Genomic DNA, 141,130 nt, shown 5'->3' on the forward strand with positions numbered 1-141,130 from the left:
TTTAGGAGCATAACTTCTCTTCTGAGCGTGAGTTTTCTGATCTTAAAATTTTGAGTATGGTCTGTTCACTGTCTTGTGATAAAGTCAAACGTGAAAGTGACATGTCATGATGTTTGGAAGAAAATCCTTTCAGTAAACACTCAGTTCTTGCCTCCGCACTTCAGTGAGTCTGGGTGTCAGGTAGAGTTGATGGTCTCATTTTTCACTGAATGTGCTCTTGAATCACCCCAGGAAATCCCTGTGCTCTGCAGACCAGCTTCATGGGGCAGAGCCGGTCTTCTCTCCTCTCCTGCAGGTCTGTGTACGGGGCGGTGTGAGCCCAGTGAAACCCCATGAACTTGAGATGATGCAAGTGCAAGTTTAGCCCTTTGTCCCGCAGCCAGTCCTGCAGGCTGGGTATCCAGCTGCCTTGAGCTGTGAAAGTAAGGTGGTCTAACGTGGACATGGTCAGGAGCGCGGGGCCTGGTACCCTGACAGCTGCCTGGGAAGCAGACAAAGTACGTTCCGCTGGAAAACCTTTTCCCTCGTTGAGTGTCAGGTCACCTTGCATCGGTGTCCTCTGCAATTATGTAAAACAAGTGAATAGAGCAAACGTGTTTTAAACCCAAATAGAGCTCAGATGAACTTAAGGGTTTAATAGGAGTTAGCTGGTCAGGTGTCGAGCAGGGCTGCTGGAGAAGCCGTCAGGCTGTGAATGCTCCCTAACTCTCCCATGGGACCTGGGGCGGGGCTTGTCAGACTCTGGGGCGCTCAGGGCCCCGGGGCCTTGTGAAAATGGAAACCCTGATTCAGGATGTTGGATTCGGCCTGCGAGTCTGCGTTTCTTACAGGCGCCCAGGTGAGGCCGACGTTGCTGCTCACGGACCACACAGAGAGAACAAGGGTCCGGTGACGACTTTGTCCTCGGGGGTCCCGGGCCACACGGAGAGCAAGGCTGTGATGGGGAGCTCTTCTCCTGAGAGGGCCCGAGGGGGTGTCGGCAGCCCACGCTGGTCCTCATTAAATCGGCCTTGCCCCACCCCCCTCCCCCGCCTGCCCCTCTGCCCTCCTTCCCTTCTCTCCTCCTGTGACCACGTCCCACCCGGGCTCGTGGCTCAGCCGGGATGTCCCCTCCCTGAAGGACCTCCCCGGGACCGTGCCTGCACTCGAAGCCCTGGCACAGGGGCCTGGGCCAGGCACCCGGTTGTGGTCCAGCTCTGACCCCGCAGACACGCGGACTCTGTGCTTTTATATCTGAGATGGGACGACCTCTGACCTGTCGCTCAGAATAGCTGCAGCCATTTCAAAGAAAAGCCAGTAGTTAGAGCTGTAAAGACAGATGTTACGCAGGACTGCTGCCGTATGGGGGGAGCCCTCCACAGAGACCTGAACCCAGCTCCGAACACAGCCTGGACACGTAGGGGGCACAGCCAGGAAGCGGGGCGAGGGTCGGTGGATGGAAAATTATATGAGGAAACATCAGGGGTGAGGGGTTCTGGCTAAACCCACCTGAGAGGACCCTTGCCAAAGGCAGGCAGGGTGGCCAGACATCACCTGGGGGGGACCCCAGGCAGATATGGAGGGTGTCCAGGTACGCAGGGCGGGGGCAGGGGGTGGGTGACACTGATGGCACAGAGTCCTTACTCAAACGGATTTTACAGGAAAGTGCACAGATGGGCCCAGGAGAAGGTTCTGGAGCCTGACTGAAGTTTGGTGGAGCCAAGAATCTTTGTCACCACCCAAGGCAGCCAAGCTCCTGCACAGGAAGCCCTAGAAGGCTTTCTGCAAATACAGGAGGTAGTAAATAATTGTGAAGTCGGCAAAAGCGGGCGTCACCTCCCTCAGAGGCCGAGGGCGGACGGCAGGCCCCGTGTGACCTCAGCTCACTTCAGGGAGAAGGGCGCCCGCTGGCCCCCCGCAGCCCTGCCCTCCTGCCCGTAAGGACGGGACCTTCTCAGAGAAGGGGCTGCACTTCCCCTGTCGCCTCAGGTGCCTGGAAGCCAGCCTGGCTCCACGGGAACCAGGGCCCAGCGGGAGCCCCAGAACCAGGCCAGCAGGGCGGCGACGTCCCGCCCACCCCTCCTGTCTTCTCTCCCCAGGACGGCCAGGAACCCAGGCCGGCGGGAAGCACCTGCGGGTCACAGGGAGCCCGGAACTCTCCACGGGCCTCGGCGCAGAGACGCACGCTCAGGCCCTCGGACCAGACCGCGGAAGGGCCGGCGGGCCGCGCGCCAGCCGCGTCGCCTGCTCGGGCTCAGCACCAAGGAGAGCTGGCGTCCGCGGGTGCTTTGAACTGGAATCAGGAACCTCTGATGTCAGGAAAAGTGAGGCGCTCGCGGACTTGGAAAAGCAAAGACTTTTCTCAGACCTGCTGGCAGGGATGCGGCATTCCGGGCAGAAGCGAGCTGTAAATGGATTTTCTCCTCTAGACAGAAAGGCGCTTCCATGTCACAATCGCGGCGTGTCTTCCCCACCCCTGTTGCCCCGGGTCCCATGAGTCCAGTCACTGCTGTTAAAGGCACCTCCCCTGTATCGCCCTGCGACTGAAATGCACCCAGTCTTGTGGGGTCACCAGCAGCCCCCGGGGGCCACCCGGTCCCCCGAGCCTCCTCTGCTCACCAGGTCGGGACGGGGCTGGGTCGCTGCTGGGTGAGTCGGTGGTCCTCACCGAGCCTGGGCTCCTAGAAGGTGAAGGAGGCAGAGCAGACGGTTTCAGGGTCCGTTTACCCCTGACACTCAGCACTGTGTGGACAGACTCCGTTCTGACCCTTTTTGTACTTTCTTTTACCGAGTGCGCCCGCCTGACTGCGGGCGTCCAGGCCGCACGGCTGTGTGGTGCGGCTCGCAGGGCCGTTCGCCGCGGCCCCAAACTGCCCACGAGCCCGGGCTCCTTGGGTTCGCCCTGCTTGTTTCTCTGCATTTGTGAAATCACGGACACAACCTGCAAGTGTCATGGCCTTCAACAGACTGGCTCCTGTCTCGGCACTTGTGTCTACTCTGTGGTGCTTTAGGGGGAAAGAGAGAGAGAGAGATCTTTCTGCCTTTTCTGATAAGGGCCTCGTTCCATCGTGGGCCCCACCCTCGCCGCCTCCCCACCGCACCACACGGGGCGCGGCTCTCTGCATGTGCGCCTGGTCCGCAGCGGTGCTGTTCAAAGAAAAAGACGCTCTTTAGTGATGAAATGTTTCTGTTCTGCTGCTATCAGTTCCCTTGTCTGGAATAATTACAAATATTCATATAAGTCACTTCCAGAAATCACACTGAAAGCAGAAGCAAATTCCATTCCAAGTACACACGCACACACCCACGCACACGCCCCGCTGTAAAACTTCCAGAAGTAATTACGTACCAAAATAAGAGTCATCATGCTTCTTTTAAGCTCATCATCGTATGATACTACCATTTGTACTGCCCCCGCCCCCACCCCCGCCCCCAGAATAAAACAGGAGAGCGGGCAATTGCGGAGACTTTTACTGGTTGGAAAGTCAGTGTAAACTCTTCAGCACGGTCGCCAAGTCCTTCAGGGAGACCCACAGATACAGCCACGCCCACTTCTGTTCTCCGTCTGACTTCACCCTCTGCTTGCCCAAACCTGAGGTCACCATTCGTCCTGCAAACAAATTCTTTCTCATTCCCGCCCCTTCCCTCCCTTGGCCAGTGGCCCCACTGTGAAGACTCACTTGGGACACACAGGGCTCCTCTCCCTTCCCAGCCCCTCCTGTATCTCTTAGCCACCAAATGCCAAAGCCTCCCCTCCTCCCAATCCTAGCGTCTGCCCCCTCCCCACCTTCAGTTAGGCCTCCTGCAAAAGCCAGTCTCGTGGGGCCACCAGACCACCCAGGGGGTCACCTGTCCTCCAAGCCTCCTCTGCTCACCAGGGTCGCGATGGGGCTGGGCAGGGCTGGACATGGCTGCGTTCACTGCTGGGTGAGTCGGTGGTCCTCACTGAGCCTGGGCTCCTAGAAGGTGAAGGGGTGGTCAGTGCTCCCCCCCCTTCCTCCCCCTCTCCAGCTGCAAGGAGGACTTTCCTGAAAGATGAGTCTGTGCTGGACCCACCCCACCCCAAACCCAAGGTGGCTCCCATGCCCTTGGGTCCCAACTTCTTCTCCTGACATGAAAACTCCTGGTGACCTGGTTTAGCCACCCCCTCTGCCCCCTGGCTCTTCGTGGCCCTGACTTTCACCCATTCATCAACCACTCAGGATCTCCACAGGTTTGTTGAATGAATGGATGAATGAGAGAATCCTGAATGCCTCAGCCTCCCTCCATGTCCAGCCCTTCCCCACTGCCACGCCGTGAAGTTCCATGTCCTCCCACGTCCCCAGGCTGTGATGCTGCCCCTCCTCCCTGCAGGACTGAGTGTAACCAAGAAACTGGCATCTATGCCTGCCTGGATTTCAGAACCATGTAGACCAGGGGCTGCTTCTGTGTCCCTCCCACACGCTTCTCAAAGGGGAGTGTCTACGAGGACTGTCCCACCCGCTATGGACTCAGCTTGAAGACCCCCAAGTCTTCTCAGCCAAGGCCCCCAATGTAGTGGAGTGGAGACAGGTCATCCCAGCTGTACGTGCCTAAAAGCCTCATCCACATGAACGGTGGGGGATAATAAAACGGTTGTTATTTTAAGCCTCTCCATTCTGGGGTGACTTGTTACACAGCGAGCGGTAGCTGATGCAGCTATTAACGTCACGAGCACTGCCAAGCACCAGGCTGTGCTCTCAGTGCCCTGTCCATGTTACCTCCTTGAATAGTCACAGTTTTCTATGTGGGAGGAGCTCCCACCAACCCACCTGAACAGCTGAGGGAACTGAGGCACAGAGACTGTGGGTGAGGTGCCCAAGGCCAGAGTTTGTGGGAACAGAGTAACTGTCCTAAGCAAGTTTCCAAACGCATCTGAAGAGCTTCAAACTCTTGAAACCAAACTGGCCTTGCCTCACCCTCATGTCAGAGAGTCACCCGGGTGCCCTGCGTGTCCTTTTCTCTCCTGTTTAGCTGAGGGCCGAGGTCACCCTCACAGGAAGGCAGGGGTGGCAGGCACCCCCACAGCTGCTGGAGGAGCCCCTGCCTTTCCTGAGAGGCAGGTGTCCCATTCCTCGGCCACCAGGCCCCACGGAGCATCCTTCCCACCGACTAACAGCACTGCTTTCTGAGCACCTATTCTGTGCTTTCATCCCGGCTCCGAGCGAGCGCTTTAAAAGCACCCGCACCTGACGCACTTGATGCAGGTCTCTGCCTGGAAGCCCCCGCCTTGTCTGGCCAGCTTTTCAGAGCCTCCCCTGGCCCCCATCACCGCCAGCCCCTGCAGACCGCCTCCTTCCTGGCCCCGATGAGCTGGAATCCTGTGTTGACCATTCACTCGCTTGTACGTCCTCACCGGGGTCTGGACTCCCTGGAGCAGGATGTGGCCACCTGCCCCGGTTTTACCAGCTCTTAGGACAGTGCTGAGCACGTGGCAGGTGCTCACTGGGTCCGCTGGACTAGCTCATTAGTCCCCACACTCAGAGCCACAGACGATGGCCTCGGCAGTGGGGGTTCCCGCCTGCAGGACAGTCCCTCACTGGGGAGCCCGTGTTGCCATCTGTGGAATCTCAGCATCGGGGACCACCAGCGGTGCAGTGAGGGCTATGGGTATGTGGTGGCTCTACCTGAGGGGGCTGCTTTCCCCTTCCAGACCCCTCCTGGGAAGCTGGAGCCTGTGGACGGGCTCGGCCACGTGAGAACCACTTTCCTTCAAGTGCATCTTGGACGCCGTCCCCAGGCTCCTGGGTGAGAGTCTGACAGGACCGAGCAGAGACGGGGACAGCACGACAGGGACCTGTCTGCGGGCACCCGGCCCAGCAGGCGGCATCCACACAGGACGGGTTAACGGGAACTAGCAAAGGATGGGACGGGGAGGAAGCAGAGCATCCTCGGGCCCGGGAGCACCCACACCGGGGATAAGGAAGTTGCTCCTTTGACAGGGACCCTCAGGCCCAGAGCGTCTTGACTGGGCAGGCGTGGGCCCACGGGCCTTGTGACTGAGCCCCCTACGTCTCACGAGTGGGCCCTCGGAGATTTGAACACCAGATGCTGCACTGGCCTCCTCGTCAGACCTCGAGCTACTTCCCTCTCCACGGTCAGCCCCGCCCCGGCATCTCAGCCGGGCCCTCTCGGGCATCCGATGGGAGGGACGTGGGCCCAAGTGGGACGCGCTGTCCCAGTGGTGAGAGGGCTACCCTCTGTCCGGCAGCCGGGAGGGGCGCCTGGCCTGGGTCTGTGTCACAGAGACGGTCCTGCACTGGCCGCGTTCCAGGGAGCTGGAGTGACAGCTCCCCTGTCCGAGGCTTCCCCAGGCACCGTCACTCCACAGGTGTTTGCAGCGGGCGCGCCTCCTCACACTTCCTGTTGGTGGAAGGGGCTCTGGCTGTTTTCAGAGCTTTCAGGACACTGGGTCCAAGTTAACCGTCCTCAGCGAGAACTGTAACAGCCCAAGCCTTCGCCGTAGAAAGAGCATTTGGCAAACCGGCACTAGAATTCCCAAAACAAACTTATTAGTTACTGCGGCTGGTCGCCATGACAACCAAACAGCGGAGAAACAAACCACGAGCCCACAGATTTATCCTCGTGGCAGGTTAGCGAGCGCCGCTCCGCAGGGGTGTTATTTTCCACTTCCAGTTATAATAAAAAAAAACCTAATTTGAAATCCAGCGTGAGAGGACAATCCACCACAACCCTCCCCGCAGGCCCCCGCGTATGTGGCACGGGGATGGGACCCACAGCGCTGCCGCGGGCACAGGGCTGCGGAGGGGGCCCACGTGCAGCAGCACCGCCCCCGCCCCCGCCCCCAGCAAGGCGGGCTCGGGTGTGCGAGGGGCACGGGTGCGGCCCCTGCAGCCACCGCCTCCTTGACCCGAGTGACGTGCGTCGCAGCTGTGAATCAGGCCCTGGTCAGGGACACCGGCCTTGGCCCCAGTCGGGGACCCCGGCCTCCTTTTGGGCCCATCCTCAGAAGTGTGTTAGGACCTCCCCAAGGCCGCTGCGGGACACGCCGGTGGGACGTGGCCCCACTCACAGCTCACGGGACGGCCACTCTGAGTCCGGGAGGCAGCCAGACCACCCCGAACCCTCCCAGGCTCTTTTGGTTGTTCCGATTTTTTTTGGAAGAGAAACCCCACCCAAAGCAGGTCTGACTGGCCCTCCTGGAGCAGCCGCCTTCCCCACGACCCCTCCCCCGCCCTCCCCCGTCCTCCTGCAGCCCAGGAAGTCGCTCCTTGCCCAGTCCTTTCCTTGGCTCACTTCTCCTCTTCCTCCAACGCTCAGCTTCCAGTCCAGGCCTGGGTCTGACCGCACCTCTGCTAGGTCTCTGTCCTTGTGTTGAAATGACCATTTTCTGTGTTCTAGATCATCTACACCCTGAAACTAGGAGCCTGGGGCTTTAGATCCGTCTCCAGCCTGGAGCAAACGGGGCTCAGACCCGGTGGGCTTGGGTCCATGATCAAACTACGAGGAGCGGGTACAAGAAGGAGGTGCCCCCAGGTAACCAGGGGGAGCTGGTAAAGGTGGTGACAGCGTGGACATGCGGCTGCACCAGGGTGGGGTCGCAGCATCCCAGCAAGTGTCCGACAGGCAGCTCGGGACCCTTCCGGGGAGTGACCAGGAGAGTGGAGGCCTGACCGTGTCACCTTAGAGAAGCCTCAGGGAGGGACCAAGATGCTGACCTGTGCAGAGTTTGGTGTCCCAAACGAGGATGGGGAGGGAGGGCTGTGGCCGAGGGCAGGGGGAGCCAGGACAGGTGACACCTGCTGACCGGGTGGCAGCCGGGACAGGTGAGACACCTGCTGACAGGGGCGCATCTGCGCTGCAGCACCGCTTCAGTCCCAGGCCCTGACGGAGAAGGAACAGAGAGGCCCGACGGCGCGTGGTGTTCAGAAGGGAGAAGACACATGTGTCAGTGTTTTCTCCAGCCCGAATCTAACAGCCGGCCTGCGACACGTGAATGATGACAACGGGACGAAACGGAGGGACCATGCTGGCCTCTGCGGGACGTGCCTCGCAGGCATCAGCTCACTCGAGCTGCCAGCTGCCAGGGTGTGGACTGTTGTTACCCGCAACATGAAGACAGGCAAGGTAGTGATGCTCGGTCACAGGGCTGAGTGTTCACCCGACACCGGCGCTTGACGAGGGCCGGGCAGGCCTGGAGCTCTGGGGCCAGCGCGCAGTCAGGGCCCGGGGTCATCGGAGGCAGCTGGAAAGGATGGACCAACCTCTCTCGCCTGCCTGCCCCGCCCCCTGCACCTGTCTGATGTGGCCGCACCGTCTCCAGGGGAGGGAGGATGCGGCCACCTGCCTGCGGACCTTCTCCCAAAGCGGCAGCAGCCGCAGAAGGGCTGGCCCGAGGCAAGGCCAGCTGAATTCGAGCCACAACACCCCTCCCTCCTCGCTCTCCTTGGAGCTGGGTGGCCGGCCACCTGAGGGCGCTGTTGGACCAGGAAGCGGTGGTCCTGACTGCAGGACTCGGCCGGGCTGGGCGGGGCGGGCCTGGTGGGCACACGCCATCGTCAGCCCAGCAGGAAGCAGCCCCAGGCGGGAGCAGGTGGGGCCCCACCTGAGGTGAAAAGGTGGGATCCGAGGCTGAGGCTGGGAACGCTGGGGCTGGCTGGAGGGTGGCGGGTTTAGAGCAGAGAGGCAGGAAGTCCTCATCCAGATGGCATGGGCACAAGAGGAGGCCTCCTTAGCAGTGGTGAGGCCAGGGGAGAGGAGAGGTCAGAGGGCGGGGGGGGGAGGGCGGGGCCCAGGGGTCAGAGCCTGGAGATAGCGGGTCAGAGGGGGCCCCAGGAGGCCGGCCCCGTGCAAGGGCGGGGACGACACGCACGGAGGAGTGCCGATCACCGGGGCTGCTCCTCGCCGAGCCAGAGCGAGGCCCAGGACACAGGGAGGGGCTGACCTTTACCCAGAAGGAGATGAAGTGCAGCCACAGGTGCGGCTCCCGGGGCCTCCCGCCACCCCGCCTGACCGCTGTCTGCTCAGAGAGGGAGGAGCCGGGCCTCTGCAGACAGTGGGGCAGGTGAGGCGTGAGGTGCTGGGGCGGAGAGGGGAGCCTCCCTGCGAAGAACAGGGGAGGCGGCCGGTGGTTCCGTGCTTCCCGGGGCGACCGCTGGGCTTGGAGCCCCTGCTGCCTGGGCCCCGGGGGACAGCGTCTGCCTCTTCTCCAGCTGTGGTCAGCGGCCTGAGGGCCCGAGCAGGCAAGGGGAGCCTGGGCTCTGCGGGCGGAGAGGAACTTTCAGTACCGGTGGCCTAGGCAGGGCCGGTTCCCGGCAGAGAAGGGGGGTTGGCTCACTCCTGTCCTCCACGTGTGAAGTGCCGTCATAACGACCCCGGGAAACCAGCAGACCGGGGCCTCAGTGGACGGGGCGCTGTGGGCGTTCACCGGATGAAAACAGCAAAGCCCTGAGGGCAGGAGAGCTGCCGAGAGGTGGATGGACAAGACCGCGACGTGTTTCACTTGATTTCCAAGCGTTTTCCCCACCACCTCTCTCGCAGGAGCGGCACCCAGCTTCTCTCGGGGAATGGCTCCCCCACACCGGCCCCACTTGGCTCTGGAAGCACTAAGAGATTGCTGTGACTTTGCCGCATTTATCTGGAGACATCTGACCCTGTGGCAAACCGTTTGCTCTGCCAAAGGTTTCTCACAGTTCATCAAGTAATTATAGACTTATGGAAGGACAGGGTTAGCCATAAAGGAGACCAGTCATTGACAAGAACAATTAGCCAAGGGTAATTACGTGCCATTTTTTTAGGACTACCTAAGAAATATAAACTACTGGATTTTCTCCCAACTCAAAATTAACATCACTGTATACATAACACAAGATAAAGCCAACAAAAACCGAAGCTGCAGACAACAGAAGTTGCTATAAATAAAAATTTGAACATTGAAAACTATGAAATTGAACCAGGGAAAATGAGAGTTGGTAGAAACAATGAACAGAAAATGAAACTGACAGTATGTAAAAATACACGTTAAATTCGGAGGGATTTAGACTGACAGAAGAATTTTAAAAATTCTTAACAAAATTTAGATCTGTGCAAATTACCCGAGAATTTTGGCTTTGTGGATGTAACGGCCACAAAAGAGTGCTCATTAGCAGCAGACACAGTTGTTGAAATTAGACATCGTGAAAAAACAAAAACGAAAACCCAAAAACCCCACAAGAATGGATGAATCAAATCGTCACTGAGCAGGAAGAGGCGAACAATCTGGTTAACTGCGCTGCGTAGAAGCTGATCCAAGAACGGCACTGGCTTAGTGGAATTAGCTTCAGAAAGTGCTTCCTGGACAAACTTCAGCAGCTGTTGGTACAATTGTCGTTAATATGGTGGTTCATGAACTTGGAGTGAAAAACTTTCTCAGGGCGAAAATGCCTACAAAATGGTGAAGCCAGACAGCCTACGCGGAGGAACCCTCGGCGGTGGGCCAGCCGTTCCCTCAGCAGAGGCGTGGGTCACCCACGCCGGCCCCCTGGGGCCCGTGACCAGCCCCCCGGGGCCCGTGGACCACACCAGCCCAGCGTGTACGTGTGAGTCAAGCACGGCCCGTCTGGACCCTTCCACGAGAGTTAATATTTGGACTCTGCCAGAATGTCTCTGTCTTTCTTCTGGATCGCAAGCCGTAAGAACCCAGCCCTGGGGCTCCAGCGGCCACCTTGGCAACCAGGTGGAGACACCTGTGTGACCAACAGAGTGTGCCCCCATCGCGACGGAGAGAAGGGAAGGAGACAGGAGGGGGGACCTGGAAAGAACTAGCCCCCTGCTTGAGCCCCAGCTCCAGCCGTGCCCGCTCCATCAGCTGCTGGATTTGCCAGGAAGGCGAGACGACAACTCAAGTTGGGTTTCTGTGACTCGTGACCCCAAGAGCCTGAATACTGCAGAAGCTGACCTCAGGGTCAGGTCACAGAGCAGGTGTCAGAGAGCGAGGACACGAGGGAACCGGAAGGCCATGGGACAGACGGTGGGCGCGGGTTCCAGCTCCAGGGTGGTGCCCGATGCTGCCGGTGGCCACGAGCACGTCTGCTTGAAGAGCAGTGGCGGTCAACAGCCCTGACAGGGCGCGGGGGTCGGGGCCGGCGGGTGGGTGTGTGCCCCCGGCCTTGGATCGTCCGGCACAGTGTCTGCGCTTGGGAAGGTGGTGTGTGAGCCAGCTTCCACAGCTCCCAGGGGACAGGGCAGGGGGCGACCAGAAGGTCCGTAGGCGACAACGAGGAAGAGTAAGCGGGCGGCACACTTGGGTGTCCTGAGCCTCAGAGCCGAGGAAGAGCGCTTCACGGGCCCGCTGCTCAGAACTCTGCACCGCTCAGACTCCTCACTCACTGTGAGCCGCCTGTGGTCCCGCCAACCCCACACTTGGGCCTCCCAATCCCCAGGACCTTCGAGTGTGACTGTATCTGGAAACAGGGTCATTGTAGGTGTTACTGGTTCAGGTGAGGTCACACTGGCGTGAGGCAGACCTCGAGTCCAGCATGCCTGGTGTTCTTATAAAAGGGGGAGCCTGGATGCAGACGGGCATGCTGGGAGGGCCCCGGAGGGAGGTGGGGGCGAAGCTTCGTCCATCAGGGACACAGAGCTCGTCAGCAAACCCCCGCGGCAGGGGAGACGCCGGGAGCGGAGGAACCAGCTCCACTGCGTCCTGACCTTGGACTTGCAGCCTCCAGACGGTGAAAGGATACGCTCTGTGGTATCAGCACCCAGCTGGCGACACTCCCTGTGGCCACCCTGGGACACCAATGCACCGAGGAGTCGACAATTCTGCCCCAAGGAATCCTCCCTTGAGACTTAGTGTGATGTCCAGACAGACGTGTGTGGGGCGTTCATGTGAACCCCCAACTTGGAAACACACTGCTGCCCGTAAACAGATGCGTGGACGGCCAAGGGCACCTTGGGTGAGCCTGTCGCCCACCCTGGTCTGGGTTCCCAGGGTGGCGGGGGCAGAGGTGGTCTGGGACTGGGAGACTGGGTCCCCTCGGGAAGGGACGAGGGAATGGCGTGGGGCGGGGTGGGGAGGGAGGTGGGGACGAGGGTGCCCTGGCCTCACTGGGCAGGACACAGGGGAGGGGTGAGCTCTGTGTCCACTCACCACACCCCCTCTCTCATGTGCCAGCTCGGGAGGCCACTATCACTGTCCCACCCCGAGACGGTCCTCAAAACCCCATGACCATTCTCCATCTTGCACACCCTCACTCACAGGGTAGACCCGCACCTCTGCCCGGCCTCTGACCTGGAAAGGCCCAGCCCGCGTCAGGCCTCTGCCTGGTTCCTCCCCGCGCTGCCCCTTCACCCCGCAGCCTGTGGACCCCGGGCTCAGGCCCACCCCCGGAGCAGCTCCTCCCTGGAGTCCTGGCTCCCACGGGCTCTGCGGCTTTGGACAAGCCACTCAGGGCTTTGAGACGGCCTCTTCATTTCTGAGTGGAGTAGGACTCACTGAGGACACTTCCATAAGGTGTCACCAAGCCCATGTTGCCCCAGAGTTGCCCCCTCCCGCCGGACAGCCCCTCTACATGCGCTGCCTCCCGCCAACGTCGGTCCTGGGAGCAGAGGCCGGACCGGGGCCTGGCGGGGCGGCCAGGGAGCCGCCGATGGCCCGGCTGCAGGCGTGCGCTGGGGCAGGCCTGCGAAAGCGGAACCTGTTCTGTTGCCTCCTCTGCACACACAGATACAAAGCCCCAGCCAGGCGCACACCCCCAGCTCCCAAGGGGCCCCCAGCCTGGACCCTCCGGGAGGCCTTTGTGCTTGCCCTCCACCGCCCGGGGGGCCAGACCAGGAGGGAAGTGAGCCCCAAGGACACCCTACTTTCTTTCTGAGCCTGAGCATGCTGCATTTCTGGCAGGACGGCCCAGATAATTCATCACTCAGGACAATGCTCATTTTCATTTAGTGGGAAATCAAAGATGTCCCCAGGTCACTGGCCAGAACGCTGGACAAATGTCCTGAGAGGTGAAGGGAAGGGAGGGGCCGCGTTACTAACTTTTCTGCAATTGGTGGACGACTGCTGCTTTCTCCTTCTCATAAACTCTTCCTTTTCAGGCCAGAGAAAACCGAATAATGAGAAATATGTCCTTTCAGGAAAAAGTGGTGCATCACAGAGCGTGGGCCGAGCCGCTTTCCCGAGAGCCTGGAACCTGAGCGGAGACCCTGTCCTCTCCCCCGGGCCCCTGCCACCTCACTGGAGCCAGGGCTACACGGTCTGCTGCTCTGGCCTTTAGCTGGTTTTGAAAAATGATTTTAATCTTTCTACTGGCACCGTGCAGCTTGTCCCAGTCTAAGGGGACACGAGCCGCGGCCGCAGCGCTGCACACGGAGGGTGCTGTCTGGGGCCATCTCCCAGCCCTGCCAGTCCCACTCGCGGGCCAGTCTGGAGAGACAGCCTGGGGGCTGCTGGTTCATGAGAGTCAGCAGGGCCGCGAGGACACCCAGCACCGAGGGAGGCTGGGGGTGTGTGCCTTGGGGTGCTCTCCGTGGATGGGTGACACCTGGCTTTCTGCCACCCACTGGCTGTGGGACCGTGTTCGCTAGCGGAGACGAAGTTGTGGTAACAGACAGGCCCAAGCCCGCCGGAGAGAAGTCACATCGCGGGGGTGGCTCCAGGGGTGGGCAGGGGTCAGTGCTCTGTGGCAGGTGGTCACTCAGGGATCCAGTCAAGGAGGAAGGGGCTGCCATCTGGAACACGTGGCTTCCAAGAGCACATTGGGGTCTCTGTCCAGGAAGGAAGGACAAGGAGGAGGAGCATGGTGGGGTCTTCCTGGGACAGGTCTGGAGGAAACCCAAAGGGTTCCCCCACATGCCACTGGCCAGAACTCAAGCCCCAGCATCCCCTCCCAGAACAGGATGCTGGGAAGCGTGGTCCCTGACGGCACAGGATGCTGGGAAGTGAAGTCCAGCTGTGCGTTGGGGCTGCAGGGCTGCCATCAGGGCCTTGCCAGCAGAGTCCCCTGGATGGGACAGGGAAGGAGGTGAGACCAGATGCGAGAACTGAGGACACTCATCCTGGAGCAGGAAACTCAAGTGCATGTGCATCTTCAAGTATTTGAGAGTCTGCAGCAGCTTGACTGCACATGAGATCCCACAGGGAAGTGGAGAAACGGGCAGGTAGGTGCGCAGAGAGCTGTTCTCAGGAAAGCCCCCCCCCCCCCCCCCGTGGAACAGCTGCTCCGGGAAGCAGGGCCTAGCTGCGCCGACGGAAGCCCCAGGCCGCGGACCGCCCAGGGCTCTCCCCATCTCGTGGCTTTTAAAATCCCGTTTCTACACGTCCGTCTTTCCTTTTCTGTTTCGTCCTTTTCTGCGGTCTGTGAACCACTGCTCCTCCACCTCTGAACAAAGGAGACTGAGGCCTGGGGCCCGGCTTGCAGACCGCTGCCTTTATCCGCTGTGTCTTCGCTCAGGCAAGCCCTCAGCTTCTGTCTAGTTCCTAGTTTCTTCACCAGAGCAAAAACAAATTAATTGGGGAGGAGGAGGTTATTGAAGGCCACCCCCCTACCTTTAGAACAGACACGAACTGTTACAAGGTGTGTGCAAGCCCCGTGGGGGTAAAGACAGGAGGGCCGCACGTCTTATTATTGCCGGGGACTTCCCGTGATGTTCACGGGAGTGACTGGGTCAGGCCAGCGACGGGTCTGCGGGAGCAGGTTCACCTGCGACCACCAGCTGAGCAGACTCACGGAGAGCAGGCCACCGAGTGAGACCGGAGAGGGGCGGTCTTACTGTGGAGCCTCTCAAGACAGAAGGAGCCAGGAACCGTCAGCAGAGCCTCCTGCTCCGACGAGAAGGGTCAGTCCGTTTCCTGGGAGGCACCGCAGTTTGGTTCTAAGTGGGGCCGTACTCAGATCACAGCTTCCAGCCTGGACGAGATGCCCGCTGAACTCAGCCCAGGACCCACACATGGCAGAGGCGGGCCTGGTGACAAAAGGAACCCCGGGGGCAAGAGCCCAGCCCCAGGGGCAGAGCTCCCTGGCAGCTCCCTCCCTCCCTGGGCCAACCCTCATCTTAATCTGAGAAACCAAGTGTCTGCAGTGCCGTCCCCAGCATGGGCGGCAGACTCAAGGGTCAGGTGTCGCAGTGGGCGCCAGGCTCGGCCCCGTGCCTGCCCCAGGCCCGGGACGAGGCTGAGATTACGAGAAGCATTAAGCCCGTCGCTAATTCGGGGTCACCTTTAGCCCGAGCTGCACAGGCTGTGCCTAATTCTCACCGCAGAAGAGCCAACAGGCCAACTCCAGGACATTTGACTCCTTGAGTACGTGTATCTTTAATACCAGCTCTAAGATCCCCTAATCCTGTAGAAAAACAGACAGGCCCCCTCCGAAGCCCCCTCGCCAGTTCTGGAGGCTGCTTGCCAGCAGATGGGTCAGAGAAACAGGCAGCCCCCCGCACGTGCCCCTGGCAGCAAGGCATCACCGCCCTGGGCGGCAGAGCGAGCCCACCTGGCAGGGCCCGGCTCCCCGCGCCGCCCAGCACGCGGCCAGCTCGGCGGAGCTTCGCACCTGTCGGGCAGCCAGCCGGCGGCGCTGCCCAGGCCCCAGGATGAGTCCCTGCGTGAGAGAGCAGCTGGGGCCAGCCGCTCGGCACCCCCACGCTGGCCCCTGCATCGACCAGCAACGTTCGCTCGAGCAGAAGTTCTGGCCTGGTTTGTCTTTAGGTTGTCTCCCAGCGCAGAACACACATTCCTGGGCGTGTGTGTGTAAATCCAGAGGTTCCAACGGGCAACCAGGACTGTTTCTCCGAAGCTGGGCCTCCTTAAACCGCAGTTTTCCGTAGCCCCTTCTCCAGGCCATTTCCTGTTTCCTGCTGATCCCATGAAAATTTAATCTTATTCCCGAAGGCTGTGAGCGCCTAGCATGGCAGACAGCTGGCCTAAAGCTGGAGAGGCCGTCAGAATATCGAGGCCCACAGGAAACAGGCGATTAAGTGTCTCAGATCACCTGCTCTTGCTGTAAAGGCCCCCCCTCCCTGCTGCACGTCCTCCCCAACACATAGGTCACCACCACCAAAACAGGCCACCTGCCACCAAAACTGGCCACGACCCTCAGGGCTGGGAGGGTGGAGGGGAGGTTCCCACCAGTTCCACCCGGTTCCACCCCAGCCAGCCTGGTCCCCTGGCCTGACGCCTGCCCTTAGGGAGCAGCCGTGGGGACTCGCATACTGGGGGCTGAGTGATCTTGTTAATTGCAGGCCTGGCACCTCTGGGGGAGACTGCAGGCTCCCAGTGACAGTGGTGCGGCCACCCCGTGCAGGGTCACGGCTGCCCGTCGGTCCTGCTGATGCCCTTTTGTGGAACCTCGGTAATGCTGAGCACGATGCTCTCTCATGTGGATTCATGAGGGATGCAGAACTATCCCCACGTTACAACTGAACAAAATTAATGCAGCAGCAGCTGAGGAAAGTCAGAGCCAGGTCATTAATTCATTCAGCAAACAGCTCTCGAGCACGGACTACGTCTTGTCCTGGGCAGGGGTACGAGCAAGTCTCTAGGGGCTGAATCTTCCCCTGAGCGGCCCGGAAACTCAGGGCTCTGTCTGCTGGGAGGCGAGTGACCTGGACGCTGCCCTGGGTTTCCCGAGTGCCCACTCTGTCTCTTCAGGGACCCAGGCGCCTCTGGACTGGCCCCAGACCTGGCGGCCAGAGTTCCTGCTTCTGCGAAGCCTGAGTGTGGACCTGAGGTTCTTTGGTTGGTTCTAGTTTCCATGTTCACGACCGTGTGGTTTAAAGGGAAAAAGGGAGAAAGAAGCTGACTTGCTCGGTTCTGCACCCAGGTGCCTCCTCAGTGCGACCGAGATGCCCGTTCAGTCCAGGGACCGCGTGGGGGCCAGGGGTCTCACTGTGAGGGCCACGGCTCAGCACAGATCCCACAGCCTCCAAACGTGGGGTCCCTGAGAAGGGGACAAGGGGGCGAGGAACAGGGCGCCCAGCCAGGAGGTTCACGGCCTTGGTGAGTGAGCTACCGGCCTCAGGGAGGGTGGGCAGGGCTGACACCAGGGTGCAGAATCACCGCCAGGGGGCGTCTCTTGCAGGGGACACCACCTCCGGTGGACATCACCTCTGGGGCCCTCCGGGGTCAGGCCACCTGACACAGACCATGTATTTGGGAAAAAGGCCCTTTGCCACCAAACATTAGTGACTTTATGCTCCTGTGTCTTTCTTAACGTGCACCTTGACTTGTGATAGAACTGGTGCTGTGCTTGACCCTGCGCTCCTGGGTTCCTGTCCGCTCCGGCTCTGACAGTTCCCCGCTGTCCTGTGCTGTGAGCGGGCGAGCGGCGGGTGAGCGGCCTCTCCCCTGTGATGCTTCGGCCACGTTTCCGCCCTCACCTCCAGATGTGCCCTGCGTCCCGGCGCAGGCACCACGCACAGCCTGTCCCTGTTGCCTTTCCTGCACTCTGCACCCCGTTTCCTGTCGTTTTCTCTGCCTTACAAGCGCCTCTCTCCTGACCTCAGCTGACGAGCCGGGGAAGCAGGCCCGGGTCTCAGCACCAGCAGCAGGCGTGGGAGGGCGTCTGCGCCTGCTTTGCGCACTGGCTCCTAATGGTGGAGACACCCGGACGCAGCTGGAGGAAACAAATGCCGGATGCTCTTGTCTTGCTTGACGGGGAGACGAGGAAGGAGGCAGGGAGAGAACCTGGTCCTTCCACCTCCTCAACGAGATCGTTAGACCTGGGCCCAGGACACCTGCGTGGGGCTGTGCACCCCAGACCGACAAGAAAGGGGAGTCAGGGCCATCTGCTGGAAGGAGGGGAACTTTGGTGCCTGTCCCTGCGCCCACGTCCACACAACCCACTGGAACCCACTTGAAGAGCCGTGAGCCATGGTCAGAGCAAGTGCACACACTGTGAGCATGAGATGAGAATTGCTCACGGACACAGAAATTACTCAAAGGGAGAAGGGACGAACTGCTGGACACCTTCGTGCAGACGGCTCTGCCTCCCCAGGTGTCCCAACCCCACGCGTCGTTCCTCCCTGCTGACAGAGTCCCCGTGGGGTCAGGAGGTGGGGGGAGAGGCCACACTCTGGGGGGCGCATGCTCCTCTCCTGCTTCTTAGCTGATTTTGAAGCCCTGAGCCCTGTTTCCCAGGCGCTTGTTCTCCCAGCCTCCGTTGCAGCAAGGGGGGCTGCGTGACACACCTGTGCCAGATGAGGCATGAGCGGCTCTGCAGGGAGGCTCCTGGGAAAGCCTCCCCTCCCTCAGGAGAAGCCTGGACACGAGAGGAGAGGCGCCTGGGGCTGCTCTCCCCCTTTGTTCTGCCTGGGAGTGTAGGTGTGATTCCTGGACCAGCGCAGTCACCGCGCAGCTAGCGGTGCAGGCATGAGACTGAGTCGCTTTCACAGCAGGCAGATCAGAAGAAGCTGGACCCCTGCCAGCGTCACTGCGCTGCCAGACTCGTCCTGAGACTCCCCGACCCTGGAATTCTCGTCAACATCATGGTAAGTATCCTGATGGCTCGAGTCTTGCTGGACGTTCTGCCACTTGCAGCTGTAAATATCCTCACTGACGTGTCATTTATGAGACAAATTCCTACATGTCAAGTGCTGCTACTGGTAGAGGAAGGTGTCAGGGAGGCTCACTGGAGATCCAGAATTCCTGCCCCACGAGGACCCTTTCCCCCAGGGGTCAGGGGAGGTCAAGCAGGGAACCTGGATTTCCTCCCACCTGGAAGTAATGAGGCCCTGCCCCCACTTCTCCTGCAGGGAATCAGCTGAGACAGAAGCTTTAAATAAGACACAGAGTTTCATAATATAACACACAGAGTGTCCAGATCAATTGAAAATCGTCTGTCACACAAAGGCCCAGGGAACCTCAAGCTGAACGACACAAGAAAGTCAAAATGCGCCCACGAGGAGAAGACAGGGAGACCGGAATCATCTGGTGAAGATTTTAAAGCAGCCGCCATGGAAGCACTTCAGTGAGCAGCGGAAATCAACGAGATACTAGAGATCCTGGAATAAAGGAGAAACTAGAAGGTTTCAGCCAACGAAACAGAAAGGCCCAACAATACAACAGAAGATTTAAAGAACAAAACAGGAATTTTATAGCTTAAAAAATACAGTAACTAAATATTAAAGATTAAAAAAAAATCAGTGGAGGGGACCAACCCAAAGAATGGAGAAGACAGAAGAAAAGTAAGTGGCCTGGGAGGCAGAACACAGGGTTTACTCAGTCTGAGTAACAGACAATAGAACTGAAGAACAACAGGGCCTGGGGGAGCTGCGGGGCGCTTGCAGAAGCTCCAGGAACCGGAGCCTCAGAAAGAGAAGAGGAAGAGGAAGGTACCTGAAGGAATAATGGCAAAAAAACTTCCCAAATTTAGCAAAAGATAAACCCATGGATTCCAGAGGCTGAACAAACCCCCCCAGCAGAATGAACCGCAAACAGTCCAAGCAGAGTCCAACCTGACAGAGAAAAGGATTTTGAAAGCTGCCGGACGGAAATGAAGCATCATTTATGGGGGGCGGGGGTAACAATTTAAACGACGGTGAATTTCTCATCAGAAGCACTGGAGGCCAGAAGGAAAAACCGTGGCAAAATATTTTTCCCGTGCTGGGGAAAAACAAAGCTGTCAATCCAGAGTCCTGCGTCCAGCAGGGATGACGGGAGGCAAGACATTCTCAAAGGGAGAGAAACTCAGACTTTACCGCCGGCAGACCTTCCCTGAAGGAATGGCTCCACGAAGCCCTGCAGACAGGAGAGACAAGGAAAAGGGAGGAGACCCGGGCACCTGGACAGAGGGAGGAGGGAGCAGGTGAGCAAAACTGGGTACGTGCGGCCTTCCCTCTCGTTTTTTTCTCTTCCTTTGGGGTGCCGCCAGTTTACCGTGTCGCGTCAGTTTCTGGGACACAGCCCCGTGCTTCAGCCACGCGTGAGCGTCCGTGTGTTCGTTTTCATATTCTTTTCATTATGTGTTACTAGAAGATACAGTACAAACTTGCTGATTATCTGTTCCCTCTCGTTCTTGAGTTTTGTAAAGTGTGGCTGGGAATTCGAGCAAAAGCTGTAACTGTCTGACAAGATTCTAAGTGAATACAAAGGAAACGTTTCAGACTGTGATGCTGTAAATGGGCGATAAAGGCACGCAGAGGGGACCGACTCACACTGGCCAACTAACGACACCAGTAGACTGTGATGATTTACGTAAACACGACACCTAAAACCACCACTAAAACAGCTATGCAAAGATGTCCCGCTAAAACACTAGCTAAATGAAAATGGATCTCCCCAAAATGTCCAGTCGGCGCAGTGCCGTGTTCTCCATCCCGAGAGATCACTCACTCACTCGCTCACGAGCCTGTCCTCTGTCTCGCGTGCCGACTGTGTTCCAGGCGCTGCCGGAGGCCCCGGACACAGCAGTGGACAGCAGGCAGCCCCCGAGGACCCTGCATACCAGCCGGGGGCGGGGCTGGGGGGAGACTGCCCATCAGCCAAGTAGGTGGCGGGTGCCGCTGTCTGGCTGCTACTTAAATGCAGCAGCACAGAATGAAGAAGAAGAGACGACGAGTGCACAGGGGCAGGACGCCAGCAGCCACGTGGCGGGTTTGGGGCATCTTCTGTCCAGACATGTGGCTGGCGCGTGAGGGACGCGAGGCGGTGAGGAGGGGCCGAGGTGCTCCAGGGAAGGCCGGAAGGCAGGTGGCGGGGGTCCTGGGCGCTGAGGCCCCTGCTGCGGTGGGAGAGGGCCCACCTTGTAAAGGTGACGGAGGGGCTGGACGTGGCCAGGCCGGGCCTGAGACAGCAGCCCCGGGGGGTGGGGAGGGCCAGCAGCAGCCAGGAGCCGCCGGCCGAAGCGGCCAGGCTGCAGGGCGCCGTGTGCTCCGCGCACTCCGCTGCCCTGGGCGCTGGCTCTGTGCCACAGCGGGCCTGGCTGCCCTGGGCTCTGTGGCCAACCGGTGCTCGTTATGCCAAGAGCCCAGGGTTAGAGGAGCCACACGTGGCCCATCTGGTGGGATCTTAGGTAATAATAACAAACATGCTTCCACGACCCTGGAGTCACAAAACTGCCGTTTTCTTTCTTGTTTGAAGTAAAATTAAACACTATTTGAGATTCCCTGTGCCTGCTCCTGTGGGTCCAGGAGCACAGCAGGGCCTTTGCTGCCTGGACACACACACACACACACACCACACCACCCACAGCGTCTCCACGGGCAAACGTCAGTCAGGCTGCCCTGAGACCTGACAGCAGTCCCAGGGGGCACACGGAGCCCGGAGCCCGGAGCCCACAGCCCGCAGCTTGGACGCGTCCGGCGGCCGCGGTTGCCTCTGCTGGAGACGCTCGTTGAAGAAGGAAGAGCTGTTCCAGAAGCCGAGTGAGCGGTGACACTAGGAAGGGCCACAGCAGGACAGAGGCCCCGATCCTGCTGACCCCCTTCCACTCGGTGACGGCAGGGGACATCGCTTCACAGCATCAAACAGCACGGACGTGCCACGTCCAGGTGGGGTCACCGGATGTGTCTCTGCCCTGAAAGCCACCACTCACTCCGCTGGTCAGAAGCCGCAGCAAAGCTCCAACAAACAGACTCTGTTATGTTGCCAGCGGGGAGAGGTCCTGCCACGGCTGCTGCACGTTCTACACCAGGTTCTGAAAGTATCTGACCCAAAGCAAATGCCAAATGCATGTCTGCTCACTAGACAGCGTCCGTGTCGGGGTGGGTGGAGGTGAGGCGGCGAGCGGAGGGCCGGGAGGCCGCGTCGCGGAGGAGGAGGGGCCGGCTGGGGTGCAGAGGCGGGACCTGGGCCTGCGGTCGGTGCTTCTCAAAGTGACTCCAGCGAGCACCCTCCGGTCCACAAGAGGTTCTGGCTGAATCAGTTTGCCAGCCTGTCTCTCCGACCCCACCGCGGCTTCCCAGCTCTCCGCAGCCCCCAGGAGGCCCGGGGGTCCCCAGGGCAGGGGGGGCCGGGTCTCCCAGAGTCAGAAAGAAGAGGCAGAACAGGCTGTCCACGCAAATCCTGACCTCGAGATAGCTTCACAGGCTGACGGAAAGTCTCTGAAACGCTGTTACGATGCCCGCTGACCCGCAGTCTCACACTAAAGATGGCGCTGCTCACTCACAGAGCAGACTTCATGAGGAGCAGGGCTTTCTCAAGGGCCTTCCGCAAGCTCACTGCCCCTGCCTCCCCCGTGCCCCCCGCTCTCCCCTGCGTCCGCCTGGGGGCCGGGCGCTGGTTTGGTTCAGCTCCGGGCGGAGCGCTCTCGGTGTGACTCCGGGTTGGCTGTGGTCAGCAGGCCCGGGGACCTGGGGCCCCACAGTGGCCTGAGGCCCGGTGATGCCCCTGCGGTTCTGCGTCACGCCGGGCCTGGAGAGGGGGTGCCGCAGGGGGCGGGGAGGGGATCAGGACGCCGGGATGGGCTGGGGACGGCGGCGGGGACGGTGGCGCTGACGGTTCTTACTGGCTCAGTCACCACTGAGATCAGACATGCTTCAGGCAGAGGCGGATGGGCTGCCGAGGGTCACCCTGAGGCGGGAGAGAACATATTTGTAAAAGCCCAGCCCCACCGACCACAGCCGCGGGCAGGCGGCGCCCCCCGTGGGGGCCGGACCAGAGCCCGGCTGCAGAAAGTGCGAAACCAACCGGCCAGGAGCACGAGAGAGACTCTTTCCCGGGTGCAGACAGTTTCCAAACAGAAACAAAAGGAGGCAAATTGCAGCATTTGGAAGAACCAGCCCCGGTGGTGGACATGCCCCCAAAGATCCCATCTGCCGGCCCATCGGGGCCCATCCGAGTCAAGTCGCCGCCCCCTCCGCCCATGTCCTGAGGGCCCCCAGACACGCAGGCGTCAGGCAGCTCTGAGGGGGGCTTCGGGGGACCCCCACCTTCTGGGGAGCCTACGCTGCTCTCCCAGACGCTGGAGGACGCAGGGGAGCAGAGGAGGAACTCGCTCTGCTTCAGTGAGGACACGGGGAACCTGCAGGGACGGCGGTGAGCGCCGGGTGGACACACGGGAAGACGAGAGATGGGGAGACTGTGGGGACGGGCACTCAGGGTTGGACAGAACAGATCCACCAGAAACAGACCAGCTGGAAGGCGAGTCGGGGTTCTGGGACCAGGCGGGCGAGGCAGCACTAAGACCCCGCGTGTGTGGACAGTAGATGAAGTAATCGATGCCCTTGACGACCACGCGTGGTCCCCGCCCTGGGGAAGCGTCCCACAGTCAGAAAAGCACAGCAGAGCGGGGAGGCCAGGCTCTTTTGATCCAGCCCGCCCATCGGAACCACATGCTACCAGCGCATCTTCCATCCTTGCCCGTCCCTTGTCCCAGGGCTGAGGCTCCCGGGGCCCCTGGGGAGCCCCCAGATGAAGACGCTGTCCCCTCTCCCAGGTTCCAGACCAGGAGGAAGGGACAGCCTAGGAGTCCCTCCCACCGAGGGCCCCACCCCCAGGCACACTGTCCACCGAGCACAGAGAAGCCCGTCTGCACCGAGCGCTGTCCACACAGCCTGACGGTAGAAGTGGGTCTCCTCCGAGGCATTCCGCCTGCCAGCAAGCCTGCCTCTGAGGGTGCAGAACCACAGCGAGACGGTTCTCTCTGCTACAATGACCTTGAATTTTCTCCGTCAGATTCATGGCTGTGGGGTGATTATCGACGGCCAGGGGGGAGCCCTCTTACACCACACATTGTGGGTGACGTCCTGCAGCTGCGGCATTTAAATGGCTCTTACGACAGGCGCTTACATTTCAGCCTGTTTACAATAGTGTAATTGCAGCATATTTGTCATTGCTAATAAGTTCCTGGAAACAGCCGAAATTTTGTCTCCTAAAATAAATAGTTTTTGTTTCTTTTGGTCTCATTGCTGTTGTGTAAGTGACCTCACACCGTCTCAGCTGGGGAGCCTCAGAGCTGCGACCATTTGGACCGCGGGTCGTGAGTGCACATTACACAAACGAGAATCTCTATGAACAGCCACGTCCCGCCGGGTTTCCACGCGGCGCAGGCCGAGCGCTCCTGTCGTGGGGGTCACGGGGCACCTCCTACGGGAGGGCCCTTGGTCTCTCACATACAGCGACCTTGAACTTCCTCTCGTTGGGTTTCGCTGCTGTGGCCAAGTGGTCACGCGTCGCTCACACCGAGGCTGGACCGTAACTCTGAGGACGGCGATCTGTCCACGGGGCTCACGTGGACACGGCCTTCCTGAGTGGACCGTCCCTCCCCGCGGTCCTGCACGGGGACAGACGGGGTTGGGGGGCGGCCAGCCCTCCAGGCCCCAGAACAGGAACTTCCGGGGGAACCGAGAGATGGATTTACTCTGGTGGCAAGACCAACAGGCTCGACTAACTTTGGACTTAAAAGCACCTGGGGGCCCCTGACAAGACGCCCGCTACGTAAACCCCCACGGGCGGGCGCGTTTTCGGGGCTTGGGAGACCTGCCTGCGGGGCCGCTGCGCAGGCGGGACTTCTCCTTGAGAGGCAGCCCGGCCTCCCAGCTGGTTTCCCGGCGGGACCCTCCCCCCGCCCCCACTCCGACCCCGACGAGCGGCACTCAGACCCGGGTCCCCGAGCCCACGCGGGGGTTCCTGCAGTGAGACGGGGCCCCGGGCCGGTCCAGGGGGGCCTGATCTCTGCTGTGACCCCGGGCACCGAGGGCTCGCTAGTCTCCCCTGGGCTCTGCAGGGAGACAGCCCTAACCTGCCGAGAAAGGGCCCAGGTGCCCGGAGCAGGGGCCGCAGGTCACACCCGCCCCTGCAGCCAGGCCTGCCCCAGGCAAGGTGGGAAGGTGACAGAGAAGTTCCAGGACCCCTGGCTCCCTCCCCTGCTCGCAAGTCTGGTCCTGGGTTTTGAAAGGACCTCAGACATGCAACCCCTCACCTGCTCCCTGGCCACACCTGGTGACAGTAGGATCTGACGGCTGGGGGCAGGTCAGAGCTCTGCAGGGGCAGGGCCAGCCGGAGACACAGGCCCACTGAGGCCCCACTGAGGCCCCCTGCACGACTTGACCTTGGCCACTGGCAGCCCTGCGCGCTCAGCCCCTCTCACCACTGCCGTCGGGCCAGATAGGGCTGCCCTGGGGCTTGACCCGGTCGTGGGCGCCCAGCTGTCCACCCAGCGCCCAGTGAGGCTCTCTGGGTGCACCTGGGTTTGATCTGCTGGTTGCTTCAAAGTGTTCGGGGCACAGGCTCCTTCCTGGAGGGCTGAGTGTCACTCGCTCAGAAGCAGGGTCCTGGCGTGCGCGGACCGGTGTCGGGGTTGGGGGCAGGTCTGGGGCTCTGGTCATCCCTTGAAGAGGAGAATCTGCACGTCAGTGGGTGCACAGTTGTGGGGGCTGGGCCTCTGTGGTGCTGACTGCTTAACAGCTCAGGGGCTGAGAGAAAGAGGGGTGGAGGGGCATTTTGGGCTCTGTGTGAGTGAGAAGGGAGACGTGGTGTCACTGTCACGTGCAGTTCTAATCGGAGCTGCAGGAGAGTCTTTCTGGAACTTGGAAAACATTTCAGAGCTCAGCTCTAGGAATAAATGTGAGAGGAAATGTAAGCAGTAATGGAGACAGAATCCACTGGGGGGCGTCTCCGCTGTCACAGATAAAACTCAGGCTGCGCTCCCTCCATATCAGCCTGCCCTGAGCCTCCATAAGGAACTCACTCAGTCACCTGGAAGCCACCTGGGCTCTCCCCCGGACACCTGGGCTCTCCCCTGTATACCTGGGCTCTCCCCCGGACACCTGGGCTCTCCCCTGTATACCTGGGCTCTCCCCCGGACACCTGGGCTCTCCCCTGTATACCTGGGCTCTCCCCCGGACACCTCGGCTCTCCCCCAGATACCTGGGCTCTCCCCCGGACACCTGGGCTCTCCCCTGTATACCTGGGCTCTCCCCCAGACACCTGGGCTCTCCCTCGGACACCTGGGCTCTCCCCTGTATACCTGGGCTCTCCCCCAGACACCTGGGCTCTCCCCCAGACACCTGGGCTCTCCCTCGGACACCTGGGATCTCACATGCAGCGTGGGCACAGTCCTGCCTCACTCCTGGCCTCTGCTGATGTGCAGGGCTTTGTGGCGACCACAGGAATCTCAACTTAACCTTACAACCCTTTTAGGGGTAAACTTCAATTTCCAGGCATAGTGATCAGGTTTCAAAACACTAAATCTGGCATAGTTCTCTCTTTTCCAGAATACATATCAGTATTTCTGCTCTGGTTGAGACGGAATGAGGGGAACTAGGGTCCTGTCTAACTAAAACCTGGACAAAGCACAGGAAGGGACTTTTTTTGAGACTCTGGAGTTGAGGAAATGATATTACGCTTGAGAAACAGAAACAAAACCCAGCTGAGCCCCACCAATGCCGCCGCTTACCACCAGAGAGTGTAGATTGTGGAGGGGTCCCAGGTGGAGCTCATGGGACCCCCCAGCTTGAAGTCTGGGGAGGTTAGGGACTGGAGCTCATGGGACAGCTACAGGAGAGGACGGCTGCACGGAGACAAAGCACCAGATCCTATGGAAGGCATTCTCCCTCGCGTATTTGGTAGAGTCCTGACCAGGGCGTGCATCTGACGGAAACAATGTTCACACAGATGCAAAAACACCCAGCGACCGAGTTAAGTTCACCATGTCTGGATCCAACCAAAAATCACCAGGCACGCCACGAAGGAGGGGAATGTGACCCGTCACAACAAGGAAAGTCCACGGAAACTGACGGGGCAGTGACGCTATGGCGGCGTTAGTCGACCAGACACTGAGGAAGACGTTGCTCCTGTACGCCATGTGCTCAAGGAGCCAGAGTGAGGCGTACTTGTCCAATAGAGCATCGGAGGCGTCAGAAGCACCCAAACCAGAGTTACAGAGACAAAAACTGCACAGCAGGCTGGACGGGGCTGGCGGAAGGTTTGACATTGAAGATGAAAAGACCACTGAACTTGAAGACAGTGACAGAAGCCACCCGAAGGAAACACAGATTTAAAAAGAACAAAAATACGCAAAGAGAGACACACACGCTGCACGACTCCGTCGACGCAAACCTCTGGGGTAGCGTGTGGTGGCGGGGGTGGCGGGGACGGGCGGGGCAGGGAGGGGCCTCAAAGGAGCATGAGGACACTTCCGGAGGGTGGTGGGTACTTCAGGGTCCAGGCTGTGATGAAGGGCTCATGGTTGCAAATACACGTCAAACTTACCAAACGATACAGTTTAAAATCTGCAGTTTCCTGCATGTCAACTATAGCTCAGTAAAGCTGTTACGTGTACAGGCGGAGGGAGGGAGGGAGGGAGGAGCACAAGCCGTCTGAGGGCCGCTAGGCAAGGCACTCCCGCAGTCGTGTCTGACCGACCTGGTGGCAGTGCTGCTTGTTTTCTTCTTTTGGCACCAGGATTTGCTGGTTTTCTTTAATTTTTTTTAGAAAAATATTTTATTTACTTATTGAAATGTAGTCAGTTTACAGTGTGTTACCTTCTGGTGTGCAGCACACTGATGCATTTACACAGCATGCATGTATTCCTTTTCATTATAAATCATTACAAGGTATTGAATGTGGTTCCCTGTGCTGTACAGCAGGACCCTGTTCATCTTTTTTATCTTATTTTATTTTATTTTACTTATGTTTTTATTTTTTATAGGGGGAAACAATTAGGTTTTGGGGGTTTTTGTTTGTTTTAATTTAATAGAGATACCAGGAACTGAGCCCAGGACCTCATGCGTGCTCCGCACGCACTTCACCACTGAGCTCCCCTTTTGTCTGTTTTATATGCGTTAGTTTGTGTCTATAAATCTTGAACTCCCAATTTACCCTTCCTATCCCCTTTCCCCCTTGGTAACCATTAGTTTGTTTTCTATGTCTGTGATTTTGTTTCTGTTTTGTAAAAAGTTTGCCTATGTAATTTTTATTAGGTTCTACATGTAAGTGACATATGGTATTTTTCTTTCTCTTTCTGGCTTCCTTCACTTAGGATGACCATCTCCAGGTCCATCCATGTTGCTGCAAATGGCATGATTTCAGTCTTTCTTACGGCTGAGAAGTATCCCATCGTATAAACACACCACAGCTGCTTCATCCAGTCATCTGTCGATGGGCATTTAGGTGCTTCCATGTCTTGGCTGTTGTAAGCAGTGCTTGGATTTGCTGATCTTCATGCCCTCGAAGCGCACTGCTGTTTGAGCAGTCAGTTGTCTGCCACCGTGGCACCAGTGACCACAGGCGAGCTGCCTAGTCAGCACTCCTTTTGAGGCGGGAAGCCCATAAAAAGACCGGCAGGACCCCCAGGCAGGGCCGCTGCTCTCCTCCCAGCACCGCCCGGTTCCCTGGCCCAGAGGCTCTATCTCACTTTTTGCCTCTAAAGCGGCTAACTTACACCTAGAATTCTATTGGTTCCCTGAGCTCACTTCTGATTGGTTATTACTCTCCCTTCTGATTGGTCCACTTCCCTAACTTCTGATTGGTCCATTTGTAGTTCTTCATTTGCAAGGAGCTCACTCCTGATTGGTCTATTTCTACAAAGCTTGTTCCTGGTCGGTCAACTTCTGTTGTACTTTATTTGCATATGATGTTGCAAAGTGTAAAACCCGCAGCCTATAAAAGGCCCATATAACCGTACAGACAGGGTTCAGAGCTTGAAGTGTTAACTTGTTCGGGCTTGTTGGCGTAATGAACGTGAGTTCTCCAACTCTCCGTGTGCTGCTTTGTTTCTCACCCACATCCAGGTTGCTGTCACAACTGAGCTGTAACGCCAAGCTGTAACACATTTTTCCGCAACACTTTATCAGCCCTGGGCCCAGGGGGCGGGGTGCAGCACTGTGAGGCCGGGTCCTCTGCTTGGAGTCAACACAGACCAACCGACGTGCGGCAGGGCACTCCCGCCCTCTGGAGATTCTGCAGAACCCTCTGCCTAGCTCATGTGGGACACTGGCTGAAGTCACTTCCTCAAGTCTGTGGCCAAGGTCCCCATGTCCCTGCTAGCTTCTGCTGAGGCTCGTCTTGGATTTTATGGGCTCCTGTAGCTGCCCTGTGGACGCAGGACACGAAAACACGTCTCCTGTCTCTGGCCTCTGTATCCAGACTAAAAATTCCCGGGTAAGCAGGCCAGGCCACCCCAACAATCCCCCTTTGTATCCCACTGACGGTGACCGGAGTTACATCTGCAAAGTCCGCTTCATCCCCCAGGTGGTCACAGACGCTGCCCACGCGCCGACCCACAGGGGACAGTCTTCAAGGAAGGTACCCACAGGGTGGAAATCTCAGGGCCACCTTAGAATACTGTTTACTGTAGTTTTGTAAGAGTAAGTTTTCTGTAAGATAAAAGAAAGGTAACTGAGCTGCGTTCTCGTTCAGAACCCTCGGGCAGCTCGTGGGGGGAGGGCCAGCACAGGAACAGCTAGCCAGTGGAGAGACCCCTCCTGTTGGGTCCTTCCCTCCCTCTCTGGGGGGGGCGTGGTCGTTCCCCGCGAGCGCGGGAACCCCTGGGAGTCTCCGAGGGTGCACGTGCGCCAGACCGTCTGCTGCCCCTGCCCCTGCCCGGGGGGCCCCAGGGTTGAGTCCCCCTCCTGGTCAGACCCCCAACTCCCGCCTGGCCGCAAGCCCCTGGCACAGGGTCTTGGAGGAACAATAGAGCTTTACAAGCCTTGCCCTGGACCCAAAACCCAAATCCTACCAAAGCTGGCCCCCTTCAGCGCCTTAGGGTTGGGACTGCCAGGGACTTCACCACGTGCCCTTCTGTGAGAAGGGCAACAGCCCCGCCGGGCACCCTCGGAGGTGGTCCCCACCCCACCAGCAAGGGGTCCTCCGAGTGCCCTCCCCCAGGCCCCCGGGAGGCACAGCATCAGAGCCGGTGGCGAGGTGCCCAGGAAGGGCGGTGACTGGTCGAGGCCACCGTGTCCCCCCGCCACCCTTCCTGCTGCCCACGCGGCTCCGGCGCCCAGCACCGCGTGGAGGAGCGCATCCGGCCGCCCGGCCGGCACGCGGTCTTGGCGTGGACCCCGAGCTCACGACCAGGGTTCAGAAAAGCCGAGCCTCTCGTGTGCAGAGCGCTCGGCAGCGTGCAAAGGGGCTGCAGGGGACGCGAGCCCTGAGAGCGACGCCAGAAGGGCCTGAGCCCCAGAACCCGGCTCAGAGGCCCTGGAGTAAACGACAGCACAGACGCATTTCCAAAACGCAGAGCTTCCCGAGCTGGGCAGGAGAGGAGCCGGCCAGCGCGAAGCGCGGTGGGCCTCCTCTGGTCACCGGGACCGGTGGTGCCCGCTGCGCCCACAGCCGAGGGGGCGTCCGGCCCGGGGGTGGCGCCCGGAAAGCCCCGCCCACTTCGGCGGGCTCTGTCTCGCAGCGCGGGGGGGGGGGGGGTGCGGGGCTGCCCTGTGGGGCCCCCTGGGGGTGGGTTCTGTGGCTGGCGCACTCGCTCTGGCCGCGTGTTCAGTGCGCATCTCTCCCCGCAGTCTCCCTCCCCCAGACCCAGCCGTGCCAACACCCACGGGGATGAGATTGTATCTCTGTTTTGGTCGATTGAACATTTTCTTTTCTTGTTCAACATTTTTCAGATTTCTGGGGATTGTTTTCCACCTCTGGGCCCTGGCCAACGGAAACACACGCCGTCTGCCTGTGGCTGAGGGTGCAGTGCGGAAGCGGGGGGCTAAAACTTTTGTTAAATTTAGCTTCTCTTGGGCAGATTTATCCCCATTAATCATAACCCAGTGGAGTCTGATCTCCCTAAATCCAGCCCTGCTGTGTAAGTGCTTCCCTCCCAATGAACGTCCTGGAGCAAATGCCAGCACGACTCCCCGAAGAGTCCCGAGGGCAGCAAACGGCAGAGACGGAGGGGAGACAGGCACTGGGCACCTCTGAAGCCTCGGACCCGGAGGCGGGAACATGCAGAGCTGCGTTCCCGACGTCCCACTGGCTGCCCGGCCCTGGAGGGCCCTGACTCCAGCTGGGAGGGGACGTTCCCTTCGTCACCCCGTCACTGGTCCCCCTGAGGCCCCAAGAATGCCGGGCCGCCTCTCGGCACAGGGCAGCTGAGGTGTTCCCTCCAGTACACAGCTGGCTGATCTGGGTGGTGGGCTTGTGCGTGTGAAGTGCTTCAGAATTGGAAAGGAAGTACGTCTACAAGTGTTTGGATCCACACACAGCGGGCACCCTCCTCCACTTGAGCGTGTTCTAAGTCTGCCTTGACCAGAGGAAGGCTGATACGCAGCTCCCAGCCCTCCAGCTGTTCCGGGAGGCACAGCTCATGTGACCAGGGAGTCGGGGGCGAGACGAGCACCCCCGCCCAACATGCCCCCAGCTCGGGGCGCCTGGACAGGGTGCCTGCCCGGGGCTTGGCCCCCACCCTCCTCCGAGCTGTGCCCAGAACCCAGGGGTCCCCGGCCACGGGAGGTGGTGGCCACACTGGGGACGAGGCAGGAGGCTCGTGGTCCCCGTCGGTGGACGTACAAGTTGGAGAACCCGCCTCTGGTGTGCACATTAGGACCGAGGGGTGGGCTCGCCTGCTGAAGATTCTACAAGGTAATTTCTCCCATGCTTATCCACCCACCGCCCAGCCAGGCTGTGAACACCCAACCATGCTAAGCAGAAGCATTTAACAGCCACAGAGCAGACGGCCCCCTCCTTCCCGCTGAGCTCAGCACCCAGGAGAGTGGCCGGCCGTGAGTGGAGGGGGTGGAGGAGAAGGAGCCTCACTTCACCATCAAATGGGGAGAAAACTGCTTCAGAATCGCTGCATCTGGACTCAGGTGCCTGGGGTGATGGTGCCTGAAATGCAGGTGCAGCAGCCGTGGGCAGTGCCCTGTGTCCAGTCCTGCTTGCCTCTGAAGCCCCAGCCCCTGCAGATGGCATTGCCATGTCAATAGCTCCAGCCGCCAGGTGGAGGCCAGGAGGGGCACCTGTGACCCTGGGAGTTGTCCTCCACTGCCTCCTGCTGCCCCTACCTGCACCCTTCCCAAGAAGGGGAGGAGACGCCAAAGGCTAGGGGCCAAGTCACTGCCACGTGGAGCCTCCGGGCAGAGACAGGCGCCTGGGCGGCTCGACTCCACCCACAGGGGCTCTGCCGTGGACAAACGTCAGTGCTGTGCACCGTGTTGCCCTAGGGAGAGCCCGGCTCGGCCGGGCAGCACCGGGTTGGTGATGAGCTGGTGGCCCAGGAGTCAGGTGACGCTGGCCCTGATCCGGGCCCCACTGCCCACTGGCTGCAGAATCTCTTGTGCTCCTGAAAGCGAGGCGACAACGCCTTGTCCATGCAGCAGGGTGGAAACCAAACAGAATGTGGGCAAGGGGGCCCAGGCTTACAGGCGGCGCCCCACGCGGTGAGCAGAGACTCTCCTGTGAATGCGGAGACTTGTGGAGTGTGGACTGGGAGCCGGGCAGGACCACCGGGGGGCAAGGCTGGGGCTCAAGGCATGTGCCTCCCTCTAAGCCCCGGTGATGGCACCTGGGACGGGGCGATGCCGCCCCTGCCTGCGCACACGAGTGGGAGAGAAATGCCGGGGAAGACGCCCCAGGCGAACAGCAGCCGCGCAGCCGGAGAAGCCACGTTAGCAACAAACTAAACGGGCTTTGGAACAGAAGTATGGCTCAGGACGAACAGGGCCCTTCGTAACAATAAAGGGGCCATCCCCCAGGAAGAGGCAGCACTCACACACACCTAACAACAGACACTAAACTTCCAGTGGAAACCGACAGAGACGGAGCGTGAAATGGACACTTCAGAGTGGAGAGCGGGGCACCCAGCGCCCCCGCTTTCAAGAGCTGATGCGACAGCCAGGCGGACAGGGACACAGAAGACTTAGACCGCACGAGAGCAGAGCCCTGCAGGACACCTCCCCCGACGGCAGAGGGCAGACCTGCGTCGCGGGGGCACGTGGGACGCTCTCTGAGACAGCGTCTGCTCAGACAGTAAAAATAAAGAAGCCTCAGTGTATGTGACAGGACAGAAAGCCCATATTCTGTGACTGGTGCAATGGGAGTCAACGCCAGAAGGAAAACTGGGAATCCTGCAAATACGTGGAAATTAAATGGGTCGAAGGAGAAGTGAAGAGGGACGTTTCAAAATCCTTTGAGAAAAACAAAAATGAAGACACAACATACTGGAACGTATGGGGGCCCCTAAAGCAGCTCCTGGACGGCAGTGTGTTGCTGTCTGTGATAATGTCAAAAGGAAGGAATAGCTCCAGTCTTTCTAATCCTCCACCTTAAGACACTGGAAAAAGGAAATCTACTAAACTAAAGGCAGCAGACGAAGGAAACAATGTAAATTAGTCCGGAAATTAAGGAAACAGAGACTAGGAAGGTAATAGAAGATCATCAACGAAACCAAAACTGGGTTCCTTAGAAAGGTTCGCAGAAGCAGCCTGCCTTCAGCCGAACGGACCAAGACAAGGGAGCATGGCTCCAGCCGCGAGCCTCGGGGATGAAAAAGAAGGGCCACCACTACTGAGCTTATACAAATAAAAAAGATTGTGAAGGAGTGCGTCCCGGTGAGGACGAGGGAAGGTGGCAGCTTTGTGCCCTGCTGGTGGGGATGCTCACGGCGCAGCCGCTTTAGAATCGGCCTGGCACTTCCGCAGTCACCCAGTTACCATGTGACCCACAACGCCGCTCCTGGGAAGCAACCAGGGAGAAAGAAGACAGCCGTCCGCGCAGAAGCCTGTGCCATACGCCCACCCCAGCACTCCCCGAGGTGCGCAGAGGGTGGGAGGGCGGGGGGATGACGGCTCAGGGTTTGGGGCTTCCCTCTGCGGTGACGAAATGCTCTAACGTTGACTGTGGCCACGGCTGTCTCGACCCGCACACGCACTGAGAACCGCTGAACTGCACGCTTGAAAAATAGAATGTGCATGGAGTGACAGCCTGATGAGCGCAACGGACACGAACAGGACAGCAGTCACGCCTGGAAACTAAGAGAAGTTTATCAGGACCCCTGCAAAGCCCTGGGGGAGCGGCGCGTATCGGTGGGACGCCAGACTGGCCAGGGAGCAAGAACAAGCTGGACTCCGGCTCTGAGATTCGGGCCGAGAGCAGAGCGCGGCTGTTCCTGCCCTGCCCCAAGGTCCGGCTGGTCCTGGCTTCCTGGGGCCCCGTTTATAGTGACGACCCTGGAGCCGTCCCATGGCGTCTGTGGGACCCCACTGCTGTCTGGTCCAGCCTCACACTGGCCTGGTCCTCCTGGCCCCGAGCCTCTCATGAGAAAACCCCAAACACGGGGTCGAAAGTCCATCCCTCAAGCACTCGTCGTGTGAGCTCTCCCCGGGGGAATCCGGCCCCACGGCGCCGCCCCTCCGCTTCCCTTCCCCGAGCAGGAGTGGGAGAGCACGTATTTGGGTGCCCACCCTTCTGAGTGGGGTCTCAGTCAGCACCTCAAGGACCTGCTTAGATGAATCACGCCGCAGTGCCTGCGGGCGGGGCCTGCCTGGAGCTTACTCCAGTCCAAACCATCTTCCTGCTTTGCCAGCCATGGTCGCGGGGGACACGGGCTGGGGCTGGGGCCAGGCCTCCCGCAGGGGTGCCCACAGTGGACACCAGGGGACAAGCTCTCATCTTCCCCGGGCCAGGACCACTCAAACAGGAGCAGGGTCTGCACCTTGGGGAACTGGGGGACCACAGCCGGAGGTCAGGGGTGGGGTCCAGGGGAGGGAGCTGTTCTTGTATCCCGGCCACCGTGGGCTCTGTTCGGTATGATGGGGAGGCCAGGCCAACAAGGATGGAATCAGGGCTGCGCTGGGCCTGGCCGGGGACTCCCCTCCGCTCGCCAGCCCTGAGCAGAGCTCGGGGAGCCTGCAGACACCCGCCCGCTCAGGACGCGAAGGGAGGCCTGTGACCAGGCTGGAGCCGACTCAGGACCCGGGGCAAAGCAAGCAGCCTCCACCTGGGGTCCCCATACAGTCAGTGCTCCGGGAGTTTGTTCATGAACGAACCGCCTGCAGTTACGGCTGAAACAGGACCTAGAACCCACAATGCTGCCAAACGTGCCTGAGGACCCGGCAGGTCCGCGGGAGGGGGAAGGGCTGACGCCGCAGACAGAGCGCTGCGTGGCGCTGAGCCGTGCCAGAGGGGTGCTGGGCCGGCGAGGACGGCGGGGGGCCGGAGAGGGAGCTGAGGTGTCACCTGACGGCTGGGAGGAAAGACCGTGGGCGAATAGCGCCACCTCCTTGTGGAGGAGCAGGTGGCGATGTGTTCACTACAGATATTATCCAGTGTCCGAGACCATTACATTTATTTATTTTTAAATTTATTTTTTATTTTTTTTATTTTGGTGGGGGGTAATTAGGTTTCTATTTATTTATTGTAACAGAGGCACTGAGGGATTGGACCCAGGACCTTGCGCTGCTAAGCCTGCGCTCTCCCACCGAGCTCCACCCTCCCCCCACACCACTGCATTTAAATAAAGCAGAGCCGACAAGGCGAGGTGACACTCGGGGACTTGTCCCTGGCACTCACAGGCGGCTTCTGCCGGGGCACTCACAGCGCCTGGCTGCACCCCAGCCCCAGCCCAGCCTCTGCTGACTCAGGGTCTCCAGGACGGATGTTTTTGATCCGGAACACATCAGAGTGGACAGACTTTGTTAAGTTTCCATTTCCTGTTTGACGAAGGCAGTAGCACCTGTATGTTCGACGGTTGCTTATAAAATAAATATGCTTCACGTCTTCAGCGACGTCCCCGTCCCACATGGCACGTGGCCGAGGAGACGCCCCTTCAGTCTCAGGTGCACAGTCTCTGACCCAACAGGGCTCTTAGCCTGGAATTATCACAGACGTCGGTGCTGGAAACACGGGGTTAGAGCGCCCCTCTGTACTGTCTCCACGTGAAACACACCTTCAGTTATTATTCCGCTTTCCCAATCGTCTTTTCTGTTCCTGGGAAAAAAACAGTTTGGCCAGGACGAAACCAAATGCATCACGTTGTGTATTAAACCGCTCACTGTCCAAGGTGACTGTTCCACGTCGTGGCACGGACGTGTCAGATCCAAGCCGACCTGCAGAGCAGGCGTTGCCCGGACAGCATTTCGCAGGGGCTCCAGCACCGAGGGCCATGGCCTTCAGAACAAGGACGGCCGACGCAGGCGGCAGCAGGGCCCGGGCCCAGGGAGCCTGTAGACTGTCAGGTAGGCGGAAGGTGCAGGAGAGAGGAGGCAGGTGGGCCCTAGGAATTCTGCTTTAAGTCGTTCTGGCTCAGACACACACCGGCACGGCTCGGCTCTCCTCCCACTTCGTGATCACCAGGGTTTCTCTCGCGGACGCCTGGCAGGCCCGCGTGCTGTCACAGGACAGAACTCCGTCTCTTCTCCCGTGGCCTGAGTCATCCCTGCTTGATTCTGCTAGTGACCACCCTCTGTGCCAGTCCCTGTAGTCAACATTTTTGAGTGTTGGATTTGTGGAAAAGTTAATAACCAGAAGGGAAGGAAGCCCTTCTGTTTTTGTTTTAATAACATACGAACGTCGCCTGAAGCAATTTCAAGACTTTATGTTCCACGGTGTTTATCAGATGAGACTTCCGTTTGCACATAACAGAACGACCTGGGATGGTCCGAGCAGAAGGGCTGTTCCCCACGGTTCAGTCACGTACTGACCCAGACACTGCTGTGATGGCACGTGGCAGCTGAGAGCGCCGACCATCAGCACCTTGGAGTCAAGGTCGCCCTCGACAGTGCAGGTGGGCCTCACCCAATCAGTGGAGGGCCTTAAGAGAAAAACCCGGTTTCCTGGAGGAAGAGGAATTCTGCCTTGCAGCTGCAGTGTCAAGTCCTGCCTAAATTTCCAGACAGCTGCGTCCCCTGGACTTCAGTCTTGATGGCCCCACAATCCTTAAAGCTTAAGATACGCTCTCTGTCTTGCTGGTTGGGTCTCTCTGGGGAGCTCATGGGAAGGTTCGAGAAGGAACAGGAATACACAATAAACAGACCCTGGGAGCTAGAAGGTGACAGGGCCAGAGAAAGAGGGGAGGGAGGGGAGCAGGGGGGCCTGAGGCTCGGGGGGCAGCTGCCCTGTAATTGTAGCCTCATCACAGGCGCCAGTGCGTGGGGAGGTGCCAGGTGCACAGGCTGGGAGACAGGGGGGAAGGGCTGGATGGCGGGGTGCCCACCTGCTTCCCCAGCATCAGACTTGGCAGCAGGAGGCGGGGGCTATCTGCCCTGTACCTTCCCAGGCCCCTCATTAGGGCGACTCCACAGCACAGAGATCCAGAAGGAAACCTGGAGACTTAAATCCAACCTTCCTACAGTCTAGACGGAGAGGGTTGGGGTCTCCCCAGGACCCAGGGGGCCCTCCGTGGGCTGCAGCTCAGGCAGGGCAGAGCAGGTGTGTGGCGGGGATGCGAGGCGGGGGCGGGCGTGCACATCGGGGAGTCAGACCCGGGTCCGGGGGTCGGGGGCGGGCTTCACCTCCCAGGCTGCTGCCACCCACAGGACGGCCCCTCTGCGGTCGGGGCCAGGGGAGAGGGTCCACCCACTGGGGCGGCAGAGGGCCACAAAGGAGATGCCACAGATGCAGCAAAACAGAGACTAGGTGCCCTCACCTGCCACAGACAGGCGATCAAGCCTCCCCTTTCCAAAGGGATTAGGCAGTCTGGGCGGATGGCTCCAGAGCGGGTTCAAGTGAGCGCCCACTTGTGGGTGGCCCCCTCCAGGAACCTCAAACACAGTAATTGCGTGCTCTTTACAGCCGGCTAAATAGGCACCCTCCGCTCTCTGTGGAAGTACCAGAGCGCTAACTCGCGGGTGCGAACGCTGTGTTGCACACAGCACTTACTGCGAGCTTTTTAACAACCTCTCAGCCGTGCCCTGGGCCCTTCTGGTCCTCTCTCCATAGGGAAGAGCGTATTCAGAGGAAAGCGTCACCTCTGAACCAACGCCGCGGCGGGAGTCTAGACGCCGCGAGCCCTGCCAGGTCCACCCTCCCGGGCCTGCCTGGACCCTCCTCTCGTCAGGGGGCCAGACTCAGAAGGGCTGGTGCCTGGGGCTTGGGTCTCCCCACACGCTGCAGGGAAGCCACGCTCTGCTGTCCACCAGAAGGGCCGTGTGGCCGGTTCCCAGCTTGCCCGTGGCCCAGCTGGGCACACGCGCTCCCCCCCCCCCCCCCGTCCAGGCTGTGATGTGTGACCGCACTTCACAACCACGTGACTCTCTCTCTCTGAGCCCCTCCTTTCCCACCTGCAATACGGTGGTCCTGCCTAACAGGTCAGTCAGGAGGATCCAAAGACGCAGGATCTGGGAATGGATGTAGCTTGGAGACTGGCAGGAGGCCCTCCAATCGCAGAACTCGGAGTGGGTGAGTGCAGGCTGCCGTCTGCAGACCACATGCTTTCCTGGGATGCTGCGCGCACACTCCAGAGCTGGGGGCTGGGAGACCTGGGACCCCGCCCTCCAAGGGGGCAGCTGCCTGCACGCAGGGTCCCCTCTGGGCTGCAGGCTGACTGCCCTGCACTGGGGCTCGCTGCCCTTGGCTTCCTGTTTCACCTTGGCCCCTCTCCTCCCACGTGTCCTGCCCTGGACGAAGGCACGAACCTGAGCACGTGGATGAGCCGGGCGCCCCCTCCCTCCCCTCCCGTGTCGGCCCCTCAGCCCCTAAAGGGGGTCCTGCTGGCTCCAGCCTTGCTTGCTCCATCCAGCAGTGGATTTTAAGCTCTTGGTGTTGGCAAGGATTGTCCTAGACTGTTCTGGAACTCCTCTCCCAGAAAAAGCCTCCTCAGACGGGCAACGTAACTGGGCTTCCCTTCTGTACACACCCAGTGTGTTACACTGTGCAGACCCACAACGTAGACATGCAGACACCCCCGGAGGGGGCCGCCCCACCTCCAAGAGTCCTCTTTTGCCAAGGTCAGCGGTGTGGCCCAAGGGACAAGGGGGTGGGAGGAACAGGACGATAGCAAGGTCCCAGCAGGTCATGCTCTGCCCGATACCCCCACAGCCTCCCCCTCAAGGCCCTGCTGTCCCTGCAGCTCCCCGACCTCGTCCCCGACTGTGACAGCCTGCGGTTTCTGTGCACGAAACACACATTGGCCCCCAGGGCCCCCACGCCTGCTGTCCTGGCCTGGAACATCCTTCTCCCAGACACACCGGCCTCTGCAGCCCCGCCCGACAGGACCCCGCCCAACACCCCCCCCCCTGCCCAGGGCTCGCCACTGACTACGCCCTGCACGGTGTGTTTCCTGGCTCTGTCGTGACGAAGGACCAGACTGGCTTCCAACAACCGTCCGGAGGACAGAGTCCCAGATCAAAGTGCTGGCAGGGCCAGTGACTCCGGCGGCCGTGAAGGAGGACCTGCCCCGTCCGTCTTCCAGCTGCAGGGGTGGGGAGGGGCGGGTTGCTGTGCATTTTCGACCAGCGATGTTTCCCGCAGCCCCAGGGGAAGTCGAGGCGGACCTGTCATTCGCGGCAGAATAAGGGAAGGGAGCTGCTCGTCCCCTCGAGCCCTCAGGCCCCTGGCCCAGCCGGCCGGCGGGACCCCCGAGCCCCGGTCTGGGCTGGGTGAACCACCCGCCGCTCTGCCGTGTGTTTGCTGACAACGCCTGCAGTTTCTCCTTCTGTCTCCCTCAGTGAACTCGCTGGCCTTTAACGTGTCTCCACAAAATCAGGGATGACGCCTGCATGCCTGCCCCACTCCAGGGGCAATCCTGACCCCAAGGAGACCCCGCTACCTTCAGAAACACCCGGTAATAACCGAACCCGGAAGCAGTCTGTGCTGCTGCCGCCACCCGCTCGCCCCGGCTCCGCCGGGCTGGCTCGGCCGTGCGGCTGTGCGGTTATTCAAGTGCTGGCTGTGGGCCCAGCCCTCTCTTCTGTCCAAGAGCAGCTCGAGGATGGGGGTGGGGAGGGAACAGAGACGGGCAGGCAGGATGGTTGTCACTGTGAGTAAGCAGAATTCTCGTACACACACCAGCTTCCACGAGAACACTCCAGAACCCGGGGCCCGCCACGCCCCTGCTGGGCTTCCTCGTGGCTGGGCTGGACGTGGCGGCGTGGAGACGCCCAGCAGCAGGGGACGGGCATCTTGCCTGGTGACGCCTTCTCAAAAGCGATGACCCAGCAGCCCTTCCCTCAGGTCTCACGGGCCAGCCTGGCCCCCTCCGGGGCGACGAGCAGAGAGCAAGGTCCCTCAGGCCTGGCTCAGACTCCAAGGTGAAGGCGTGGACGCAAGGAGGAGGTGCTGTCAAGAGACAGTTGCTGCTCAGCTGTGATTTATGGAAGATCTGTAATATGCCAGCTCGAACCCATTAACTGTTTTTACTCAGTTTCCAACAGCTTTATAGAGGCATAACTTACAGACCATAAAATTCACCCATTTCAAGTGCACAACTTAACAATTTTTCATCAGTTGACAGAGTTGTGCAACCATTACTGCAATCGCGTGTTCAGACATTCACGACCTGGGAAGGACCCCTCCTGCCCACTGGCCGTCACGCCCCGTCCCCATCCGCCCAGCCCCTGGCGACCACGGACCTACTTCTTGTCCCTCTGACTTCAAAATTCTGAACATTTCAGCTCAGTGGAATCACTCAACAAGCGGCCTTTTTCTGAGTGGCTTTATCCACTCAGCACCATGTTCCCCAGGTTCTCCGCGCTGTGGTGCATATCAGGGCTCCATTTCTGTTTATGGCCGAGTAATATTCCACGGTGCGGAGCGACCCCGTGCTGATGGACACTGGGGCTCTCCCTGCCGTCACTGGTCCAGACTTGGCTGCCGGGTGCGGAAGCGAAGTTTGGTGGCAGCGCCGTGCGTAGGGCTGCTGGGAACACTCCCATGCGAGGAACTGAGGGCCCGGCCACCTCGGTCCTCAGTGTCCCCTCCCCTCCCCTCCATCCACACAACACAAACCCCGAAGGAAGAAAGAGGACGCGCCCAGCTCCCCTCTCCAGAAAACCATCGCTGGCTTCAGTGAACGGGGTGCGGCCACGTGCGTGCGAGTAGAGACGCCCGTAGTTTTACAGCGTGGAACCTGACTGTGGGTGCTACTTGATACTTACCTTTATTTAAAGCTGGTTTTAGCACAACAGAAGTAAAACCAGTGCATCTTCTAAACTCGAAATATTTCTGTTCCACAACAGAAATATTTGTTGCGCCTTTGGTTTTAAAAATCCCACGAAATGAAAAACAGCAAAACTGGTTCTGCATACTGAAAGGTCACATCATGCACACACACACGTGTACACACATCCTGTACATGCACGCCCCTCCCCCCACACCCCCCGCAGGCACGTTTCCCATTCCACTTGCTGGGACACGACTTCAGGAAGCCCACTCACCCTTGTGCTGGACCGTCTTGTCTGCTCTGAATACGACTTAGGTTGACAAAGTTCTTCATAAAGCCCTCACTGTTTGTCACTCCATTTACTGGGTTCTCCACAGCTTCTCCGCAAGGCCCTGGATGTGTCTCAGAGGAGCCGGGCTGTGGGCAGGGGACCAGGCCTTTTCTAAGCCGAGAGGCCCCGAGAGAAAGGCCGCAGGCAGGTCTGGGTCAGGGGAGCCACCAGGCCGGGCGGTGGGGAGGCAGGTGCCTGGGAGAGCACAAAGCGGGGGCCGCGGCAGAGGACGAAGGCCCCGCCTGGATGGGTGTCATGGACAGTGAGGGTGGGTCGGAGGCCAGCGGCTCTCGGGCAGGTCCCCTCAGGAGCCCTGTGGGGTGACAGATGCTCTGACCCGGGCGGCACCAGGTGATTTTTCTGGCTTTTATTCGACTCCCATGATGAGCTGAGGCCGTCACTTCCCCCTGGAGGCCTCCCTCCCCAATGAGCAGCCCCCGCCCCCAGGCCAGCGGGTGGAGACCCTCCCTCGGGTCACAGGGTGACAGCTCAAAGCCACCCCCGAGGTGTGAGCAGCAGTGGCGGCTGGCCTGGGTGTGAGGTGGGGCCCCAGAGAGGGCAGGACCTGCCTTGGCGGCCATGGATCCCAGTGAGGAGGTGTGGGCCTGGCTCACGGCGGCCAGGGATGGCTGCGGACAGCGCTGGGGACAGCAGGGTCCAGGCCAGCGATGGGCCTCAGTGCCGAACACTTTCTCCAAAGACAGAGCCCTCCTCCCTGGGCCCCCTGGGAGGGGACGTGTGAGGTCAAGACCACCAGGGGCGCGGCCAGGCTGGCCCCGCGGTCTTTACAGGCCCTTCAGTTGGTCTGTTGTGAGGCTTGCAGTGGGGAGAGTAATGGCCTCCAGAGACATCCAGGCCCTGATCCCCAGAACCTGCGGCGTGACCTTACATGCACAGGGGACTCTGCAGACGTGACCACGGATCTTGAGAGGGGCCCACCCTGGGTGATCCGGGGGACCTGTGTCCTCCCGGAGTCCTGATGAGAGGGAGGCTGGGGGGTCAAAGACGTGAGGACAGAATGGAGGCACTGACGGAGGGCGGGGCCACGGGCCAGGCAGTGTGGGCCACGCCTGAAGCTGCAGGAAGCCGGAAACAGGTCCCCGCAGGGCCTCCGGGTGGAAGCAGCCCTGCGGACACTGGGCTCAAGGCTTCCTGGGAGAGGACACAGCCGGCTTGTTCGAGCCACCAAGTCTCGGGCAGTTGTGACGACACCACAGAGTCAGCAGTGCTCCCGCTGCGCCCCCAGCTCCCTGCACAAGCGCCTGGCTGCCCCGGGGACCTCCCTCCACAAGGCACGTGGCTGAGCCCCCCTGCAGCTCCAGACGCCCACTCGGCGGGGGATGCTCCGGCCGTGCATACCACCCTGCCTGGCCACCCCTGGTGGAAACTGGTGTCCACCTGGCCACGGCACGGCCAGCGCAGGGTCCCTGAGGCACCACGCACTTACACAGCCTGGTCCAGAACACGCTCCGGCATCTCTCACTGTCTCGCCAGGGCTCCCGGGCGTGGTCCTGCTGATCTCCCACCGGGAGAGGCCAGTCTCCTCGGTGTCCCGGTGTGCACCTGCAGTGGCTTCCACGGGGGGCGCATCTCAGCCCCCACAGGGCTCGCCGCCAACCAGCTTTCAGAGCAGGGGGTTTCCGGGCGAAGCTGCTTCTAAGGGGAGGCGGGGAGGGTACCGCTCAGTGCAGAGCGTGCTGAGCACGCACGAGGTCTTGGGCTCAGTCCCCAGTACCGCCATTTAAAAATAAATAAATAATCTGATTATCTCCCTGCCCACCCTTCACACACCCCCCCCAAAAGAGAGCGGAAGGCTAACCTGCTCCCCAGGAGGGCGCAGTGACTCTGACCCTTTCCCTTTGAGGCGAGCACGGCGACTGGGCGTGTCCCCATTCAGTGAGCAAACCACCTCGCTGGTCGGAGGAGAGACAAGGGCTGTTTTATGTTAAAACACAAAGGCCTGGGGTCTTTTAAGTCGCTTCTGACTATGGAGAAAGTATCATTAGGGTGGTTTTGTACGCACAGACGTAAAACTGTTACCAGCTGAGAAAAGCCGGCTGGCAAAGACCTGTCCCGGCCCTGCGCGCCCAGCGGCACCCACAGGCCGCGGTGCACTGACCCCGCCGCGGGCCACTCGCTAGGGCCAGCAGCCCGCGGGCCGGACGCTGTCGCCGCCGTGGACAGCAGCGCTTCCTCAGACAGATGGCTCATTCTGCCGCCTTTTCTGCAGCGGGGACTTCTAGCCAGCTGGAATTCTCTCTGCATCTAAATCACATTCTCTCAGCAAGGCTTCTCCCCCCTTCACAGAACGGATTCATTTTCATTTCGGCTTTGGCTGATGCGGAACAAGTCTTTCTGCTTTTGATTTCAACAGGAGTGAGTTTATTGCATTTATCTACCAAGAAACACGCCTCATGTTAAGTATACAAACCCCACAGACAGTACCCACGCGGAAACCTGCCCTGGGAGCAACCTCGGTGTTTGGGGGGCAGGGGGGCAAAACCCTTCTGCAGAGCGTGCAGGGGCCAGAGGAGGGTGCGCAGGCCCTCGGGGCGTCGGTGTGCAGGGACTGAGAACCGGAGTAGGCGTCCGGGTCTCGGGACGGCAGGGAGTGCGCACAGCAGGACCAGAACCGTGCTGTCCGACGGCCAACACCAGGACCCACTCGGGGCTCCGGCCCCTCCCCCGGCTCCGGCCCGCAGGGTCCACTCTGAGCAGCCGCACTGAGTCCACCTGCGTCCAGACCCACTGCCCTCTTCCAGAGGTGCTCCCAGAGCGCAGGGCCCGGGACAGCGGGGCAGAGGCCCACACGGCGGGCTGGGAGACCCACGCCTCCCTGGAGACGCCCACCAGGCCGCGGGGCCCGGTGGAGTCTGGACTGAGAGAGAGGGGAAGCTGGGAGCGGGCCCAGGGGCTTGACCCTGAGAAGCTGGGTTCTTAGGAGGGGCCGTCAGCACCTCCAACCCACGGGCGCAGTGCTGCGTGAATCCCGGCTTGGCCACCACCGCCGGCCACCTCTGTGGACACGCTCCCGTCCGGGGCGACCCTGATTCGCACCTGCGGGGCTGAGGGCAGGAGCAGCAGCACTGAGGTGGGTTTCAGGGGCCAACACTGCAGCAGGCCCTGGGGCCGCGTCCCCGGGGGAGGGCACTTAGCCAACGTGGCGGGGTGCTGGGGGCCAGCTGCCCAGGGATGGGGACAGGAGCGTAGGCAAGGAGCAGGGAAAGGGACCAGACTTCAGGTCAGGGGTGTGGCATTCTCTGCGGAAAAGCATGCCGGCTGAGGCAGGCACACTGACCCAACAGGGGAACCAGAAGTGGCTGCTGATGCCCTGCCCACCCGGCCCCGCGTGACCCCTGGGCTGTGCTCAGAGGCAGGGACGGGCCACCCCCAGCATCACCGGCGAGATGCATGGGACTCAAGCAACACAGAGGTGTCTTCACCGCACACGGGGGCGACTCCTCTAAACCTGCGAGAAGCCAGCATCACAAACAGGAAGAGGGCCGGGGCGCACCTGCCTCGCCCTGGCAGCGGCAGGGGGACTGGGCACCTAAGTGATGCTGCCCCAAGACTGAGGCGGGGCCCGGCCCCACTTGGTGTGTGTCTAGGGCTCAGGTTGTCCACTCCACAGCAGCGCTAGGAGAAGTGCGCTCACCTGCGGCCAGTGTCTCTGCCTCCGCGGGAGTCGGTGCTCAGCAGGGTAACCTCTGGCCCCCGAAGTGGCTGATGGAGGAAAACGTCGCGCGGTGTGGCCTCCGCTGAGCCACTGTGCTTCCCAAACAGGGTAAGGATCAGCGACGAGGAACCGGGAAAGGGCTCACCCTCGTGGGCTTTCGGTCAGAGAGTGACTTTACAGTGCGGCTCAGAAGAGAACCCACGACTTCCTAGGACCCCGGCTCTCTGCTCCCGCCTGTCCCACTGCTCTCCCAACCCCCACCCGTGCTACCCCCCCCACCTGCTCCCCACACCTGCTCCCCCCACCCCTGCTCCCCCCACCTGCTCCCCCCACCTGCTCCCCCCACCCCTGCTCACCCCACCCCTGCTCGCCCCACCCCTGCTACCCCCACCTGCTCCCCCACCCCTGCTCCCCCCCACCTGCTCACCCCACCTGCTCCCCCCACCCCTGCTACCCCCCACCTGCTCCCCCCACCTGCTCCTCCCACCTGCTCCCCCCACCCCTGCTCCCCCCACCTGCTCCCCCCACCTGCTCCTCTCACCTGCTCCCCCCACCCCTGCTCCCCCCACCCCTGCTACCCCCCCACCTGCTAACTCAGCCCCTGCTACCCCAGCCCCTGCTACCCCCCCGACCTGCTACCCCCCGACCTGCTACCCACCCACCTGCTACTCCCACCTCTGCTCCCCTCACCCCTGCTACCCCCCACCTGCTACCCCCACCTGCTCCCCCACCCCTGCTACCCCCCACCTGCTCCCCCACCCCTGCTACCCCCCCCACCTGCTCCCCCACCCCTGCTCCCCCCACCCCTTCTACCCCCCCCCGACCTGCTACCCACCCACCTGCTACCCCCACCAGATATCCTCAGCTCCCAGACGTCCACTCTGGGTGCCCTGGGGACCAGGCCTGGACCTCCTCAGTCAACACTCGCCCCATGCGTGGGTTCACCGAGCCTCACAGCGTTCAGCACTTCTCCCCACAAGTGACCCCACACCTGGATCCACTGCCCGAGCGTCCCCCCGAGCTGTGCTATTTGACTCTTCCCTGCCCCCCCCCATGTCTGGGGCTGCAAGCGGTGCCCGGGACACTGGAGGCCTCAAAATTAAAAGCCGGGATTTTAATACAGTCGCTGGCATAGCCTCATTGTTCAGAAAGTTCATTCCATGAAGCTGCAGGGCACTAACCCGAGCACCTGCCAAGACACGAGGGGCAGTGGGGTCTGAGCGGGGAGCTTCAGGACCGGAACTGGGAAGCGGCAGCGGTGAGACGCTGCTCTGACTATGCTTTCTAACGAGGAATTTCAACACCGGCAAGTCAGCGGTATAGACGTGGAGCTTGCTGGCGTGTCTGGAGACAATCCCAGCCCGCGTGTCACTGCTCCTGGGAGGAGAACCTGTGATGCGAGCTGAGCGGGGCCGGGGACCGGGGCCGTGGGCCGTGGGCTTGGGGATGCCGCACTCGTCCTGACTGGGCTCTGCGCCGCCCAGGGCCCCGCCACCCGGCTCTGTCCGGACGAGACTGAGAAGTGCACTTTCCTCTGTAAAATTCGCCGCCGCCTCCGCGTCTCCTGGCTCCCGGTTCTCCCGCAGCAGAGCCTCCGGCCCCAGCTCTCCCTTCTCTCCAGATGTGAGGCCCACACTCACGGGGCCGCACGCTCCCATTCATCCAGCCCTGAGCAGCCAGCGGCTCTGCCTACACGGGCTTTTCTCCCCAAAGCCCGCCACCGACAGTAATTGCAGCTTTCTCTCCGCCCCCGCTCCGCCAAACCCCCAGATCCTGCAGCTCTGCGCCCAGCGTGAGCAGGGCCTGCACCTCCCTGCAGTGAGGCAGCTGCCTGCCTGCGCCTTTGTTTTGACATGTGTGCTGGGAAGAACGACCCAGCCAGCAATGGGCGACCACTAAGTAAATGGGGCACAGGAGGGTCCTCAGCCAAACTGGCGGCCGATGTGCTTTTGGGGAAGAATATGGGGCCCTGACAAACAGATGGGCTTTGGCAAAGCAGGGCGAGAGCGCCTCTCACTCTTGTCTCAGGACCGGACCCCTGAGATGGGAGAGCCACGTGGCCAGTCCCCGGCACACCTGCTGTCTCGGGGCAGGGGGGGGCCTCCGCCTGCTGCGCGGCCGCGCACCTGCTCAGCACGGGGGCCGCCGGCTGCAGCGGGCGACTCTGCCCAGTGGACAGTCAGCAGCGGGGACAGTGACCCGCTGGCTGAGGCGGCGTCGGGAACTGTCCGTCGTTCCCTCTGAGCAACCGCAGTTCTCACGCTTCTGGTCACACACCACGCAACAGAAAGGCCCTTTAAGGGAGAAATGAGCACCTTCTCAGACTCAGGGCCGGTCCTCACGCCTGCGCACACGCCTGCGTCCTGACAGCACCTCCCTCCTAACCGTCCAGCAGGAGGCGCTCGACACGCACTTTGATTTGGACCCAGGGGGTTTTAAGGGTTGGAAGCCCTCCTGTGAAACTCGCTCACGGCAGCTCTGAAGCGGGGAGATTCGGGGTGCCTGCCAAGCGCCCCGGGCTTCAGTCCGCAGAGAGGACGTGGACACCGTGCACGAGCTCTCCTCTGCCCCACCTCACGGGAGAGGGGACCCCAGGACATGACGCCGACTCACTCTCGGCTTCACAAGACCAAGTCCGAGCCCCCGGGCGCGGGCTGCACACACAGCCGGAGCCGCCCGCGCCCCTGGGCAGCCCGGCGCGCTGAGCGCTGGGGCCGGGCGCCCTGCAGGGCAGGGCGGGGCGAAGCAAAGCGCTCTCATCCGGCCGGGACCCCGGGAACAGCAAGATCATTAGCTGCTTTGCTTTTCTCTCCTCTCCTCTTTAATGGATCTGTGAGGCGCTCAGACCAAAAGACACTCCACGACTGGCCCGACGCCTGGCGCACTTTCATTTAATGATTAAAGCAGTTTGTTTTTCAGGGAAACGCAAAATGCTGGCCACTTAAAGCTGGACTCCAACTCGGTAATTGCTGGGAAACTATGTTCAATTCTTAAAATCCAAAGTGAGAGAGAGAGAAAGGGGAGGGCAGGGAGGGCGGGAGGAAGAGGGAAAGAGAGAGAGAGAGAGAAAGGCTGGAGGGCGGGCTAGGGGAGCAGGGCGGGAAGGGCAGCGGGGCCCGCGGGCACCTTCCACGGGGGGGACACCGTCCTCTTCTGCTGTCCAGCACTGAAACCCCCGGCCACGCGGCTACTGAGCACGTGAACTGTGGCCAGTGTGGCTGAGGAACTGAGCTTAAAACTGCATTCAATTCTAATTCATTTAAATTCAAACAGCCGCATGCGCTGAGGGCGAGCACACTGGACTCACGGAGCTCTGGAGCAGGAGACACGGCTAACGGCCCACACAGCAGAGCTGACGCCGCCTCCCCGCCCAGCGAGCGCGCCAGGGAAGCGCGCTGTTCCCTGTTTCGGTAGAGGGGACAGACAAGCGTGATCTTCTCTCACGTGACTCGTTTCTGAGCGACAGCTTGGTTTTTAGGCAACGAGTCTCCTGCTCTGTCTTTGTGCCTCTCCCGCTGACACGGCGCCGGACCCCCGCCCCCAGGAGGCGTAAGCACGGGCTCTGCAGAGCTCGGGCAGCCTCCCCCTGCCGGCGTCCCCTCTTTGCCTTCCCCCTCTTCTCTAGGGTAGCAGTTACATCCTAAAACAAACAGAGCAAATGCTTCCGAAAACCCTTCAACCCTAGTGAACATCTTAATCAGACCACCCGCATCAAAGCCAAGTGGTGAGTGTGTGCGCACACGTGAGTGTGTGGCAGGGATGTGTGTGCAGACGCACGACAGAGAGAAGGGCCACAGAACGGTTTTATTTCTCGGTGTGTGAAGGAGCAGCACACACTTCCGCCCGGCCCAGAGCGTGACTGTGATGCGAGGCCGCCCCTCGGTGACGCGTCCTCTCCCCTGGGGGCAAGCACGAGTTGTCCCAAGTCAGAGCTGGAGGCCCCCCTTCCAACAGGGAGCGGCCTTACAGTCCCTCGGCCACACCGCGGGCGCTGCTGTCTGGAGGCTGTGTCTTCCCCGGCACAATTTCCAGGCATGGTGCCCCAGTGCAAGCTGCGTGGAGTCCGGGGCAGCGGCGGCCTGGGGGGTCCTCGTCCTTGTCCCCTGGGCCGCGTCAGCACAGCATCGTCATTTCAGCCAGATCCACTTGTCCCCCACGTCCTCATTGTACCCAGGGCTGTACTTGCGGCCAGGCAGCTGCGGGGGAAAGCAGGGTTAGCACTGGGTTACAGCGGACCCCGCCCCCCAGCACACCTGACGCCTTTCCTGACCCCATCCCTTCAGTGGCCAGGGCCAGGGAGGCCGGCTCCGTGCGCGTCCTGCTGGAGTGGTGAGGGGCTCCGCGGGGATAAAGCACAACACAGCTCTGCCCTCAAGTGTCCGCCCGACTGTCGGGAGGGGGAGGGGGGCCAGCAGAGCTGCGGTGGGGGGACGGGGGTGTCACAGGGCAGCAGTGGAGCTGGGGGGAGATGTCTCGGTGCCCCCATCCCCTCCACCCGCCCATCTCCTGCCAGCGCCGCCCACTGGTCACCCTACGGGAAGTCGGGGCAGTGGCCAGGGGACGCAGTCCATGGAGGTGAGCGTCCCAGGACACAGACAGGGTGGATGTGGAGGGGTGGACAGAGGCCCCCTCACACAGCCAGGAGGGCCCCCGGGAAGGGAGCCTGAGGTGAGGGCGAGGGCCCGCAGCTGTGACTGGTCACCGAGGGCAGCGCCGCCCCGAGCGCCTGGCTGTGAGCCTGGCAGAAGCCGCGCGTGGGGCGGGGGAACATCCAGGCACAGCGTGGTTCGTCGAGTTACAGGGTGGGAACAAAATGTGGAGTTTCTTTTTCATGTTTTCAATTCAATGTGTTTAAACAATAGATCTGCACACACGACACACAAAAATCTTCCAAATTTTGCCCTTAAGAACAAGTACTAAAGCATTTTAAAAAAGAAATCAGCCTTTCCCTCATTCTACTCAGCAAAAGATGTTCCGCACCAGCCATGCGTCTGCGGGGACGGTCGCCTGCGGCGGGAGTGGCGGCTGTCGGGAAGCAGCGCAGGGAGACGGGCAGTGGGCAGCTGGCTGGAACCTACAGGGGCCAACACACCACCGCCCGGTAGCGGGAGGGAGGGGACGCACCCCCACTCACGAGGGCTCCCAGGGAGGGCGGAGGAGGGGAGAGGCGCCGAGACAGACATGGGCTCGCGGATGGAGGCTGGGTCCGAGCGTGGACTCTGGGCTGGTGGGGGCTGAGCCTGTGCAGACCGGGTCGGCGCAGGTGGCGGGGGTGGAGTGTGTAGACCGGTGTGAGCAGAGTCTCTGGGTCCAGGGGGTCCGTGGTCACAGAATAAGGCCCCAAGGACGCCCGTGCCTAATCCCAGAAGCTGTGACCACGTGGGCCCACTGGCACAGGGACTCTGCAGAAGTGACTGAGACCCTGCGGTGAGGAGGTCGTCCTGGACCGTCTGGTGGGCCCGGGGCCATCACGAGGGGCCTACTGGGGCAGGGAAGGTGACGGCAGAAGCAGCGTCAGACTGACATGGGGACAGGAGCCCGGGCGGCCTCCAGAAGTGGGAAGAGGAAAGAGACACCGGGCTCTCTCCAGACCCGGGGGACGGCCCACGCCTGCCGTCTGCCCGCTGAGCTGCCGGCGGCGGGCGTGGCACCGCGTGGAACGCACACAGGAGGCTCCGCACCCTGTGAGGGGCACCCGAGCGGGTCCACACAATGAGGGGAGGGAGCCAGCGGGAGAGCAGGCCGCCGCTGCGGGTGAGAAGCAGGCGGGGCAGGAGCCGTGTGCGCTCCTCCCCCAGCAGGCCCCCCCCCCGTCCCGGGGGGTCCCAGCCACCTGCCAACACGAGCCAGCGGCTGCAGCGGGAAAGGAGCGCTCAGGTCCTGTTGCACCTGGACAGTGGCCCGCCAGGAAGGGCCTCTCCTCACTTGAAGGACGGACCCCAGTGTCGCTGCGGCCCAGGAGAGACCAGCGAGAGGCTTCCAGCCCCGGCTCTGCAGGCGCGGGCTGCTCGGCAGCCCCCTGGGGACGGGCCGGGGGGGGGGGGGCCGGTCAGCTCCGCTGCTGCTGCTCTGCAGGTTGCATTTTAAACCACGGAGCGGAGAATAAATACGAGCCCGCAGAGTCCAGCCAGAACCTCTTAACTGCATCACAAAATCTGCTCCCTGGCCGCGTCTGACTGGCCTCTGACATCCAGAGACGGGTTCCCACATCCTCAGGGTCCCCTTTCAGTGCATTTAAGCCAACAGAGAACCCCAGGAGGGCTCCCATTTGGAATGTTTCACAGCGGAAATGCAAAATAAGCTGCTGCTTTACGTCACTTCAGAGCCGCATCTAAACCGACCTTCAGACCCCGACACTGCAGGCTGCGACCTGCGCCCAGATACCCTGATCCCCAGCCCAGGAATCCTCTTCTGGCCACCCTGTGGAGACGCACCGCATTACAGGGCAACTCCTCGCGTACTGTTGGCGCCTGAGAACGCGCGGCAGCTCCGTTTCTCCATCAGCGGCCTCTGTCGGGTTTATGGCGTGCCATTCCTCCCTCCACCTTCCATCCAGCCGCCAAGCAACTCTGCGCTCCGAGGCTCACGTTTTCAGCCGTGAGATTCGGGGACGCGTGTCAGGGCACAGTTCGCAACCACGCTGAGCCGGGAAGGCCAACTTCAGCCCTTCCACGCCCTTTAGCGCGCACCTCAAACACCCGCCGTAGGCGACTTTTACTTCCTAGCCATCATCTCAGGGGTGTTCAATGATGCTCGGAATTTCTTAGCGGGAAGAGTTTTCGTGGAGGAATGAAACACATGGATTAGTTCCAGCGTCAAACCCCATGCTGCACTGCTGGAAAGGGCCGGAATAAAGCGTGGCCTGCTCTGAGTCTGCGCTGCTCCTACCGCCTCCGGCACTGCTGACCCGCTCTCTGGATGCTCTGAGGAGCCTGAAACGGCCACTAATTCCGGGGCAGCTCAGGGCCATCGGTCTCCACCCCTTAAACGCTCCCGTGCGTTGCTAAGAATTTTTCGTTAATTTTAAAAAGCAGTACTGTGGAAATTATTTATCAGTCACTTCTTTGATACACGATTTCCCCGAGTCCCCATTACTGTTAGGCATAAGTCAAGTGTAAAAAAACTGAAATCAACTTTCAAAAAAATCTTATCTTATGAAAGTTCATTTTCAAAAAAAATCTTTCATTTTAGAAGTCAGTGCCTCCTATTTTTACGCGTAAACACACAGCCTGTCACAAACATACCCATGTTTAGGTCTCATCTTCGCTGCCACGAAGGCCACAACATCATGTCCCTTCAGCGTCTTAACGCCGCGCGCAGGAAGGCCCTGAACCTAAGCGCCCACTGCTTTGCCCAGTAGGTCCACGTGGAAATCTGCATGATGCACAGGCAGCGCGCCTGCCAACAAGGCGCCTTTCACGCCGCCCTCCTGCTCCAAGGGCCGCGTGTCATCTTCCGTGTGGAGAGACGCAGACAGCAGGGCTAACGCTGAAGCTCAGTTCGCGGCCTCCGCGAGGCGCGCCCGAGGCCCAGAGGCGGGCAGGTCCTCACGCCTCTCCCAGCCGCAACTGATGAACACAGACCGACGATCTAGACATTTACTTTCACCCTAAACAACTTCTAAATGCAGAGTTTGTGTTTTAACATAAAAATCTAAAAAATTCTGCCTAAGGTCTGTCGAGAGTTAACCTGAAACCACCAAGTCCGTGCCTTTCCTCTTCGGCAGGTTTAGATAAACCGATCCGAATGCTTTTCTGCTTACTGCAGGTTTGTCGCTATTAAAGTGAATTTCAAAAAGCAAGAACATCCAGTGTTAACATATTAAAGTCATTAAACATCTATTTTAAAAAACCAGTAAGTAACATGACACTGAAAATGAAAACAGTAACCTGAGATAGCAAAGAAATAAGAAGAGCAGGAGAGGAAACAGAAGATTCTGTTGTCCCAGCAACGCCCGCCTTGGACCCGATCAGACTCAGGAAGGAAACCCAGCACCTGAACAGCACCTGGCCTCCGTCAGCCGGAAGCACCTGAGTGGGCAGAGGACAGCGACTCGCTTGTCTGCCCCAAGGAAGGGCTGTGTGGAAACAGAAAGTGACCTGCTGCCGTGTTTGAGTCAGCAGGCCGCCACGCACACGTTCAGTACTCACATGAACGCGCACAGGGCCAAGTCCAACTACAGAAGTGGGGCGGGGCTGTGTGAATGGAGAGTGTGTTGCCAAGTACCTCTCAGACTTCAGGTCCTCACAGCCCTCTGCCGACGTCAGTTCAGGTGAAGCCTGCGATCCCCAGGCAGCCCCCGGAGTCCTAGCGGAAGGCTGAAGGCCAGCAGGACCCCAGCCAGGCCAGCCGCAGGACTGACCAAAACGCCAAGGTCACAGGATCAACAAAGCAAAACGAACCCAAGAGTCCAAAAATCCTCCTATTCGTAGGAAAATCCAAGCTCTCTTCTCTTCTAAAAAGGTCCTCCTCACTCGTCTAGGCCCCTGCCTCACGCACAGCTGAAGGGGCAGGGCTCACGAGTTAACCGTCACGCAGCCCCAAGCCCTGGTGGTGGGCGGTGGGGGGTGTCACTCGGGAGCTGGGGGACCTCGGACAACCTCTCTGTGCCTCAGCGCCCACTTACAAGTGGGGGTAACGACAGCAGCGCCTCCCCGGGGCAACGGCGCGGGCCCGGGGCACAGCAGGTGCTCGGGGTCAGCTGCCTCATTGCCCAGCCTCTCCCCTTGTCCCCCATGACACTCCGGCCTCGTCCTGGTCAAGACATCTTCAAGGAAAATCGAGCCCAGAGACACACTGGCTATCACATACGTGGGTACGTGAGACTAACCACACCAAGGCCTTCCTTGTGTTGTGAAAATGGAAATACAGGAAGCCACACAGCTGTGATCCTGTCTGGACCTGGCCCTGGAGAGGCCCCAGCGATGTCAACTAAGGAGCAGGTGGCCTCGGTGACAGCCCAGCAGACATGCCGTGCCGTGTGGCCGCCGTGCCAGGCGCTGGTCTGGGCGGGCAGCCCCACGCCACCCTGCAGGGCGGGCTCCAGGTCTCCGGGTCTCTGTCTGGGCCGCCGGCCGAGCTCTCGGGGCACCGGCCCTGTCCCACTTCCCCAGGTCTTAGCAAGTGGTCCCCACTCCCCCCGTGGCAGGAAGCCTCCGACGCCCTGAGCGTCCAGAGGAGTTTCTGTGAAGGAGGAGACACAGCCACTGTTACCTTCTCTCTCATTTCAATTAATCATTTTTTTTTAACATCAAGCAACTGAATTTCTTTGTAAAAAACCAGCATTCCTGTAAATACTCAGCGGACAAGCACGAAGCCCGTGGCGCGCAGGGCGCCTGGAGGGGCCGGGCGCTGGCACGGCGGGACGGACAGCCCGCGGCGGGAGGCCAGGGTCCCCGTCGGCAGCGGCGCGCCTCGCTGGTGGTACGCGATGGGATGTGAGGTGGGGTCTCTCTCCCCAAACACAGGCCCAGGCAAATGACAAGAAAAGCATGAGACAGAGTCCAGGTGACGGACACTCCACAGAACGCTGAGCTGAACTGAAACCTGTCAGGACTACTGCAAACAAGGGACGTCTGCGAAGCAGTCACAGCCACGAGGAGCTTCTGGGGACAAGGCGGCGACGAGTCACGCGGCGCCTGCAGAGGCTCCCGGAGCGGAGACGGACGGACACGCGGGAACTAAGGACGAGGCGCGCACGTCGGTCAGTGACGGCATCCCACGCTAACGCATGGTGTTAATACGGGAAACGGGGATACGAAACTCTCCAGCAGCCTCCCAGTTTTCCTGTAAATCTAAAACTGCTCTATAAATGAAGCTATTCTTTAAAATACTGAAGAATTTTAAGTTAGATTTCTCCAACCATGTAAACACTGACTAAAGATTTCAGCGTTTCTAAACGTTAAAATCACAAGCCCAACAGAGCAGAGTCTCTTTAATGCCACAGATCAAAAATAAGACAAACACAATAGCGATGAGAACTGACAGACAGCCTCCCGGGTCACTGGTTGAAATGACTACGTCCAGCTTCTGGCAGACAGGGCGGACCAAGTGCCCTCCCAAGCCGCCAGGAAAAATGGACGACACATGGAAAAAAACCTGTGCTGAGACCTCAAAGGAAGGGAGGTTCCCGAGGGGCCGCAGGGCACTGCTTCCTTCCAGGGCCCCGCCCACCCCCACCTGCTCGAGCTGAGCAAGCCCTCGGCAGGGAGGGGACTGGGGACAAGCTGCCAGCCCGGCCCGGCAGAGAAGGGGCCCTAAAGCGGCACAAACAAGTAACTGAGTGAACAGAGAGCAGGAAGGCGTTTCCTTACAGCAGGCCCTCAGCAGCAGCGCAGGAGGACTGCAGTTAGGGGAACACCAATTTGGCAACGAGCATGCTGAGAACGAGTTCAGCCGAGCACACCAGCAGACCCCAAAACCGTTCAAGGTCTGAGGAGGAAACGAACACTTACATGGTTTCAGAGCACCTCCCCCGAAGACATTAGCTACAGGGAGAAAGGGCACGTCTCGGCCAGGTGACCGCAGCCAGTCTAACCGGCGACGGGACAACGGGAACCACGTGCCACCTGACAAGACGTGACGATGTCCCTGACGCTCCTACCGTGACACCAGGAAACCGCACCCTAATCGTGGGGGACACCAGACAAAGCCAAACGGAGGGACATTCGGAAACAACCATCCTGTGACCTTCAAACACGTCAAGGTCTTGAGCGTGAAAGAAGCCCAAGACCTGCTCAGACTCAGAGACTCGGAAGAGACGAGACGATTAAACGCAGCCCCTTGCGCTGGATCAGACCTGTCTGCTCTGAAGAACATCACTGGGACAGCTGACCAGCCTGGGCCGGGGCCTACGGTGACGGCAGCAGCGCGTGGACGTTATTTCCTGACTGTGGCGGCTGTGTTGAGGCCGGCAGGACAACGTGCTCGTCTGGGAGAATCGCACACAAAGCCGTGGTTCTCAGACCTCGGTGTGTGTCAGCATTGACCGGAGGCCTCCTTAAAACAGGCTCGCTGGCCCCGTCCCCAGAGAATCTGGCCCAGCAGGCCTGGACCGGGGCCTGAGAGGTGCCAGCGAGCGCCCCGGTGGCGCTGCCACAGGGGCCGCAGTCGGGGACCGTGCGCACTGAGGTGCTGGAGATGACGGCGTAATGTTGGTCACTTACTCATAAAGGTTCAGAAGACATTATTTTTCTATTCTCGTTATTTCTGTAAGTTAAAAAATTAGAAAACAGAATCTAGCACAAGTAAAGACCATTCGTAAACAACGAGGTGAGAGCCCGTCGTCAGCAAAGCCTCCTCAGACGGAGGACGTGCCCCTATGTGCAGGTGTGGAGACCCGGAGGGAGACCCACGTGGGCGGCCGGCACGACCTGACTGCACAGACGATGACCACAGTGTCCCCAGGGCCTAAAACACATGAAGAACTACGACACACGACAGAACCAGCACGGAAGACAGGAGTGGGGCAAACGGAGGTACAAGTGCTCTAAGGGAACCAGAGGACTGCTAACCGGCCCCAGGAGCTCACGCATCAAGGGCGACCTGAGCTACCAGGTCAGCCACTAAAGCGACTGAGCGCTGAGAACTGGTGAGCAGACGGGAAATGGGATGACGCTGTGAAAGGGGCTGGGGTAGAGGTCAGGGGTAGGGCGCGTGCTTGGCGTGCACGAGGTCCTGGGTTCAGTCCCCTGTGCCTCCCCTAGGGAAAAAGACAAAAACGAAAATGTTTAAAAAATCCAAAAGAAAGCAAGCAAGAAAGAAAATAAATACAAAGAATGGGTAAGAAAAATATAAAACATGTACTAAGATAAGCTATTTAAACACAGACGGGGGGAGGGAACGCCCAGCGGGGAGCTGTTGAAGTCAGACGCCCCGCTCTGGGAGTTCACGGCTGCCCACAGCCCTCGTTGGCGCCACTTACCGAGCCCTGCTCTCCTCCCACCCTGACCTAAGCGCCCAGGGAGGGGGGACTCCTGCCCGGGTCACGCACTGCTTTGTTCCCGGGGCCCGGGACAGGTCCGGTGCCTCCTCCGCACTCAATACACACGTCGTGGGATAAACAAGCGCACGACGGACGAACGCGGTACACGCAGGGAAGAGTGCGCCGGCGGCGCCCGGCGTGGCCGAGGGCGGCTGTCGGGCCGCCTGCGGGTCACAGCTGCACAGCAAACGCACTGCTGCTCACGTTAGAAACACAGAATACCTTGGTTCACGTCAGTCTGGTTAAGAGGAACTTTGTGTCTGTAACACAAATAAAAAGCCAGCACCACGCACCACACACAACAGCGGGCAGACGAGGAAACTACGGAGACAAAGCTGGGCCGCCAGGCCCCACCCGCCGGCGACTGCAGCCTGGGCGCGCCGCGCTGCTTCCCCACCACGCGCGAGCTCATCACAGCGGCACAGACATTACGTTTATACCCTGCAGATCGCCACACCGGCAAAATCAGAGGAAGACTTTTACAACTCAAAAGGGCGAGTTACTTATCTGATTTAAAGCTCTCTGGACCACCTTAAAGGCCCAGCGCCAGTGGAAGGACCAACAGACACCGACGGGGGGCGCGGGCGCCCTCAGGCTTGTCGTGAGGAGGTGGCTACGGCAAAGCCAGGGCACCCACCCCGCAAGACGGACTCGACAGAGGCCACAGGAGCCACAGAAGGGCTGCAGGCCTGGGACAGGCTCTGGTGGTTTTGCATGTCAGCACCGGTGCTCCTGTGTTACAGAGGAGGGCTGGGGGGAGCCTGGACATGGAGGCCGGAGAGGAACCTGCAGTAGGAACTTAAGTAAGATGATGGTGGCTGCACACAGAGCAGCCGTGATGACAGAGGACGGCGCCGCCTGCAAGACGGACTCAACAGGGCCGAGCGGGTCGTTAAATGTGGGGGGACAGTTACCGGGGGCAGGTCTTCTGGCTGATGTGAGGGTGGCATCGAGCCCCCCAGCTCAGCCCCCGGTCTGCACAGCTCCACTTGGCGAGAAAGTGACATGCTACACAAACTCACACACCTCAAACGTCGGCAAGAAAGAAACGTGCCAAAATACCAGCTGTGGGTACCTCTGAGTGATCCCCTTATGGTTTTAAGTATTTCCCAAAATTTCTACATTGAATAAAATCACCTTCAAAGCCACCAAAAGAACCTACTTAAAAGAAAATGCCAAGTATCTCAAGAAAGAAAGAAAGGAACCGGGAAGTCCCTGGACACCCAGTGGGCGCCGCAAGCACCTGCAGGCAGCGAGGCAGAGTCACAGCAGCGCGGAGCACCCGCCCGGACCTCCACCGTCCTGAGTGCCGCTGCGGGGGCCGGGGTTCCGACAAACACAGTCCCTCCACGCCTGCCAACAATAAACCATGGCCACAGCAGACGTGGGAGCGCGCCGGCCTCTTACCATCCCACCCACACCACCATCCTCAGCGCGGCTCTCACTCGCTGGCCAGGTTCCAGAACAGAACTCACAGTGCACTCTAAGCTCACGACATCTTGCCTGAAACGATTCTACAAGCCACGATGAAAACAAGTAATTCACTAAAAATCAGAAAGAAGACCCATCAACAGCTGGGCCCCCACACCTGCCCTCGCCCCCCCACTCAGGAACCCGCACCTTCCTGATAAGCGCGGGGGCCGCGGTGACGAGGAAGGCGGCACGAGAAGTGACCCCGGCGTTGCAGAGTGAGCGGGGAGCGGCGGGGCGGAGCCGGCCTTGGTGCGGAGCTCCGTGCCGACGGGGGGCCCTGCCTCCTGAGGAGCTGTGCCAGCTCCACACACAGTGACAACGTGGGGAAGGAGAATCACCTCAGTGAGCAGGGAGCTCTCTCACTAAAGGAAGCACTTTTCAGACATGTGACTCTGTTACCAGTTGTCTGAGACCCACCAGGGTCCGGCCTCGACTCCGAGGGTCTCACCTCTGTGAACTCATGGAAGACCCGGTCACTCTGGTGAGCTCCGATCGTGACTTCTGGGAGGTAGACAGGAATGGTTGTGTAATTCAGCACCTCCAACTTGTTCTGAACCCTAAAAAATAAGGCAAATGTGATCACACTACACACCAAAAAAATATATAATAAAACAAGCTACAAGGCCGATTTTTAAAAAGTCCATATTAAAAAACTCATACATTCAAATAAGCAGCACTCATTCCCAAGCCGTCATCTGAGAAGCAGAACCTGCAGCCCAAGGACCGGGCTGGTGGAACAGCTCCCCTGGAACGACTTCCCAGTCTCACGGCCGTGACAGCTGCCTTTCGGGAACAGATACAATTTCGAAAACATGAAAAAGGAGCCACAGTGTGCCTTAAACATGGGTATGGCAGGAACAGAAAGCTAAAGGCAAACACCATGTATTACGGTGCCACACACAGGGGATGCTCTCATGAACAATTTGCAAAATGAACGAGGCTTGAGGGAAAGAATGGCGAGTGCCTCTCGCCCCTCCACAGTTCCCCCTCTGTGCCTCGCCCTGATGCCTGATCCGGGGCGCGGGGCTGACAAGGGCTCCAAGGCACCGGGTGTGGGGCAGGGGTGGTGGACCGCCCCGCGGGACCCCCCGTTGCACCCTCGCCCATAAGCGTCCTGTTCACTGCTCTTCTCGGCACCGAGAAACACAAACCAGAGGACATGCTCCTTGCTTCACCATTTTATTTTAAACGCTAAAATATTCATACTTTGTTATAATTTGCTTGTTTTAAATTAAATTTAGTCTGACTATAACCACTACACTTGAAGATGAAAGCATTTTGAGGGCTTCTAGAAATGTTAAAAAAAAGTCTCCTCTCAAGGGCTCAAAGAAAACAATTATTTTAAACGGCCCCTTCCCACTAATGACTGACAAAGGCAGAAGACGCTTCTGCTTGTCATGGTCCAAATGGAAGCTCTTCAGACATACCGGGCTCCCAGCCACTTGGGGAGAAAGGGCCCAGGCCCGCCCCCCGCCCCCAAGGCCTCTCCCACAGAGGACCGCAGGGACCACCAAGGCCGGGCAGGCTGAGTGCGCGTGGACGGGTGGCACAGGCACACCCGAGCGTCACCGTCAGGCCGTGCCACACGGACGACCACTAACAATCCAGTAACCAAATGTCACTCCAGCAAACGCTGCCGGACACCTGTTTTCCTCGGCGTGTCTGTGTGGACGCGCACTGACCTTGCACATGGCTGTAATGCACTCAAAGATGAGACTTTCTCAGTTTTAACAGGGAGCTGGTTGTAGACGATCTTTTGAAAGCGCATATCAATAATGTGAAGTACACATCTTTCATTTTTAACACAAATAAAATTACTCTATATTTATCCTATAAAGATACTTTTTAAAGTGATCTCACAGTAAGCAATTTCAACTAAAAACGAAGCTTGTATTCCTGAGTGTTAACAAGTACAGGGTGGGGTATGATCTGGTTTTCTCTCTAGCTTGAAAAAGCCTCAAAAAACACTGAAAAATTGGAAAGACCCGTCTGGCCCGGGAACTTGTGTGCAGTAGTCAGAGCAGCAGCGCCACCTACGTTTCATCTGGCAGAACTGCCGTCTACACACAACCCCCAGCGAGGGTAATCTCGGAACAAGTACCTTCAGCTGTTTTGAAGCTTAAAAAAATGATCCACGGCGACTGCTCCGCAGCTCACCTGCCCTCAGCCAAGCTGCTCTTTGACTCTACGACGGGAGAAATCGAGGGCCCCGAGGAGCCCACGGCGCCCCTCTCCAGTCAGCCCCAGGTCTCGACCCCCAACAGGCCAGACACGCTCCAGATGGAAGATGAGTCAGGAGCGAAGACAACAGGAAGCCTCCATGCCTCAGGAGGCAAAGGGCGGAGAAAGGAAACATTCTGCTCCCAGAGCCCTCAGTCTAGTTAAGGAGACGCAGAGCTGAGCACACCCGCCCAACACCAGAAGCCGGGGGGCCGGCGCGAAGGACCGAGCGCCGAGTCCAGTCTGCAGCACCAGGAGCTCTGCCGCCTCATTCCAAGCAGAAGACAGAAAGAAGTAACACAGCAAATCGTGACGCACGGCGCGAACGGCCTCCCAACTGACAGAACGCCACACTTCCTGCTAAAACACGCCCAGAGCATATTTTTCAGTTTCTCCTGAACTGCAAAGTTGTCTGAAGCCCCAGCTTCTGACACCAAACGCACACCCTGCAGAGGGCGCAGCACTGGAGTCTCCTGTGAGGAACACAGCCTCCAGGGCTCAGAGGAAACAGGTCTCAGTGATGAAGCAAGCAAGGGCGGGGTGGGGGCAGGCTCGGGAGGGGCTGAGGGAGGAGGCTCAGGGCCCGGGGGAGGGAGGCCTGACTGGTAGTGAGTCACCAGCTCAGGGATGAAGCCCACCAGGGCTGTGCCGGTAAGTCAGCACACCAAACGTGATCAAGGCTGAAAAACCAGCACGCACACGTACGTAATCATACACCAACACCCGTCACCGAGATGGTACAAAAATGCTCTAAGCCATAATCTGGTTGGGTTCTGGACAAAATGAGTGTAACTGGTAAATGGGATGTTTACCATAATTACCTTAGAAAACTGGTCATAATTTTCACTTGAGTCCCCTAAAGTAAGAAATGGTGCTTAGGCGGAAAAAAAAACACACATGTAATTACCATTGTAAACTGTCATGAAATATCCCGAGGAGGCAGAGGAGTAAAACCCGGGAGAACAGACGAGCAATGGCATTTACAGTGAAAACAGCTAACTGCACGCTTACAAAACTGCATTTGTAAGCTCCGAGGGAACTACAGGGTCCTTCTCTCTGCTCTGGTGCCAGCATAACTGAATAACTAGTCAGATCATGAACTTATTAACATGTGGATTTGGACATGGTCTGGAATCTTAACTAACACACACTCCAGATTACGTTTAGAAATTGCCCTGCACTCACTGCCCACGGAAGGCACGGAAGCCTTCGCACACGGCCTCGTCTCAGCGACATGTTCCACGTGCACGTTCCACATGCTCTGCCCAGCAGCAGCCAGCACTTGCAGGAATCACACATAAATCCAGATAAAACGACAGCCTGGAAAAGTGAAGAGAAGGGCTCCAGGAGGAAGGTGAAGACAGCCATGCTCAGAAGGAGGCTCAGGTTTCTGGACAGTTACGGGGCAGGTGGGCAAGGGCACAGACTCAGGAGATGGTTTGTATCCTGACGAGGAGTCTGCAGAACCTGATGACCAGGACTCTGAATTAATTCTAGGAAATGAAACTTGGATTCGGGCCTAAACAAAGATACACCACTGAAGGCCTGAGTAAAGAAAAACAGGGTCGCTGTGACATTTTACGAAAATTAACCTGGCGGGCACGCACACAAGGAGTGGGAGGGATGAAGAAACAACTGACCGAGGACCGGGGATCAGGAACGAGGGGCTTGAACCCCAAGGGCAGCAGAGGGAAGGAAGGAGACTCACTGGAGCCCAGCAGCCTCTCATGTGGGACTCGGCGGAAGGTGGGGGGCAGCAGGGAAAGAGGATTCGAGCAGAGGACCGCAGGGGAGGAGGCACCATCCCACCAGGACTCACGCCTGAGCCGGGGGGAGGGCGGGACGGCCGTGCCCAGGGCCCAGGGCCCCCCCGCCCCCCACCGTCCCGTGGCCAGGGCACAGTGCACTGTCTGGTTTCCTCCCCTGTAAAGTGAGGGGCCCCTCAGGAGAGCTGTGGGATCAGGAAATGCTCCTCAGACACCTTCCCGGTGCGGTGCTGGCACCCACTGAGTACCTAGGATTAAGGCTGAGACCGCGAGGTTTCGGCCACAGGTGGAGCGCTACGCAGAGGTGACAGGAGGGGGTTCAGGCAGACCGGGCTCACTTGCTCTTCGCAGATACTGAGTCTGTCACAAACTGGAGGTTTGTGGCAATCCTGCGTTGTCAGAGGATGGGTAACGTTTTTTAGCGATGAAGTATTTTTTAATTAAAGTATGTACTTTTTTCCTGACATGTTATTGCATACTTATCAGACTACAGTTTGCTGCAGACATAACATTTATATGCGTTGGGAGACCAAGAAATTCACGTGACTCACTTTACTGTGCTATTCCCTCCCCTGTGCTGGTCTGCAGGTGAGCCGCGGGATCTCTGCAGTCCGTCTCTGCAGGTGTTTTTTAAACAAGGTTCAGGATGATATATAGTACATAGTATCATTTAGGTAAATTTACAAAAACATATACATATGTAACTATCTAAACAAAAAACAAAGTTACCCCCGAGCTCTAAACAACAAGAGGGCTCCAGGTTCAGCTCCAACAAGTAAAGAGCCGGGACACTGTTGCTTGTGTCCCGACGGGGAAGGGAGCTGAGAAGAACGAGCGCCCATCGCTGGTCCTGGAGTAACAGCACAACAGCGCGCTGGGCGATCAGGGCACACAGAAGAGCGCGACGGACGGCAGGCACGCCACGAGGGGCCCTGCCCCCTGAGGCGGCAGCGCCACCTGGGAGCAGACAGAGGAGGACGGGAAACCGCAACAACGCTTCACAAAGCACAGCTGAAGTGCTGACAGAGGGCAAAGTGGACTCACAGAACGTCCAGTTAGAGCCAGAAAAGGCAGGAAAAGGGGCGGGGGAAGGAAACAAAGAACAAGCGCAGCAGCTGGAAAGCAGCGACCAGCACAGCAACGCACCAACACTCACTTTCAACCGACCGTCCAAGCTGTGTCACGGCCTGAGAGATTACACACAAGGCCCAGCCAGATGTCACCCACGAGAAACACACTTCAAATCCAGAGGCTCAGGCTGAGGGTGAAGGGGTGGCCAACAGGGACTGAGAGCTGGAAAGACACTCGGGCTCCGGACGAAGCCGGCTTCAGGACGAGAACGCGCACCGGGGGAGGGCGCGCCGGGAGACGTGAGCGCCCCGAGCGCGACGTGGCCAGCAGCGCAGCACTGCCCACGGGGCAGAGGTGAGCAAAACTCGAAGGGGAAACAGAGGTTAAAGCCACGCGGTTAAAGCCTCCAACACTCCCCCCAGCGACGGCCAGACCGGCGGGCGGAAGAGCAGCAAGGACACGGACGGCCCGGACCCCACGCCGCCCGCCTGACTCGGGGACGTCTGCATAGCAGCAGCACAGCGCCCCCTCACCACCCGGGACCGTCGGGGAGGACAGCTTCCGACCACGCAGCGTCCTACCCAGCGTGAGGGCAGAGCCCTCACCGGGCGTGCGCTCGGGCCACAAAGGAACCAGGCCTGAGGGACAGCGACAGCATCGAGCGCTCACGTGAGAAAAGAGAGACCCGGAGTCAGCCATCCCAGCTCCGCCCTCAGGAAACCAGAGAAACGACAGCTGACGCCTAAAGGAAGCAGATTAAAAAGGCGATGAAACCGGAGCAGGTAATGAAATGGAAAACGAGAGGACAACTGCAGAAACCAGCAAAGCACGAAGCTGGTTCTCTGAAAAGATCCATAAGCACGAAGGGAGGGTCCAGAGGACAAGTGAACAGGCAATGAAGCCACAGACCGGAGCGCCCGTGAGTCGCAGAGAAAGGCAGAAGCTCTTCTTTGGTCTCGAGCCACAAGTTCTTGCGGCTTCTCGTGCTAGCCACAATGCCTTAGTGAGGGCGCGAGGAGACGGGCACGAGGGCGCCGGCCGGGGCACAGCTTCTGGAAAACAGGCTCACAGCAGCAGCATTTAAGTGTGCCCACACGGCCTGCCCTGGTAGCTCCACTTTTATACTTTAAGAAAGTAACCTGAAGTGGAGCAAAAGGAAGGACGACAGAATTATAGATGCGAAAAAATGGAAATAACCCAAGTGACCGACCCTGGAGAAACGGTAAATGGGTTATGCCGTGTCTCGAGGTCAACAGCTCTTCCTGTGAAGGGCCGGCCAGTAAATACTTGAGGCCGCGATGGCCGCTCCAGGGCTTCACATCCGCACTTTCGCCTCCTTCCGCTCCTTCGAACATGTGAGAACCACTCCTCGCCGCTGAGGCCTGGGTGGGCCCCGCAGGCCCCGCTCTGGCAGCCCTGACATGTATCAGTCAGTGGATTTATGGGCATGAGGAGCCATTGAAAAATCAAATTTGTAAATATTTGACACAGGGACATGCTCACGTTAAACCCAGACCGCGGAGACACACAGGAGACCCTCGGGCACCCCTGAGCGCCCACGCCCTAGACGACAGGAGGGGCCGCGTGGCTCAGGGCCGGCCCGCGCCGGGCGGCAGTCACAGGGGGCCTAGCTCACCCGGACTTCTGTCTCCCAGCCTCCTCTCCCGAGAGCCGCGACTCTGCCCCCCAGCCCACGCGGCCCGACTTCCCTCACGGCCCTCACCGGGCGGACTGCGCAGCTACACTCACCCAGCTCCCTGCCCTCGTGCTCGCTGGGCACGCCCCCGCCCGACCACGCCCAGAGCCCCGCCTCGCCTGGAGAGAGCCCCCCCACCTCACACTCACGCCCCTGTCCGCCGGCGGCCCCTTTCCCCGACCACTCCTCTCCCCACCGCCTAGACAGCATCCTAGGGCTGAATCCCTCCTCAAGCCTCCAGTGCGGCCCCTCCCGCCCGCACTGCCACTCTGGGCTGATGACCTGTCTCCCATCTCATGATGAAGACCGAAGCCGCCTGGAGAGAAGCTCCGCGCGCCCACAGTGCACACCTGCTTCCCTGACCCTCACCGCCCGCCGTCTGGACCCCGGCGCCACAAGCCGGGACTGCCCTCCGGTGCACTAGCGGCACGCCCTCTCGCAGCCACCCACACCCTCCTCCAGGACGCTCCTGTTCTCTCTGCTCAATACCCACCCCTCCAACCATAGCATCTTTCCGATTGGTACAAAATAGGCTTTCTTCCATCTTAAAAGGCAAAAACACAACTGTAAAAAAATGAATAAAACTCTAAGTCTTAGTTTTAATAACTGTATCGAGCGAGAGGTTCAAAAGGAAGAATTACTCTTTCAAGCATCAGACAGAAAACTAACGGCAGTCAGTTTCTCTACACAAGCTCATATTTGGATGCATCCAAGTGGAAAAAATACAAGGGCATTAACTATGGAGAGAAAAACCGACCCAGCAGAGTTGTCTGCACAGGGGAGACCCACACTGCCGTCCCGGCCCAGCTCTGCTGGCGCTCACCCCGAGGGCCGCAGGGCGGCGTGGCCACCGAGGCAGGAGGGAGGCCACAGGAGGTCAGCCCCAACGTGTGCCCCCAGCACTGACCTGGCCCCGCCGGTGTGTGTGCCCCGGGCGCCGACAGCGGGGGCTGAGCCCCCAGCATGGCCCCGCCCGGGGGCACAATGCGGGTGGGCTCCATGGGCCTCCTCATGAGGGGAAGCCACTGGTCGTCGCAGGAAAGTTCATTTCCTGGGCGCAGGTCTGCCTTCCCTGCTCGGAACGCGTCTACCAGAAGCACAGCTCACGCGCCCGCAGAACAACCCTAGGCCACTGCCGTAGACACAGCAGCCCAGACGGTCTTCCTCGGCCGGAGCTCGATCCCCACGCGCGGGGCGAAGGCCCGCCTCCCCCCGGGGCCTGGAACCTCAGTCGTCACCAGAGCATAGGTGCTGACGTGACCCGCCCAGGAAAACACCTGGGCGCTCGCTCAGCGTCTAGTGGGCTTTCCGGGCAAAATACTGCCAAGTTACTGCGCTTCTCATGCTGAACAAAGTGGCATGCTCAGCATACCCCCTCACGTCCGCCGTGGCCTCCCCACCCCCGGCACCGGGCTCCCGCCACAGTGGCCGGGCCGCTGTGCACACCCTCCCGCTGTGCCTCTGCCTCAGAACCTCTCCGCCTGTGAGCGCCCATGCCCCGTGCCCACCCCCAGACACAAGGCCCAGGCCTCACACACTCGGGAAACTTCCCCAGGCGTGCCCTGTCACTCGCACCCCAGCCACTCCCTGCCCATCTCTCAGGGCCACCTTTCTTCACAGCCGTTAGTACCACCTAGGTTCTACTGATTTGGGGGTTCTCTATCTTCCCCACAAAACGCATCTTCAATGACAGCAGGACTTTTATTTGATACCATAGCCCCTAAATCTGGAATCATGCCTGCCTCACGGTGGGAGCAAAGTATTTGTTGAATTAATAACTGCAATCACTTAATTCACCGCCAGAACAGAGGAAGTAAGAGGCTGTGCGGAGGGGACGGGGTGCACACCGCTGTACCCGGGGGCCTGAGGCACAGCTACTTCAGGATTCTGGAGCGCCTGCCCCAGGCAAAGTCCCAGCCTTGAAAAGACAGCCCCCCCGCCCCCACACAGCACCCACGCCCGGGGACTCACAGCATCCTCAGGTTGTGAAACTTGCGGTCGTCCTGCTCCAGCCACGGGCCCTTGTCGTACCTCAGGTACTCAATGTCCTCCACCACCTGGACAGAGGAATGTCGTGAGAAGACGTCTGGTACACGATAAACCAAGTGCCTGGCAGGGAGGGTCAGAGTAGGGAAGTCAAAAAGAACTGGAGTCAGACAGGCAGCCGGCAGTGAGGCGGGGCTGGGTGTGACCCCGGCGTGGGCCCTGGCCCGGCCTGCCCAGCGGCGGTGTGGAGACGAGCTGGCAGGTCCGGAGACGAGGAGCTGGGGCAGGGAGGGTCAAGACCACGGAGGAAGACCCGCACCCCGCCTGACTCCTCATTCCCGCCCACGTAACTCTACTCCAGAGGGTGCAGCGCAGCCCCTCAGGGCAGTATCGCAACCGGAAAACAAATGCGTTTCTTGGAGAGGGCCTGCGACCCACGGCCTGGGGTCCGCGCAGCTCGGCCCCCCAGGGGGCGCCTTTCAGACAAGTCCTCCCCCAGGCACAGCCAAGCCGGGCCGCTCCTCAGGCTTCCAGAACCTGAGCGCATTCAATTACGGACTCAGATAGTAACACAGGCTTAGACAATGTGCTCTTCTCCTGCGGAGGTACCTGCCCTCGGACGGTCCGTCGAGGGCTGAACACGACCTAGACGCAGACAAGGCAGCAGCACAGAGGAGACTGTCGGGAAGGAGACGAAGCGCAGCTGGATCTGGCCGAGCAGGAGGCCCTTCCGACAGAATCTCAGGGCGGGGCCGGGGTGCAGGGACAGGGCACGGGGCCGGGCGTAGAACCGCCAGCCTGCCTGCCGGCCTCCGTCCCTCTCTACCCCGCGCCAGGGGGCAGCAGCCACGCTGCCCTGCCTTCTCTGTGTGCTCTCACCACCTGCACCTCAACCCAGACCACAAAGCCTGTATTTTCTTCTAGAATTTTTTGTATCTTGTTTTGTTTTTTAGTAACTTATGCTTAATAAAGGATATAAAATACGGACTTTTTAAAAAAAACAAATGGATGGTCAATTGCCTCAGTATCACTTAAGAAACAGCCCGCTTCCTCTACCTTACCTTTCGCCATCCTTTAAAGCACCAACTGCACCAAAACACAGGCGCACACACGGACGGGCGCACGTGTGCACCTGTCTCTGGGCTCCTTTCTGCTTCACTAAGCTATTTATTAGCTCTTGTACGAATACTGCAGCGCCTTCATTACCATAATTTTCATATTTACTTTTGAGAAGGAAAACGTTCCTGTGCTGTTCTTTATCAATTTGTTTGGCTATTACTCGTTAAGTTCTCCTGAAAATTGGAGAGATTGACCTGCACTTCATGAGTGCAACTACTGATCTGGGGCAAGCTAGTATCTTTATACAGGTGAGCCCTGAACAGCACGCCCCACACAATCAAACATCTGAGCACACCTTATGGTCGCCCCCTACACGGGGCTCCCCCACACCTGCAGTTCCGAGCAGGACCACGGGGTTCACTACGGAAAAACACCCATGTGTAAGTGCATGCGTGTGTTCAAGCCCACGCTGCTCGAGGGTCAGTCTCTCAATCTCTCCTGTTAACTACACCCACTTTGAGTTTTACTGTCTGCTTAACAAAAATGTTGGGGCAGGTAACCCAAGGTCCTCTGTATCTTCACCACTCCGTAATTTTAGGATCCTAGAAACTGAGTATTTTAAAAGAAAATCAAAAGCTCACCACCGGGTGTGCGATGGGTTGCCTCGGTACTCCTTTTAGGTTATAAAATACAGACGCCTCCAAGACCAATAGGAGCTAAACTCATCACCTGATCTGTAAAACTCCCGTATGTGAAGCAAAGTTCAGAACAATCACAATCTCTCAGCCATCGTCTTACCCTTCCTGCATCTTGAGCTCCCCTGGCATCGTACTGCAGAGCCTCACAACTCTCACTGTAAGAAAAAGCAAGATGACGTTTCACGTAAATTTTCCAAGTGTCCGCTCCTATACAAATGAACACATGACATCCTGGCTCCAGCTCTAAACATCACCTCACGTTCACATAACAGCAACAGGCTCACGGGGGACTGGTGACGGACGGTGAGCCGGAAGTAGGGACATGCTGCAGGCTGGACAGCGACCCCTGCAGGTCTGTTCCCTGACTTCCCCTCTGACTGGACTGCCCCTCACCGCACGGGCACGAGACCAGTGTCTACAGGGGACAGGGACACTGTAGGGACGGGACGGTCATCTCTGCCGCCACACAAGCCACCTGCGCTGCAGTGCTTGTCACAGGGACGTACAGGAGCCCAGGGCCTCAGGGGACAGACGGCAGAGAGCCGCCAAATGGCGCTGGAGGCCGGGAGCGGGGGCATCGCACTTGAGCTCCTAGAACTTCAGAGACAAGTGAAGCCCTCAGAATAACCGGTGTCAACCAAATTAAGCAACAGGATGGCAGCAACTCAGTCCCCTTGGTCCCTGCTCCTTGATCTGGACACTGAAAACTCACACTGGGTCCCGGAAGGAGGGCGACAGCAGAGCGAGCTTCCAGCACCCTTGCCCACTGCCTCACCGCACCTACCAGCCAGGCAACGACCAAAACCCACCTCCTGGCAAGTGTGTCCCTGTCTCTGCCACCAGCCCCAGACTTCAGGCCGCCACCCAGGCCAGAAGCTGGCGAGGCTGCCCAGATCGGGAGCCCCCACTGGCTCACCTCATCTCGGGGAGGAAGGCCGTCTTGTAGGCGTTCTCGATGTCCTGGAGGTAGGCGGGGGTGATCTTCATCTCATGTGGCTGCAACAGACAGACACAGCGTGCAACGTTTAGACTTTTTTCTTTCTCCTGTGCTCGTGCAAAACGTGAAACCACCAAAGAACACTGTTTCCCCAGAACAAGTCAAGCTGGGCATTTGACTTCGGGGGAACTTGGGGCGTTAGAAAGGGGCCCCAGTACCAGCCAGAACAGTTCTCATCCTGCTGCAGCGAGCACCGGTCGGCCCAGGTGAACCCACGGCTGGACTTCTTTTACAGACTCTAAGGTGCGTACTCAGAACAGGGCCAGAAAGGCGCCCGTTCTGGTTATGCCCGGCTCCCTGTTCCGCTGTGCGCTTGCGTGCAGGCGGTGACGACTAGACAGTGCAAGGGGGATGGCCCACCTCCCCCCATCGACCCCCAAGCCCCTCCTCTGTCCCCGACTCTCTCCAACCCCCACCCCCCACTCCTCCCCTCTCCCACTTCCCTTTCATGGGAAGTTCGCTAGGCCAATCTCAGAACGTCACAGCTCCAACTGCGCGCGGCACGCTCCCACACTAAAAGCCTCTCCTTGTTGAGCGATGCTAATGGCCAAGTTATCTTTCGCCTTGTTTTTCTTCATGGCATTTGCCTTCACTTCACGTATTTCTTATTTTCTTGTCTACCGTTAAGTCTCTCCCACTAGAACAGGAGAATACACATGTACTAATGACACCACGTTCCTTTGATAAAGTATCTTTTTCTTAGACACAGTGGTAACTTCAGCTTGGGACAGTATTCATCAAATACTGAAAAATTTAAAAAGTTCATAGCTCTAATTTGTTCCTCAAAATTGTTTCTGAAATATTGTTATCCAGGTTACAAAACAGTTATCTAGAGAATTCTATGCATATACCTTCATATTTCTCAATAAATGTCACTTTTATAAGCGAAAGTATTCAAAGCTACTCCCCGGAGGGTGAGCACCTCTGACTTGCAGTTCCCTCCTCCTGCCACTTGGTGGGCTGTTCCCCAAGTCTTACACCCACCCTAGGAGCAAACTGTCGGGCAACATAACGCACAGCCGGTAAACAGCAGGGGAGCCCACGCCACGTGTGTGTTCACTGCCACACGGGGGAGGCGGCTGGGAGTCCCAGCAAAGGACGACTGGGCTTCTCTGCGGCCCTTCCGGGACCTGCCATTGGGGCACTCACTGAGCACCTACAAGAATCCCAGCTCTGAGGACGGGCTCGGGAGCGGCAAACACACAGGAAAAGACTCTAAGTGGCAGCGATCCTCCCAGACAGAACTGGTCATCAGGGCGAAGACCGTCTGTGCTGGCCCCTGCGTCACGCCTGTGGCGCCGCGGGAATTCGAAGTGCGGGGCTTCCAGGCACCTGACTGCCTCAGCCAACGTAAGAGTAAATGAACATGTGTGGAGACAGCCGCTCCGCTGCTCCAGAACCACTGAGCAGGAGAAAGAGGAAGAGAGGCCCAGCTGAGCTACACGGATGGGGGCGGCACACCGAGAGGAGAGTAGAAACCATTTTCAGCTCGCAGGTAACAGGGCACGAAAAGCCCGTCAGAAAACAGAACGGTTCGGGGCTGAGGGAGGTGGTCAGGAGCACGCCCATCCGTACAGAACAGCCCAGGGACAGGGGGACTGGGCAGCCCTGGTGGAGAGCAGCAAGTGACCCGGGGTCTCCTCCATCCACCGCACAAGTGCCTGCTCCTCGCGGACCAAGGGGCGGGCCCATCCCTGCGAAGGCGGTCGGCAGGGCACGGTCCTCGACTACAAACGCCACTGTCAGGCGCTGATCTAGGTCAGAAGTAAAGGACACAAAAAAGGAGGCGGGTCCTGGAGTTAGAGGCTGAGTTACATTTCCTTTCTTCTGAATCCGGCTCTGGATCTCGGGAACCGGCACATCAATGTAGATGACCACGTGCGGGGGCAGGTACTTGGAGATGGTGATCTTCTTCACCTGGTTGTAGTGGTCCACACCTGCACGAGAGAGGCGCCACCCATCATCCGACAGTCCGGACAGCCTCCAGACACCAATAAAATGGCAAAGGCATATGCGGCCCTTGGAGCCACAGAGCAACCTGCAAACCATGTACTGCTCACGGCTGTGACCACTGGCCGCAGTCACCAGGTATGAGGGTGCCTGGGCACCCCCAGCGCTCACAGCGCCCCCAAAAAGCAATGCTTCTCCTCCTCAGGTCTACAGACCTAGGTGCCAGGCCAGAGACATTAGCCAGCTTACACGAAGTCCAACACTGGGATTCAAACCCCAGCCTGAGAGCTTTCTAGAGGCCAAGTGTCCCCTGGCCACACTTAAGGGGACACCTTTACTTTTTCAGCCTCCTGGCCCTCCAGGTCCTCCTCACGCGGGGCCCCCACCAGCCCAGGCAGGCCCACTTTTACTCTCCCACAAAGCTGACCGCAGGGTTTGCCCACTGCATGACCCCCGTATCTCAGGTCACCCTGCTCAGAAACACCCCACTGCGCACTGCGGGCCGCCCCTCGGGGGCCCCACCCGACCCAACCTCTTCCCAGCAGGCCTCCTCTTCCCTGACTTCCCTTCCCCAGATGCAGCCTTCAGACAAGCGAGCGCAAACCGAGCCACGCGCCTCCCGTGCCCAGCACCTTCAGTTAAGCTTGGCGCCCCAGGACTCAGGGAAGCCCAAGCAGCCCGGCCGAGTGCACGCCCTGCCAGTGCAGCCCTGCCTGCCTCTCCCGCGCCGCCAGCCGCTGCTCCTCGCTGCCCCAGAGCCAACACCAGCACTGCGCCGACGCAGCTGCACTGCTGACAGCTGGCCTGGGGCTGGCTCCTCAAGGACGCTGCCCCGACACCCCGTCCCCCCGCGGCTCAGACGTCCCTGGCACGCTTCTGCAGCAAACGGGAGCAACGCCGGGGGGCCAGCAGGTGCATTCACTGCAGCTAAGCCTCTGTGTTGCTTTCAGGCACCCCCCCCTTGCCCATCTCCGCCCCAGAATCCCAGGAGCCTTGTCTCGCCCACCCTCCTGTCCTCACCTCAGGCAGAGCCTGGCACACAGCCTGCACCCAGCAACGCTGGCTGACTGGCCCCAACGGCTATCCAAGTGTCTATGGGATACAGCGCCGGGGGCAGAAGCAGGGCTCTGGCACACAGGGCCACCCAGACACAGGATGGGCACACAGACCAAGAGCAGCCTCACCTCCAAGTCCTCGCTTCTCTCTCCCATTCAAGAACCGACAGCTCTTACTCTGGGCCCCAGATTTGAGCCGCCCGCCAGCTCCAGGCAGCCCAGCTCGCAGCTGAAAATGGCCACAGGCGCACAGGCCATGCTCTGTCAACAACAACAGCCCCGCCCGGCGCGCTCCTAGCTGCGGGCAGCCTGGCCCAACCTCACGTGCCCCTCACTCCTCGTGGCCAGCCTGCTTCAACCAGAGGTCTTCTTTCTCATCCACTCTCAACACCCCCCAGCACAGTGCTTCTGTCCCCATGCAGCACACCAGCACGTGCTGGAGAGGAGGAAAGGACGATGATGCTGGCTGCCGCCGGGGCAGGTGAAGAGAATGAGACTCCTGATCACCCAGAGGGAAGGCGAGTCTGCAGAGCCTTCAGGAACGGCACCCCTGCCAGGAAGGCTGGCCGCCAGCCCGGACTCACACTGCTTCCGGATGAAGCCTTGTCTGTGCATCGCCTCCACGAACACGAAGTCGCTGTAGATAGAGCGCTCCAACACCACGCCTTGTCCTGTTTAAAACCATGGGAACAAAAATCGAAAATCAGACAGACAACAAATGAAGCAATGGGAACTAGTTTTTTCATTTTAGAAATAGAAATAATACATCATTTGTAATTCCATTTCCATACCAACATTTTCAAAACACACATGCCCTTCTAAGTGAGAAATCCTTTCCAAAAACTATACTTTTTCAGTTTTGGCGATGCAACACTCTTTCAGCTACGACAAAAGCATCCAGCTAACAGAGGAAAGTGTTTATTTTAAAACCACAGGTTGGCCCCATACCTGAGCGATGCCCGCTGCAATCCTGCTCCCACCCCAACCGCTCAGCAAGACCCCAGGGTCATCCTGCCTGCCCACTCTCTCCCCCACACCCCAGGTATCGGAGAACCACCAGCTTCCTCCACCCACCCACACCCAGTCCACTGACCTCCTCACCTGACTCCGCCCTCTCCCCAGGCACTCTCACCTCAGCAGAAGGCATCTTTAAAACAGTCAGACTGTTACTCTGCTACCCAAACCTCGGACGGTGTCCTCTCTCCTTCAGAGGGAAGACAACATCCCCTGGAGACCTGGCCATCTCGCCCAGGCTACTTCTCTGAGCCCATCCCCGCCCTGCTCACTGCGCTCCCGATGGTCCCCGATGGTCATTCAGCACACAGAGCAGCACAGCCACTCAGAGCATGGGTCCCCAGGGGCCCCTGGACCCCCATCTCCCCGGCTCAGCCTAGCCCTGCCCAAACTCCAACTTGCTCTAATCCCCGCACTGAAAGGTGAGCCCCAGGAGGGGGCCAGGCTTTACCTCCCACCGGTGCCCAGGGTCCCGGAATGCACCTGGCACACAGGGGGCACCCACTTGATACTTAATGAACAAGTTAACGCAACAGAAAAGGAAACAAGTTTTCATTTAAGATGTTTCCTCTTAATTCTAAGAAACAGGGAGTCCTGACAGAAGGCTGACGGATTCTTCCAAGAGGATCTGGAGTGAGGGAGGGTCAGCATGAACTCCCAGCTGCTCAGCGAGCCGGCTGCTGGCAGAGAACAGCAATGACTGCGTTTCTCCTTTAGAGCAACACGAACCCCGGCCAGGACCTCCATTCGGGTACCAGCACTGCTACCGTCAGAGGCAGGAGAACAAGCTAGCCCCCAGACCTGCTGCACGTGCTCGGACGGCGGACACCACCCTGGTCTGGTGGCGCACCTGTCTACTCGGGACCCCTGGGAGCACGGGCGAGGTGCTGAACCAGCTCAGTCGGTTCCCTGGGAGCCATGTCAGGAACAGCTCTCACGCTCAGACCCCATGAAGCAGATCCTCTAGGGGGCAGCTGAGCTGTCTGTAAAGAAGCTCACCCAGGACTCTGCCAGCCGACAGGGTGTGGCAACCAAGGCAACACAGAGCTCATACAAAGCCCCAGTGCCACCGCCCACCCACACATGCCGTCTGCTTCTGCCCTCAGACTGGGAAGCACAGAGCTCGGGGCCTCCGCCAAGCACTGGCAGTATCTGAACGATCCTTGGCGTGTTCTGGGGTCAGGGCGGAGCTCACCCTGCAGGATGTCCCCAGGCTGAAGCAGCCTCGCCTGGGTCCCAACCTCCTTCCATGCTCTGTCAACAACCTGAGCTCCCGCCCTAACTGTCCTCCCTCCCTCCCCCTCCTAACTTTGCACCCTGACCCCAGCTCCCAGATTTCAGACCTTGCTGCCCCCATATACAGCCCTTGGGCATTTCTTGCCTGGGTCGGACGACTCCCAGAGACCCACTCCTCTTCCCGTAAGGGCCCAGGGGGCCTTGCCAGTTCGCCTGCCCCACCTCTGCCTTCTTCTCAACGTTTAACTTTTACCCTGTGGATCGAGGGTAAATTCGAGCCCATCTCTGGGCCCTCAGAGACAACCCTGTGTTGTTGCGTCCGCATCTCTGCATGACACACGGCCCCGTCTTCACGAGTGTGATCCCGCGGCCTCCCAGGCACCCATCGTTGCGACGCATCGCGTCGGCACGCCTGGAGCAGTGGCACGAAGTCCCGGACAGCCCGCAGACCTCACCAAATGAAAGTGATGCTAAGGGACCTGTATTCTACAGCAGCAACAGCGTGGACCTCAGAGTGCATGATGCTACTGGGAAGACAGAGCCTGCCTCATCAAACAGCCTCCTGGAAAGCTCTGACCAGCGGCCGTCCGAGATGACCGAACCGAGACCAGGGCTGGAGCGGAGCGCAGAGCGTGCGCGCCCGCGGCGGGGGCGGGGCGGGGCGGGGCGGGGCGGGCGCGCACCCGTGCTCAGCAGGTGCTCCAGCGCGTCCGCGTACTGCAGGAGGCGGCTGGCGAACAGCCAGGACTGCAGGCGGTAGCTGTTGCCGTCGTTGCTTCTCGGGTCGTCGTAAAACTTCTCCAGACTGCAGTTGCCGCCGAACTGCAGGTCCAGGGCTCTTCCGTCCCCAGTAGTGCTGTCCGCATAGTGGATCCCTGCTTCCGGGAAGTGCCTGAGGCCTGCGGGGAGAAGCCACCTGATCAGACTCCGCGGCTGCCTCACGCCCCTCGCGAGCAGCGGGGGCTGCTCCGAAGAGCATCGCTGGGCCGGTCGGCGAAGGCCTGCGCTCTTGGAGTGTAACAGGGACACACGAGACACGGAAGACACAGGTCCCAAACCCTCGTGTGCGGGCAGCATGAAGCTAAAGGGCCGCACTGTGCCCTCCGCCTGAGAGGGGAGCCGCCCACAACTCGGGCGCCCGCCGCGCGCGGGTGGGCCACGGCCTGTCAGATACGGAGGACGCGCGACGGACGCCGCCTGCTCCCGGAGCGAGGAAGCGCGAGGCCTGGCCTCGCAGTAGCCGGCCGTGTGACAGCAGCTGCTTGCGGACGTCACCCGTCTGTAAGTCTGTCAGTGAGGGCGGCAAAATCAAGGAACTGCTCGCGTTTAAGTGCTCTGCTTACATCATCAAGGTAAAATTCCAACTCACATTGACAACCAGCATGGATTTTTAAAACTGTGCAAATCCAGAAGACAGAAAACAGCTTTTCCAGTGGGGAAGGTACAGGTCAGGGGTAGAGCACGTGCTTAGCAGGCACGACGTCCTGGGTTCTAGTCCCAGCACCTCCATTAAACAAAACAAAACAGCTCCTCCAGTAAGTATCCCCCAAACTATGAAATACCTACCTTAGGCCCAGTTCTACCTATTCAATATTAAAGTAAAACCAAACTCAAGTAAGTAACTGTGTATCAGAAAAAGCTGTTATTCTGCACGGCAGAAATTCTTACCTAGTCTCTCTGCTATTTCTTTCGCAAGCTTGCCTTTTCCAGAACATAAATTGCCATCTACAGTTATCACTCTGCTGTTCTCCGTCAGTTTTTTGGTTGTTTTTTCACCAAGTATGAAGGCCAAAGGGCCATACTGCAGCCCGCACTGTACACTTGTATGAATTCCTCCCTGAAAAACACAACGTCACACAACAGCACAACGTGAGCATTCTGTTTACTGTCGGCATTGGCGACAATGAGGTAAAAATGCCAAGACCCCTGGTGACAGAAAAGGCCACACCGACGTCTTCATTACCTATCTGTGTTATTACCACTCTCGCCCCACCCCCAACATAAGGTTATAAAGGCACGGGACTGTCTGGTTTGATCACTGCTAAATCCCCAGGGCCTGGTACAGTGGCTCGAACAGAACATACTTACCATGTTCAGTAAAACTGGATGGATGGATGGATGGATGGATGGGGGAAAGGCAGGGAGGAGGGGGCTGGGGGAGGCGGGGAGGAAGGGAATAAAGAACACCTCTCCAGTCCAGGCTTCTGTCCTGAGCTCTGGAGCTGCTTACCTCATGCCTTTAAACAGCTCTAACGTCCTAGATGTCCTGAAAGCACCTGACAGCTAACAGACCTAAAACTGAATGTAAGCTCTGCATTTCCATACCCTCAACCTGCTGTCCCTCACAAACTCCCCACCCACCAAGCAAAACGGAGCAAAGACAAGAGTCGAGCCGTCTTTGATATCCTCTCCGTCCTCCAAAGCCATAATCACTCACAAACCCTACTAACCCTCACTCCTACATCTCTCTGGCCAATGTCCCCTCCCTGCCACCACCGCACGGACTCTGCGCACCTCCTCACATCTCTTGCCTACAACGCAAACGCCTGCTGCATCTCCTGTCTTCGCCCATCCATTCTCCACACTGAAACTAACACCCTCCACCCACATAAAAAAGGAAAAGGGACACAGTCAAAGGCAAACAACTGGGATCTGATCAGCTCGTTTACAGACTGCAGGTCAGTAAGAGCTGACAGGGGCCAGGGCTGACTTGGGGCAGAGCTGACTCTTGAGCAACATGGTTTGAACCACACAGGTCCACTGACACGGGGGTTTTTTCAGCAGGAAATACTGTGGTGCTACACTATCTGTGGTTGGTGGAATCCTTGATTCAGAACTGTGGACACAGGGAACCGCGGACACGGAGAGCTCACTGTGACTTACACATCAAGTTTCGACTGCGTGGAGAGTCAGTCGGCACTCCTAGCCCCTGCGCTGCTCAAGGGTAAACTGTGTTAAAAACAGCCAATAACCATAGAAAAACGTTCAACCTTGCTACAAAAAGCAAACAAGCAGAAGATTACTAACAAGGAGAAAACACCCTTTCATGCATCAAACTGATAAACACTTAATTTTTTTTTAATGGTGACATGCAGCATTGGGGTTGGACAAAGTCCACGTAAACTGCTACTGGTAATGTAAACCTAGGTGTGGGCCCGGAGCTATCAGGAGTCTATCCTGAGGAAATGTGCACAGATCTGTGCGAAGATCCACCTGCAAAGATGCTCAATGAAGTGTAGTTTATAGCATCAAAAATGTAAACAGAAACCCTTAATTTCCAAAAACGGAGTACTAAAAAATTAAGGTATACCCCTATTATGGAACACTAAGTACTCACTAAAGTAATAAAATACGGTACTATGGAATAAAAAAGAATATTAAATAATATCAAGATTTTTTTCAGTTCTGATTTGCTTGATTCAGTCTTGATTACTGAAGGGGAGGGATAAAAACAGGTCACAAAGAGAATGCAAAGAAAATAACAATTAAAAAATGGGCAAAAGATGTGAACAGACATCACAAAAGACATCTGAGTGGCAAATAAGCACATTAAACTACACTCAAATCATGTTATCAGGTAACTGCAAATTAAAACAGAAAGATGCTACTGCACGCTTACTAGAATAGATAAAAATCCAAGTAACTGCCAACTCCAAACGCTGGGAGAACACAGAGCAACGAGAGTGCTCATTCATGGCTGTGGGAACGCAAAACGGTACAGCCACTTTGGAAGGTGGTTTGGCAGTTTCTTATAAAACTAAACACAAGTCTTACCAGCAATTCCCACAAAGAAATCTGCAAACACATGATGACAGCAGTCTTCTTCATGACTGCCAAAAAACTGGAAGCAACCACGATGTCTTTCAATAGTTAAATGGATAAACTGTGATACATTAAATAATGGAACATTATTCAGCAATAAAAAGAAATGAGATGTCAAGCCACAAAATAACAGGAGGAATATATCAAGTGCTCATAGATAAATAAATAAATAAATAGATAGATAAAATCGAGGTGACTTTAAAAAACAAACAAACAAAGTGCTCATAGAAATAATGCCACCCAAAGGCCCAGTGACAGGAGAACGGGCTAGTAAATGGCAGGATACTCTCTATATATTCCAAAAATCTCAAATCCCAACACCTCCTGAATACCTGATTACTGAGCAGCAGCTCTGTGTCACTCACTCAGTTAACCACTCACTCGGCAAGTCTTTACTAGACGCCCATACTGTGCAGAGCCCTTTTTCTAGACAATGGGGGTGCAGCCGGGAGCCAAGACTTCACAGGATGACGCACAAAAAAGCAATTGTACAGCACACTAAGTAAGTGCTGTGGTGAGAGCGTGGTTTTGGGGTAGGATGTATGTTAAAACGAGTGGTCATGGAACCCTTGCAGAAAGAGTGACACTGAATAAAGACTGGAAAGCAGTGGCCACGTGGACATCTGGAAGAGGGTTTCTTGGGCAGAGGGAACGGTAGGTGCCAATGCCCTGAGGCAAGAACACCACAAGGTCAGCAAGTCCCGTGTAGCTGGTGCCCAGTGGCCTGGATCGGGAAAGAGTAGCAGATAAGTGAGGGGTGTTAATCATGTTGGTACTGTGCACTCCAGAAATTAATCACTCTCTCCTCTAGGTTACCTCTGAGCCACGTGCAAACTGTTCCCATCTGTGTCCCCAACTTGAATATATCAGAGATGTGGCACAAAGCAGGTGCACAATGATGTCTGAATAAAGCAATCAACTGTTTGCGGACTTCGAAGTCTTCAGAAAGTGCTCTTTTATAGTTACGGTGTTCTTCTCTTTAATTTCCCACCCTCAGTCCCATTTTTCTACTCTCTGGAATCACACGGAGTAAGTGATCTTTATGACACATTTCCAGTTCCTTCAATTACCTCTCAAGTAACAAGCTGATTCCCTTTTCATCTTACTCATTTTTGTCTGGACCTACCGAAGTTCATCTGTGTCCCCTGTAGAGAGCAGCTCCCAGACGGAAACAGTTACAGGCGGGTTCCCTGGTGTGTGCATTGCAGCAGAGTATCACCTCCCCTAGTCTGGGGCTCTCACTTCCACTAACACAGCGAAGGACACTGGGTATTATAAAGACAAGCAGCTTTCTCCCCCTGTTTCTTTCCTTCTCTTTTGCAGCCTGAGTCATCTTCTAAAAATATTTATATGACTTTTTAATAAGACTATTGACTGTTCTGTTCGAAATCCTTTGCTAATCAAAATCCTTAGCACAAAGGTCAAGTCCCTTTACAATTTGACACCGATGTTGCTCCAGCCACTAGCAAACAAAGAAGCTATGATACAGCCAGTCATAAAATAAAGTTCTGCTCAGGTTTTCAGGCACAGTTCATTTGCTTCTCGTGTGGCCGCTGCACTGTCATTCCACTGTTCTCTACCACAGGAAGTTCTAACCTTCCCGATCTAACCTGAAAGTCTTCTGTCATTTCTGCTCAACGTCATTATCACCCCTTAGCTGGCGCTCGACAGAGCCGCCGCATGAATTAATGAGTGAATGAACGCGCCCGCCCCAGGCTCCTCTGGGCGCACCCACAGCTCACACGTCCGTCGCACCACTGCACCGAGTAATGGCACCTGCAGACCGGCCTCCTACAGCAGGGCCGCCAGGCGGCCCATTCACCTCCATGCCCCAGCGTTCTGCCTGGAGCTCAGAGGAAACGGCCTGGAGAAGCGTGTGGCCCCTCCGAGGTCTGCCCTCGCGACCCAGAACCAAACCCTCCAGGGGGCCGTGGGGTCCCCCCGAGAATGGCCCTGGGAGCCGCCGCCCGGAGGCCCGGGGAGGAGAGGAAGGGGCGGCGCCAGGACAGGCCAGGTCCCCACCCGCGGCCCCCGCCCGCCGCCGCCTCACCGCGCGCTGGGCGACTCCCGCGAGGGCGCGCGAGGTCGCGGACGCGGACGCCGGGGCCAGTCTCAGCAGCCTCAAGGCCATGGCTCCGCCGTCTGCACCGGCTCAAGGACCCGAGGGGTCGCGGTCGCGACGGGGTCCTCTCCCGCTGCCGGCGCGCCGCCGTGACGTCACGGCCGGGCTGCCCGCGCCGCGCCTGTCGGGAACGTCCGGGCGGCCGCCCCGGCGCAGGCGCAGGCGCAGAGAGCGCCCTCGATGGCTGACCGGCGGTCCGTGGGCTCTCTCCTTCTCCTCAACCGGGCTCCGCGGTACCCGCCGGCCGGGCTGGGCTGGGGGCCGCGGGAAAGGCGCTACGAAGGCTCCGGGCGGTTCCGCGGAGGGCCGGTGCGCCGCCCGCGCCCTGCGGGAAGGGCCGCCGGGCTTTGAGGTCGGGCGGGGGCGGGGGCGGGGGCGGGAGGGGCGGGGGGTGAGGCCGCCGCAGACCCTGCAGGTCCCGCGGCGCCGCATCCCAGGTCTGGGACGCCCCCACCCTCCCGGTTCCCGAGACCCGCAGGTGCGGACCGCAGAGTCACCCTCTGGCGTGTCCCTGTAGCTCGCTGACCGTCCGAGCCGGGAAGGTGGCCTGGCGCTGCGGCGGGGAGGGTTGGGGGAAGGAGCGGAAGTGTGAGAGCGGACACACGGTGAGCGCGGGAGGACGGACCGTGGACTGGCCTTGCCGCCCCTCGGTGCTCGTCCGGGCCCAGCAGGGCCGGCCTGGCCGAGGCCGCGCGTCCTGCCGCCCTCCAGCGCCGTCTCCCCGCCCGCGTCGCGGCTGCGGTACAAGAGGTCTCTCTGCTGGTGTTGACGCCGTGAGTCACGTGCAGACAAAAGCCATCCTCCTTTCACCGTTAGAGTCAGCCTCTCCGAGGACTGGGGTCCTCAGCCCTCTCAGGTTGGTACAAGTGACTCTAGTGTGAGGTTTCTTTCCTGCACGTGCCGGTTGAAAAGGATTTAGGATCTTCATGCTCCCCCTCGGGCTTGCTGGTTTTAACACCCTGAGTTTCCTTTCATTTAACTTCCATTTGGTTTTCACTTTTCAGAATGCTCAGAGTTGTGAAAACGAAGGTCCCTTCAGTGGGCGTTTCTCTAATAAGAGGATTCCTCCTTGTCCAAAATACAGAGTCCTGGTCCCCAGCACCCGAGGGCCTGACTTAGAAGATCTGGGGTGGGCTCTGAAATCTGCTTAACGAGCTTCCTGTTAATTCTGATATAAATGATCCACATTGAGAGAAACACAGCTCTACACCCTGCATTTCCTGAGAGCAGGGGCCGCATCCAGACCCGCCACCACCGTGTCCCTGCCCCAGGCAAAGCTCCCGACAGTCACGGGCGCACCACGAGCACGGCGGGCAAGCGCACGTCCAGCGAGCAGGTGTGAGCAGGGGCCCCAGGTCCCCTGGCCCTGTGGGGCCGCCTCTTACCGCCCAAGGCCTGGCTCCACGTTCCGACACCCCCGGGAAGCCAGCGTGCTTTCCAGCGCGTCTGAGAGCGGAGGGGCGAGGCGTAGAGGGAGGGGGCGCCTCCCTGTCGGGTCCTCTCATCTTGCTCCGTTACCCATGCCCTCCGCATCCTGCCTCTGGGCCCGCGGTGGTCTCCCCCAGCTTCACCCCAGGCAAAGACAGCCCTCACCTCACTTCCCAAGGTGAAGTTCTGCGTTCAGCTCCTTTTACTGATGGCATGCTGAAGAAGGGAGAGAGATCCCAGCAGGAAACAAAATAACCTTAAGTATCAGAGATCACTTGCCTAAGGTTTCTTGAACAACTCTGCCATTCGGAATCGTGGTACATCTTCTCGGCCCTTTATCCACCACTCTATTTTGGGAATGCCTCTCTGTCAAGGGTCTTTCCAGGCCTGGCCTCCTCTCCTTCCTGGTTCCCGCCTCCACAGATGGCTTCTGAGATGGGGCAGGAGGCAGCATCCCTGGGGCCGGGCCTCCTCGGGGCTCTTAACACACATTTGTCGTCAGTATTGCAGAGAGACTTGCTTTGTTATAGATAATGTTCCCCAACTACTTTTTGAAAACCGAAACTTTATAAACAGGAGTGCTCTTGAATCTAGAATAAGCTGAGCTCCTGGTGCACAGAAATCAAGGCTGTGTTTCAGGGTCCCTACTTAGAAGACCATTCACATAACTGTCTACTGTGGGATCCGGGCCTCCAGCCGCAACCAGGCACTGCCCTTCCCTGCCCAGAAACAGTGCACTCAGGAAGGTCACTTCCAGGTGAGCTGTGTTTATGGATCTGTCTTCCAATTGTAATCCTGTCCAGCTTCTGTTTGGTTTATCACTTAACTACTGCAGTGAAACCAAATGAGAGAAAACCCAACATTAGTTTATAAGAAAAAGTTGATGTTTCCAGGTCAATAGGAGATACTTTTAAACCCACAGTAAAAAAATATACTTGCATCACCCTGAAGTCACATAAGGTGCAACTGTTTACTAATTAATCCTCTGGTAAAGAACATCTACAAAAACCCACAGCTAACATCGTACCTAACGGTGAAAGACTGGTGGCGTCCTAACCCTCCTAAGACAGGGACAGGCCAGGGTGCCTGCCCTCCCCACTCCAGTTTGGCAGAGCGCTGGGCGTTCTAACCAATGCAATTAGGCAGCGGCAAAAAGGATGTTAAAGGCAGACGGATTGGAAAGGAAGAAGTAAGACTTTCTGTATTTGTAGATAACATGATTGTTTATGTAGAAATCCCAAAGAAATCTATAAAACATTCCTAGAGGTAGTAAGTAAATTCAGCAAGATTGCAGGTTACGAAGTCAACACACAAAAACACAGTCCCTTTCTGTATACTAACAACAAACAAATGCAATACCATTTATAATTGCTCCAAAAAATGTAGTATTTAGGTATAAACCTAGCAAGACAGGTATAAATCTAGCAAAACATGTACAGGGTCTGTATGCTGAAAACTACAAAACACTGGTGAAAGCAGTCAAAGAAAACCTCAGTGATTGGGGAGACTGTTCATGGACGGGAAGACTCAACACAGCAACGATGCTAGTTCTCCCCAAATTGATCTATAGGTTTAATGCTATTCTTATCAAAATCTCAACAAGACTTTTTGTAGACAAAGATACGCTTATAATAAAACGTTATGGCAATATACAGGCCCCAGAATAGCCACAGTCATTTGGGCAAAGAAGACTAAAATGGGAAGAGTCATCATTCTTCTAGAGCTAAGGATACAGCTACGTTAATCACAACCATGTGATTTTGGCAGACGGACAGACATAGATCAGAGGGTCCAGAAACAAGCCAACACACACGTTCTCAACTGATACTTCACAAAGATGCAGTACAGTTCAGCAAAGGAATGAGAGCCGTTTGAACAAGCGGTGTTGCAGCAGCTGGGCATCCACGGGCCAGAAAACAAACCTCGACATGACCTTCACCCCCTATGCCCAAATTAACTCAGGATGGATCATGGGCTTAGCTGTAAATGTACAGCGATAAAGCTTTTAGAATGAAAGCCGTAGAGGAAAACCTGCAGGACCTCGGACAGGAGGAGCGTTCTTGAGCTTGGCATCAAGAGCAAAACACACAGAAGGAGAACTTGGCAAACTGGACCTCATCAACATTTTTTTAAAAAGTTTTGCTCTGTGAGAAACCCTAAGAGGATGAAAAGGCAAACCCTGGGGGCAGGTGGGGTGGACACAAACCACGTATGTGACAAAGCCCTTGTATCTAGGTCACATAAAGAAATCTCAGAACTGAACAGTGAGAAACAAATAATCCAATTAGAAAGTGGGCAGAAGACCTGAAGAGACGTTCCATAGACGAGGTTACACCGACGGCCAGTGAGTGCGTGAAGAGGTGTTCAGCATCATTACCACTGAGAAATGCAAATAAAATCCGCAGTGAGATGCCACTGCACACCTACGAGAAAGAGCAAATTCAAAAAGTAGTGATACCGTGGAACCCAGATCACGCCTTCACAGCGAACGTGGCTGTGGAACGGCACGGCCACTCTGCTAAAGAGCTTGGCAGTTTCCAAACTGACAGAACTAAAGCTGAAATGAGCTGTAACACAACCGAGCAGTTACAGCGTGAAACGTCAGCCTCATAGAAGCGAGGATGCAGGTTTGCAGAGAAACTGGAGTGAGTGAGCACAGCAGCTTCGTTCCTAGCAGCCGAAAACGGGACCGCTGACTTGCTCCTCGGAGGCAAAGAGCTGAACAGAGTGGTGCAGCGCCACTGCGGAGCGCTGCTCGCAGCACGAACAAGTAGATGCGGGTACGTGCGGCAGCCCGGACAGACCTCGAGACAGTTACGTTGAGTGAAGAAAGCCAAGCTCAAGAGATGGCCTGCAGTGTAAAACTGCTCATGCGACACCCCTGGAATAACCAAACTAAAGAGACAGAGAGCAGACTGGTGGTCGCTGGCGGCTAGGAAGCGGGGTGTGAGTGATGGAGACGCATATCTTGCGGGTGGTGGTCCGTGACGCCACCCAGGTGGTAAATTGCATGCGGTTACACACACACACATGCACACGCACACAGGCGAATGCGTGTGTAACTGCAGAATCTGAGAAAGATCCGTGGGTTGCGTTGGAGTCGGTGTCTGTGGCTGACGCTGTGCTGCACCCTTGCAGGACAGTGCCGTCGGGGAGGACGGTGAAGGGTGCACAGGACCTCCCTCTGCATTTCTTTGAAACTTCCTGTGAATCCATAATTGTGTTCTATGTACCAGTAACAGAGAAAGAGAGATAAACAGTTAAAACTTCAACTTTTAACAGTAAAAAGTGAAAAAGAAAGGATGCCATTTGCGTTAGAATCTTTTTAAGAAAACCCAAAACTCAAATCTCCAGAACGACGTGAAAGGCCATACACTGAGGACTACAAAGCTGCACTGAGAAATTGAAGGACTTGTAGCTGAATTGAGGAGATGCCTCATTTTGGATTAAAAGTCTCAAAGTTGTAAAAAGATGACAGTTATCTTCAAATTGATCTATAGATTTCATGCAGTCCCAGTAAAAATCCCCCCGAAATTTCTCCAGTTGAAATTGACAAGCTGATTCTAAAATGTATAGCCCTCCAACCCCCATTGGGGAGGGGCCAAGAATAACCAAGTCAAACGTGAAGAAAAAGTAAGCACAGAGGATTCATGGCCACATATCAAAGTAAATGAAAAAGTTGCAGTAATTACACGTATTAGTGGAGGAATAGACAAATGGGCGATGGAACAGAATAAGGAGTCCAAAAAAGACGAACATAGGCAGAGCGATGGTAGACAGACAGACAGACAGATTTGGTTTATGAAAAGGGTGACATTGCAGAGGGGACACTCTGGTCTTTTCAGTAAATGGTGGGTGCTGGTTAATTTCACACCCATCAGAAAAGAATGAATGTTGACCCATATCTCATACCATAAATAAAAATCAGTTCTGGTTGGCTTGTAAAGCAATAAAAACTAAAACAGTAAAGCGTCTGGAGTTAAACAGGAGGCTGCCTTCACGACTCTGGAATAGGCAAGCGGTGCCTAAATGGAAAATAAAAACTGCACTGTGGGAAAGCAGACACATCAGACATCAGAATAAAGACCATCTCTTCATCAAAAGACACTGTCAAGAGAACGAAAGGCAAGCCCAGAAATCAGGAACAGAGGGCCCGACCCCAGAATGTGTGAGAACTCCTGCCCCCTTGAAGGGAATGCAGCTCGATGGAAACAGGCAAAGGGCGTGACGTGAAGGGAGTTACAGCCACAGTGAGGACTTCTGCAAACCCAGGAGAACGGTGAGAAGAAGAATGCTTACAGTGCCCAGTCGGAAAGGACACAGCTACTGGTGGGGGTGGGAGTCGGTGCCCTGCTGGGGAAGATGGTCTTCCTGTCTCTCCTGAGCCCGAACACACAGGAACCTCGTGTTGCAGCCGCCGCAGGTGTCGCCTGCGTGCACCTAGGCCTAGCCTCGCACAGAGCACACAAATCTGAGAAGACGTGAACCAGAATGTTCACTGCAGTGCTGTCTGTGACAGGCAGTGTGCACGCCACTACCCCAGCAGGAACACGTGAAGGCATCGTGATGTATTTGTGGGTTGGACTGTTGCACGTTCTGTGCGCGGATTCTCACTACGTGCAGAGACATCAAGGATCCACTCAAACACCACAGCGGATGAAGCAAGCCGGACATGAAAGCGTCCTTCATGACTTCATTCACGAAACCCTCAAAACCGTCAAAACTAGTCTCTGGTGTTAGAAGTCAGGACAGTGCACATTTTGGGGTCAGGGGTGTGAGGGGGGCCTTTGACTCTTGATCTGGGTGCTGGTGACAGGAGTGTAGGCCTTTTGTGAAAACAGATCCAGGTGAAGGCTCATGATTTGCATACACTTCTGGAGGTTTGCTAAATGTCATTGAAAAATTTACTTTGAAAAACACAAAGTGCCATATTAATGTTATTTTATTACCACCACAAATTGGGTTTTAGGACATTTAATTGTGCTCCTGTGAAAGTCGACCTAAGCCCTTTCGAAAGGCGTCCTTAAATTCTTTGTTCCTCAGACAGTAGATCATGGGGTTCAAAATAGGGGTGAGGACAGTGTACACAGCAGAGATGAGCTTGTTGGAGCTGCGGGAGTCAATGGCCTGGGGCCGGACGTACATGAAGATCATGGCCGTGTAGAAGATGGTGACCACGGTGAGGTGGGAGGCACAGGTGGAGAAGGCTCTCCACCGGCCAGTGGTCGAGGGCATGCGCAGGACGGCCAGGGCAATGTGTCCGTAGGAGAACACAGTGACTGTGAGCGGGGACACCAGGATGATGAAGGCCAGGATGAAGTCAACCAGCTCCGCCATCGAGAAGTCTGTGCAGGCCAGTTTGAGGATGGGCGAGATGTCACAGAAGAAGTGGTTCAGGACGTTGGAGCCACAGAACGTGGCACTGGAGATGAAGCAGACCTTGATCACGGAGACGGAGAAGCCACTGACGAAGGAGAAGGCCACCAGCTGGACGCATAGCCCCGTGGTCACGATGACTCGGTAGCGCAGGGGGTGGCAGACGGCCACGTAGCGGTCGTAGGCCATGCAGGCCAGGAGCACGCACTCGGTGCACACCAGGGAGCTGAAGAAGTAGAGCTGAGTCATGCACCCGACGAAGGAGATGCGTCTGCGCTGCAGGAGGAAGCCGTCCAGCATCTTGGGGATGATGTCACACACGTACCGGATCTCCAGGGAGGACATGGTGCCCAGGAAGTAGTACATGGGCCGGCGGAGGGAGGGGCTGGCCCAGACAGTGAGGATGACGGCCAGGTTCTCCAGCAGCACGAAGAGGTAGGCGAGCAGGAAGAGCAGGTGCTGCAGCCGCGGGACTGTGAGGAATCCCACCAGGACAAAGGCGCTGACCCTGCTCGCGTTCTCGCCCGTCATCCTTCTGTGCCGGGAGCCCAGGGCTGCAAGACAAGTTCGTGCCAGGCGGGGGCGAGGGCGGCTGGGGAGAGGAAGCGGAGCTCAGCCTGAGGGCGTTGTGGCCCAGGATGGGGCCCTGGCTCCACCAGCAGCAGGGGTTGGGGCAGAAAGTGTCTCCAAGTGAAGCCTTTACCGTCTGAACGTGGAGGTTAGGTCTCCTGGGGCCCGTGACTCTAAGAGTGGGGCTGGGAGCACCCTGCCCACCGCCTCCCCCAGCTCTCCCACAGTGGTCCTGAAACTGCCCAGTTGCTTTTAGAACCTGGAATTTTCCAGGGACTCTAAGAGCAATGACGGACGAGCACAGCTCTGCGCAACCAGGGCCGTCTGGTCCGTAGATAATCATCATTTTAATCACCTGGTTCCAGAGAGGACTTTATAAGAAGAAGGGACACCAGTCGGGCTCACGGGATGGTGGGGGGACGGGACCCAGGTTAGCCAGACCCCAGACCCAGGCTCTGCACGGGGCCGGAGATGGGGCTGCAGGAGCCTCCAGGCTGAGAGAGGAGGTGGTCGCGTGTCTCCCTCTGTGACATCTCAAGTCCCCCTTAAAATAATCTACAGGAGTGAAAAATTAAACCCCATAACAGCAAAAAGATCCAGAGGGGCTATCAGCAATGGGGCCGTCAACACAGTTCTGGAGGAGAGAAAAGAGAAGGCAGGGGGTGGCCAGGGCAGCAGAGGAGGGTGTCTAGAATGTCCTCAAGGGGCCTGTAGCTGAGGGAGGGGCCAGGTGCCCCGCATGGGGCAGGCGTGAAGGAGACTGTGAGGGGGACATGAAAGCAGGGCTCCTGCGTGCAGTGTTTCCAGAACAGTGCTGCCCCGCACACTCCGTCCTGCGGGTGGGACCTCGGAGTCAGAAGGGACCACGTCGCCCTTATCCCGTGTCACGTGTACTCACATAAGTCACCCCCTGTAGTCCTCACTGTGGCCCCGGGAAAACAAGGCTCACAGCTCCATTTCCAGATGAAAATCTGAGGCTCGCAGTGAAAGAGTCATGGACTTACCCAAGGTCACACGGGTCTTCAAACGCCGGGGCTGTGGCTCTTCCCGGGATGTCACCAAGAGAAAACATGAGCCCATCTGGGTGTGGCTGGGAGTTCGGAATTCTTAGGGTGGGCAGAGTCTGTGGTTGCCCTCTGTCACTACCCTAACAGGTGACAAGAGCAAAAGTCACAAAATAGACAGAACTACTGTGAAGAAAAGGCAGAGGTGTAGGCAGTGTTCACTTACGGCTTCATCATGCAGATGAGGAAGACCACGGCAGGAGCTTAGACCGTGACTGGAGGTAGGCACGTTAGAGCCTCAGAGTGACGACTTTCTGAGAAAACTGACACAGGAAGACAAGAAGCTCCACGTAACCGTGATGGGAGTACAGGGGTGGTCGGAGATGCTCCAGAGAAAGCCGGTGGCCCCCAGACACGTCACTGGCACGAGTCTTCCATTTCCGTCACGTTTTGTAAACTGTCACAGAGCATGGAAATGTCTCCCCAGTTCATTTCACAAAGCGGCAAATTCCTTTGCACAGAAGGGAGCTATATGCCAACGATCTGTTTTTTTTTTTTCACTGTAGTTAGAAAGCTCAGGTAAAAGCAGCAGGCAGCACCCGCAGCACAGGAAGGGCACGTGCCACGTGCAAGCCTGGTTTATCTCGGGGGTCCAGGGGGCGGTCAGGCCAGCGGAGCTGCTAAAATGATCGCATGAGAGCCTAGCCGCTGTGGAAAAGCCTTTGGTTTAAAACGATTCCAATTTTTTGTACATTTTTCATCCCAAATAAGTGACTCATTTTAATATATAAATCTCTGACTCAGTCAACAGCCGGTAACAGCCCGCAGTTAATACCAGTCACTCCCAGCCACTGAGGTCAGGACGGAGACGGGTCCCCTCTCGAAACCGCTGTTGTGTAACAGCGCTGCCCTCGGCTACCTACTGCAAGATGGATAAAGAAACAGAAAAGATCATCATTATTTCCTGATAGCGTGGCTTCTCACCTAGAAAATCTGGAATGATTATAACTGACTGTGGGATTTCAGATGGATGTGAACTCTGTAGTCTGCCTGTATTCCTGCAGTTAATAATTAGAATGTTCCTTGATGAAAAAAACATGGCAAAGCTGTCAGTATCTCCAAATAGATTTTAAACTTTAGCTCGATTATGGTTGAATCTCACCAAACTTTATTTTTCTTAAAACAGAGTGCAATAATTCCTAAAATCGTCTGCAAGTATGAACAGATGGGAAGAGTGAAGAAAGCTCAGAAAAAAGAAAGCAGATTAATGAAGAGGAACGTGCTGTTTTGGAGACAAGAAACTGTGATAAACGTGAAACCGATAGTTCAACAAATTAAGTATTAGAAATGACGAGGGCTGCCGTTTAATCAACGGCGCAGTGTGGAGCAGTATAGGGAGCCCTAAGTCAGAGCCCCCCCTGATACAATTAGGGAGGAAAGCGTGGGTCGCTTAATCAGTGCTGCACAGTCGTTGGTGAAACATTTGTTAAAAAAGAAAAAAAAGCCCCGTCTTCGTGTGTCACATCAGAAGACAAGGCTGCGACGGCCAAAGCGCCCGTGCGCGCGGGCCTCGCGTGGGGAGAAGAGTGAGAACTGAACGAGCCTGAGCGCCCCTCCCGGCCCCGCCCTGTTTTACGCCCCCGTCTCATCCTATATTTCATTTCAGAAAATTCTTTTTTTTTTTTAACGGAGGCACTGGGGAGTTGAACCCGGGACCTTGTGCGCGCTGAGCATGCGCTCTACCGCTGCGCAGTTTCCTTCCTCACCCCAGAAAACTCTTTATACCCTCACTTTGACCATCGTTTTGGAAAATCAGAACATTCCACACAGAAGCACAGATTTCCGGTTTCTCGTGAAAAAATGCAAGATCTGGGGCAACACAGGTGGGCGTCCCCGCGCACCCCGAGAGGCGGGCCCTTTGGACGCGGTGAGAGCCGCTCCGGCTCCCCAGGCCGCCCCTCAGTTGGCCTGGCACCTGCCAACTCCTGTGTCACCTGGTTCCAGCTGTGGGCGCGGGGTCCCGCGGTGATGCGCCGCCTCCTCAGGCCCAGCCTCCCGCGCTGCTTCGGCCCCGCAGCCCCGCTTTTCTCCCCCCGTGTCTCCTCCCCTTTGCTGTTGGCTCCGCTCAGCCGTCATCCTTCTCTGAGACTCTGCATCTTGCAGGCGAAGAGCAGTCTCCCGGTCGAGCCCTCCTCCCTCTCATCCTTAGACAGACGCCCTCCCTCGGCCCCGCCCCGCGGCCACGCCCCTGGCTCCTGACCTGCAGCCCCGCCCCGCGGCCACGCCCCTGGTCCCGCCCCGCGGCCACGCCCCCGGCTCCTGACCTGCAGCCCCGCCCCCGGCTCTGCCCCCACGCGCCTGGACCGGAGGTCCCGCAGACGCCCGTGACCAGCTCGTCACTAGTGTCTAAGTCCTTTGTCCACGTGCCTTTCCGCCACACTAGGTGCTGTGGCCCCAGCCTTCCGCTCTCACTGTCCTCACTCGGCAAAGGCACCCACCCCGAGTCTCCACCTGCGATGCCCCGTCCCCTCCTCGGCTCTCTGCAGATCACGTGTCCAGCCAATGACAAGAGTCCTCCCCGCTGGCCGCGGAGCCCACGCCCTCCCGGTGTTCACCTCAGGCCAGGGCACCGCTATCCCCCCACCCCCGCCGCCCGGGCCAGGAGCCCGGCTCCGCCCTTCCCACCCGCCGGCTGAGCAACGGCTGGGTCCTGTGCCGTCCGCGTCCTCCGCGTCTCCGGAATCGGCTCCCGGTGTCCGTCCTCTCGGGCTTCTGCCCAGCCGCCCCTCGCTCGGGCTCAGGCTCCTCACTCTGGTGGTCCTGGCCTGCTGTTCCCCACTCCATCTGCTCCATCCTCCACGCAGCAGGGAACGGAGGGCAAATCCCTCTCCCAGCCCCATCTGCCTGCTGTCCTGCGCACAGCCCCCTGCTGCTCCTCACCCCTGTCCCCTCATGAAGGACAGAACCCTGCCTGAGGAACCACGGGCCCTGAGAGCACCTTGCTGAGCTCGGGTCCCTGCCGCCCCATCACCGGCCGAACTCGGTCGTCTGTCAGGTCTCAGAGGTGATGCCCCCCGAGGGCTCACTGGGCTCCCAGCACTGCTACGAGATGCCCCCCAAAGGGAGGTTTCAGGGCGTGGGTGCAGAGGTGAGAGCACGTCTGTGAGCAAGAGGAGGATGCGAGCTCTGGGATGTGCTGGGTCTGAGGGGAGACCCGGTGAACAAGGCCATGATGTCCGGGTCTCACGGAGGAGGCGGGGAGGGCTCCCCACTTACCCACCCTCCTGATCCGACTGAGTGCCCACCACCGGGCATTCACTGCTTCAGGGCACTGGGGGTCAGTGGGGAGAGAGAACAGCCCGAGACCCCGGCCCTCATGAAATCTAGGCTCTAGTGAAGGAGGGGGTTTGCGTCCAGTTCTCTGCTACGTGGAGGATGGAGCAGACGGAGTCGGGATGGCAGGTGAGGATCACTTGGAGCGCGGAGACACAGCCTGGACGAGGGCTGTGGGGGATGTCTGCGAGGGTGGAGACCAGAGAGCTGATTCTGGAGACACCGAGGATGTGGAAGGAACAGGACTCAATAGGAACAGGACAGAAAAGTGAACAACATTCATAACATGCAAGTAAACTTCCAGTATGTCCAGCGGCCGCGTCGAGGGCCACGCTCCAGCCCCAGGCGTGATCTGCGGGAGAGGGACGGGCCGGGGGGCAGAGGGAACCAGCACAAGGTGCAGCTGAGAACGTGTCCCCGCCCCAAATCACCAAACGCACAGAGTCCAGCTCAGACCAAAGGTGTGCAGCCCGGACCACCTGCTAGTGGGGGTGGATTTGGGTTTTGTCTGGGATTCGAGCCTGGTGTTGGAGACGTTGGAGCTTGGGCTTCGTAGTGTGGGCACCGTATGTGGCAGTTTGGGGCCACAGCTGCCCGGGGAGTCAGCTCAGGGGGACTGGTGGCACCAAGACTGGGTCGGAGAATGGACACCGCCCAGACCCCCAGTCCACTGGGCTGGAGCAGTGTGATTAAGGCAAGTGACTCCCCGCGTTCCTGTGTGTTCCTTATAGCTCTCAAACTTCCCCGTTGTGAGGCAAGTGTGAGCTCATCTCTGGCCTCATCCAAGAGGGACTGAGTGGAAGTTTACACGAGGGAGAACAGAAGTGGAGCGCAGAGGATGGTGGAGGGGGGCGGTGGGAGCAGCCCTCCCCCCAGGCAGAGGCCCCTTTCGTTGAGCCTCGTGGGCACCCCCGATGGGGGTGTGGGCAAAGTGGGGGCGTCTGGAGGCAGCAGCAGCCTGTGCGCCCTTCTCCAGCTCCGGCTTTGCAGCAAACCGGGGCAGACACAGAAAAGCGCCCCATCTGAAAGGTCCGTCCGCGCCCACTTGCGGAGACACCACGCGAGATGCAGGGCGCAGGGAGGGCGGGCAGCACCCTGAGAGCACCTTGGGGCAGAGAGCAGGGACAAGAGGACCTTCGGCAGGGGTCTCTCCCAGGTCCCCAGAGTCAGCGGGGGGCGGGGGCAGCTCCCTGGGGCAAAGCGGGCAGTGGGAGTCATGCCTGAGCCCCCCGTGGGGAGCTTCAGAGCTCAGAGGGGGAGGATGCTGGACACGCGGATGGGAGGGAGGTGACACTGAGGGAGGAAGTCCCCACCTGTGAGACCAGGGCCAGCGGATAGTGGTGGTGATGGGGCATCTCGATCCCGGCCTTGCTCCCACCACTCCCCTGGAGGGACCAGGTCCTGAGGCTGCAGGACCGGACACTTCAGCCAAAGGAAGGGGGCCACGGGAACCTACGTGGTGAACTGCAGGCATTCCTGGCCTCTCGCAGGCCAGGAGCCCCTCCTCTCTGCCCACTGACCCCTGAGTGGCGGCCTCCGGGGTAGCCTGAGGGGTCCTGAGAGGTGGCCAGCTGAGCTTTGAGTGATGCTGGTTTAAAGGAGGCGCCAGGAAGAACAGCTATGGGCTCCTTCCCCCTCGTGCACAGACGTGGAGCTCCAAGGTCCAATTACCACCCCCCAAGGAGCTGTAACTGCCAATTAGCAGGAATCTCCCGTCCAGTTACCCCCCCCCCCCGCCCCCATGGAGCCGTGACTGCCCCGCATTGCCAGTTAGAAGGGCTCTCCTGTCCAGGGCCTCTGGGCCCTGCTGCTGGCGCCTGGCTGAGGTTTCCCCGCTGACCATCCCCATGCCCCGTCCAGGTGTCCAGGCTCTTGACCAAGCTTCCTCCCCTGTCCACTCAGTCTCCAGCCACATAGCACTGTCCCCATCATGACCCCTGCTACCCCGTCCCTTTGGGGCCAGAGAGGGGCATGGCCCCTGCTGGGGGACAAGGGACTGTCACAGGTGGTCTGGTCCAGGGTGACGGACTCGGTGGGGACCTCGCTCTATCTCAGGGCTCCTGAATGTGACTATGCACAAGGGGCAGGGAAATCCCAGTTTCTGGCACAAGATAACTTTTGCCCCCATTTACATTCAACGCTCACGCCTTTGTATGAGCCTCAGCCTAAGCAGATCCGCCTTGTAAACATTTCCAAAAGATGGTCTCCGTTGGCGGGAGGCGCGCCACCTAGAGGCCTGTGCTGGCTGCGGGGTGGGGGGCGCCCTGCTCTTGCTGGAAGAGTCGCTGTGTTCGGGGCCTGGGGGTGGGGGGGGAGGTGACGTGCAGCAGGGAGGGCGTCCTTCTTGTGCACAAGTACCCGGACCTGCCAGCATCTCTCCTGCTGTCGGGAAAGCCAGCGGAACGAGCAAAGGATGGACTGATTACAACACGGGCAGGCAGACACTTCAGCAAAGGTAGAAGGATGCCCCAAAGCACAGAGAAGACAGGCACCACCACTCACCGTCGGGAAATGCAGTCAAACCACGATGAGGCAGCCCTGCACACCGGTCAGAATGGCTCAACTAAAAGCCAGTGACAAACGGACTCACAGCCAGAAAACAAACTTACGGTGACCGGAGGGAGGGAGGGGTAAACTGGGAGTTTGGGATTTGCAGATGCTAACTACCATATATAAAATAGATAAACAACAAGGCCCTATTGTCCAGCCCAGGGAACTCTATTCAATACCTCATAGTAACCTATAGTGAAAAAGAATATACGTGTGTGTGTGTGTGTGCGCGCGCGTATAACCGAATGACTATGCTGAGCACCAGACGCTAATGCAACATTGCAAATGGACTGTACCTCAGTTTAAAAACAAAAAAGCAGTAGCAAAAGCAAAGCAGTGCCAACACTCAGTGCTGGCCGGGATGCAGGGAAACGGGACTCCCGGGCACTGTCAGTCACTCCGGAAAACAGCTCAGCAGTTGCTTACGAAGCTAAGTGTGTACGCACACAAAACCTGTGCGCAAACGTTTACAGCAGCTCTTGTCATAATTATAAAAGCTGGAAATGACTCGAGGGTCCTTCAGCGAGTGAACGGACAAGCCTACTGCAGGGCATCTATACAACGGAATCTTATTCCACAATAAAAACCAGCCAACCGACGAACCTTGTGGATAGAGCTCAGGGTTTTGTGTTCCCGCCCCTGTGGACATCTTCAGATGTTTTCAGTGGGCACCGCCCCCCCCGGCTGAAACGACCGGCCCCCGTTCATACACCTAGTGTCCAGTTGGCTCTCCTCCTTGAGAAGCAGCTATGTGACTCTTTTGTTTTTAATTGGACTTGCTGTCTTTCTTCCATTGATTCGAAATCTTTATTCATAACTCGAGGGTTTTTTTTTTTGTAATTTATATGTATTACAAGTTTTTCTCCACTCCTCCTCCTCCTCTCACTAATTTCTACTGATGAGCAGAATTGCTGGGCACCAACTCGTCTGGGTGTCCTCTCTTTCCCCGCTGAGTCCATGGGACTTGGGGCCAGACCAGCCACTCCTAACTCCCGGGGAGAGTGCTGCCTGTGCAGACCCGTGTGCTAAGCGGGCTCTCACGCCCGTTTGCCCTCGGTAGACCACAGGACCCAGAAGTCGGGGAACCAGCTCACAGTATTGCCCTGGAAGGAGTTCACGGTTCTGGGTAGACGGGTGACCTATGTTGGCCAGTCATGCTGATGGAAAGAGGTTCCCCCTTACTAACGGAGAGATGCCTCTATACCGTTAGTCTCGTTGCATCATTTCCCCTTAGGCTGGCACTGTTTAAGACGTGTGTGTTTTCTCAAAGTCACAAGGGGCGTCCCATGGCCTGAGCGGGAGGCTGTCTGCACTTCCCTCCTTGCCAACCCCCATTCTGCATTCCGTACCCTCAGGTGTTCTCTCTCTTTGTCTCCATCTGTTGTTGATTTTAGCCCAAATTGTGCCACCTTTGGAAGGGACATGAGCTTCAGCCCCGGCGCTGGTCCAAGAACCCTGGCCGGGGCCCAGGGAAACAGGAGCCCCTGCATCCCGGCCGCAGTGCCGGTCCAGAGAGTGCCTCCCGCGGGCCGCACGGCCGTGATCCCCCCCCACCTCCGATGTTTCCAGGTAGGAGGAGGCGTAATTCCTATCAACCCTCAGAAATCCTGGCCTGAGGGCTTAAAGCATGGTTATATTTTCTCGCTGAAGGGCTGGCTCTGCTTCCAACACCTGTGGTTGCAGCCCTGCTCCCAGGACCACTGCGCAGGACGAGGAAAGCTGAGATCTGCATCTACTCCATCCCCCGACCCCACCAGCAAAGAGGGGCTACTCAGGGAGGACCCTCTCTCGGCCTGCCTCCTGCTGGGTGTGAGCACACGCCCGTGGAGGCGTGTGCGCCTGTATCCCAGCACAGTAAGCCAGCGTTTCGACGGCCGCTCCAATCCTCTGTCGAACCGCTACTCAGGATGAAATGCAGCAGCGATGTGTCCATTGGATGCGGCATCTCTGCGCCGATCCGCGGGCTGTCGAGCAAGTTCCCTAGCTGGAAGAACTGTAGCCCCGTGGCCCAGACTGGCCCAGTGTCTTCTACCCAGGCCTTTCACAGAATTTAAGCCTTTCATGCCCCCTCCATCCATCGGGTAGCAAAACCTAGTCCGGAGTGTCCATTCCCGTCAGGACCCTTTCACAGCCGCCCAGGTGCCAGGCAGTGTGTGGTCTACCTGCCTGCTGTGTGCCGGGCCTCGCCCCAGGGAACCTGTCCATAGCTCTCTGCGCTCTCCCTCTCCACTGGCTCAGAGGGGGCAGGGGGGACACGTCTGTGGTCACTCTGTCTCTGCATAGCTGCAGCCCCTCCATCCGCTCATTCCATGGACCCAGGTGGTCACCTCCTAGTGACATCCACCTGCAGGTTCACACCACCGTCTGATCCTGGAAGCGGCTCTTCTGATGGGCACTGAAGGGGCCCATACCAGGCCCCCCAAGTCCCACAGTATTTCTGAGCCACAGACCAGCAGCCCTCTCACAGGCCAGGTTCCCACTGCGCATCTGCCCGGGCACAGAGCCAGGCTGTTGGCCCCCGAGGGAGTAAACACCCAAATCGAGGGGCCCGTCCTCCCACTTCATCTGCCACTGAGAAACGCAGCGCGCGCGGCAGCCACGGAGCTGATTGGTTCTCGCCTCCTTCAGCCAGGGCTCTGCGTCAGCTGGTCACAGGATGGGAGACCTTCCAAACAGGGTGCTGTGCGCCCACCTGGAGCTGCCCTTCCCAAACCAAGAAGCTATGGCTGGTCAGTCAAGAGCCGCTCCCAGGACACTGCCCACGTGGAATCTCCGCTCCAATGATGGTTCTGAAGTCAGCTGTAGAGGGGGAGCCCCGCGAGATGGTCCTCACCCCTGGCAGCGTGCCCCGGTGGCCACTTCTGCGTTACCACGGAACTCCCTCCTTCTCACAGCAGCTTTCTGACATCGCCCACACATTATGGGTATTTCCAGTCTCAGGATGGTTTTATGCTGTCAGTCTTAGGGACACTCGCAATCAATGCCCAACAGCAGCTAGTGATTGTCTCTCAGATGGCGACCGTCGTCACCGCCGGGTCTGGGGACATCCTGGCCCCAAATCCCAGTGTTGGCCACCGGGTGGCACTCACGGGCTGTAGCCATGAGCCCTGGCAGCAAGAGTGTGACTCACAGGTTGAGTCTCCCAGAGTCACACTGGAGTGCAGGCCATCAGGGCCAAGGGCAGGACAGAGCGACTGCTTTGTGCGATTCGGACACGGCCTGCTCTTGTTCAGCCCCATTCAAAGGCGGCCTTCTCTGGGGTACGGGTAGGAGCCAGCAGTATCCCTGACGTGCCGTTGGTATCCTCTGAACGGCCCAGCCGGGCACCGCGTTTCTCCTTAGTTTAGGGGATGGGCAAGGACTGCAGTTGACTCGGTTTCCTGTGGGACGTCAAGGGTGGCTTCTGCCCCGTCACCCCTAAGAAGTTCGCTGTCTGGGCGGGCCCTTCCGTCTCCGCTGTATTCATCCACCAGCCTCTGTTGGTCACATGCACAGAACTGTGCTCAGGTCGGTCCTGGCTGCGCCTCAGCTTGTCGTGGCACTGTAACCAGCAGGACCCCACGGGACCCTCCAGGAACATGTCCTCAGCTTGCCTCTTGTCTGGAGAAAAACTCTAGTCTCCTAGGCTCCCCCGAGTTTGAAAGAGCACATTTAACCAGAGAAGGGAGAAAGATGCAGAAAGAAAGGAAAACCATCAAGCGAGACGTGTAGTCACAGTTCAGCTGTTAAGCCAAGTCGAGGGCCTCCGGCTCCTCCGCAGGGGCTGTAGGTGATGCTCTGAGCCTCGTCCTTCCAGCCCCCATCAGGCGGAGATGCTAACGGCATGGTTCCCACACGCAGGCGGACCCAGACGGGTCGGGACCGGAAGGTGGATGACGCCGACTCCCGATGACCTCACCACCAGCCCATCAGAAGAACGTCCACAGGCCGATCACAAGCCCCTCCCGCACCCTGAAAGCCATCAGGGAGTCAGGTCTTTCCCGCACCAGCTGCCCGGACTCCCTGCCGGGCGCGGCCTGGGGCGGGAGACCGGCCCCACTGCGCGCGGCCAGCGGACCGCGCCTGGTTGGGCGGCAGTGTCGGCCTAGTGCTTGTCACACTCAGCCCCTGCACCAAGTCCGGATCCTCTCACCCAGACCCCGACGGGCAGCGGGTGACTTCAGAGGACGCCGTGGCTGCGGTGAACGTGAACTGGGAGCCCGTCCACACGAAGACCGGCACGGCGGGCTCCTCCCTGATGCCGAGGTAAGGACCGAGCACCCGTCCCCAGCCAGCTGTGTCACCTGCCGCCTGGAGCCATGGCGCGAAGAGCCCGCGCTGCTGGAGGCTTGGTGCTCCACGTGGGTCCCCCGCAGCCATCGGCCTTCCTCACCGCCGCACAGGCCTGTTACATAGAAAGTTGTTTACCAGCGCTCCGGTGTCCATCGTGTTATTAATTAAAGTCATGACTGCTTTTGTCCACCCTTTTTGTCCAGCAGAGAATTTGTCCATAATTCTGCACGGTTTCAATTAATGACCCGCATGGGCTCAGACACTTCCATGGGTTCCCATGCAGCCCGTGCAGCTAATGGTGACCGGAGGGCGGCGTACGCGTCTTCTGGGCCACACACCGAGGCAGGGGCGTGCTCCCCGGACACGCCTCCCCCGACAACCCAGTCAGGCGGAAGAGATGCGGCCGCTTCAGTGAGGTCCACTCTGGCCTCCCGGTCTTCATCCACACTTTCACCTTAATCTAGTCCAGCTTCCAGTCCAGCTCCATGTCCTCCAGGTCTAACCGTGGCTGCCATTAAGGTCTACCAACAGATTTTGGAACCACACTGGGCTCCCATGTCAAGGATTCCCAGAAAAGCTTCTTCCCTACTTTCTGGCCATTTTCCCCACACACATGCATACAAATTTGGGTCCCCAACCAATGGTGGGGCCCGAAGACCATGACCCTTTTTGTCAATCCTCATCCCAAAGACGGAAAATATTGAGAAGAGAAACACTGAACATTACAACACACTGCTGAAAGAAAATAATGAAAGTTAAATGAAGAGATACATCACATTCACGGGTTAAAGCCATCAATATTGTTAAGATCTTAATTCTCCCCAGGTTGATTCACAGATCCAATATAATCACAGCCAAAAGCCCCGCAGGCTTTGGAAACTGTAAGCGTCACTCTAATATTTTCATAGAAAAGGGAAAGTCCTAGAGAAGCCCAAACGACTTCTGAAAGAAGAAAACAGAATTGGAGGGCGTCTACTGCCCGGTCTCAGGGATCACTCTGAAGTTGCAGTAGACAAGTCGGTGTGAGATTGACACACAGTCCAATGGGACAGATTATCTGATACTCCAGAAACTGACCACGTGTAAATGGTAAACTGATCTTCGAGAAAAGTACCAGGCTGGGGAAGGATGGCCTTTTCAACAAATAATCCTGTCACAATGGAAATAAAAAGAAGTTAACTTAGAGTGAATGTGTGTGTGTTCAGGGGAAGCATGTGAACCTGACAATATGGTTCTAGAATTTCCCTCTTTATTTCTTGAAACGCTTCCTGCTTTCAAGCAGCCTCACCGGGTACTAGTGCAGGCACACAAGGTTTCTTCTGGTTAATCTGACATGACCTTGATTTTCCCCTTACTGCTGCTTTCATCTTTTCTGTGTCCGTATGCTTATAGCATGTCTCTTGTAAGAAGTATACAGAGTTCTTTCCATAAACAAAATAGAAAGAAAACCTACAGAATGGAAGAAAATATTTGCAAATGATGAGGCCAACGAGGGATTAATTTTCAAAATATACGAACAGCTCATACAGCTTAATATAAAAAAAGCAAGTAACTCAATCAAAAAATGGGCAGAAGACCTAAGTAAACATTTCTTCAAAGAAGATGTACAGACGGCCAGCAGGTTCATGAAATGCTCAGTATCACTAATTATTAGAGAAGTGCAAATCAAAGCTACGATGAGGTATCACCTCACACCAGTCAGAATGGCCATCACTAAAAAGTCCACAAAGGATAAATGCTGGAGAGGCTGTGGAGAAAAGGGAACCCTCCTACACTGCTGGTGGGAATGCAGTTTGGTGCAGCCACTGTGGAAAACAGTATGGAGGTTCCTTAAAAAACTAAAAACAGACTTATCATATGATCCAACAAACCCACTCCTGGGCATATATCTGGAGGGAACTCTAATTTGAAAAGACACATGCACCCCAATGCTCATAGCAGCACTATTTACAGTAGCCAAGACATGGAAACAATCTAAATGTCCATTGACAGATGATTGGATAAAGAAGTTGTGGTATATTTATATAATGGAATATTACTCAGCCATAAAAAATAATAAAATAACACCATTTGCAGCAACATAGATGGACCTGGAGATTGTCATTCTAAGTGAAGTAAGTCACACAGAGAAAGACAAATATCATATGTAATCACTTACATGTAGAATCTTAAAAAATGATATTAATGTACTTATTCACAAAACAAAGATAGATTTATAGTCACAGAAAACAAACTTACGGTTAACAAAGGGGAAGGAGGATGGAGAGGGATAAATTAAGATAAATTAGGGATTAAAGATACATACTCCTACACATAAAATAGATAAACAACAAGGTCCTACTGTGCAGCACAGGAAACTATATTCAGTATCTTGTAATAACCTATAATGAAAAGGAATCTGAAAAAGAATATATATACACATGTGTAACTGCATCACTTGGCTGTACACCTGAAACTAACACAACATTATAAGTCAACTACACTTTAATAAAAATAAATAAGATAATACAAAAAAGTATATGGGTTTTTTATTTAGACAATCTGATATTAGTCTTTTAAATAAAATATTTAGTCCATTAAAGTTTAATGTAAAGGATAGATAATTATATTGACATGTATTGCTTATATTTTTTATTTGACCACTCTGTTTATATTTTTTATCTACCTTCAAATGAATGAAGCAATTCAAGTAATTTTTCAGCTTTCTATTTTTCCTTTATTACATTATTATACATTTTAAACTATTATTTCCTTGTTATCTTCTGAGAGACAATGTGTTATTTTCTCCTTACAGTCTAAATGGGGCTATTGCTTTGTAACAGCTGTGACAACGCTAGATCTTTAAAATAGTTCAAATTCATTTACTCTCCCCCGACTTTTGCAAAATTCTACATAAATCTTTAAGTCCAGATGTCATTTCTTTTGCTGTTTATATAACTGATAATAATTAGTCTTATTTATGCTTCAACCACTTTCCATTGATCTCTGTATCTTGATGTTTCCATCTGGCACCATTTAGGGGAATTTGCTGTTCAGATTTGAACAGTATGCACACAGTTCATTTCTCTGCTTACTTAGGTCTACTTCAATTTCCCTTATCAAGTTTTTGTAGTTTTTAGTGCAGACATCTCACATGTCTTTTATTAAACTTATTCCTTATTTTTTTACTGACATTATTATAAATAGATTTTACCTTTTAAATTTTTCTGTTATTTGTTGCTATTATATAGAAAAAAAGTTCACTTTGTGTATGATCTACAGCTTAATCAAGCCCACTTCCTAGACTGAGCAGCCACATTGGAGACTCCTGAGTACTTGATACGTAGAAGGTCATGTTATTTGTGAAGAAACAGCATCTTAGACTTTTTGTCCAGTCTCTGTGTCTTTTCCATCTTTTCCTTGTCTTCCTGACCCGCTAAGACCTCCAGCAGGAAGTTAAAGTAGTAGCAGCAGGTGTCCCTTCTGGCTCTCGATCTTGGGGAAAACATTCCGTTTTTCACTGTCATGAGTGGTATTAGCTGTAAGTTTAGAGATGCCTTTTCTGGCTCAAGGACATTTTCTTAAGTTCTCTTCCTACTTTCTCAAATATTAACTTTGAATGGTGATGGATTTTGTCAAGGTTTTCTTTTTTCTGCATTTATTGACTTGGTCATGTTTTTTTCTCTTTTATTCGATCAATATGATGAATTATAATACTGAGGTTTTGAACGTCCTCCATTCTGGAACTGACGGAATGAGCCCCACCTGGTCGTGACATGGCACCGTTTCCACGTTGCTGAGTTATGTAGTTACTACTTGGAGACCTCCCTGACCGTGTCAGTGAGGAATGGGCTGCAGGCTTCTGATCTTGCACTGCCTGTGTTTTGGAAGCAGGGTTTTATTAGTTTCAACCACAAATTTTCTGGCAGTTTCTGTAAGATTGGTATTATTTTTCATTACATTTTAGTAGCAATTTCTGTGAAACTATATGGACCTAGAATTTTCTTTGTAGGAAGATTAGGTTTACAGATTCCATGTTTAATTGAAGTCTAGCTATCAGTGCTTCTTACTGTGCCTTGAAAAAGTAGATTTTTAACATGTGTAGATTTTTCATCTACATTGTCAAATTTGTGGACATAATACTGTTATAACTCCAGACATCTTCAAGAACACTTTTGTCATTGACAGAGTTAAAAAAATTTCTTCCACTTGTAAAAATTGCCTTAATTAAAGAAACCATATAACAATTTTTGCCACATCTGGAAACCATGCTGCAAATGAGAGCAGTGTGATTGCTGATTATGAGCTAAAGCTGAGAGTTCACATCATGTCCTAAAGGCGGATCACAGCTCAAGCCTTCCAGTCTAATTGGACTAACAGTGAGCTCCCTGGAGAAGAATCAGTTCTGTGGTGGTTTGGGGAAGATTCTCCCACGAGAAAAGAAAAAAAAACGATACATTCTATATTGAAAGGCTAGGAGTGCAACCACAACAAAGACATGAAAAGTGCAGATTTGTTGGGTGATTTATGGAAGGACAGGCAGAGCAGGTGACCAGCTGGTCTCAGGGGTCCTGGGCCCCAGGCTCAGGGCTGGTCTTGCTCTTAACAGGCTCTTGTTTCCCTTTGTTCATTGGCCATTTTGGCCCTGAAAGTCTTTCTCTGCACAGCAGAAGACCAAGTTTTTGTGTTCCATGTGCTCAGTTTCACCTCTTTGTGGGGGTTGTGAGTTGCTCTTCTGGTCAGATTGAAAATGTACCCCACTTCTGTTGGGTGCCTTCTCCCAACCAGACCAGAGTAACCAAGATTCTGAACATGTAAGAAGGTGGCAGCATCCATTCGGGCCACACAGAGTCACGGGAGCGCACACTTTCAGAAAGGTAAGACATGCTAACAAAAACACAGGTAAGGGCCACGCACTGTCTGGGGCAGTTTCCTTGGAAAATACTGTCAGCTAACTTCAGATGTTGTTAGGTTCCCAGGACCTAGAAGAAGAGAGAATCTTACTGGGGCTTCCTTTCAAAGCAGCGTGATACCAGCCCTAGCCACGCAGGTCCCATTAGGTCGTTAGGCCTGGCCGTGGAGTCTTTGCGTTTTGGAGGTACTTGCAGAAGGAGAATTGTTTTTGACTATTCAGCCTGCGCTGGGCTGGGAATTTCACAGCCTGAGGTGTTTGGAGAACGTTCCTGGTTTACTTGGCCTGCACTCCCCCTTCTTCCTGGAAGAAGGAGAATGCTAACCTAGCATTCTCCAGTCTTCACAGTAGATATTTATTTGAGGAGAAATATGCTTGGTCCTATCTACTGGAGCTCAGGAAACCACTAAGGAAAGGAGGCTGGCCTCTGGGAATTCTTGGACAAGCACAGGGAAGCTGAGTGAACAGAACTTTCAGAAAATATCTGCCTTTTAAAAGCAAGGTTATTGATCTTAAAATTAGAACATGCTTTAAAAAGGTAACGGCTGCTCTCTGTCTTTTATTTGGAGGATTTACTTCATTTACACTTAATAGAATCAATGGCATGTTTTGCTTTAAGTCTCCTACATTAGCATCTGTCTTCCATCTGTTCCCTTTGTTCTTTGTTTCTCGATTTCTGTTTCCTCTCCTCAACTGGGCAAATTATGTATTTTTACATATTTCAGTTTATATTCCATTTTGAGATGTTAGCTCTATGTCTTCGGTTAGTATGGCAGCAGATTAACAGCTCCTCCCCAGCCAGCGGCATCCACATCCTAACTCCTGGAATCTGTAGACGCTGCCTCACAGGCAAAGGGGCACTGCAGACCTGGTAGCGTCAGGCTCCTGAGATGGGGAGGGTGGGTCCGGGGTGATCACAGGAGTCCTCAAAAGGTAGAAGAGGGAAGCAGAAGAGTCAGGGAAGGAGAGATGATGCAAGAAGCACGGGTCGGGGTGATGCAGCCTCCGAAAGCAGGAGAAGGCGAGGAATTGATGCCTCGGCAGCTTCCACACGTGCAGCCGCTCTTGCGTCCTGGTTCATCCTGGGTTCCCTCCACGAGGCCCGACTGGGCTCCTGTCATGAGGTAATAGTTCTGTGTTGTTTTGAGCCACTAATTTTGTGGTAATTCGTTACAGCAGTTGAAGGAAACAAATATGACTAGTTTGGGGGATTGTTCTAGAAACTGAAATGTGCACCTCCTTCACTGAAGATCCAAGGCTGTTTCAGGCATGCATTTCCTTTCTGCTGGGAGGTCTTCTTTTAGAATTTCTCATAGTGCAGGTGTGCGAGCTCCAAATTATCTCTGTTTCTCTCTGCTTGAGAATGTGTTTACTTTTGCATTCATTTTGAGGAATATTTTTGTTGGATATGGAATTTTACATTTGGTGCAGCCATTATGGAAAACAGTATGGAGATTCCTTAAAAAACTAAAAATAGACTTACCATATGATCCAACAATCCTACTCCTGGGCATATATCCAGAGAGAACCTTAATTCATAAAAATACATGCACCCCAATGTTCACACCAGCACTATTTACAATAGCCAAGACATGGAAGCAACCCAAATGTCCATCAACAGATGACTGGATAAAGATGTTGTGGTATATTTATATAATGGAATATTACTCAGCCATAAAAAAGAATAAAATAATGCCATTTGCAGCAACATGTATGGACCTGGATATTATCATACTAAGTGAAGTAAGCCAGAAAGAGAAAAAAATACTGTATGATATCACTTATATGTGGAATCAAAAAAAAACACAAATTAACTTATTTACAAAACAGAAACAGACTCACAGACATAGAGAACAAACATGGTTACGGGTGGGGGAAGTATAAATTGGGATTTGCAGATACTGACTACCATATATAACACAGCTAAACAGCAAGGCCCTACTGTAGAGCACAGGGAACTAGATTCAATATCTTGCAGTAACCTGTAATGAAAAGGACTATGAAAAGGAACATAGATACATACACATGTATAACTGAATCACTTCGTTGCACACCAGAAGTTAACATTGTAAGCTGACTATACTTCAGTTAAAAAAAGGAATTAATAACTCAAAAATAGAATTCTACATTGACAGTGTTTTCCTTTCAGTATCGTAGAGATGCTGTTCCATTGTCCTCTAGACGCCACTGCTCACAAGGAAAGGCAGAAGCATTTTCAGTGCTATTTCAGTGTACGCCACGCGTCTTTTCTCAGGCTGCTGCTAAGGTTGCCTTGACTGTGCTGGGCTGAAGTGGGATTTCTTTGCACTGGGTGAGCACTGAGTCGGTCTGGCTGCAGCTGGGCTGCGTATGGCTCTGAGGCGGGTTAGTCTGATCCATTTCACCGCCAGCTCCAGGTGCTTGGAGCGGGGATGACTTCCTGCAGCAGCATCAAGGACCAGCATCCGGGCCACCTCCTCGAGGAGCTGTGAGCGAGCGCTTCACGCTTGTACCTCGGTGCCCAGGACTCCCGGTAACGGGATCTGCTTTGCTCTCCAGCCACGTACCTGTTCTCTGTGCACAAGAGCTCTCTCAGCCCTGCTGCTTTCCACGCGCCTGCACGGGAGGAACTGGCTTTCCTGGAGCCTCCTCGGGTCCCTGGCTGGGTCTGAAAACTGAACTGACAAAGGCGGGATCAGGAGAAAAGCACACACATTTGACTGAACTTTTACACGAACCTGGGATCCTTCACAAGACTGAAGACGGAAAGAAGTAACCAGAGCAGGAACCTATTTAACTTTTAGACAAAGAAACAGTAAATCTGGGACCAATTGACAGGACAGAGGGGTCTGGGCCAGGGGTGGCACGTGAAGAAGTGACTTGGACGATAAGGTTTATCTGCACAGATTTCTGGCTCCGAACCCCCCGTCTCTGGTGATGAGACTGTCTCCCTCCTCCCTGTGCCGGGAGGCAGCTCTTGCGGCAGTGCCTGGTGCCCTGTCTCAGGGAGAAGGGGGAGGGGGAGGGAGGAGGGGCCTTCCTGCTTCCCCTCATCTCAGACTCACTCGGCTTAAAAGGGCCACCGTGCCAAGGAGCCGTATCTTGGGGTAGCGAGTCCCGAACCCCACCAAGCCCGTTCTGTGAATGTCAGCTATGACTCGAGGGGTTTCTCAGTTTTCCTGCCCTGCTCGCAGGAAATACGGGGTATCTGCAGGGCCTCTCTCAGCGTGGCTGCCACACTCTGGACCCTTTGTGGCCGAGAGCCAGAGTGCCTCGGGTGGATGTAACTCAGGTGCCGGCACACACGGTGCCTCCGTGCCCACGACCTAGGAGGGACCTCATTTGCCTCAACGGTCTCTCCGTCAACCCAGTCTCTGTCCACCCCTCCCCGGGGGCTCCTCCTCCCGCACCAGGCGAGGATCGTGACTAAGGGGCAGAACCCTGCCACCGTCTGGGGTCCTGCCAGGGTCCTGCCAGGGTCCTGCCAGGGTCTACCGGCTCCTGCCAGCCAGGGAGACGGCTAGCAGCTCAGTGAAGGTTTGCCCGTTTGTCTTCTCTCCTCTCCGGCGGATCCTTTTCCTCGAGAAGTTACGTCAAGGATGGGGACAGCTGGGGGATGTTTTTATCCTGTGAGACGCCTGGCGCTTTCTAGAGCTCAGTTCATTTAGGTTTCGTTTTGTCCTCAAGCTCACTGATAACTTTTATAAATTAGACCTTTATTTTGAAATAATCACAGGGTGACATGTGGTTGTAGAAACAACACAGAGCTTTACAGGTTTACATTATACATTTCAGTCCACCATCCGTTTGTGTTAAGTTTTACGTAAGGTGCGCAGTTTAGGCTGCAGCTTTGTTTTTCGTAGGCTTTGCAATAAAGGCTGTTTAAACAGCAGCACAATTACCCTTACTCTTACAATAAATGCGAGCATCTGGTTGAAAACAATGTGCTTTTTCAAAGGTTTCTCTGCTACTCTTGCAGCTTTTCTCTCTGTGACCGACGTCTGAGTTTACACAGCCTGTAAAATCCCGGGTGTTTCGGCCCCAGGAAATGATGGGATTTGGCTAAACGAGCTTTCGGGTATTTCCAGGCGCGCTGACTCTGGTCCCACGAGACACTGCGCCGCCTAGAGCCCAGAGCTCCGAGGCTCAGACCCGCGAGGCGCCGTGCGAGGACCTGGGCGTGCGGGGCTCGGCTGCGCAGGTGCTGGTTTGGCAGCGAGACCCCCGAGGAGGCAGCTGGCCGGGCTGGCCCCCCGGAGGCTGGGTGGGAAGCCCTGCTCGTCACCACGCGCTCTGCGATCCGACGCGCCGCCTGGGAGCTGGAGGCGAGCCGGCCTGGCTCCCTAGGGTGCCCCAGTCAAGGCTGAGGCCTCGGGGGTGTGCGCCCTGCGCTCCCGGTGCCGCAGCCCCGGTCTCCAGGGGCCCGTCCTGCGCCGAACTCACCTGTGTTCGATTAGCTCATTAGAAACTTTTTAATGAGGCAAGAGCTGCAGGCCTGTCAGCAGCGAGTTAGTCCGAAGGCAGAGCCCAGGGGAGCACTTGACTTCAGGGCCGCGAAAAGCAGGCTCCTGCGTTACCAGTGAGCAGCCCGGGGGGACGCGAGCGCGGCGACAGCGCGCAGGGAAGCGCCGCCCCCGCGGGAGCTGGCGCCTGCTCGCGCCCCAGCGCAGCCGCTAGCAGGGGGCTCTCTAAGAAGACGCTGAACGCTGCGGAGCACTGTTCATACTTGCCTCGCAGTGTTGTCACAGTGTAGTTAAGTAAGCACGTGAATGCATTTCAGCTGCACAGCGTAGCGTAAGAACGGGTTGATCAACGTTATCATTTTGAAATACGCATTTGAGTATGGAACGTAAAACACATGGCAGCCGTGTGCTCAGAAATTCTTACATACTTCTTTTATCCTTTGAGTCTTTTTTGAACCCCTTCTTTATTGAATAAAATTAATTTGAAAGTTCATAAAAATTCATAATAAAAATCCAAATACATAGGTGTCACTTATTACATTGTCATACAAATTAGATGTGGCATGTATGCTTTATATATATATAATACATCTACACAATGGTATACTACTCAGCCTTGAAAAAGGATGGAATAATGCCATTTGCAGCAACATGGATAGACCTAGAGGTGACCATACTAAGTGAAATAGAGAAAGACATATTATATGATGTCACTTATGTGTGGAATCTAAAAAATAGCACAAATTAACTTATTTACAAAAAAGAAACAGACTCCCAGGCATAGAAAACAAACTTATGGTTACCAAAGGGGAAGGGGTGGGGAGGTTAAACTGGGATATGGGATTGACAGAAGCACATGACCATATATAAAACAAATAAACAACAGGATCTCCTGTGCAGCACAGGAAACTATATTCAATATCTTGTAATAAGCTATAGTGGAAAAGAATTTTAAAAGAATATATACACATATATGTATAAATGAATCACTTTGCTGTACACCTGAAACTAACACAACATTGTGAATCAACTATACTTCAATTAAAAAAAAATATTGGATCAATATGGCTGAATAAGCACATCTGTCTTTTCTCTTGTCCACTCCAGATTCCATTAAATGTTGGAAAAGATAGTTCCTGAAATGTAAAACTCCATAAGAATTTGGAAAATCAGAAGTAATGTCATCAGTAAGCAGGCATTTTTAAAGAACACTTCAGAAAGGAAAGATCTGTGGAATAACTAATGTGGTGCAGATCAAACCCCCCAAGTCCGCAGGAGGAGAGCTCTAAGGGGGAGCGTGGCCGGTGCTCCAGCAACGAGGCAAGAAGCAGAGACTCAGAGGCCCCAGGGTTTTGCCCAGTGATCGACTTGGGAGCTACTTTTGAACCAGTCTACACCAACCAGCTCCTCCCCAGTTTTCTTAGGGTGCACAGTAGGGCATTTGTGCACAGGTTAAAATTGCCATTTGTGGAAATTGGAACCAAAGTGGTCCGGCCCTGTATAGGGAGACACAGACCCCAAAAGGCGGGATTCCATCACATCCTGCTTATTAAGTAGACGAGATAGTTCTGTGTGAGGTACTGCAGCAAATAAGTGGCTTAAAATTAGAAAGATAAGGCATGAAAGAAATCACGGTGAAGTATAAAAATATAAAATGTATTTTTAGCCTCATGTCTTTTGATACAGATGTAATGCAATGTTCACTTTTTAAATACAGTTTGGTTTCAAAGTGTTAAAGGATGTTAATGTTAGAGTGGGGGTTATAGGGAAGACCATGCAAATGTTCTTGGCTTCTTGAGGAAGGAGATTCTGACTCACTCTGGGCATCAATACAAGATATATGTTTAATGTATGTATTAAAAATATAAGAGTAGCTACTAAAAGAGTAGAAATAAATGCGAAATTTCTAAAATGCTGAGTAAAAAGTGGAAGAAAAATACCAATAATTTGTACAACAGATAGATAAAAGGTAAGAAAAATGGCCCAATTTTAAATGGCAAAATAACAGAAAATACATGGATTATAAATTTAAACATATAAAGACTTACAACAAAGGAAAAATTAATAAATTAAACTTTTCAGAGAAAATTGCTCTTACAATGATAAGAGAAAAACCTGCATTTTTTTTGATGCTTTATACATAAGCTACATCTTAAAAAATGGCACAGGTAGATCAAAGGGGAAACACTAGATGGGAGAAAATATTTGCAAATGGTATGACTGATACGGGTTAATATCCAAAATAAATAAACAGCCCATACAACTCAACATCAAAAAAACAAACAACTCAATTAAAGAATGGGCAGAAGAGCCGAACAGACATTTTTCCGAAGAAGACATACAGATGGCCAATAGCCACATGAGAAGATGCTCCACATTGCCAATCATCAGGGAAATGCAAATCAAAACCATCTCACACCTGTCAGAATGTCTATCATCAAAAAGAACACAAACAACAATTGTTAGTGAGGATGTGGTGAAAAGGGAACCCTCGTGCACTGTTGGTGGGAATGTAAGTTGGTACAGCCACTGTGGAAAATAGGATGAAATTTTCTCAAAAAAACAAAAATAGAACTGCCATATGACCCAGAAATTCCAGTCCTCAGTATGTAACCCCCCAAAACACAAGACACTAATTCAAACAGATCATGTACCCCAATATTCATAGCAGCATTATCAACAATTGCCAAGATATGGGAGCAATCTAAGTGTCCATCAACAGATGAATGGATAATGGTGTTGGGAAAACTGGACAGCAGCATGTAAATCAGTGAAGCTAGAACATTCCCTTACACCATATGCAAAAATAAACTCAAAATGGATCAAAGGCTTAAACATAAGACAAGATACAATAAATCTTCTAGAAGAAAACATAGACAAAACATTATTTCACATACATCTCAGAAATGTTCTCCTAGGGCAGTCTGCCCAAGCAATAGAAATAAAAGCAAGAATAAACAAATGGGACCTGATGAAACTTATAAACTTCTGCACAGCAAAGGAAGCCACCAGCAATACAAAATGACAACCTACGGAATGGGAGAAAATTTTGCAAAAGATAAAACCAACAGTCTTGATCTCCAGAATATATAAGCAGCTCATATGACTTTACAAGAAAAAAACAAACAACCCAATCCAAAAATGGGCAGAAGACCTAAAACAAGCAATTCTCCAAGGAAGAAACACAAATGATTAATAAGCACATGAAAAAATGCTCAATATCACTAATTATCAGAGAAATGCAAATCAAAACTACAATGAGGTATCACCTCACACCAGTCAGAATGGCCATCATTCGAAAGTCCACAAATGACAAATGCTGGAGAGGCTGTGGAGAAAAGGGAACCCTCCTACACTGCTGGTGGGAATGCAGTTTGGTGCAGCCACTGTGGAAAACAGTATGGAGATTCCTCAAAAGACTAGGAACAGACTTACCATATGATCCAGTCATCCCACTCTTGGGCATATATCCAGAAGGAACCCTACTTCAAAATGACACCTGCACCCCAATGTTCATAGCAGCACTATTTACAATAGCCAAGACATGGAAACAGCCTAAATGTCCATCAACAAATGACTGGATGAAGAAGAGGTGGTATATTTATACAATGGAGTATTATTCAGCCACAAAAATGACAACATAATGCCATTTGCAGCAACATGGATGTCCCTGGAGAATGTCACTCTAAGTGAAGTAAGCCAGAAAGAGAAAGAAAAATACCATATGAGATCGCTCATATGTGGAATCTAAAAAAAAAAAAAAAAGAACATAAATGCAAAACAGAAATAGACTCATAGACATAGAATATAAACTTGTGGTGCCAGAGGGGAGCGGGGTGGGAAGGGACAGACTGGGAGTTCAAAATTTGTAGACACTGACAGGCATATGCAAAATAGATAAACAAGACTATACTGTATAGCACAGGGAAATATATACAAGATCTTGTGGTAGCTCACAGTGAAAAAGAATGTGAAAATGAATAATTCATATATAACCGAAAAATTGTGCTCTACACTGGAAATTGACACAACATTGTAAACTGACTATAACTCAATAAAAAAAAGCGTTACATTGAATATCAAAAAAAACAAGTGAATGGATAAAGAAGATATGGCATACATATTCAATGGACTACTACTCAGCCATGAAAGGATGGAATTTTTCCACTTATAACAACATAAATGGACTTGGAGGCTATTATGCTAAGAGAAATAAGTCAGACAGAGAAAGATAAATACTGTATGATATCACTTAAAACATAAAATAAACTAGTGAATATAAAAAAAAAGAAACAGACACAGATATAGAGAACAAACTAGTGGTTACCAGTGGGGAGAGGGAAAGGGAAGGGGCTCTATGGGGGTAGGAGATTAAGAGTTATGCACTATTGCATACAAACTAAGCTGCAAGGACATATTGTACAGCACAGAGAACACAGCCAATATTTTATAATAACTAAATAAAGCATAATCTTTAAAAATTGGGAATCACTATATTGTACACCTGTAACTTATGTAATATTGCATATCAACTACAATCAACTATACTTCAATTAAAAAAAGATTTTGTTTGTTCATAGAGTGCTCTGAAAGTAGATCTTGGCTAGGCCATAGATTGGCCTAGTTTATAAGTTTGAAAAACAGTAATTTTTTTCAATGAGACTCTTTGGTCATACACAATAAAATTTAAAACGTTTATTAAAAGGGATAAAAATCCAAACTTCAGAGATTTGGAAACATACTTCTAAATGTGCTTTACATAGGTCAAAGAGAAAATTACAAAAAGAAATTGCAAATTACATGGAAAGTAATAAAATAAAATCTTCTACTAACTTCGGGCTTAGTTTGGTCTTTTTCTAGCTCCTTGAAGTATATAGTTGGGTTGTTTATTTTAGGTCATTCTTAGTTCTTAATATAGGGGTACATTATTATAAACTTCCCTCTTAAAACTGCTTTTGCTGCACCTCACAAGCTTTGCTATGCTGTATTTTCATTTGGCTCAATATACTTTTTTATTTTTCTCTTGATTTCTTCTTTGATCAGTTGGTTGTTCAGTAGCATGGTGTTTAATCTCCATATACTTGTGAATTATCCAATTTTCTTCTCATATTTGATTTTTACTTTCATACTATTGTGGTCAGAATAAATATTTGACATGACTTCAATCTTTTTAAATTTATTAAGTCTTGTTTTGTGACCTAATGTATAATCTATCCTGGAGAGCATTCCATGTGTGCTTGAGAAGAATTCTGCTGCTGTTGGGTGGAATGTTTAGCAAATGTCTAAGTTCATCTGGTCTAATATGTAATTTAAGTCTGATATTTCCTTACTGACTTTCTGCCTGGATAATTTATTCATTGTTGAAAGTGGAGCATTGAAATCCCTTACTACTGTATTGTCTGTTTCTCCCTTCAGGCCTGTTAATATTTACTTTATATATTTTGGTGAACCTATGTTTGGTGCATAAATATTTAAAAATGTCATATCCTCTTGTTAGATTGATTCCTTTATCATTATTTAATGACCTTCTTTGTCTCTTATTATAATCTTTAACTTAAAGTCTATTTTGTTAGAAATAAGTAGAGCTATTGCTTTCTTTCAGTTTGCATTTGCATGAAATAACTTCCGTCCCTTCACTTTCAGTCTGTGTGTGCCTTTACGTGTTGTGTTTCTTTTTGGAAATTAAAAAAATTGTTCATGTGAGAGGAGGTAATTAGGTGTTTGTTTGTTTTAATGGAGCTACTGGGGATTGAATCCAGGACTTTGTGCATGCTGGGCATGCATTCTACCACTGAGCTATACCATCCCTGTGAGTGAGTCTTTTATAGGCAGCACATTGTTATGTCTTAAAAAAAAATCCATTCAGCCACTCTGTGTCTTTTGATTAAAGAATTTAGTCCATTTACATTTAGAGATATTATTTTAGGTAGGACTTACTACTGTGATTTTGTTAATTGTGTTCTGGCTATTTTGTAATTCATTGGTTTAATAATCTTTATCTTTTGTGTATCTACTATGGATTTTTGCCTTGCAGTTATGATGAGGATTACATAAAACATCTTCTATTTACAATAGTATATTTTAAGCTGATAACAATCTAACTTCAAATACGTACTAATGTTCTACATTTTTACTCTCCTCCTCCCTACATTTTATGTTTTTGATGTCATAATTTGCATATTTTTATCTTGTGTATCCATTAACAAATTATTTTAAAGTTTTAAAAATACTGTTGGCTTTTAACCTTCATACCAGATTTATAAGTGACTTACCCATCACCATGACTCCATTAGAGTATTCTGAATTTAATTGTATATTTACCTTTACCAGTGAGATTTATACTTTCATGTTTTCCTCTTGCTAATTAGCATACTTTAATTTCAGTTTGAAGAAGGCTCTTTAACATTTCTTGTAAGGCTGATCTAGTGGTAATGAGTTCTTTCAGCTGTTGTTTGTCTGTAAAGCTCATTATCCGTCCCTCAGTTCTGAAGGACAGCTTTCCCAGGTGGAGTACTCTTGGTTGGATTTTTTTTTCTTTCAGCTCTTTGAATATATTGTGCCACTCTCTTCTGGACTGCAAAGGTTCTGCTGAAAAATCTGCTGGTAGTTTTATTGGCAGTTCCTTGTGTGTAACAAGTTGTTTTTCTCTTGCTGCTTTTAGGATTCTCTCTTTGCCCTTAATTTTTGACAATTGTAATGTGTCTCTGTGTAGGTCTCTTTGGATCAATCTTATTTGAAATTTATAGGCATTCTGGGTCTGTATGTCTGTTTCTTTCCCCAGGTTAGGAAATTTTTCAGCCATTATTTCTTTGAATAAGCCTTCTGTCCTCTTTCTCTGTTCTTCTTCTAGGGCCTCTATAATGCAAACATTGGTCTGCTTGATGGTGTTGCATTAGTCTCTTACACTATCTTCACTCTTTTTTCCTTCTTTTTTCTCTTTGCTTCTCTAATTGATTGAATTCCACTGTTCTGTCTTCAAGTTCACTGACCTTTCTTCCACTTGATCTGGTCTGCCGCTGAACCCCTCTGTTGAATTTTTCAGTTCAGTAACCGCAGTCTTTGGCTCTGTGATTTCTGTTTGATACTCTCATATACCTTCTATCATTTTGCTGAAGTTCCCACTTTGTTATGCATTGTTCTTCAGACCTTGGTGATCGGCTTTATGACCATTATTTTTACCATTCATTTTATTAAGGTCTGTTTCTGGAGTTTTATCTTGTTCTTTTGCTTAGAACATACTCTTTTGTTTCCTCATTTTCCTTGACCTTCTGTGTTGGTTTCTGTGCATTAGATGAAACAGCTCTCTCTCTTCCCAGACTTGATGCAGTGATTTTGTGTAGATGAAACTTTTTTAGCCTGGCCTGAGTTCTTGATTGTCTCTCAACTTTAGTGACTGCCTAAACTGCCTTCCTTGTTCTTAATGGCTCCCAAAGCTTGGGTATGTGCCAGTGTCCCAAAGGGGAGAAACTCAGTCAGCACAAGATGCAGGCTAATTGTAAATCAGACCCTCAGAAAACAGCTTTTCAAGTACGCAAATAGGCCTTTTTCAGGGAAAGATTGAGAGATGGACATTTCTCTCTGCTCCCTCTGCACTGAGCCCTAGGGGAAGAGCTGGTTAAGAACTGTTTCTTTATTTGCTACAGTTCTATGGAACCTGAAAACACAAGACCTACTGGCCACTAGAACCAGGCAATCAAGAGGTGCATGTGCTGGGGGCAGCCACAAAAGCCAGAGTGTCAGATGTGTGTACAAGCTCCTTCCGGGGGTGATGCTGGCAAGTGGAGGTGGCTACAGGGAGAATGCGGCGATGGCATCTGCTGCTTCCCTGGTATCTAGGGATGATTGCAGCCATCCCTTAGATGTGTGCTGGGACACCTGACCCTTGAGTAGCAGCCTTTAAGGTATGAAAATAGGTCTCTTTCAGAGGAAGACTGGGAAATGGGTATTTCTGTCTGTTCCCCCTCTGCTGAGGCCTGGGAGAATAGCCACAGTGAGTTCTTGTGAGCCCACTGAGAACTGATTCTTTGTTGACTGTCGTCTTGTGGGTCTTGTGCCTGCAAGCCCATTTGGCTTTCAGAGCTAGGTGTTTTGAGGGACCCATCTCTCAGGTGAAGCCTTAAAGGCTGGGGTGCTACAGGTTGGGTCCAAATTGTTTGTTCCTAAGGGAGAAGCTGGGAATTGTGAGTCTCCACTTAATCATTATGTTGCTGCACCCGGGGTAGGGGTGGATTTATGGTGAGAGTGTGTCTCAGCCTTCCCTACCCATTTGACGTGGAGTTTTCTCATTTACCCAGTGTGTAGGAGTTGCTCAGCTAGTTTATGGATTTCTTTCAGAAGAATTTGCTCCATGTGTAGCTATAGATTTGGTGTGTCTGTGGGAAGAGGTGAGTTTTAGAGCTTCTTAAGTCACCAAGGAAAGAAAATTACAGGCTAATATTTCTGATGAACATGGATGCAATAGCCTTAAAAAATATTAGAAAACCAAATTCAAAAATACATAAAAAGGATCATACACCATGATCAAGTGGAATGTAAGATAGTTCAACATTCACAAATCAATCAATACAATATGGCACATTAACTAAATAAAGGATAAAAATCATACAATTATCTCAATAGATGCAGAAAAATTTGACAAAATTCAACTCCCATTCATAATAAAAAAAAGTCTCAACAAACGGGATATAGAGGGAGTCTATCTCAACATAATAAAGGCCATGTGTGACAAGCCCAGAGTCAACACCATATTCAATAAAAATTTGAAAGCTGTTCCTCTAATATCAGGAAAAAGACAGGATCCCAACTCTTGCTACTTTTATTCAACATAGTACTGAAATTCCTAGAAAGAGAAATTAGTCAGGAAAAGAAATAAAAGGCATCCAAATCAGAAAGGAATAAGTAAACACTGTCTATATACAGAGGACAAAAATCTCATATATAGAAGGCCCTGATATTACCCCCCAAATGGTTGAAACTAATAAGGGAATTCAGTAAATTTGCAGGACACAAAATCAGTAAACAAAAATCAGTTGCATTTCTATACACTAATAATGGACTATTAGAAAGAGAAATTGAGAAAACAATTTCATTTACAAATGCATCCAAAGAATAAAATACCTAGGAATAAATTTAAGCAAAGAGGTAAAAGATCTCTGCACTGAAAACTACAAAGATACAAATAAATGGAAAGACACTCTCTGCTAATGGGTTGGAAGGATTAACATTGTTAAAGTGTCCACACTACCTGAAGAAATTCAATTCAACTCCTAATAAAATTCCAATGGCATTTTTTCACAAAAATAGAAAAAAAATCCTTCAATTTGTAGGAAGCCACAAAAGAGACTAAATAACTGAAGCAATATTGAAAAAGAAGAACAAAGTTGGAGACTTCACACTTTCTGATTTCAAACTATATTACAAAGCTATAGCACTCAAAGCAGTGTGATATTGGCATAAAAACACACACAGATCAATGGAACAGAACAGAGAATCCAGAAATAAACGTACACATATATGGTCAATTCATTTACAACAGAGGAACCTAGACTTAAATGTCATTAAATAGATGTAATAAATGATAAAACTAAAAAAATCTTAAATATCTGGAAATTTAAGACAAATCCTTGTAAGTAACTCACTGGTAAAAAAAAGAAATAATAATGAAAAGTTGAGTAGGTATAACTGAATGATACTAAAACTTTGCATATCAAAACTTAGGTAATGCAGTTAAAGCAGTATTTATGTGACATTTTATGGCAATGTTCTCACTTGATGAAATGTATCTATTAGCATTCTATAGTAAACAATGCTTTTGATATTAAAATATTGACATAGATCTCACTAAAGATTTAATATTGTTAAAATGTCTATACCACCTAAAGCGATCTACAGATTCAACATAATCTCTATCACAATCTCAAAGGTATTTTTTTTTACAGAAATAGAAAAAGCAATTCTAAAATTTATTTTAGAAGCCACAAAGGACTATGAATAGCCACATCAATCTAAGAAAGAAGAACAAAGCTGGAAATAATACACTTCCTGGTTTCAAAATATATTAGAGAGCTACAATAATCAAAACAGTATGATGTTTAGCAAAACTTATCAAATTGTACATCTGGAATATGTGTGGTGTTCTGTACAGGAACCATACCATAATAAAGGTGTCAAACACAAAACAAAACAAAACAAAAGTATGATGCTGGCATACACACAGATACACAGATCAGTGGTGCAGAACAGGGAGCCCAGAAGTAAATCCACGCATATATGTCCACTGACCTTTGACAAGAGCGCCAAGAACACACAGTCTCTTCAACAAGTAGCAGTAGAAAAATCGTGTGTCCACGTGCAAATGGATGAAACTGGCCCCTTATACCACGTGCAAAATCAACTCAAAATAGATTAAAGGCTCAAACATAGACCTGAAACAGTGAAACTCCTGGAAGAAAATATAAGCGAAAAGCTTCAAGGCTTTGGTCTTGGCACAGACAACAAAAGCAAAAATAAACAAGTGGGACTTTATCAAACTAAAAAGCTCCTGCATAGCAAAGGAAACACTCAACAGGGTAGACAGTAATTGGGAGAGAATATTTTCAAACAATGTATCCGATAAAGGATTTATCTTCAAGTGTATGAGGAGTTCCTACAACTCAAATGTTTAAGAAAATTAAAATGGCTTAAGGACTTGAATAGACAATTCTCCAAAGAAGATACACAAATGGTATATTAAAAAAATGCTCAGTGTCACTAATCATCAGGGAAACGCAAGTCAAAACCACAATGAGATACCACCTCATGCCTGTCAGAATGGCTATTTTCAAAAAATGAAAAATAAAAGACAAGTGTTGTTGAGGATGTGGAGAAACTGGAACACTTATGCGCTGTTGGTGGGAATGCAAAATGGTGCAGCTCTATTGAAAAAGTACAGAAGTTTCTAAAAAAATTAAAAATAGAACTACCATATGATCCAGCAATCCCATTTCTGAGTATTTATCCCAAGGAATCAAAATGAGGATCTCAAAAAGATACTACTACTCCTGTGTTCACTGCTGCACTATTCATAATAGTTCAGATGTGGGAACAACTCAACTGTCCATTGACAGGTGAATGACTGAAGAAATTGTGGTCTATACATACAGTGGAATACTATACAGCCTTTAAAAAGAAGGAGATTTTGCAATATGCAAAAACATGGGTGAACCTGGAGTCCATTATGCTGAGTGAAATAAGCCGATCACAGAAAGACAAAAAAATGTAGGATTCCACTCATATGAGGTATCTAAAGTAGTCAAATTCTTAGACTCAAACAGTGGAATGGTGGTTGCCAGGGCTGAGCACAGTTATTAATTAACAAGAATAAAGTTTTAGTCAAACGAGATGAATACCTTCTTCTGCTGCACAATGCTGTACCTACAGTCAGCACTTTATCGTTTGTTACACAGTAGGTCTCATGTTAAATGGTCTTTTCATAACAAAAATTGTAATGCAATAGCCTAAATATCCATTTACATAGAGTTAAACGAATGAATGATGTATTCCCATACATTGGAGACATTGGAAGTCTGGCTTTACAATGCTTACACAGTATTTAGTTAAAAGAAAATTGCAAACCTGGTGTAGAATGTGATCGTGCTTTTGTGAGGAAAAATCAGATTAAAATGCACGTACACACCAGTGCCTCCTCCCGTGACAGCCTCCTCCCAAAGTGCCGGCAGAGGTCGGGTCAGTGATGGGTAAGCGCAGGGCACCCTCACGGTGGGCTCCGAGCGCCTCCTATTCGCTTGCCATTGTCTGCGCTCCCCCCCACCCCGACCTCCCCAGGGAAGGCAGCATGCTTCTGGTGGTCGTCGCTCACTCATGAGTGACCCGCGCAAGGTCAGGACCTGCCGGCGGGAGGGCCAGGAGGAGCACGGGGGGGGGGGGGCGGGGAGGCAGAGCAGGACTCGCCCCGCCGCCCGCGCCCCCTCTGCGCGCGCGCCCCGCGGGCAAGGCTGTCCGCGGGGAGGGGAGGGGAGGGGAGGGCAGCGCGGCGAGGCCCTCGCGGGCGGGAGACGCTGCTGGCAGGGAGCTTGGTGGACGGCAACACCAACGGAGCGGAATTTTAACAATGTAACAGGGTTTTACTGTTAATGTGAATACAGTAATGATGCTGCTGTAAAACAGAATTGTGTATTAAGTTTAAAATATTCCCACTCGGCTCCGTTAATAAGAAACAGAGATGACTGACACACGTGACGGTGTTTATTTAACCTCGCTCAGAATTTTAAAATGCAAATCAAAACAAAAAGACACGACTGTTCACCTGTCAGGCTGAAAACGTCACAAGTTCTGCAACTTCAGTTGTGAGCGAGCGTGCGGAGGAGCGAGGCAGCCGCGTGTGCTCCTGCAGGAGGCGCGAGGCGGAGGCCGGGCCCCTGCCGAAGGCACCGGGGCGGGCCGGTCACCGCGCTGACAGCGCCGGCGGTCTCCGCAGCAGGTCCGCGCCTCCGCGGGCGCTTGCAGGCACGCTCGCAGGCCCGCGGACGCGCCCCGCAGTGCTGCCGTTCATACTAGTGACGCCGGGGCCAGCATACGCGACACTCAGCCAGCCCGCCGTCTGAATTCTGGTGTGTCCTTCTGAGGGGATAGTTCGTATGACAAACATGACGCGTTAAAGCGATGGCGCTGTTCCACGTGGCGCTGCAGCGGCGGCTGCGTGTCGCACGCACTGGCCAGGCCCCTGGCGTGCACGCCGCAGCAGCGAGCCCGGGCGAGCCCCAGCGTCAGCCAGCAGGGCATCCGTGCGGCGTGAAGGGGAGGCGTGCTTCCTGCTGCACTGTTTAACAGACCTAGTAAGAAAGCTAATTATTGCTCCAAATAATGAACCACGTTAATTTCTTTAAACACCCACCATGACGTGACGCGACATGCTGGTGGGACAGTGTGATCTGCCAATTCATTTTAAATGTCTGTTGAGCATGAGCCTGGTGCCGGGCACCACTGCGGTGCTGGGGGGCGCAGCAGCGAGCAGACACGGGGTGGAAGCCTGTCCTCGCGGAGACGCCCGCTAGCGAAGGAGACAGAATAAGCCAACAGACACGCAAGACGGGAACGCATCCCGTGGCGGGAAGCGCCGAGCAGGAGAATGAAGTGCAGACCAAGGGAAGGGGAGGAGGGAGCAGGCGCCCTCTTGGCCGGAGGACAACGGTTCGCTCGCTGCTGGGCTCTGACTTAGAAGTGACTTCCCTTTCCTTTCCTGAGACGGAGCTCCAGGGGCTCCGCGCAGGGGCTAGGGGTGGGGGGTCGCACGAGGGCTGGTGGAGGCAGCTGGAGAGGAGCTACCATGACAGAATTCCCGATGCTATTAGCAGTAGCACCAGCAAAATGCGCCAGAGAGGGCGTGCGACCTGCGCGCAGTCTCACAGCAGCTCGCGGGGGATGGTCGCAGTGAGGCCCTTTCTCCCGGGCATGCTTGCAGGGCTGCTGAAACTTGCTGCCTTGTTCATTTGTTGTTCCATTGTTTAAAGTTAACAGACGATAATCTGAGTTACTGCTTTTCTCATCATTCTGCCTTCCTGTGTTGAGAAGCCATAATTACAAATAAAGGTAATTACGGAGAGGTCACAGTATTCAGCAAACTCTGACTTCCTACTTGGGGAAAAAACCACCACCCACCGCACAGAACACACACACACATCCTCGATGTGTGAACAGCGTCCCTTCTTTGTTGCTTAGAGCCCTGTGAGAGATGTTCACTTCGAATTTTTTTAAGTGAAGAATTTTAAACACGTTTATTGGCAACAAAAAATGTAAAAAGGAACTTGGAGATGATCTTGATTAATTATCTGATATATGATATTACAAGGAGAGAGTGATCTGTGCAAAGTCACGAGCCTCTAGGAAGGAGAGCCTGCACGGGAGGGAGGGGCCCACTTCCCCGGCAGGACTGTCTCCCACGAGGTCACTTCTCAACCGGAATCAGGGGAATGTAGCCGAGGGGCCCGTTAGGAGCGGGGGCTGTGGGCCAGGCTGTCACAAGTGTGCCCCGGGAGGCACAGTCCACTGCCGGCTGTGGGATCCGCTGTTGCCTTATGCACATATCCCCTGTTCGTCCCTCTGCGGATCAGAGAAATTTCTGGGCTTTGGTCCCCAGCCCTGCAGGTGAGCGGGCATCAGAAAGAGGGTGGCCACAAGAGATACAGTGGGAAGGGAAGTCCCAGTGCAGCTCGGGGTCAGATCACAAACAGCCTCAATTAATTGGCCATTCGAGGCCCAGGTCCTGCTGTGCCAGGGGAGAGAGCTCCCTGGCAGCATGACCCCAAGGTGCAGGCACCTTGACGTGCTGCCTGACCAGTGGACAGCGTGGAGGAGCAGGTGAGCTGGGTTTTTTCCCTCCCCTGCTTCCATCAGGACCCAGGGTCACACCCCTGCCCCCTCCCCACTCCCACTTCACTGCACAGGGAACCAGCTGACCCGGAGAGAGAGGGTGTCCTCCGTGCCCCTGGTTATCATCGGCACAGACGGGGCCAGGAGCACCGGGTCTCGGGTGAGCCGCGCCCCTCATGGCGTCACAGGAGCAGCGCAGTTGTCACCCAGCAGGACGCGGGGCAGTGATCCCCGCCAGGCGAGCCCTGGGCGCCGGGAGCCTGAGCGCACCCCCCCCCCACTGCCCTGGGCCTGGGCCAGTTAGGGCCGCGGGTCCGAGCTCTCGTGAGAGTAGAACTAATCAGGGGGTCTCGTATGAATGTGGGTTTAAACTCAGCGGCTGAGATTCCACGCGCCTGACACCCTCGGGTGGCACTGCTGCTGGGGGGCCTCAGAGAGTGCTTGCCGGGTGAGCCAGCTGTCAGCGAGAGGGCGCAGGGCGCGCTCAGGGGGCTCGCAGCCAGCCAGGGCTCTCCTGCCTCACCCGGGGAGGGATTGCTCGGGCTCAACTCGAAGGCAGGTTTGTGGAAGCCACCACCACAGACCCACTGGGTCTCAACAAGGCAGAGGTGAGGTGAGTTTGTTTTTCAAAAACCAAACCAGGAGCTGGGCTCCCCAGATGATAATGCCGATCGCACCTCAGGTGTCCCCCAGGCCTCCTGGGCGAACAGCTATGATGACCCAAGACCCCGGGCGGGTGGAAGAGGGTGTTCTGTCCTGGGAAACAAACAGAAACATGAAGCTGGGAACCCACTGAGGCACAGGAGCAAGGACGGCCAGCCTGGGGGCGGGGGGTGGAAGATGACACCCTGGTCACGGTGGCTCCCTGTGTGCAGGGGCAGGGGGTGGGCAGAGATGGTCGGCTGGGGCGTGGCCATCATGAATGTGAGTGTGTGCAGGACCGGGCTGGGGGCACAGGGGTGGGAGGCCAAGCAGGGCAGGGCAGCTCCCCGACTCCACCCTCAGCACCCAGCTCCAACCCAGAATTGGAGGGGACCCACCTGGGCATCCCAGGTCAGACTGTCCCCCTCTGCTGTCACGTGAGGGTTGGAGTCAGTCTCCCAGGAGAGGAGGGCTGGATTACGTCCACTGCCATCCACCCGCTCTTCTGTTGGAAAGTGTGAGCTCTGAGACCAGCCTCTAAGAGAACCTCAGGCTGAGAGGTAGCACGGGTCATCGCTCCTGCCCGTGCACCACCGAGCAGCCAGCCTCTGCCTGCGCACCTCCAGCCCCTCCAAAGACAGCCAGCCCCATCACGTCCCAGATCTGACCTCTAGGAACCATGGAATCTGCTCTGAAACCAGCTTCCTCCTTCCCACGAACCTCCTTCCCTTCCTGGGAAGCCCTGTGGCTCTGTGTCACCTTCCTACACCCTGCGCCCCCATCAGGCAGGGCCTCCCCAGGTCGTTCCTCTGGGCATCCCACAGCTGGCTCCCACGTTCCACATTTGCATGATGGTCAGTCCTCCTCGTGGCTGACAAGTGAGGTCTGGGCAGTGATGGGACCAGAAAGCAGCACCCAACAAGATCAGGACATTGAGGAAGAAGAGAAAGCATTAGGGGCTCCCTTTGCTCAAAGAGGTCACCCCACAGGGTATGACGAGCGGGGCAAGGAAGCAAGAGCGGGGAGGACATGCGGCGCCACAGGCCCTGTCCTGCTGCTTCTCAGACCATGGAGATGGACTGTCCCTTCTCCGTGAATTGCCCAACATCTGGACACTGGCAGGAGGGCCCCTGAGAGCCTCAAGGAGGCAGAGCTGGTCCAGGCCCAGACAGGAAGACGCTGAGGTGGGGCTGAGCATGTGAGGGAGACAGACAGGACACGCTCACACCAGCCTGGTGAGGGCTGCTCCCCGCTCCGCTGCCGGCCTCGCCTAGCGGGCCATCACGAGGCCAGTCCTGAAACAGAAAGTGCTTAGTGGTGTTTTGAAGCTGATGAATTAGTAAGATAAGGTGCAGAAAGGGCCGGAGTAGGGATCTGAGCGCGGCGTGAAACGGACAGCTCAAGAGCAGTCCCACGTGCGGGGGCTTCCTCTTTGAAAGGAGGGATGGGGGCTGCACAGCTGCTCTGCGCGGGAGGCTCTGTGCTCACTGACGAGTCAGCGACTTGCGGAAAATGCTGCCGCTGCAGGGCAGCCGGAGCTCATCTGGGAGGAGGACTGGGCGGCGGCTGGCCTCCGGGTCAGTGGGCAGCGAGGCGCTAACACGTCCCCATGCCCCTAGGGAGGACGACCTTGCAACCTTGCCCTGCTCCCTCTCTCTGCCTTGCAGCTGCCCTCTGCCCCTGTCACCCAGCCCAGAGCCATGCCGCCCCACAGAGCTGGAAACCTGTCAGCGACGCCGTGGCAGGAGTTTGTGCTGGAGGGGTTCCGGGGCAGCCTGCAGACCCAGGCCCTGCTCTCCGCGCTGTTCCTGGCTCTGTACGTGGCGGCCGTCCTGGGCAACCTCACCATGATCGTGGTCATCACCCTGGATGCCCGTCTGCACTCCCCAATGTATTTCTTCCTCAAGAACCTGTCCCTCCTGGACCTGTGCTACACAAGCATCATCTACCCCAAGGCTCTGGCCACCTTCCTGTCCTCGTCCAGGGTCATCACCCGTGGGGGCTGTGCCACCCAGTTCTTCTTCTTCTCCTTGATGGGCACCACTGAGGCGTTCCTCCTCGCTGTGATGGCCTATGACCGCTTCACGGCCATCTGCAGCCCCCTGCACTACCCCGTCACCATGTGCCCCTCGGCCTGTGCCCGCCTGGTGCTGGGCTCCTACTGTGGAGGCTGCCTCAACTCCATCGTGCAGACCAGCCTCACTTTCAGCCTCCTGTTCTGCGGCTCCAACCACATCGACCACTTCTTCTGTGATGTGCCTCCCTTGCTCCAACTTGCCTGCACCAACACAGCCATCAATGAACTCCTCTTGTTTGGCATCTGTGGCCTCATCATCGTGGGCACCACACTCGTGGTCCTCATCTCCTACGGCTACATCACAGTGACCATCCTGAGGATGCGCTCAGGAGCAGGGAGACACAAGCTCTTCTCCACCTGTGGCTCCCACATGACAGCCGTGTTCCTCTTTTATGGGACAGTCTTTGTCATGTATGCCCAGCCGGGAGCTGTGGGGTCCATGCAGCAGGGCAAGGTGGTCTCCGTGTTCTACACTCTGGTCATCCCCATGCTCAACCCCCTCATCTACAGTCTGAGGAACAAGGACGTGCAGGCGGCCCTGCGGACGCTGGGCCAGAAGCTCAGAGCCCCGTGAAGGAGGGTGGCCAGAGAGACAGAGTGTCCTGAGGGCAGGACCAAGGGCTCAGAAGGAGGCACTGGGCTTAGTCTGAGGAATTCATTCCTCATTCATCAATTCATTCTTTCGTCGACATTTATTCAGTCTTTCTCAGAAGCGCATCAGTAAGCTAGTATCTCAAGTGTGAGATGCAAAGATGACGAAGGCATGCTCTTTGCCACCAGGGAACTAACGGCCCATGTTGTGCAAGACACTCAGCTTGCAGTCTGGGTACCACAGTGGGCAGAGTCATGAGCGAGAGCCTTTGAAGCCGCATGTGTGTCCTCGGTTCAGCATCTACCGGTGATGGGTATGGGCTAGACAAACTGAGTCCTGTCCCTTCACTTCATCGCCGAGTCTGCGCACACGTGTGCTCAGCAGCCTTCCCTGGACCACCTGGCTGGGGAGTCAGGACCCTTAGCCATGCCTGGGGTCGGCACAGCCAGTTTAGGGGGACTCTGGAAGACTGCGCTTCCCCTGACTCTGCAGCACTGCTGGTCCTCCACCTCCTCCTTCTCCTTGTCTGTCCCCTGACGCTGCCACCCCGGCAAGGCAGCAAAGCACACCTGTCCTCCTGCTCCAGGTGGTCCTAACGCACCCTGCCCTGGGCTTCTCCCCTCAGACGGCAGCTGGAGCCCCAGGTAGTCACCATAGATGCCTCACATCAAAAGTCCAGCTGCCCGTCCACCACCCAGCCTGGCAGGTGATGCTGTCCCGACTGCCTGTACCCGTGACGAATGATGCTTTGTCAGAACAGACGTCTCTTAAGAAGGACGCAGCTCCCAGTGGCTGCGACAAGGCGCAGGGGGAGGAAAGAGAAGGTGCACCTTCTTGGCAGAGAGCACAGCTCCCTGGTCCTCTGTCCCTCACGCCCAGGAAGCCGGGACCCCAGTCTTGACCTTCCTGTCAGAGTCTGTCCTCATGCTCAGTGGACCCAGCACACAGCCCGGACTTGGAGCCCCTTGGCGTCCTTAACGCGTCTCCCTCTAGGAGAGTCATCCACTCCCCGGCCCCTCCCAGGAAGCTGTCCTCTGGACTCAGCGGTCTGTTCCCTGAGGGGCTCAGAGGGCCGAGCCGGGTCTCTGAGCACAGGGCGCAATGGCCCTGCCCTCCCCGCTCAGGGGAGCCGCGGGGCGGGGCTCACGGCCAAGCCTTCGGGCTTCTGCCCACAGGGCTAAACTGGTCCTGTCCCAAGTTCTCAGCTGGGTTCCTGTACCCACTGCATCTCATTTGGGGCTCTCCAAAGGTATGTCTACCTCTGCCGGAGATTGCTGTGTTCATATGATACAACGCCTCTTTTCTCTGCGGAGCCCCCCCTTTTCTGCTCCAAAGCTGCGCCCCTGGTGTTTTCCCCTGCGGGAATGTTGTAGCCCGCTCCCTCCCCCCACCCCGTCCTTCTTTCTCTCTCTCTCATTTTATTTTTTGTTATTCCATGGGACTTCAGACAAATTATTTGGGGTCTTCTACTATCTTAATTTAAATTTCTAAAGAAAAAGGAAAGACAACATTCTTCTATACAAGTGTACATTTATCATAATTTAGTAAAATTTAATGGAACAAACAGTAAGGAATCAGTCGGTCTTAGTAGAAGAGCATCAAATCTTTGGAGAAATCAGGACAGCTGGTCAAATATTAGATGGAAAAGAAACTCTCCAAGTAGTCTAGGGGAAAAAATGTTACTACCCTGCAGATGCCCTTTATGTCTGTCTCCTACACGTCAGACCACAGTGGCGGCTTCTGTAACTGTTAGAAGAGGTTTATTTTGTTTCTCCTACACAGCACTCTGCATTATGCTCCCCCAGACCTGGTTCTCAGTACATATCTACCGGCTGATCATGATTTGAGTTCAGTGCTAACTAGTCATTAACATCCAAAGCGTGGGCGGCTCAGCTTTTTTTTCTGTGTTTAAGTGGAGAATAAGCACCTTGAATTTCAAGACAAACCTGTAGTTTTGATGCTGATTCTCTACTAACTCTTGAATGTTTCTGCGTCTTCATAACGTAAAAACAGAGCATTGTCTGTTGTAACTAAGTGTGTGTGTGCAGTTCTGGAGTGTTGAGCACTCTCACAATGTTGTGTAACAGAATCCAGACCTTGTCACCTTGCATGACTGGAACGCCAAATTCCCTAAACAGCAGCCCCCCTTTCCCTCTCCCTGCGCCACCGACAGCCACGATCCTGCTTCTGTCCCCGTGAAGGTGACCACCTCAGGCACCTCAGGTGAGCAAAGCGTACGGTGTCTCTCCTTTTGCATCTGGTTGTTTCATTTAGCACGATGTCCTCAAGATTTACCCAGGCTGCAGCCTGTGACAGGATTTCCATCCTTTCTAAGGCTGAGTAACATTCCACCATATGTGCATGAACCTTTGGTTTGTCTACTCATCCACCAGTGGATGCTGTGCTGCCTTCACACTTTGGCGATGCTGGAGCCTGGTGCTGTGTGAATGGGAGTGCAAGGATCTGTCAGACTGCTCAGTTTGTTGAGTAAATACTCAAATGTGTGATTGCTGTACAATACGGTAATGCTTTTTAATTTTGAGAAGAACCCTGTAGCATTTTTCATAGTGGCTGTGTCATTTTACATTCCCACCAGCGGTGCAAAGCTGTTCCAGTTTCTCCAGCCTGGCCAACATACATTGTTTCCTCTTCTCTCTCTTTTCTTATTTGTATGGTGGACGTCAGGAAGATCGTGAAGTAGTGTCTCTTTCCTGTTTTCATTTCTGTAATGATTAATGGTTTGGAGCATCTTACATGTTTGTTTCAATGTGTAGCTCGTCTTTAGAGGGTATCTTCAAGTAATTTGAAAAGTTTATATTGGGTTCTTGGTTTGTTTAATCATAGTAACTCTTTATATGTCATGGATAGTTCCCTTTTATCAGGTATAAGACTTGCAAATATCTTCTTCCATTCATAGGCTGCTTTCTCACAATGTTGCTGAAGTCCCTTTATGCACTGATTTTTAATTCAAGTTGAGGGAATTCTTCATATACTCTGCGTATGACCCCATATCAGACACAACATTTGCAAACACCTTCTCCCATCCACAGGCTGCTTTTTCACACTGTTATTTAAGCGTTTAATGGACAGATGTTTAAGTTACATGTAGTCTCCCCATCTGTCCATCTCCACTTTTATTTCCTGTGCTTTTTCTCTCAGATCCAGGAAATCATTGCCAAATCCAAGGTCATGAAGCTTTTCTCATGTTTTCCTCTAGGAGGATAAGAGGCTTCGGTCACACGTTGAGGTTTTTAATACATTTTAATTCAATTTTTGTTCTTGGTGCAAAGCAAGGGTCCAACTTTGTACTTCTGCACGTAGACAGCCAGTTCCCATGCCACTTGTGGAAGGGGCTGTCTTTCCCCCACTGAGTTGTTTTGGCAGCTTTGCTGAAGATCATTTGACTGTGTCCAAGAAGGCTCTCTGTTCTCTCCACGGCTCCGTCAGTCTGCCTTTGTGCCAGTGCCGCACTGTCCAGATCGCCGTGGCTTTGTAATATGTTTTGAAGTCAAGACGGGTGAGGCCTCCAGCGTTGCTATTTCCTGAGGTTGCTTCGGGCTGGTTGCACCTTGGGAGCCCATGTGGATTTCAGGGTGCGCGTCCCGTTTCTGCAAAGTGTAGCACTGGGATTGTGGCAGGGATCGCACTGAGCCTCAGGTCACAGGGGCAGCACGGCCAGCTTCCAATTCGTGCTCAAGGGTTCCCCTTACTTGTGCGGATGATGGCTCATTTCCCTCAGCTACGTTGTCCAACCTTACGCCTGTGAGTCGTCTGTCTCCTTGTTTTAGTCCTTACTGTCGTATTCTTTTCGAGGTTTTTGTAAGTGGAGTTGCTCTGTTACCTTCCTTTTTATATCACGCGCTGATGGCGCATAGGAATGCTGCTGATTCTAATGCCCTGGCTTTGTACGCTGACACTTGGCTACATTTGCTATTTCTGAGATTTTTCATGGATCTTTAGAGTTTTCTATATATAGTGTCAGGTCATCTGCATACGAGGCTATTTTTACACTTTCTTCTATTTGGATCTCTCTTATCTCTTTCTCATGCCGAGTTGCTCCAGCCAGGCCCCCAGTACTGTGCTGAGAAGAAGCGCTGAGAGCTGGCACCCTTGTGTTTCCCTAATCTTAGAGGGAAAGCTTTCCGTCTCTCACTAGTCCTACGTCCCTGGTGGGCTTTCACATATGGATTTCATTATGTTGAAGGTTTTCCCTCCATTTTCACTTCCGTTCTTTTTGGTGAAAGGCTGGTGAATTTTTCCAAGTATGACCTGCATTAGCTGAGATGTTCGTGGTTTTTTCCCTCATTATTTTCTTAATGCACTGTATTATATTGATTGATTTCCAAAATATCATGTATTTTAATAGTGTTTACGTACATACTGGTCAGTAATACTATTGCCTCTCTCCCCCACATGTATGTGTGTGTACGTATTACATATATAGATTTGTTGTCATTAAAAATTTTTTCTGTACAAAAAAAAAATAAATGACTTGTTGTTTCACTTGACCCAAATCTCACACACACACCAAAATCCCTAATACCTTTTACATGCAGTTTACGATCCACTTGACCCCGCCCAGACGCAGGGCCCTGCCGTCTCCTGTTGAGCAACGACGAGCATCGACTGGCAGGGCCCCCTGCCTCCACTTTGCCTCTTGTCAGCCCATCTTCAACACCATCACCAAAGAGCTCTGCTTAAAACAGTAATCAAAATACATGATCAAGTGTTCCACACAGTGAATTTGATGTCAGTAGCAATAGGGTTAGCTTGAGCGGCTCAGTCCGACAGACAGGCCTCTCAGGGAGGATCCAGGTCTGATGTGCACGGGGTGGCTCCACTTGGGACAGAAGTCCCCTTGGCTCCTGCTCCGTCGCTGCAAGGGCAGGGATGACAGTGTCGGTAGAGATGCCAGACCTCCGGTCACAGCATCCACCTTTCTAGTCACGGCACGGAAGATACCAAGTGTTTATATTTACACCAATATTACATATGTGTTTCTGTTCAACAATATTAAAACCAAACCCACTCCTGGAACTCACCACCACTCAGATCGAGAGAAGGAAACTTACCTAAACCCTTGTTCTTGCCCTTCAAAGTTAGCCGTTGTCGTGACTCTAAAAGGAATGCCATTGATTTTTGATAGGACTGATAGACAATGGCACAAACGGAGTCTGAAATCAGAGGCAGCATGCCAGAGAATGCGCAGGGGGCTCCTGAAAGAGAAGAGGAAGAGAGACACGTCCTAAGAAAAACCAAGATTCTCTTTAACACACACAATTGAAACTGTGGTTTTGTCAAACAGCTGATAGAAAATAAAACAGGAAACTCAAGTGGCTGGAATACCTTGAAAAGTTACTAGAACTCAGTAGCAACCGGGAAACGCAAATTAAAATACACCAGCAGAGATTTAACACACACCATCAAAATGAGGAAATACGGGGAAAACACAGACTCCTACACTGCCGTTTGTGTTTCACGGGTACAATGATTTTGAGAGAAAATCGGCCAGGTAAGTGGATAAATAAGGAAGAATTTTATGATACAATTGTTCACCAAGAACAGGGAAATGCCAGCACGATTTGTAACAAGAACAGCCCCCCCATGTTGCTGTGAAGCTACGTGCAGGCAATCCAGACACCTGAGAAAGCCAGAACAGGGTAAGGGCCTGGCGGGACACCCATCCACACGCGCCATGCTAGACAGAACCACGGTCACAGGAGCCCCTACGGACTGCTTCAGCCCCCACAACCAGCACCTCTGAGAGAGGAGAGTAATCGGGCGGCAACATGAAGAAGGATGAAGGAAAGGCGCCTTCATGATAAAAGACTAATACGGAAATTAATGAGGTTGAGAAAAAGATGTGTCTTTCTACTCAGGAATCCTCTTCTATGTATACAGTTTACAGGGAGGAAATACCCGTTGCATAATATTTATAGTTGAAAAGGAACATAAAAAAGGACGTAACCTGAATGTTTCCCCAAATATGATTCCACAAGAAATCTGGGTAAGATTCACGTTTAAACAACTGAAATTACTGAACTAGAATATGGAAGTATTGAGAGACCTGGTCAGGATCCCTGCCAAGTGCATTGTGACACAGAGCTGGAGAGGTGACCCCCCGAGACAGGACCGGAAGGTGCACTGCTGGCCCCGCCAGCGGAGGGCAGACGGCGCCCCCACCTCCTGTGTCAGTCCCCAGGGCTGCCGCGACTCAGTAACACAAAGTTGGTGACTTCTAGCTACAGGGATTTATTCCCTCCCAGGTCTGGAGGCTAAATGTCCAAAATCAAGTTGTCTTCAGGGCCTTCTGCCCTTAAAAGCTCTAGAAAAACATCCTTCTTGGCCTCCTCCTGGCTTCAGGGGACTCCCGGCTTCCTTGGCATTCCTTCCCCTGCTGCTGCATCACTCCAGCCTCTGCCCACTCTCCACAAGCCCGTCTTCCTTGTGTGTTTGTGTCTCTGTGCACTTCCCTCTTCTTACCAGGATGCCCGTTATTGGGTATCAGGTCCACTGAATCCAGGATGACATCATCTAACTAATTGATTTGGAAAGATCCTACTTCCAAATACGGTCACATTTTCAGTTCCCAGGGAAGCGTCCTTTCTGGGGGAGACGCTACTCCCCCGACCACAGCGGTGCCCCGTGTGCTCCGAGGGAACCCACAGCCTGCGGCTGCTAAGTGCGCTGTCCTGTCTGTGCCAAGCAGGTTCGCCCAGTCAATACTTTGAATCAATTCTAACATATACTACAATTTCTCCACTTGTTTATCAGTTACTGGGAGAAGTGTGGAAAAATGTCAACCATGACTTGGATGTTTGTGTTTTTTTTTAATTCTGTTCGTTTTTTTCCTTTATGTTTCTTAAATAGTTATCAGTTGTATACAGGTTTAAACTGTGCACTTCATCCAGTTGTACTGAATATTGTCATCACGAAATGTCCCTTTACAAGCAAAATTCTTCTGTGAAACCATTTTATCTAATAATTCTTGAGCCACACCAGACTTCTTTTTCTTAGGACATTCATGCTACAACTTTCTCCAGGTTTTAAATTTCATACTTTCCGTATTTTAATATTAAACATGTATCACTGTTGTACTTTGGTTTTGGATTTCTGTCCAGGACTAAGACTATTTTCTCTTACTAGGTTTATTTACTCTTTCTGCAATAAAGGAAGGGCCTCCTTGCGGCTTAGAAAGGGCTATGCTGCCGCCCCTCAGTCACTCTTTTTCACAACAGGTGAGAACGGGGCAAAGGAAGAGGAAGGACTACGGGCCAGAGATCTAAGTCGTCCTGCCCCTCTCCTGCTGGGCCCCAGGGCTCCTGGCGGGTTTCAGGCTTCCTGCCCCCCACCCCGTGTGGGCTGAGGGGAATCAGAGCAACACTGGCCACAGCACAGCCGCTTCCTGGCACCAGGGGGCTCGGGTCCCACTGCACTAAGAAGCCCCAGTCTCACCTAATTGGCCACTCGAGGCCTCTGGTCCCAGCTGTGCCAGGTGGAGAGCACCCTCCCAAGCAGGGTGACCTACAGGCACAGGTGCCCTGACACCCTGAACGGCTGAGGGGACGAGACATGCACGGGCAGGTGAGCTGAGTGCAGCCCGTCTCCTGCTCGTTCGTGTCCCAGGAGCTTCCTGCAGCCGGAACTTGAGCACCTGGCCTGACTCTGACTGGGACCCAGGGCCCCGCCCGCCCCCTCCCGACTCCCACCTCACTGCACAGCGAGCCAGCTGACCCGGAGAGAGAAGGTGTCCTCCGTGCCCCTGGTTATCATCTGCACAGACGGGGCCAGGAGCACCGGGTCTCGGGTGAGCCGCGCCCCTCATGGCGTCACAGGAGCAGCGCAGTTGTCACCCAGCAGGACGCGGGGCAGTGATCCCCGCCAGGCGAGCCCTGGGCGCCGGGAGCCTGAGCGCACCCCCCCCCACTGCCCTGGGCCTGGGCCAGTTAGGGCCGCGGGTCCGAGCTCTCGTGAGAGTAGAACTAATCAGGGGGTCTCGTATGAATGTGGGTTTAAACTCAGCGGCTGAGACTCCACGCGCCTGACACCCTCGGGTGGCACTGCTGCTGGGGGGCCTCAGAGAGTGCTTGCCGGGTGAGCCAGCTGTCAGCGAGAGGGCGCAGGGCGCGCTCAGGGGGCTCGCAGCCAGCCAGGGCTCTCCTGCCTCACCCGGGGAGGGATTGCTCGGGCTCAACTCGAAGGCAGGCTTAACGAAGCCGCTGCCATAGACCCGCTGGGTCTCAACAAGGCAGAGGTGAGGTGAGTTTGGGCTCCCCAGATAATAATGCCAATCGCACCTCAGGTGTCCCCCAGGCCTCCTGGGCGAACAGCTATGATGACCCAAGACCCCGGGCGGGTGGAAGAGGGTGTTCTGTCCTGGGAAACAAACAGAAACATGAAGCTGGGAACCCACTGAGGCACAGGAGCAAGGACGGCCAGCCTGGGGGCGGGGGGTGGAAGATGACACCCTGGTCACGGTGGCTCCCTGTGTGCAGGGGCAGGGGGTGGGCAGAGATGGTCGGCTGGGGCGTGGCCATCATGAATGTGAGTGTGTGCAGGACCGGGCTGGGGGCACAGGGGTGGGAGGCCAAGCAGGGCAGGGCAGCTCCCCGACTCCACCCTCAGCACCCAGCTCCAACCCAGAATTGGAGGGGACCCACCTGAGCATCCCAGGTCAGACTGTCCCCCTCTGCTGTCACGTGAGGGTTGGAGTCAGTCTCCCAGGAGAGGAGGGCTGGATTACGTCCACTGCCATCCACCCGCTCTTCTGTTGGAAAGTGTGAGCTCTGAGACCAGCCTCTAAGAGAACCTCAGGCTGAGAGGTAGCACGGGTCATCGCTCCTGCCCGTGCACCACCGAGCAGCCAGCCTCTGCCTGCGCACCTCCAGCCCCTCCAAAGACAGCCAGCCCCATCACGTCCCAGATCTGACCTCTAGGAACCATGGAATCTGCTCTGAAACCAGCTTCCTCCTTCCCACGAACCTCCTTCCCTTCCTGGGAAGCCCTGTGGCTCTGTGTCACCTTCCTACACCCTGCGCCCCCATCAGGCAGGGCCTCCCCAGGTCGTTCCTCTGGGCGTCCCACAGCTGGCTCCCACGTTCCACATTTGCGTGATGGTCAGTCCTCCTCGTGGCCGACAAGTGAGGTCTGGGCAGTGATGGGACCAGAAAGCAGCACCCAACAAGATCAGGACATTGAGGAAGAAGAGACAGCGTTAGGGGCTCCGTTTGTTCTAAGCAGCCACCGCACAGGGCATATCAAGGAGCAAGGGGGCGGGAAGTAAGAACAGGGGAGGACATGCCCATGTCCTGAATGTGTCGCAGCCCCTATCCTGCTGCTTCTCAAACCAGGGAGCTAGACTTCCCACGCTCCGTGAATTGTCCGACATCTGGACACTGCAGGAAAGAGCCCTTCGATTCTCAAGGATGCACGGAGCTCTGCTGACGGTTGCCACTATGGTCCAATCTCAGAGACCAAGATGCCGAGAGAAATCCCTGGGTCTGCAGCAGGGACAGGCAGAACGTGCCCACATCAGCCTTGTAAGGGCTGCCCCCTGCTCTGACTCCAGCCTGGCCTGGAGATAAAACCATCACTGGGTCAAGTCCTGATGGCGTGGGGTGCGTAAAGATTTCTGAGATTAAGGAATGAGTAAAACAAGTTGTGGGAAGTGCAGGATTAGATACTTGAGCCAGGTGTAGAAATGGCACAGCTCAGGAGCATCCTTGTGGGAAGGGGAAGGATGCCCTTCAAAGAAAGCACAGGGAGACGTAAGCCATCCGTGCACTGCAGCTCCCGTCTCTGCGGGACCCGGGAACCGCCCCCTGACAGCAGCTCAGAGTCCCCCCCAGGGTGAGCGCTCCAAGCATATTTGTGAAGGTGTGAGTCAAGGGAAATGCCTCCTATTCCGGTCTGTCTGAGCTCACCTGGGAAAAGCACAGGGCAGCTGCTGGTCTCCTGGTCAGTGGGCAGTAGGCAAAGGAGGGTCCCCATGCTCCAAGGGAGGACGACCTTGCGACCTTGACCTGCTCCCTCTCTCTGCCTCTCAGCTGCTCTCTGCCCCTGTCACCCAGCCCAGAGCCATGCCGCCCCACGGACCTGGAAACCTGTCAGCGACACCGTGGCAGGAGTTTGTGCTGGAGGGGTTCCAGGGCGGCCTGCAGACCCAGGCCCTGCTCTCCGCGCTGTTCCTGGCTCTGTACGTGGCGGCCGTCCTGGGCAACCTCACCATGATCGTGGTCATCACCCTGGATGCCCGTCTGCACTCCCCAATGTACTTCTTCCTCAAGAAACTGTCCCTCCTGGACCTGTGCTACACAAGCGTCATCTACCCCAAGGCTCTGGCCACCTTCCTGTCCTCATCCAGGGTCATCACCCTTGGGGGCTGTGCCACCCAGCTGTTCTTCTTCTCCCTGCTGGCTACCACCGAGGCTTTCCTCCTGGCTGTGATGGCCTACGACCGCTTCACGGCCATCTGCAGCCCCCTGCACTACCCCGTCACCATGTGCCCCTCGGCCTGTGCCCGCCTGGTGCTGGGCTCCTACTGTGGAGGCTGCCTCAACTCCATCGTGCAGACCAGCCTCACTTTCAGCCTCCCGTTCTGCGGCTCCAACCACATCGACCACTTCTTCTGTGATGTGCCTCCCCTGCTCCAACTTGCCTGCACCAACACAGCCATCAATGAACTCCTCTTGTTTGGCATCTGTGGCCTCATCATCGTGGGCACCACACTCGTGGTCCTCATCTCCTACGGCTACATCACAGTGACCATCCTGAGGATGTGCTCAGGAGCAGGGAGACACAAGCTCTTCTCCACCTGTGGCTCCCACATGACAGCCGTGTTCCTCTTTTATGGGACAGTCTTTGTCATGTATGCCCAGCCGGGAGCTGTGGGGTCCATGCAGCAGGGCAAGGTGGTCTCCGTGTTCTACACCCTGGTCATCCCCATGCTCAACCCCCTCATCTACAGTCTGAGGAACAAGGACGTGCAGGCGGCCCTGCGGACGCTGGGCCAGAAGCTCAGAGCCCCGTGAAGGAGGGTGGCCAGAGAGACAGAGTGTCCTGAGGGCAGGACCAAGGGCTCAGAAGGAGGCACTGGGCTTAGTCTGAGGAATTCATTCCTCATTCATCCAATTTATTCTTTCATCCAACATTTCATTCAGCCCTCCTAGAAGCGCATCATGGACCACACACTGCAAGTCTGATGCAAAGAAGAATAAGGTGTGTTCTTTACCTCCAGAAACTAATGGTCTAAAGATGGAGCAAGACCCCAAACTTGAAGTTTGCATAGCACAGCGGCAGAGTGATGAACAGAGAGTCTTCGAAACAGGGTATGTGTCCCAATCCACTGACGATATGTGAACTTAACAAAGTCTATCGCCACTCCCTTGACTTCTTTGCTGAATCTAATGTGAACGTGTGCTCAGCCATCTCCCCTGGCCCACGTGCAAGAGAAGCCCTAGGACGCCCAGCCCTGCCCCTCCCTTGGCGATGGCCTGGGGCACCACAGACAATTAGAGGGGATTTCAGAGCCTGTACTTCCTGTCAGTCCAGCGTCACTGCGGGTCCTCCGCCTCCCCGTTCTGCTCACTGACGCTGCCACCCCAGCAAGGCAGCAGGCTGTCAGATGCTCCGCATGCACCCTGTCCCATGTTGCTCCCCTTAGACGGCAGCTGGAAGCCCCAGGTAGTCAACATGGATGCCTCATATCTGAAGTTCAGCTGCTCCTTTGCCACCCAGCCTGGCAGGTGACACTGTCCTGATTACCTGTGACCCTAACAAGTGATACTTTTCTCTGAATTAGGATGACGTTCCTGGGGGCTGCAGCAGAGAGCGGGGGAAGGAAAGGGAAGGTGTGCTTTCTCAGAGGAGAGTACACTCTCCGCCCTCTTTCCCCCACCCCCTGAGAGCCTGGGCCCTCAGTCTTGACCTTCCCATTCAGAGCTCTCTTCTCATGCACAGTGGACCCAACACACATATTGGAATCAGGGTTCACGGTCCTCCTTAACATGTCTCCCTTTAGTAAAATCGCCCACTCCCATGGTCACTACCGGGAAGTGGTCCTCTGGACACGAGGGCGGACTGCGTCCTTGTCGGGTAAGTAGGGACACCCCCTTCCTCTCTGACCACAGCTCTCAGCCTGCCCGGTCTCCCTCCTCAGGAGAACCGTGGGGAGGAGCCGCCTGCTAAGTTATCACACTGCCGCTCACGGTTCTTGGAATTCTTGTGAGGCCACCTGTCCCGCCGTGGAGCTCTCTGACGTGTGTTGCCGTCTGCACTCACAGAAAGCACTGTTCCTTTGAGGAGGTCCCTCAGCTCTCTGCTCCACAAGCGGCGCGCCTTCTCGCCTTTCATGCTGATACTGCTCTGCCTTCACCCTCTGCTCCCCTCCTTCCCTCTGGTCCCTGGCCTCCTCCCCTTCCTCCTCCTCCTCTTTCTTCTCCATCTCTCTCAGCCTCTCTCTCTGTCTCTCTATTAATCTTCTGTCATTCCATGGGTTTTCATCAGGATATTCTTGGGCTTCTACCATCTTAATCCAAATTTGGAAAGGAGAAATACAATACTTTTTTTCTTCTTATACAACAGTACAATTGTCTTCATTATGTAAAATTCAACTATACAAACGGTAAGGAATCAGTGGTTCTTAGTAGAAGAGAATTGATTTTGACTGTGGCATAAATTTTAAAACTCATCAGATATTAGATGCAACAGAGATTCTCCAATAATATGGAATAAATTGATTTTTAAGATTACACAGACTATCTTTACATCAATGTTAGCGACATTTCAGACTGTGGTGAAGATCACTGTGACACTACTAGAAGTGGTTGTTTTGTTCACCCCATGCACGATGTGCATGCTGCGGCCGCATACCCCGGGTCCGGTACTTCTATGGGTTAATTATAATTTGAGGCCAGTGTTAACTAACCACTGAACTCCAAACTACACTGGACAGAACTCTAAGTATGTTACTGTGGTAAGTGTAGAATAAACACCTTAAATTTCAAGACCATTCTGTAGTTTTAATTCTGATTCTATGCTAAATTTTTTTAAAGGTTTTAAATTTTTAATTGTTACCAGATAACATTTTTCATTGTAAGTAATTTTGCGGACAGTTCAGTAGTGCTAAGTATATGCACCCCCTTGTGTACTAGGTCTCCAGAGACTTCTTCACCTTGCAGAAGGGAACCTCGTGCCCCTCCAGCAACAACTCCCTGTTTCCCCTGAGCTCCAGCCGCTGGCAGCCAGCATTCTGCTTTCTGTTTCTAGGAATGTGCCTCCTTTAGATACCGCAGAGAAGTAAGGCAAGCAGTATTTGTCTTTTGGCATCTGGTTACTTCACTTAGTATAATGTCCTTATGTTGTACTAAATATTCAGGTTTTCATCTTTTTAAAAGTTGAACAATACTCTCTGTCAGTGGTACACGCTGCGTGTTGTTTATTCATCTGTCAGTGAGCACTTGGCTTGTCTCACCTTTGCCTATTGCAAAGAACACTGCTGGGTACGTGGATGTGCAAACATCTCTTACAGCTATTGCTTTCAAAAACTGGGGTGATATATACTCAACTATGTGATTACTGTGTCATATAGTAAATATTTTTTAATTTGGGGGGCAACTTCCAAAGTACTTTCCATAGTGACTATCAATTGACATTCCCATCAACACTGCTAGAATGTTCCAATTTCCCCACTTCCTGCCAGCGTTCTTCCCTTCCTTCCTTCCTTCCTTTTTCTTTGTTAGAATAGCCATCAAAACGTTGTCAAGTGTTATCTCATTGTTTTCCATTTTCATTCTTCCAGTTAGTAATGCTGCTGACCGTCTTCTCATATGTTTCCTGGCAATATGTAGATAATCTTTAGAGAAATAGCCATTCAAGTACTTTGAAAATTTTTCTTCCAGTTTTTGGGGTTTTAATCGTAGAAAATATTTTTATATAATGAATATCACCCTCTTATGAGATATAAGGCAAACCTATGAGCTGGAGGAAATGTCATGCAAACATTTCCTCCATCTCTTAGGCTGTTTTTACATTCTGTATTGTAAGTATTTTTATGCGTCAAATTTAAACTTTGATGTAGTCTCTTTTGCTTATTTTTACTTTTGTCTCCTGTGCTTTTTGCTCATATTCAAGATATCAAACCAACAAGAAGAGAGAACAATTGCAAATATATACGCACTCAGCATAGGAACACCTAAAAGAGAGCAAATATCAACAAACACAATGGGAGAAATTAATACAGTAAGAGCAGGGGACTTTAACACCCCCCCTTACGTCAGTGGACAGATCATCCAGACAGAAAATCAACAGGGAAACACTACTCTTAAGCGACATATTAGAGCAGACGTAATTAATTGATACACATAGAATATTTTATCCCAAAACAGCAGAATACATATTTTTTTCAAATACACGTGGAACATTCTCCAGAAGAGATCACATGAGATTTGTTTACTATCAATAACTTTAAGAAGATTGAAATCATAACAAATATTTTTTCTGACCACAATGGTATGAAACTAGAACCAATTACAATTTAAAAATAAACTACAAAAAACACAATCACATGGACTTAACATGTTCTTAA

General features: G+C 54.9%; 3 protein-coding genes, 1 long non-coding RNA gene and 1 pseudogene across 6 annotated transcripts; 2 read left to right on the plus strand and 3 right to left on the minus strand.

Annotated features, from left to right (window-relative positions):
* Positions 1-3,436: 3,436 nt before the first annotated feature.
* Positions 3,437-10,392, minus strand: LOC140696278 (uncharacterized). Of its 2 annotated transcripts, none has more exons than XR_012072424.1 (3): positions 8,903-10,392; positions 3,855-3,938; positions 3,437-3,589 (listed from the first exon to the last, which is right to left on the minus strand). It is a non-coding gene; the product is annotated as an uncharacterized lncRNA (long non-coding RNA). The 2 variants fall into 2 exon arrangements; XR_012072425.1 differs by lacking the exon at positions 8,903-10,392 and adding an exon at positions 5,625-5,703.
* Positions 10,393-48,639: 38,247 nt separating this feature from the next.
* Positions 48,640-81,088, minus strand: NDUFA10 (NADH:ubiquinone oxidoreductase subunit A10). Its single transcript, XM_072961977.1, has 10 exons — positions 80,931-81,088; positions 76,727-76,895; positions 75,742-75,957; positions 73,393-73,479; positions 71,619-71,740; positions 69,723-69,802; positions 68,907-68,961; positions 67,035-67,120; positions 58,759-58,867; positions 48,640-49,050 (listed from the first exon to the last, which is right to left on the minus strand). The coding sequence occupies exons 1-10, from the start codon at positions 81,009-81,011 to the stop codon at positions 48,982-48,984; spliced, it is 1,074 nt and encodes a 357-aa protein (XP_072818078.1). The 5' UTR covers positions 81,012-81,088; the 3' UTR covers positions 48,640-48,981.
* A 6,141-nt stretch (positions 81,089-87,229) lies between these two features.
* Positions 87,230-91,567, minus strand: LOC102530117 (olfactory receptor 6B2). 2 transcript variants are annotated; one of them, XM_072961978.1, is made up of 4 exons: positions 91,375-91,567; positions 89,607-90,299; positions 89,381-89,523; positions 87,230-88,360 (listed from the first exon to the last, which is right to left on the minus strand). In XM_072961978.1, exons 3-4 carry the CDS (start codon positions 89,454-89,456, stop codon positions 87,405-87,407), a joined length of 1,032 nt encoding a protein of 343 aa, XP_072818079.1. In that variant the 5' UTR covers positions 89,457-89,523; positions 89,607-90,299; positions 91,375-91,567; the 3' UTR covers positions 87,230-87,404. The 2 variants fall into 2 exon arrangements, with proteins under 2 accessions (XP_072818079.1, XP_006209250.2); XM_006209188.4 differs by having other exon boundaries at positions 89,607-90,302.
* A 34,010-nt stretch (positions 91,568-125,577) lies between these two features.
* Positions 125,578-133,912, plus strand: LOC140696287 (olfactory receptor 9S13-like). Its single transcript, XM_072960691.1, has 4 exons — positions 125,578-126,513; positions 128,082-128,123; positions 128,634-128,769; positions 133,785-133,912. Exons 1-4 carry the CDS (start codon positions 125,578-125,580, stop codon positions 133,910-133,912), a joined length of 1,242 nt encoding a protein of 413 aa, XP_072816792.1.
* A 2,273-nt stretch (positions 133,913-136,185) lies between these two features.
* On the plus strand, positions 136,186-137,608 carry LOC140696288 (olfactory receptor 9S13-like; annotated as a pseudogene).
* Positions 137,609-141,130: the final 3,522 nt, after the last annotated feature.

This window comes from Vicugna pacos, chromosome 5, assembly GCF_048564905.1.
Source record: "Vicugna pacos chromosome 5, VicPac4, whole genome shotgun sequence".
Taxonomy (NCBI): domain Eukaryota; kingdom Metazoa; phylum Chordata; class Mammalia; order Artiodactyla; family Camelidae; genus Vicugna; species Vicugna pacos.

Bases quoted from the DNA above. Each gene is read 5' to 3' on its own strand.
- LOC102530117 (XM_072961978.1), bottom strand. From the start codon at position 89,456: ATGGGCTCATGTTTTCTCTTGGTGACATCCCGGGAAGAGCCACAGCCC. The intron at 88,361-89,380 runs GTAAGTCCATGA...CTTGTCTTGCAG, and splicing joins GAAGACCCGTGTGACCTTGG to CCCTGGGCTCCCGGCACAGA.
- NDUFA10 (XM_072961977.1), bottom strand. From the start codon at position 81,011: ATGGCCTTGAGGCTGCTGAGACTGGCCCCGGCGTCCGCGTCCGCGACC. The intron at 67,121-68,906 runs GTAAGACGATGG...TCCTCTGTCCAG, and splicing joins GAGCTCAAGATGCAGGAAGG to GTGGTGGAGGACATTGAGTA. The intron at 49,051-58,758 runs GTGAGACCCTCG...TTTCCCCCGCAG, and splicing joins TCTTCCATGAGTTCACAGAG to CTGCCTGGCCGCAAGTACAG.
- LOC140696287 (XM_072960691.1), top strand. From the start codon at position 125,578: ATGCCGCCCCACAGAGCTGGAAACCTGTCAGCGACGCCGTGGCAGGAG. The intron at 126,514-128,081 runs CTCAGAGCCCCG...GTGTACATTTAT, and splicing joins TGCGGACGCTGGGCCAGAAG to CATAATTTAGTAAAATTTAA. The intron at 128,770-133,784 runs GTGAGCAAAGCG...TTTTCACAACAG, and splicing joins GACCACCTCAGGCACCTCAG to GTGAGAACGGGGCAAAGGAA.